The sequence below is a fragment of the Mus musculus genome, chromosome 6 (assembly GCF_000001635.26).
Source record: "Mus musculus strain C57BL/6J chromosome 6, GRCm38.p6 C57BL/6J".
In the NCBI taxonomy this organism is placed as follows: Eukaryota; Metazoa; Chordata; class Mammalia; order Rodentia; family Muridae; genus Mus; species Mus musculus.
In genome coordinates this window covers 103044168-103188346 of record NC_000072.6, presented here as the reverse complement: position 1 = coordinate 103188346, position 144179 = coordinate 103044168, and positions in this window count along the sequence as shown.

The following is a 144179-nucleotide window of genomic DNA, read 5'->3' as shown; positions in this document are numbered from 1 at the left end:
ATATAAATTTACAGCTGTAAGCTGTTCCTACTTGTAAAAAATTTACAAAACCTATTTTAAATATTTCTTAAATATAAGAAAATATTTAAAATTACATTAGAGGTAATTACAGTGCCCAAACAATCATCTGTTTCATAAAAACACTTCAGTCATCCAAGACCACAAATGATGAGGTGTTAAAGACAAAGGTTAAGGGATATGTGAACAGATTGTTGAGTAGATGATAGATTGATAGATAAGTAGATAAATAGATGGATGATAGATAGATAGATAGATAGATAGATAGATAGATAGATAGATAGACAGACAACAGATATGTATAGAGATATTGTGTTCTGTATAATACATGGTAAGACTGGTAGAAACATTATATATGTATGTATGTGTTATGAAAGATATACAAGTAGATGGTATATAGATATGCTAAAGATACATAATAAAGTGATAGATGAGAGACAGATGAGAGGTGTTAATGGATGGTTGATAGATTGATGATAATTACCTAGATTATCATCCACAGTTAGTTAAATAAATGATAGATAATATATGATGAGTATATAGATAGACAGTGATAGATAATGATAGCTACATGATAAATACACATGTAGATGTTATAGATAGTGATAAATGGATAATAAATTGATATGGATGATATCTAGATAGCTAAATGATATGCATATAGAAGACAATAGAGAAGTAGATTGCAAGTAGATCAAAGATTTTGAATATATAATGTGTGTATGAGTATATGCCTTGTGTAATAATTAGCATATATTCTTTTATTTTCTAAGCAAGCCTTAATGGAGAAGGGCACTGTTTTTATATTTTAAATATGGGAATCTGAAATTAGGAGGAGTTGAGTTATTTAGAAGAGTAAACAGAACCACCAGATGGTGTTTGACTTCAGGCTCACTGACTCTAGAGTCTGTGTAGCTAGTCACAAAATGAATGTGCATACATAGTCAGGTTGGGGAGTTTAAGCTCCTACTGTGTTTGTTTCTAAAACAATTGTTAGTTTCTTCCATGTTGGATTTCCAGTTTGCCTGAGAAGAAAACCCCTTTATTTTCTAAAGTAATTTCAAACACTCAATATAATCAATGTGGAATTATAATTAAGTTCCAGATCAACAAATTCTAGAGGAAAACAAATGCTAGCAGTTGGTATTCTCTGCTTGTTTTGTGCTCTAATTGAATTATATAGCACAAACTCACTGTTCAATTAGCCTAATTATGGACAATCCCAGTCTCTGTTATTAGGATAGGAGAAAAATATGAATATGTAACTCTATTGAAACCTGCTGTGTCATATGCATTATAAATAGGTTTCTCACCCAACATGGATCACTGCTATCTGCCCTGCAATAGAACCATATAATTAAAATGGTTGAAATTAAAATGATTTTTAATAAATCTATTCCAAACCTTCATCTCTTTGGGTCATTCATATACATCCATGAAATGCTGGCAGAATGCTGCCTAACCTAGTATTATATCTTCATTCAGCAAGGATAATATCAAGGAATTTTAATAGTTCTCAAATAAATTTGGCTGCAATCTTGAATCCAAAGTTCTTACAGAATGAATAGTGTTCATCTGACAATTTAAGATTCATAAGTAACCTTTAAACTAAGTGTGTGTGTGTGTGTGTGTGTGTGTGTGTGTGTGTGTGTGTGTGTGATAAGTCTAAGCCAAGGAGTCCTCATTAAAAGTTGTGAAAACAAGGAACTTATCCATTGAAAAGCAACAACAAATGAATTTCAAGCACTTCAAGAATTCCCAGTAGTAGGTCAGATGAACTTTTCTGCAACTCTAGCAAACATTTGCTGTTAACATATTTACAGTGGCAAAGCTCATAAAACAAGGCATAGAGATAAGGCAGTAATTTCTAACGACATCTTAGGGAGTTGTGTACATGTTACTGATACAAATTAAGAGACAGTTGTCTGATTGAGTTATTCCTAGAAACCAAGAGAATGGAGAACACTGAAGGGGATCACTTTACCCAAAAAGTTATCCATCATGTGTGCTATAGTCTTGGAGTTCAGAAGAATATGTCAAATTGTCTTCTTCAATATTTTCTCTGTGACTTTACAGGCACACACAATTCATGCATATATATATATATATATATATTTACACGAGCACACCCATGCTACAACAGGCATACCAAAAAAATGTATGTAGGGCTCAAAGACAATATGTAGCAATCAGTTGTGTCCTTCCACTATGTAGACTAAGGGGATCAAACTTAGATATTTCTCTCTCTCTTTTTTTATTAGATATCTTCTTTATTTACATTTCAAATCTTTTCCCCATTCCCCATTTCCCCTCTGAAAACCTCCCTATCTCACCCCTCCTTCCACTGCTCACTAACCCATCCACTCTTGCTTCCCTGACCTGGCATTCCTCTACACTGGGGCCCTTCATAAGACCAATGGCCTCTCCTCTCATTGATGTCCCACAAGGGCATCCTCTGCTTTACAGTGATGTGGGGATCTGAACCCAGGTCCTCATGTTCATATGCTTCACTTTATTTTAATAACCTTTACATTGCTTACCAATATTTAGAAATAAACATGAAGGGAAGCTGGTGGTTGTGTGATAGCTTTGATATCTATAGTATAGAAATAAATGTATCTTACAGAAAGAATTACAACTCCAATTCCCTTAAAACAATTTTAGGTTGTCAACAGAAGCTTCCAAGGTCGTGCCCTGAATTTGAGTAAAATATTTTGCTTTAGATGAATGAACCCTGTGGTTCACTGAGGCCAGAGTCTCTGCTGCCCCAAAAATGTGGCACAGATTCTACCACATAATCATAACTTATATGTGTGATTCTATCAGACACATAAATGAGAATGTCAAAGCCTCAGGCTAAGAAGAGACTTTGACCACTTTGTCTAAACTTGAACACAGTTCGCTTAACACAGATGGAAAATTTGATTGACATTTTCTTTCCTTTCTTTTCTTTTCTTTTCTTTTCTTTTCTTTTCTTTTCTTTTCTTTTCTTTTCTTTCTCTTTCTTTCTTTCTTTCTCTCTCTCTTTCTTTCTTTCTTTCTTTCTTTCTTTCTTTCTTTCTTTCTTTCTTTCTTTCTTTCCTTCTTTCTTTTTAACATAGTATTTGACATTTCAATTGGAGTTTGTTGAGCAGGCAGGTTTGCCCAAAGGTCAAAAATAAGTGGTGAGTTAGGCTGGGAATATAATCTTAGGGAATACAAACATAGCTGTTGCATTTGAGGACTTTATTACCTAAAATAAACAGTTCATTTAGTAGTTCACTAAATTAACTGACCATCAACTGAGCCAATCAAAGCAAAATCATTCTTTAATGTGTGAAAGGCTTAGATCTAATGTTTTCTTCCCTTAGGGAATGAGTAATTATCTATGTAAATGACTTGCACTGAGATATTTATGGATCTAGGGAAGATTAGCCAAGCCTTTTTTTTTAAATAAAGCAAAAATATGAAGGGAACAAAACTGTCCCTAAAGTAGAAGTGCTTATTGAAGGAAAATAATGTATATGAGGGATAATTTTCTCAAGACTTTTATCACTTTTACTGTATGCAACTGAGCACATATGTTTCAGTATGCGAGAGAACTTTCTATAAAAATTGTGCACTTATTTGGACACCACTTGGGTTAAGCAAATGGAAAAATCCTGGAAAAAAAGGTAGTAAAAACATTTCAGCAAAGGTGTTAAGACTTATAAAGAAAGAGTTGTATCATATAAATAAATAAAACAAATGAACAAGTAAATAAAGTAGATCTTTGTTTTAAAACAAACAAAATGTTTTGCCAACATATTTGAGCAGTTTCACTAGGAACATTTTCAAATGCATCCCTAATGACCTTAGATTCATTTCCATCAATGAAGCACAACTTGTTTTATCCCAGCCCCCAGTCCACAGGCCTCATCCACAAGAAATCCAGATAGACTACAGGTAGGTCCGTTCTTCTCCCTCTGTCCCTCTGAACCAACAAACCAGTCTCATCCCCATCTCTGTGGTAGGACAGCTATAGCAGCTTTCCCTGTCTATCTGGTTCTTCTCAGATCTTCTGTGGATTCTGCAGAATTTTTTTTTTTTGGTGACATCCCAGCCCTCTAAAGCTAGCAAACATGTTCTCATAATCCAGGGGCTTCTCCAGTCAGGGCAACCAGTAAGCCGACAGCAGATCCACACTTCTTCTCTCCCAGATTCAATCTCCTAGGTCGATTCCCTGCTCTGCAGCAGAAAACCTGATGTGGTCTCCCTTTCCTCTCAGATCTCATGCCAAGTGGATCACAAAGATCTTCTCTAACCTTCCTTATCTCATAACTCATCCCAGTATTCACAGCCTCTAATACCAGGAGTCATTCACTTGGGGTTATACCAGCTGACTAGGGCCAAGGAAACAGGTAAACTAACTGAAAACCCTCACCACTCTACTTCTCTCGAAACCCAGCCCCTCAGCCTCATTTGTAAGCAGATTTACCTTGGCAGCCTTTCTTGATAGCAGGTTCGACCTTCTATGGATACCTCAGAATTTACCTTTTTAAGCTCCCTCCACCCACTCCTTTCTTTAGCTCATCCTCCAAGGACAGCGGGTATCAGCTGTGAACCCATAGGCCACACCTGCTAGAAAGCCAGGTAGGCTGTCTACCAGGTCTCTCTTTTCCTTCTGATCACCAGATCCAATACTTTGGTTTCAATGCCAGCTCTGCAACAGAATACCTGCTGCAGCCTTCCTTCCCTCTCTGTCTACATTTCCTCTGGGTCCCACAGACCTCCCCCTCTAAACCACCTCTTCCTGTTTGCTGCTCTATCCCTGCAGCCACCTCCAGCAGGCACTCCCCTCTAACACAGAGACCACTGGTGGCAAGCCAGCCAGATAAGTTGTCTGTAGATCTTGCTCTTCCTTCTGCTCTGGTCTCCTCTCCTTATGTTCTTCTGGACATGCCTACACAAAATAAAGACAGTTCATAGCAAGACTATAGCCAAAATCAAATTAAGTGGAGAAAAACTCAAAGCAATTCCACTTAAATCAGAAACAAGATAAATTTGTCTATTTTCTCTCTACCCATTCAATATTTGCAGTTGATATGATAGAACATATAGATAATATACACCTTCAGCAGAGAAGCTAGATAGAAGATTAACTCACAAAAATCAGTAACCCTATTATATAAAATGGCAAACAGAGTGAAAAAGAAATTAAGGAAACAACACATTTCATAATAACTTCAAATAATACAAAGTATTTTTGTGTTACTGTAATCAAGGATGTGAAGTACTTGTGTGATAAACTTTCTGAAGAATGAAATTGAGGAAGACGCCAGAAGATTAAAAGATCCCTAATGTTCCTGGGTCATATTTATTAGTATAATAATTATGGCCATCTTAACAAAAGCAATCTACTAATTAAATGCAATCGCCATTAAAATGCCAACTAACTTCTTTACTGACCTTGAAAGGCCACTTCTCAATGTCCTATGAAAACAAAACAAACAAACAAACAAAAGCCAGGATATCTGAAGCAATTCTGAACTTAAAATAGAAGTGCTGTAGGCCTCATCATCTCTGATTTCAAGTTATACTATATCTCTATAGTAATAAAAGCCATATGGGATTGACATAAAAGCAGACATATTGATCATTAGAATCGAATTGAGGACACAGATGTAAATCTACACACCTTTAGAACAAAAGGTCATCCAGAGACCACCCCATCTGGGGATTCATCCATATGCCACCAAACACAGTCACTATTGCTGATGAAAAGAAGTGCTTGCTGGCAGGAGCCTGGTATAGCTCTCCCCTGAGAGGCTCTATCAGAGCCTTACTGATGCAGATGCAGATGCAGATTCAGATACAGATGCTTGAAGCCAACCATTGGACTGAGCACAGGGACCCCAGTGGAGGAATTAAGAGAAGGGCTGAAGGAGTGGAAAGAGTTTGCAACCTCATAGGAAGAACAACAATATCAACCAACCAGAACCCCCCCCCCCACCACCACCACCACCAAGGAATCCCAGGGACTAAACCACCAACCAAAGAAAACACATGCAGGGACCCATAGCTACAGCTGCATATGTAGCAGAGGATGGCCTTATCTGGCATCAATGAGAGGGGAGGCCCTTGGTCCTGTGAAGGCTTGATGCCCTAGCATAGGTGAATGCTAGGGTGGTAAGGCAAGAGTGGGTGGATGGGTGGGAGAACACCCCCATAGAAGCCAGAGGGAGGGGTAGGATAGGGAGTTTGTGGAGGGAAACCTATAAGGGAGATAACATTTGAAATGTAAATAAATAAAATGACCAATAAAAAAAATTAAAAAAGAAATCAGAAATAAATGCTCACTGGAAAAAAAGGTATTTTCAACAAATGATGCTGGTCTAACTGGATGTCTGCATGTAGAAGAACACAAAGAGATCCATAGCCATCTCATTTCAAAAAACTCAAGTCAAAATGCATTAAAAACTTCAACATAAAACCAGATAAACTGAACCTGATAGAAGAGAAAATGTAGAACAGCCTTGAACTCATTTGTAATAGTTTGAATATGCTTGGCTCCGGGAGTAGTACTATTAGGAGGTGTGACCTTGTTGGGGTAGGTGTGTCACTATGAGCTGGGGCTTTAAGATCCAGTCCATGCTGCCTGGTAGCCAGCCTTCTCCTAGTAGTCTTCAGAAGATGAAGAACTCTCAGCTCCTCCAGCCCCATATCTGCCTGGGCACTGCCATGATGATAGACTGAACCTCTGAACCTGTAAGCCTGCCTCAATTAAATGTTGTCCTTTATAAGAGTTGTCTTGGTCATGGTGTCTGTTCACAGTAAAACCCTCACTAAGACATCATTGAAACCAAAGATCACATCCTGAACAAAATACCAACAGCTCAGGCACTAAGATTAATAAATGATACCTCAAGAACATAAAAAGGCCTGTAAAACAAAGGACACCATCAATAGGCCAAAACATCAGCCTACAGAGTGGGGAAGACTTTTAACAACTTCAAATCCAATAGACATTTAAATCTAATATCCAGAGTAAAGAACTCAAGAAATTAGGTATCAGTAAACCAAACAAGCCAATTTAAAATGGGGTAAAGATCTAAACATAGAATTCTCAATAGAGAAATATCAAATAGCTTAGAAACACTAAGGAATGTTCAACATGCCTAGCCACTAGAAAAATGCAAATCTAAACTACTTTGAGATTCCATCCTTCATCTGCCAGAATGATTTAGATCAAAAGCACAAATGACAGCTCATGCTGACTAGGATGCAGAGCAAGGAGAATACTCCTCTATTTTTAATTTTTTATTTTTTTGGGTAGTGAAGACTTGTACCGCCACTATGGAAAACAAGATGGTAGTTTTTCAGAAATTGGGAATTGATCTACCTTAAGACAGAGCTATACCACTCTTGGGCATACACCCAAACCATATGCCATCCCTAACACAAGGTTAGTTGCACAACCATATTAATTGCAAAGTTGATAATTATAGCCAGAAGCTGGAAACTAGAACTAGATGAAACTAGAAAAATATCATCCTGAGGGAGGTAAGCCAGACCCAGAAAGTCATATATGGTATATATTCAGTTATAAATAGATATTAACCATCAAGTAAATGATAACCAAGGTATGATCCATAGACTCAGAAAGGTTAGATAAACAGAAGGGATCTGGGGGACACATGAATCTCCCTGGAAATAGGAAATAGGATAGATTTCCTTGGCAGAGTGAGAACAGGTAGGACTGGAGTTGGGGGATCAAGTGGAGTAAACTGAGTGATGGAGAGAATGTGGAGAGAGAGAGAGTTGGAACTGGTGGGGGCACTTGGGGGCTGTGTAGAAACTTATTTGAACATTTGTAGGTGACCCTAATGGTGTCTCCTAGTAATGGGGGATATGGAATAGAATCTCAAATGGTCATCTCTTGTTGCCAGGTGAGGTTTCCAGCGGCAGGACTGGGTTACATTCAATTGAGTTGTTGATCAAGGTGGTCCCATGGTAATCCCTAAACAAGTAAAGCTGTGACAAAGCCAAAAGGTTGCTGTCCACAAACTGACAGTGGGGCCACACTATCAAGGACAACACCTATCCAACTCATTAAACATGGAGAAGTTGAGCTGGTGAACACATGGATCTTTTTTCCCATGTCTCTTTGGTGTCAACTACTGACAGAGAAATGCAGGTACCAACCAGCCACAAAAGCTTTGATCTTCAATATGTATTTTCTGCAAAATATGCTCAGGGAAATGTGGGCAGAGACCTTGTATAAGTATTGAACCAAAATCTTATTTTTCTTTTGGCCCACATCATGAGAAAGAAGACATACTTGACACTTCTTTTGTAAGCAAAACCCAAAGACTAGATAGCCTAGAGGCCTGGGGTAAAACCAAACACACACACACACACACACACACACACACACACACACACACACATACACACACACACACACACACACACACACACGTGTGTGTGTGTGTGCATATCTATATATATGCATAACTATTCAAATCTCTATCTATCTATCTATCTATCTATCTATCTATCTATCTATCTATCTATCTATCTACCTATCTTCCTAATGATATTCTGCTAGATTCATAGGTCAGTCATCATCAGAGAAGCCTTCTCAGGGAGCAGATGGGAACAAATGTAGAGATCCACATCCAGACATTATGTGGAGAGAGTTTAAATGGGAGGTCTCCATTTAATTAATTAATTAATTAAGAGAAGTCCTTCTCTTCAGAGCTCAGGGAATCCTGTGCAAGAGGAGGTGGAAAATTGTAAGAGGCAGAGGATAGTAGAAGAATAAGGCCCTCTGAAATAACTAAGCAAGGTGCATATGAGCTCATAACCACTGAAGCAGCAATCACAGGGCCTCTATGGGTCTGCACCAGGACCTCTGTGTATATATGATAGTGATTACCTTAGTATTTTTTAAGGTACTCTTGCACCTGCTTTTGACATTAATTTCCTCCTGTTCAGTTGCCATGTCCAACATTGAGATGATAGTTTTTGCTTCATCTTAAATTTTAATTTGTCATGTTTGGTTGTTTGCTTCTTAAAATACTGTTTTGTTTTTTGTTTAGTCTTGTTTTTTTGTTTGTTTGTGTTTTAATGACAGAAAGAAAAGGAGTTGATTTGGAGCAGAGAGGACATGGGAAGAAACTAGGAAGAGCAGAAGGAAGAAAATGTATAGGCAGGGTATATTGTAAAAGGAAAAGGATCTATTGTCAATAAAGGTAAAAAAATGGAAAAATAAAGGAATCAAGAAGAAGTACATTCCTTTTTATTATTATTTGATTTTTTAACTGACCCATGGTAATTGTAAATGAACATCAGCTACCATGGCATGCTTCAGTACACAATTGTACATAATTTCATCATATTTTAATATAACTGAAGCTTGAAGACCCAGGAGTGTTGGGGAGGGCTGAGAGAGGTTTATCAGTGACTTATGTGTGCTTGTGCTTTATCTCATTGGGGAAGTAAAGTTTGTGAAATGTCTTTTGGCTAATGCAAATAATGCATCTGGGAGTGCTCTCCTGAGATTTTAAACAATTATGTTTGCTGTTATCCCATAGAACTCTCTATAGCAATTTAGGAAGTGAGTCAGTGCAAATCTGGAGACACTGTGTTCATTTACATTTGAATTTCCTAGTTTGTGAGGACTTTTCTTTTGTTATAAAACTCCCAGAGACCAAGCCACCAACCAAAGAGCACATATGGGCTGGTTTATGGCCTCAGACACATATTTATCAGAGGACTGCCTTGTCTGGCCTCAAGTGGGAGAGGATGCCTACACTTCTGTAGAAAGGTGATGCCTCAGGGAAGGAGGGGGGGTGCTGGTGAGGGTGAGGCAGGGGTGGGTAAGGGAGCGCCCCTTCAGAAGCAAAGGGATAGGTATATGGGGTGAAGAACTCAGGGAAGGGGGAACAAGGAAAGGGGACAGCACATGAAATATAAATCAATAAAATAATTTTTAAAAAAGTAAAGAAACAGTTTCACTGCAAGGAGTGAGTTACCTATAGGCAGAAAACAAATAAATCCTCTGAACAGCCATCTACTTTTGTTTGTTTCCCTTTGCTGGTTTATTTAGTTTAGTTTGTTTGTTTGTTTGTTTGTTTGCTCTTTTGCCAAGGTATCCTGGAACCCACTATGTAGACGGGGAACAAATGATGTAACCAGGCTGAACTTAAACTCACAGAAATCAGCCTGTCCCCACCTCCCAAGTGATGGGATTAAAAGTGCTGGAAAGCACAGTCACAGTGCCACAAACAGCTAGCCAAACTCTCTCAGTCATCCAAATAGGTGTTAATTACAAAGTGTTTTAGTGCCAACATAAAATGCTGGCTAAAACAAATGCACTCCAGCATTGCCAAGGAAGACCTTTTAAGGTTGATTGATGGTAAAGTCAGTTTATTAGGGACTTGTTAGCACTCAGACAAACAGCATGTATACTCTGTACATATTTAAGAAAATATTACTGATCATTAAAGTTATTCTCAATCAGAATGTCCACCAAGGAATATAACTATTAAAAATAGTGAGATATGTAAATGGTTAAAGGTCCTGGCCTCCAAGACTTACAACTTGAGTTGAACTCCTGGGACCCATAAAATTTAAGAAAAGGTTCTATCATGTTGTCCTCTGACATCTACATGTACAGGCTGTATGTGTGTGTGTGTGTGTGTGTGTGTGTGTGTGTGTGTGTGTGTGTTTGTATACAAACACAGACACTGTGACACACAGAGACACACACATGGATGAATTATACACAAATATATACAGATAGATAGATAGATAGATAGATAGATAGATAGATAGATAGATAGACAGATAGAAAGAAAGATAGATAGACAGATGAACAATAGATGAAAAATATATAGAGGTGTAATTATTTTAAAATAAACATATGTAAAATCATTAAGTAACTAACAACTTTTTTCTATAGTCATCAACTATAATCCACAGAATTGAATATTTCAAATGGCCTTACAGTCATCATTAAAAAATAAATGCTAAGGGATATTAATGGGTGTAGCAGGCATTAAAAGAAAGCATCAGTTTGGCCTTTATCCATCTTAACAGAAAAAAGGCACTTAAATTTTGGCTGTAAATCCTCAATAGCTTTAAAGATTTTACAATGTGACAGGCTCATTAGTAGGTGTTATACAAGCACTTGATGTTATTTTAAAAATTTGATTAACTTCAGATCCTTTGATCAACTTAAACAAAAACAAAAAGTAAAATAAATGTATATTTATAAAGATCATATCTGGACCAATGGAAAATATTTTCTTCCATTAAAAATGTATATATATTTAACATTTATCCATCTTTTTTAAATAATGTCTGTTGCTTGAAAGAAAATTCTATGCTAAACTTTCAATATCCATTTTCTACATCCATGAATAAAAATAGAATATACCAAAAATACAAAGCAGTACTGTTTTTCCTCATAAGCATTTGGGATAGTGTGGTTTTATTCAAGGGCATTCGACTGTCTCAGGTTTCTTATCTAACTCCTATAAATTTGCAAAATTATTAAAATGAGGCTGATTCATAAAACAAACACTAAGCCTCATTTATCACTTTCAGGATAGCCTCCCATGCTTTTTTGATTAATACTTTTATTAGAGGCATTCAATATAGATAATGCAAAATTAAATGGATTTTGCCAGAATACATTAGAGCCATTAAAATGAATCAGACTATTAAATGGACGGAAAAAGTAAAATCTGAAAAAGAAATATAATTCCATATAACTTATGACAGCATCCATTAATCACAGAGCTACAATTTGAGAGCTTCTGTGTGGGAACAAAGGAATGTAGGTTTGCTTAAGACTTCATCATTAGGGTCTCATTCTCAGAAGAAAAGTTCATGAGGTAAGGACTTGTTTAAACCAGGCCAGAAGACAAAGATTTTCTTCTCCCGACTCCCCATCATGCATCTATAGCCATCTACCCTTACTAATGACAAAATAACAAAAATAAAGATACAAGCCAGTAGGACATGACCAACCCAATCTCCAAACATTTTTGGAAACCCGTTGGAAGGAACCATGTGAGTTCTTGTCTTTTCATTTCCTCTCTTATTATTAATATTCACTTCCATGAAATTGCCTTCAATTTCCAGTTACTGCAATAACAAGACAGAACATTTCCTTGAGTTTAATTATTGAACTGCACAAGTTTTTGGCCTTTAAGAGCTCCCCTTAAATAATAAAATGAATGTCAGGATGAGCATTTCCCAGCAAGCTTCCGAGCGCATCCAATATGAATTCAGAGACTCGTGATTACGATCACTTTTACCAAATACCAAATGCTCGCTATGAAACCTTTCTAATATTGTCAATGTTTTTGTGCCAGTTCTGAAATTTATTATTTATTGACATAATAGATTTTTTAGGTGTCAGTTATAGTTTAGAGAATTCAGGAATAATTGAATTTTTTTTACTCTACTATTGCCTGCTGACAAACTTAATCAATCAAAAAGCTGTATTTTTCGATGGTGGAGTTAAAATCCTTGGGCAATTTAGTTGTTTAAAGAAGTAAAATAACAGGGTTATTGACCCTAAAGAACTTATAATATACTTGGGAAGGGAAGAGTAATTTATTTGCAAAATGTTTAGAAAACAATAAAATGTTCAAAAGTTTTGAGACAATATGAGTCAAGAAAAGGTGGAAAGAAATGGATGAGGACCTTAACTTCAATGGTAGTGGAACAGAAGTAGAATCTGTGAAGCGCTGCCAGAGTCTCAGGAAGATACATTGGGCTCAAGGGCTAATGAGTGACAAGGAGTGTGGTCAGGAAATAAGATTAGCATATTGATGGATAGGCACAGTACATAGGGGGAAACCAAGATGGAGTGACTAAATGGAAATGCTCTAGAGTTCATTATTACGTAGGTATATTCTGCCTTTTGTTTTTCTTTGTAAGATATGTTCTACACATGGATTTCTGTGAGAAAGCATGTTCACTAGTAACAGATATGAGCATAAATAACCATGTGACTAGCATTTCCGTTCATGCTAATTGGTGAGAGTGAATACTCTTAAGATTTATCGGCTTTCAATCTCTAAAGAATATAGCTTTTCCTCCTATTCCATCATCCTCTACTATCATAAGTGCTACTCCCTTTGACATTTATAGAGATGAGAATTCCAATACTTAATCTCTGCAAAGCCTCCATCTGCTCCTTAAACTCTTAAGTGCCAGAAATCCTGTACTGCACACTTCGTTATCCACCCCTATGGTCTTAAGCAATAAACATACTTCAAAGCTCTTTAATCTATATTGCATATACCACTCTCTTAGTAAGTCATCTCTGGTGATTTCTAATTAGCCGTTCTTACACCTTTTGACTTTCTGTCCAGTAGTCCCATCATATTTTTCTGAGGTCTATTGATTATTTGTTTTCTGACACAGGGTATTTCCCTGTAGTCCAAACTGGCCCAGAAGTCACAGCAACCTTCCTGCCTCAGCTTCACATGTACTAGGTTTACAGGCATCAGCCACCAAGTAGCCTCATAAATGTTCTTATCCTTTAAATATATGTGACTAATCACTACAATCACTGTCTTAGAAGTATGTTCTAATCCCTTGTCCTTTGTCATTCATCATTGTTCCTAGCATATTCCCAGATATGGTTAGTTACAAGAATGTATTATTTAAGGTCTATATCTCAAATCACTGAGTACTGTGGTGGTGGTGGTGGAGGGGTAGCAAGGCCAACATGTCTCATGTTAAATCCATAAACAAAATCTCAAGTTGGCTTTCAGTACTCATATTGAACTTTCACATTGTCCTAATCAGTTCATTGCCTGGTTCAATCTTAATTCCACTGTAAATTCTTCTCTTCCCTTCAGCTTCATTATCTTCTACTACTACCTTTTGTTTAGCTAGATGCATTGTTTTAACTACCTTCTAAAAAAAGAAAAAGGTCAGAATAATACATTTACATTCTTCTCAAACTCAGCCTGCCAATTAACAGAGGTTTCTGTTGTATACTCATGTTTTTCAATCCCTATTGACATTACAGTAGTGACTTTCTGAGGACAATGTTCCCCCTTTCCCTGAAGGTTTTTATATTTGTAGATCATCAATGTCTCCCCAACACTCATATGTTAGGGGTTTGTTACTTGGAGTGATACTTCTGGGCACTTTTGTCACCTGTAAGGAAAAGGTCTAGTGGACAAGTTTGAAGTCATTGCAGGCATGACTCTGAAATAATCAATGAGATACTGATCTCACCTTATCATCTACTTCATGTTCTACCTGTAAGGTAAATGGTTTTTAACTCTATAATCATCACCGTGAAAAAGGTCTCAACACATCAATGAAGGTATGCCAATCATAGTTCAAAACCCTCAAAGCTGGGAGTTCAACTAAATCTTTGCTCCTGGTAAGTCACTAGCCTTACTATAGCACTCGTTATAGTGATCCTAAACCGACTCACAGGAAGGATGAGAATTCTTCTTCCTGTTTTCCTATAGTACCACACCTTAGCATGTAGCAGCAAAGGCCAGGAATTTACCCAGATCTCTCTTACATTTCATAAAATCATGTGCCATTATGAAGGAGAAATTCTTAAAATAACAATTTAGGAACTACAGATTTTTGGATCTCTCTATGACCACTTTAAGAGTACTTAAAAAAGATTTATTTATTCTTAATTTATGTGTATGTGTGTTTTTTTATTTATTTTTATTTTTATTAGATATTTTTTTACATTTCAAATGCTATCCCGAAAGTTCCCTATACCCTCCCCCCGCCCTGCTCCCCTACCTACCCACTCCCATTTCTTGGTCCTGGCATTCCCCTGTACTGGGGTATATAAAATTTGCAAGACCTAGGGGCCTCTCCTCCCAATGATGGCCGACTAGGCCATCTTCTGCTACATATGCAGCTAGAGACACGAGCTCTGTGGGTACTGGTTAGTTCATATTGTTGTTCCACCTATAGAGTTTTAAACCCGTTAAGCTCCTTGGGTACTTTCGCTAACTCCTCCATTGAGGGCCCTGTGTTCCATCCTATAGATGACTGTGAGCATCCACTTCTGCGTGTTCTATTTCTGTATAGGCCATGTGTGTTTTACTTTGGATCCCCTGGTACTGAAGTTATAGATATTTGTGAGTTGTCATGTGGTATTGAAAATTGGACCTCCATCCTTTTGGAAGAGCAGCCTGCCAGTGTCCTTAACCACTGAGCTTGGTACTCTTTTCCTGAAGGTCACAAAGACAATAGCCAAAGATCCAGTGGCTCCTTCAACATAAACTTTCTCCATGACTCACTTGCATTGGAAATGCCCCATCCTCTCAGTGGATGGAGACCCAGCACACCTCACTGCTTGCCTTCTCAACTGGCCAATCCTTAATGTTCTTCTGGATAGTGTTCTTTCTGTGATATTTAAAAAAAAAATTGTAACTCTCTATGAGTTGGTCCTCTGGCCTCTTCTCCTTGCTAAGATGTCATCAAATACCAGCTTTAAGTGGCTTTAATGACCTGGCCCTCCTGATTGTTTGTGAGTCTAACTCTAATGCCTTTGTTTCTAAGGTTATTTGATGCTTTTGATTCTAAGTGTATGTCAGATGTTTCCCTTTTAACTCCAGCCTCGTGTGCACAACAGCATGCTGACTATATCAGCGTTCATATACTGAAAAGCACACTGTTTCTCTCCAGAGTCTACTTTTCCCTGTATGTATTTCCCATGTTAGCAGAACACCTATTCTGTGACCCTGCTCCAATACATCATTAAAGCTCTAGATGGAGAAACTTCTGACTTAATCCCCTCATTTATGTCCTTGATTTTGGAAGAATATACTTCAACTCAGAGTCACATCAGTCAGCTTTCCTTGAAACAGCTTCCCATTACACAAGGATTAATACAGAAACATTCACCCACTTTATGCCCAGCCTTGTGTTATTTTGCCCATTTACAATCTTTCTTAACATGTTCCCTTACCCAGAGTCCTTTTCACAATTTATCACACTGGTCTGTGTTGCACTGCTCAAATACTTCAACTCACTTCCTAAATCTGTTCTCAAGGTTGAATGCTGTACCCTTAATTCTCATCTCATCACACACCATCATGTGTGCATCAGCATCCAGATTAAACTTTCCTTGCTACCGAGGCCTTTTCTGAACACATTTGACTCATCTACTTTCCAACCCAAAGCCTGTCTTTTTACTATCCTGCTAATTTTATACATCACTTCATTGTCTGTATAGCTTATTAGTTCACTTCTCACTACTGTAACAAAATAGATGAATCTAGATTAGCTATAAAAACCAGTTCATATATGTGGAATTTCTTGAAATTCAAGGACAGGTACTTGTTGGCTTGGCTATAGTGAGGACCACAGGTAGAATTGCAGCAACAGTATGGTGCACAAAAGGGAAAGATTGCATCAGAGTATCAGCCAACTATTTTATAGATTCTATGAACTCTACATTAATTCTTTCTAAGCTCACAACCCCAATGAACAACCTTCAACTAAGCTCATTTTAAAATTTCAGTCTAACAAACATTAGAGATTATTCTCAAACCATATTATCACTTTCTATATTTTTATTACTCACCAAAATACAAACATTATAAAAATGGTGTCTTATGCTTGCTCTTTTTGGTATTATAAATATCTGAAAGTCATCACAAAATATTTGTTGATGAACAAAAGAATAAAACAAACCCCATGTTTTCAACTCATTGCCTGATGCAGAGACAATGTTGTATACACAGATGCTGATAATAAAACTAAACTAAAATAGTAAACATATATAAACAAAGGAAGGCTATAGTAATCTACAACAAAGTTAAAATAAGCTACTTTAGTTTAAACCTATTATGTAAAAAGAACAGTATATGGAGCATAATAAACAGCAGCACTATAAAGTAAGCCTGTACAAAATTCATTTCACCACATACCTCTACTGGGACCTGGTCTTGTTACCTTATAGTACTGACATTTTATTTTAAAATCCTCAAATATACATGCACATGTGTATGTATACATGTGCACAAACAAGAAGGGTATCATACAAAAGCCAGTTGTGATAAAAGCCAGGCGTAGATAAAGAAAATCAACCTCTTTCTCAAAGAAAGGAAATGAAGATGCTGCTCTTCCATGCTTCTTTAAGTTTCAATTTGTGTAATGTCTGGTCTCTTGCAAGTTTTGAAAAGAACATTAAATTAAGGACTGATGGAGCTGTGTGACTAATACTCTTCTCTATTCTTCTAGACCTGTGAATCTGCCCTGGGTAACAACCTGTGGGTAGTCAAGTTTGATCTCTTTGCCTTGGTTCAGGAGGCAAATGCAATCTTTACAACAGAATGTAAGTGTGTAGTTACAAATGATGAATTTATATTCAAACCACACCAGCTTCCTGTTGTTAGCCTTGAGAAAACCATTTTGAGCACTAAATTTCTTCTTTCATGATATTACCAAGTTTGTGCAATTTTATTGAGTTTTCATTGTTTGTTTTGCTTCAATGTGACTCATCAAACCAGAGATGAGTGTACAGTGTTGGAAGGTACTTGCTGGCCACTTTAGATGATATCAAATGATCCAGGTGTGGAAAATGTATTCTATCTCCTGAGCGACTCCAGCTGAATGACTACATCTGTTCAGAGGACTATCTTGAGAGGATTGTGAGTTTGATTAGAATTAAGGGGGAAATGACATGATCCATGAATGATAGCTGACTGAAAAGACAAGACTGAATCGCTGCACAAATATTGATTGTTTTCCATCATAGGATTTGATCTTCATTGCTATTAGATAGCCACAGTCCACTAAGCAAGTTTAATTCACAGGGCTCTTTGGAACAGTTATACTCATTATATGGTAATAACTTTTGGGTCCTTTACTCAAATAGACATAGACAAAAAAAAAATTAAATTAAAACGATGCTTCTCTCTTCCTGGTTTTAGTAAAAGTAAGCAGTCTGTTCCCCACTTTGCAAATGCAAGAGTGGGGTAACTATCCACTAGAGAAAAAAAGTAAGCATTTTCTATATTATTAGGCCTATAGGATTAGAATGTTTTGGCCAAATTCCTCTCACAGATTAATTTTAGCAATGTATTCCAGCCAGATGATCTGGAATATAAGGAAAACATCTGAGAACCAAAAGGGGGAAAGTAAAGAGGTCAAACCAGAATGCACGTTTGGATTTTCTAAGTCCAAGTCAGTAATACTGAATGTTTGTTGCCCTGATAAATCTCTATGTTCAATGCACTAACCTCAAATGAAAGGTTTTCATGAAAATTTATTTTGGGCAAAAGATTTTCAAAATGTGGACGACATTTAGAAAATCTTAAAGATATGCTTGTGTGTGTGTGTGTGTGTGTGTGTGTGTGTGTATACACATGCATGCTACAGTGTGGATATAGAGGTCAGAAGACAACTTAGAAGAGTCGGCTGTTCTTTTCTGCCACGTGGGTCCTGAGGATGGAACTCATATCAGCAGGCTTGGTCGCAAATCCCTTTTCCCAGTGAGCCATCTCATTGACTCTGGGTGCTTTAGTTTGGATTAGTCATGCGACTACAAAGGGCAGAAATAGGGTTAATCACTGAAATGGATCAAAATGTATCAATCCAATCTGAGATGAAATAAAATAAGAATGGAGTTGGTATCAAGACTGTCACAATTCTCTTTCTTAGCTTGTGACAAGATCTCTATAACAAAGTCATCATGGGTTTATAAATCATTTTTCTTTTTCCTTTACCATATTTTTATATTAAAAATGGGCATGGAATTTTCTCAATATAATTAAAAAGAAAGTGACAATTAAAGAAGTCACAGACATTAACAAAATATTAATCTAGTATTGAATTAATAACAAGGGGGAAATGAAGTCATTGAATTTATAACCTGCAGACTTTAGTCATTTTGTAAAAATTTTATGTGAAATCTTAAGTCTCATGTGTCATTTGCTAAAATCTGCATCTGGGAGAGAAAGTCATGTATTCATTATACGTTCTTCTTATCATATAACAGTATATTTTTCTATGCAACATCAATTTCTTGGCTATCACTTTAAATTTCTTCTGACATTAAATCTGATTATTTGAAATAACCAGATTACGAGGAATTAAAAATCCCTCTTGCAGAAATACCTACAGCTTTTCCCTTTTGTAATCTCTGGAATGCAATCATTAACTAATGAATAAGGAAATCAATCCAAGGCATGAAAATTTCCTTTTTGTGTTTTTCTTTTTTTTTTTTCTACATTTTAATGGTTATTTTATTTATGTACATTTCAAATAATATTTCCCTTCCCAGTTTCCCCTCCACAAACTCCCATTCCCTTCTCCTACCCCCTCCCACTCTGAGGCTGCTCCTGTAACCACCATCCACTCCAGCCTCAGGTCCCTAGCATCCCCCTACTCTGGGTCTTGGAGCCTCCACAGGAACAAGGGCCTCCCCTCCCATTGATGCCAGATAAGGCAATCCTCTGCTACATATTCAGCTGGAGCCATGCCCCACCCCATGTGTACTCTCTGGTTGGTAGTGTACTCCCTGGGAGTTTGGGGGGTGGGGTGGGTCTCATTGATATTGTTGTTCTTCCTATGGGTTTGCAAACTCCTTTAGCTCCTTCAGTCCTTGCCCTAACTCCTCCATTGGGGTCCCCAGGCTCAGTCTAATGTTTGGCTGTGAGCATCTGCATCTTTATTGGACAGGCTCTTTTCTTTTAACATATTTTAGCTCTTTCTAGTAGCAATTTATTATACACATATTTTAAATTTTAATATTTAAAAAAGTGACACACGGGTTGGACATAGGCGTCCCTGATCATCTAAGTAGCAGATGTGCAGCTTGACCTTCATGTGGGTCCCAAACTTCTGGAACAGGGACTATCCCAAAAGCTGTTGCCTGTGAGCTGCTGCCTGTTGATCATAGCTGTAAGATAACATCCACTAGCTGGGCTGCCTTGTGTGGCCTCAATTGGAGAGCATGTGTCTAACCTCAAAGAGACTTAAAGTGCCAGGGTGTGTGTGTGAGGGTGCGAAGGGGGGAGAATGCAGAGGAGGATCTCCACCTGTTCAGAGAAGTGAATGGGGGATTGGGGAAGCATTGTAGGAGGGGTTGACTGGGAGGGAGGCAGTGAGCAGGAAGTAAAGTGAATAAGAAAACGAAAAGAAAAGAGAAGAGAAGAGAAGAGAAGAGAAGAGAAGAGAAGAGAAGAGAAAAGATATTAATATTCAGAAAGAAAATTGGCCAAATTATTAAGCCGTGTTCTTTTCTTTGGACAAAAAGACTTTATAAAGAGTGTGTTGTTCTTTATACGTGTGCCATTGAATCGTGCAGTGATTTTTTTTGTACTCACTGCAGTCATGGGCTGCAAAGCTACCAGGCTGTATACTCCCCTACAGCTGCTTATGTGATGTCAGAACATTTCATCTTTATTATTTATCAGAGCTCCTGCATTATCTCCAGCATAAATAAACATCACATCTTTTCATTGTCAAATCACTACTGCAGGATGGATCATCCTTCTTAACTCCTGTTTGAGTTTCTTGATAGTGCTCACCACCATGTCACCCACAGGTAGGATTCATCGCATCCTACAATAGAAAGGATTCTTGCTACAGTGATGTTGGCACTGTTGATCATAGATTTTATAGGAAACTCAAGAACTGTTCACCAAATGACTCTCCATATTTTCTCTTCTACTTTACTTCCATCTATAGTTAACTTTTTATTGAACAAGATTTTCATACAATATATTGTGACCATGTTTTGCCCTTCCTCCAGCTCCTCCCAGATAGTCACCACCTCACTTACCACCCAAATATATGTTCTTTTTCTCTTTTTCTATTTAAAAGAACCAACCAGAACCAAAAACCAACTGAATAAGCAAAAGCCCATAAGAAATGCATACAAGGCATACACAAATCCTCACAAAAGCACAAAAATGGAAATCAAAATAAATAAGCAAAAGACTGATAAGATAAAAATTCCCTAACAAAGTAAAATGAAAAAATAAAAGTCTATGAAATACCATTGAGTGTGTTTTGTGTTGACCAAATACTCTTGGTGTAGGACCTACTCTGAAATGTGTAATATACCTACTGAGTCTCTATTAGAGAAAATTGATTTTTTCCTTTGATAATGAGTATCAACTATTGAACAGCTTTCTGGTTAGAGGTGAGAGCCCATGTCCACTTCCCCTGGTCAATCAATAGCTGAATTTTACAAAGGATGTTCTTATGTGATGTCCTTATATTTCTGCAGCATCACCACTCAAAATTGTGCTCCCTGACTCAAATCAAATGTACCTCCAACAGAATGGCAGATATCCATACTCCACACCTTCTTTGTGTTGTCCAATAACACAATTTATCTGCTATTATCTGAACATTAAGTCTCAGTCATTTCTGACTTTTTGCATGTATTATACCTCTCTCTTTAATGAAACTCTTAGATGCACAAGAACAAAGACTTTTTCTTCATGGACTTTAGCATCTAATGCAGTTACTACCATGAAATCTTCTTGCCAAAATAAGGTTTATGAACTACAATAGAAAGAATAAAATTCAAAGTTAGGGAAATTATTTAAAACTTCAATAAATAAATTTAGCATGTAAAAATAATAAAATGAATGCTATTTCTAATTTAATATCCAATATGTACTTAATTTTTTATTTTATGGCCCTTGAAATAAAATCCATAAAACCACCCTCAAATTTGAGTGATTTACATTCTTGGCTATGAAAATGATATAAAACCAATAAATCAGTATTTGAAACTATTGCAGTTAAAGTGTTTTACTCAGTCACCCATCTAACCATTCATTCATTTATTGAAAAATCCATGTTGAATATATACTATACACCAGGCTTGTGGTGTGAATCTTAAATGTCCCACTCACAGGCCAAATATATTATGTTCTTAGACTTCAATAGCCCAAATGTTAAAAGCTTTGACCAGTGTGACATTACGAGAATGCAGCAGAAATCCAAATCCCTGGGAGCATGCTCTTAGAGGAAGTATCATAGCCTCAGGTCCAACTCTCTTTCTCTTCGTTTCCTGGTCACTGCGAAATATGAGTCTCTTCTGAAACATGCCTCAACACAGCAATGTGACACCATACATTCAAGGCCTTGCAACTGTGAACAGAATCCTCTGGAACCATGATCTACCTATAGCTTTACTTCTCAGAGGTTGTTTACATTAGGGACTTTATGACAAGGGTGGATATCTGTCAACACACGCGCATTTAGCTAGGCGCTCAGAATATTACAGCAAATGAGACAGGATAAAAGTTCTTGCCCTCAATAAACTTATATCCCAAAGGTGGAAAGGATGATTAACTCCAGAAAATACAGAAAACAGAATAATTTCAATTAAAAAATGTATCTGTGCAGCGTTGTATGTGTGTGCTATTTTAATGTGCCTGTGTGCGTATGTGCATGTGGTTGTGAGTAGATGCCTAGGTGGAGAACAGAAGTTGGATATTTTTTCGTCTGCATTAATTTTTTGTGAAAAACTCAACCTGCAGATTATAGATACAGCTAGACTGATCAGGCAATAAGCTTCAGGGACTCTTTTAGGTTTGCCCTCAACCCCAATCAGCGTCTATTCTACAGCACAGCACCATGCCCAACTCTTTACATCTGAACTTGGGTCCCCATGTTTGCACAGCAAGCATCTTACTAAACCACCTCACTAGACTTATTTTTACAAAGCAATGTTTTATGTGGCCCAGGATGACCTTGATTTTCTGTGTAGCGGAATAAAACCTTGAACCCTTGGTCTTCCTGTCTCTACCTCCCAAATGCCATGATTGTAGACATGTACCACAATGTTAAGTGAAAAAATGCAATATGAGACACGATGATTAGTCCAATGAACATAGTCTTGAGTGGTGGTGGTGGTGGTGACATAGAGCTTAGTCAGGAACAGTGGCTTGCATTTTTAATCCTAGAACGTAGGGAAGAGACAAAGTAAGACCATCACGAGTTGAAGGCCATCCTGGGTGACATGGAGAGTTTCAGGCTACTTCCATCAGCACAGTGAAATGGTGTCTGCTGAAAACAAAAATAACTAAACAATAAACACAGTTTATTGCTTTGCAGCCTTTTGGTTACAATCAAATTTGGAATCGGTGTTATCCATACAATGAGAGTAAGAAAGACGGATTTTACATGTTTCAAGTATACTGACATCAAACAAGGTGCATTTCTAAGATAATACCAAGAGAATTGCTTTTGTTTTGTGACAGAAAAATATTGCCAGGGTTAAAACCATCATATTACATATTTAATCATTTTGGTACAAAATCAAACTTTAGCCCTGAATGTGTTTAGTATTACAAGTAGTTTCTAAGGGGAATGAACACATGAGGGTGGACCAGAAGTTTTATCCGTTCTACCAGCCATCAATACTGATTTTGGATATGTTTTCTATGTTGCTTTTTAAACTGGGGCAGCTAGTACATTCTGAACACTGGGAATGATAAATGGGGTAGAGGGCACATAAGGTCTTTGTAAAGTTTAGTGGAAAATTTATCTCTTGAGGGTAATATCCCTCTTTCTTTAACTGATACGAGTGTTTGATAACCCCTTATTGTGCTTTTGATAAATCACACCTCATACTCATAAGTAAAAGGACTAAAACGAAGTGAAAAATTTAGAGCACAGTTAAGAAAAGTCTAGTAAAAATTGATGGTTGAATACAAATCTACTAAGGCTAAGTTTGGCATTTGAAATTTTTTATTTAATAAACTGAGTAAAACTATGATGATTCAGGAAATTAACTGCAATTAATGGCAGACCCTTAAATGTTTGCCGTGTCAATTGTGGCCCTGGGAACAAGAGATTAATATTTACAGTTTAGTTAGGCTACGGCAGTCTAATACACTCTCATGAAGGATGTTTTCCAACCCAGTTTGACATTGCTGTGGTTGAGTGATTAATATTTAATTTCAAATATAATGGGTTTGAATGGGTTTATATTTGTCTAACCCACACACATGGAAATTGAAAAGACAATTATCTGGCTCTGCTAAAAGAAAAGAAAAGAAAAGAAAAGAAAAGAAAAGAAAAGAAAAGAAAAGGAAAGGAAAGGAAAGGAAAGGAAAGGAAAGGAAAGGAAAGGAAAGAAAAGAAAAGAAAAGAAAAGAAAAGAAAAGAAAAGAAAAGAAAAGAAAAGAAAAGAAAACTGCATAGAGATCTTACTTTAGTCAAGGAATGCAGACAGTTGCTGGGTTTTATTCCTTGTGTACTTTTCCACACAGTAAGAATTTAAATGTCATTTTTCAAGCTCAGAGTGGTTAGACATATTTGAGGTTAATGGTTGGAGAAGTGAAATAATTGTTGAGGAAATTATACAGCTGAAATGCATATGTATTCAAAATACTTAATTGCGGCTGGGGAGATTTCTTAGTGAATAAAGGACTTGTTACAAACTTGAGGACCAGAGTTCAGATCTTGTGTACTCACTCATATGAAAGTCTGGGGAAGGGCTTCTCCTAACCCAGTGCTTGGGATCCAAGATGTAAACTGCCTAGTTCTCCTAACCTGAATTGGTAAAGCTTCAGGTTTCACGAGAGACCCTGCCCAGGTAAACACAGTAGAAACTGATCAAAGACTTTGCCTCATGTCAAGCTCTGACTTGTACACACAGATACAGATGCACATGCATGTGCATCTGCACACATGTACACCCACACATGAGCAAACACCACACGCAAAAATGTATAGTCATTTAAAATATGCCTCAAATCAAGACAGTGGTCTATGCTGTGTTCTAGGAATAGAGAGCATCCCCTGGGATTTTTAGGAAGTTAACAAATACCAACTCCTGTCAGGCTTAAGGAAGTGACCCAAAGTGACCCAGATTTAGGGGCCTGTTTTTTTCCTGCTAGGAATTCTCCAAGAAATAGCTCATGAACAACAGCTACTGTTCAAGACTTTAAACGTTAGGTAGAAGTTTTACTGCCAACAAATTCCATAGTTGAGCTAAAAATGAAATAACTCACAAGTCTATATCATAGAAAAATAATCTGTTCTTCCCTACTACATCCTGCCCCAACACATTCTCAAAGACAAATCTCTCTACAGACTTATTTCCACGATATTTTTTTCTGAACAAACAATTGATAGGTCTATACATAACAACTTGCTTGTATATGCATGATATTAATTTGTCAATAAAAATTTATGTTTATACTATTGAGTATATATAAATTTTCAGCAATTATCTCATAGAATTATTATTTAAATGTATAATTACACAACTGAATATGCCTAAATAAGTTTGTATATATTTATGTAAAATATACACACAAAAATGGCATATGTATATGTAATAGAATTCTATAGTATGTACATGACTTTGTCTTACTATATATTTATTGCTTTTTCTTAACACTTCATCCATCCTTATAGCCTCCCTTTGTTTTGGTGTTTCTTCACCTGGCTGCAAATGACTCGTGCTTTGGTTTGTGTTGTTGGACAATGATGTTATAACTCACTAGCCATCGTTCAGGTTACTCTGTGTCATCCATTTTTCAGGTGTATACACATAATTTGGGGAAAGTGTAACAACAGTTTTTGACCATGTCATTTTTTAAAAAAATTGTTATAATGTCCACAGGCTTCTATTGAGAAACTTTCATCGTTGAAACATGACCGTTTTCTTAGAGAGCACACTCTGGTGGCACAAATCTGGAGGAGCCTCCCCTTCACCAATATGAATATGCTTCTTATATTCTCAATTGCTGATCCTCAAGCTCCACACAGTCTATCAATTCTGTCCCTTTGCATTCAACTGGTTCCCAGCTTCTTCCTTTCAAAAGCAGAATTCATAAACATCTGAGCAACTTTAGTGAAATTAAGCATCAAGGGTTTTATTGAAAGCAGTTTTCTGTTTTCTTCTTAGAGTCACAAATGACCCGAGTCTACAGACAGGAGGCTATTCTAGGATGCCATCCAATTATCCTTTGGGAACTGTATTTTTTTTTAAGAAAAAATATTCATTAGTGACATAACAGCTTTCAAAGGCTGACAAAGGCAGATACTTCACAATTAGCAAAGGCTCTTTCTTTTCATGGGAAAGAAGAGATGTGGTTCTTAGGATGAGAGAAAGATAAGGAGACCCTTTCCTCTACAGCTGTTAAAACATCACAGTAGAGAGATGACGGTTGAAGTGGACTATTCATCTTTCTGACTGCCTATGAAAAATACACAGGCCAGCTGGTTCAATGGAGGATAAAAGAGGAAACTTCAAAAAGAATTATTTTTTTCTTTGTTCAGCATGACCACTTGGTATTGGTTCTGGATACTAAGTGAAGTAGTCACATAATACATAATTCCTTGTGATAATGACAACAGGACAGATCGAAGCATTGTTTCCTTGATGACACAGCAGATGGGCTCTTTAAAGGGCAAATTGATGAGACCATCCCAAAGGACTTGGTTTGGTTGGTGCTTCCCTAAGCACTGAACTGGATGGGTTGTTAGTTGAGTTCATTAAGAGAATTAAGTGGTTATGTCAAGTGACTAGGGCTACTACATATCAAGGACAGAGCAAACAATATATGGCCACACACAGGGTTGAAGTGGGGTGAAATAATAGCAGTAAGGCTGGGCTTCCAGAGAACTCAAACCAGGCAGTGTACCTGGACCATCTCCTTAGTCTGTCATTCTAGTGTGATTAATATTTTCAAAGGGAAGCTTGGTGAGCTGTTGACTTAAAAGTCTTTTCTCTGGAAGATAATTAAATATGTTAAAATGCTGATGGGTGGAGAAAAGATGGAGGAGAATGAGAAGATCAGAAATTATTTATTAACAAGGATTCTGTGTTCATTTATCTTCTAGACAACATTTAAAAACTACTACTCATACAGTTTCCTATTCAATTTTCTCTTTGTGTGTTATGATCCAGAGAACCAGAGGTTTCATAAGGAAAAGGCAAAGAGGAATCAGACTCTCCATCTCTGTCTCTGTCTCTCTCTCTTTCTTTCTCTCTCCATCATTCTCTCTCTCTCTCTGTCTCTCTCTCCATCATTCTCTCTGTGTCTCTGTCTCTCTCTTTCTTTGTCTCTCTTCTTCTATCCCTCCATCTTTTCTCTTACACACAAACACATACACACATGGATTAACATTACATAAATTTAACTTTCTAAATTCAAAATGAAATGAAACAATGAATTCTTCTTACGACTCACAGAGACAGAAGGAGAATATGTGTGTGTGGATCAAGATAATGTGAAACCTAGCCTCCCACTTGTTCTTTATGGACACTGAGCCAAGAGTATCTTTCCTGAACACAATATCACAAGCAGGGTGTCTACAGTACTCCATAATGTTTTCTTGTAATTCTGTAGGTTAGAACATAAAGATCAAAGTACTGGCTGATTCATATTGTGTTGGGAATCTTTTTCTACTTTGAAGGAAGGATTCTCCTCTCTTGTAACATTACATTCCCACTTATCGTTCCTAATCTCCTCAAAGATCTGCCTCTATGTAAATTTACATTGGTTATTTGGGTTTCAACAGAACAATTTTGTGGGATATGAATGAATATCCAGCCCTGAAAATAATGTATTTTTATATTCGCAAATGATTAGAGACAACTTTGTGCTACAAAAAAATTATATAAAATTTGAATTTCAGTTTCTGGTTGATAAAAATTTAACTTGGGATATAACCATACCTATCATTTGTAAATGATCTTGGGTTGAGTAGAACAGAGAGAAATCATGGGAAGAGTTTCTAATTTCCTATAAATGAGAAGCACCAAATTCTGTTATCCCTAAACTCATATACATGAATCAAGAGAAACGGGTTCTTTGTTAGAGGGGAGCCATGTACTACACAGCTTAGGAGACCCTTATAGTATCATCAGTGCATTGCCACTCTATACCAGCACTCTGAGATATTGGCTCAGATGACTTGAGAAGTAATACTTGAAGTTATGCTTTCATTCCAGCACTCAGGAGGCAGAGGCAGGCAGATTTCTGAGTTCAAGGCCAGCCTGGTCTACAAAGTGAGTTCCAGGACAGCCAGGGCTACACAGAGAAACCGTCTCGAATCCCACCGCAATCCCAAAAAAAGAAAGAAAAATGAAGTTATGCTTTCAGATGATTATTATTGGTATATAAAGGAGAAGTTCCCATTGCTGTAGGATAAAGTACAAAAGAAACCATGCATGCTATAAGGCCATGGTACAAGCTATGTGAGGTCTGATGCAAAACATAAAATAAATACATTTGATAAGCTCATATTTTTCTTTGGCTCATCTACTCAGATTGAAAGAGCTTTGTCCAGTGACCATACTGAACAGACTTTGTTTCTTAGAGAGGTATGATTTTAGAAATATGTAAATATCAATATGAATATACTTTTTTGTGATTTTGAAAAATTGTGGTATCTTCTCATTTTTATTATTTCTTAAGTGCCAGTGAATAACTAATCAATTATATTTTTTACAGAAAACTGCAAGCTTTTGAGCCTAACTGTCCTGAGTCCCCAGAGTCCTGCACAGTACATGATATATGAGATAATTATAAATGTCTGCTGAGGAAAAAATTAAAAGAATAATAGGTAATATTGTGGTCTAGTTACAAAAGTCTCCAACACAAATGAATCAATCAAAAGTGTCAGGTTGATGTCTACAAGTGATGGTCATGGTCATAACAGGGAACATTCTGATCTGAATATGAGTTCTGTAGATTACCATAGCAACATGTAATACTGCCATGTGCTGTCTCTGTTTATAAACAGAATAGAGAATATACATGCATACCTACGGGGTATATTTCTCCCTCGTGTCTAGGCTTGCAGAATATCTATGTACCATAGATAGATAAATGTCAAACACTCACTGTGAAGCACCATGGTTCATAGGAACATTAGTAAGAGATATGTTTTTGTACTTCTGCTTTTTATTGTAATTCACTGTAAGATACTACACAACACAGCTTTTCAAATTACCAAGGAGAAAGTTATATTTTTCTCTGGAAATAGAGGTTGGAAAAGATATATTTGTAATCATCTGTGTACATAAAGCTACTTACTCACTATAGGAATAAAATATGGTTGTAGTCTTGCTTTTTAAGATTTCAAAGGCTACAGGAATTATTATGAATGCTGATAGTGATCAGGGAAGAAATTCAGTCTATGGCTAGGCAAAGGAGCTACCACCATTTAACAGAATTTCTTTCCCTTCCCACAAAGATTCCTCCTCCCTCTACCATGAGGTTTCTTTTAATAACTTCAGTAAAAATAAAATTTGCTAGACTTTTCTAACAATTAAAAAAAAGATGAAAGCCTTTGATTTTTAAATGTACAAAGTGAAGACTTGATGGATAATTTTTCATAATTCTAATATACATGTACAGATAAAGATAAATGCAATTTTATATGGAAACCTATATATAAATATTAATGTAAGCCAAATTGTACATGTTTCTAGAGTGTTCATAGCCTTGCCCTGCTCTCTGTCCCTTTACTGTATTCCTTGTGTGTGAATGAAATGTGATCACTCTTCTTTCTGCTCCATCACTGATAAATTCTAAAATTCTGTTCCTCTGGAACAATAACATAGAGTATAATCTTTCTTCTACAAGCTATTTTGGCCCACTTATTTTTAATCTCAGAAATAATTAATACTACTAATAATACAGATATCTTTATTATCTGCTTGCATAATTTGTCTGCCAAATGTTGAACTAGTCTACAAATGTTTTCACTGGTGTACAGAATAGTTTCCCATGCGTATTTGAAGTGTCTCAGTTATGTCATTTCCCAGAGCTCAGTGAGATGTTAAGCTTCTGTTGATAATGACATTTTGCATCTGTTTAACAGTCTTTTCTTCTAGACTTCAGAAAGCTTTACCTAATATTAAGTGATTAAGCGGCACAGTGCCCCTTGAGTGACAGGCTAGTTATGCCAATTTCTAGAATAGAACATTAAAAACCATTAATCTGGAAATTCAAGGTTATCTAGATAAACTGAAACTGGGCAGCCTCATGTCTGGGGATTCCAAGCTTTTTAAGGTTACTCGCTTCTACATCAAAGTGGGTTGCTGGGTTTGGAGTTAGGCCAAATTTTCCTGCTTTTATATTGACAATAGTGCATGATTTTGAGAGTTATAGATACCCCATTCTCGTTCTACAACTGTTCACTTGGACTTTGAGAGAAAAAAAGTGTCAGGCAAAGACTGTGTGTTTTTATAACACCGACCATAACACAGACTATCAGAAAATTGATAAGAGAAAATTTAAATGTATTTCTGTGTAGGTACACACTACCAAAATGCAACCATTAATAGAAGTACTGAAACGAATTTACAGATATTCATCATTTACTAGCCCTGTTGAGTCTATTACTAATATCTTCCACTTACATTTTTGCTCCAGATTTTATGTTTCTGCAGCCTACTCTGCTATGACAATACATTCTGTGTGGATATGGAATTAACTGTGTAGCCATAGTAGACACATAATGGGGGTCTTGCTGAGTTACAAGTCCAAGCATGAAACCAATTATCTCCCAATGTCCTATGCAGCTATATTAGAGTTTCTGTTGTTGAGATAGATCAACATGACCACAAGTAACTGGGGAGCAAAGGGTTTATTTTGGTTTACATCTCTCGGGTCATACTCTGTGCTGCTTATTCTTAGTTGTCAACCAGCTACCTTTGGAATTAACCAAAACCCAAGCAGTTGAGTTCCTCCTCCTCTTCCTCCTCCTCCTTCTTCTTCAGCCACACCCACTCCAGTGAAGACTGCTTGACAGGATACAGTCCCAAGGCAAAGAGTTTCACAGAAACTCAGTCTCCTGGAACCTTGGCACGAATGCTCCACCTGTCCCTGCTTTAGTAAGTGAATGGATCTGTGTGCTTTCTTTCAGTATTGTTTTATTATAGGTGCCTCCAAGAAATGATTTTACAAATACCTAAATCAGGTTGAACTTTACTTTCTGGCCTTTATCAATGTCCTAGGCAGTCCTTGAGCTGACCCTGGGCTAGGAATTTCGTAAGAATATTACTCGCTCAGACAAAATGCCCCAGTGTTGACAAATAGTAATCACAGTTTGATGGATAGGAGCTAATAATCTCAGGACTAGTTCAAAATAGTAAACTTAGAATTCTCATTACAGACATAAATGGCAGCCTACGTTACATAATAGTAGAAAGAAGGTGGGTTGTGGTTTAAAGAGGAACTAGAGTATTGTATTATTCATGAAAGGGTTAGTAGTACAGAACTCCCCTGGTGCATGTTTTTCACTAGGCCCAGAGGAATAGCATAATTAGGTATTTACTAAGGGACCCCTGGTGGTGGGTTTAACAATAGACTAGCATTGCATCAGACCTTTCACCTGGCTCCTATGAATAGCTGATTTTAGATAGGGCTGTTCCTATCTCAGTTGTAAACACTGCCTGGCTCCTATCAGCTTTTTAATGTATGCATTTTTCTCTGTTTTGTGTAAAAAAACCATTATGCATCTCGATGTACCTTGGCTGATGTATCACCTAGCTTTCTTGTTTTTCTTCTGCATTATAAGTCTGGTGCTTGCTTTGAGAAATGACACGCACATATAGCACTCTCTCTGCTGTCCGTGTCTGTTTGTCATCTGCTGACTCTTTGCTCACCTGAATACTGGAATCCTGGTTCCCTGTGAGTTGAGGGATCCACTAAGTCTAGTCCATGGCATTTTTCTCCTCCTCCTCCTTCCTCTCCTCCTTGTCCTCCCTCTCCTCCTCCTCCTTCTCCTCCTCCTCCTTCTCCTCCTCCTCCTCCTCCTCCTCCTCCTCCTCCTCCTCTTCCTCCTCCTCCTTTTGAATTAGTTGAAGCCAGAAGACCCAATCTAAATCCAAATCTTTTGAGGTAGGAGGATACACAGTAAATCAGGACAACATCTTCTGGAAACAGCCTATATAAACACCCGAGAGGAATGAAGCAGTTGCTTTTTCCTGATTGTCTTCACTTTCAATGGCAAGTCCATTCTTTTTTTTACTTGTATTAGAGATTCTTTTTTTAGGATTCTGACATATAGTGAATACCAGCTGAAACATTCAGCCTTATGGACTGACAAAATATTTAATTATTGGACTTTCTATTGGCAGATAGCCATTATTGAAATAGTTGGACCATAACTTGTAAGTTACTCTAATAAATTATATATATATATACACACATGCACACACATACACATACAAATACATATACATATGATGCATGTATAAAACAAATATACAAAATCCCTACCTAATACAATGGTAGAAAAACAAACTTTAGATATCTTAATATTTGTCTGTATTGTCATAATTTATTTGACAACAGAAGTATCTTTACCCTATTATTTTCTTTTATCTTTTTTACAAACATCACTTTTATATAAAGGGGCCTCAATTCAAAAAGCTGTTGGCTGGTTTCACTATTTTTTTCCTTCTAAAGCTTTAGCTGAAAAACAGAAGGAATAGTTTTTGTTTGCTCCTGGCTGTGAGCACATAATGTTCAGTACACTGAAGGCTGAATTTGTACAAATGGGATTGGTGTATATATCAATATATTGCATATGTGTGGAATGACTAAAGCATCAAAACTTTCTTGGCTTTCCAAGAAGCAGCTAGGAGATTTTCACAAATTCAGCTGCTTTTCTTAATAAACTGTAAGAGATGAAGATTGGTATAATTTCTTCCTAAAAGTTGATACTGGGTATCTTGTTGTCTTTCCTCATTTTATTTTTCTTATGAAGATCCTTGTTTTGAGTTGACTTAACAAATTTCAAACTATATGCAACTGCCTGTGCTGGGGTAAAGATCAGTAGGAGAAACAAGGACACAGAAAGATCAAAGAAGGAAGTAACAAGTTCTCTTCATCCTCCTTCAGCTTGTCATTCTCCCCTTCTGTGTTAGCAAGGATGACAAGAAACCAGCTGGACAATTAGAAATGGTCCAAGTATCAGTGTTCCAAGCCAAGTAACAAGGAAATGCATACACTATAGGCTTGGGTTTTGAGAATATGGACATGTAGCAAAAAATAACCATCAAAGGATCCTGTAATAGGTCTTGTACTTCCCCAAATTATTAAAGCCATTCTCTTGAACTTGGGAAAATAAACCTGGGGAAATTATCTAATGTGAAAAAATTTTTTCTGTTAATGGCTATCTATCTGCACCTATACCTGGACCTGGACCTGGACCTGGACCTGGACCTGGACCTGGACCTGGACCTGGACCTGGACCTGGACTGGAACCGGGACATGGACCTGGACCTCTACCTTTACTTTTGCCTATATCTTTGCCTATACCTTTGCCTATCACTGTCTGTCTCTGTCTCATCTCTGTCTCTATTTATGCTGATCTCTCACTATCTATTTATCAGTCTATTTATGTGTTTTGTGTATGTACTCACATGTGTGCACGTGTCTGCTCACAAACCAAGAGGGTGTTTTTATCTCATGGAGTTGGATATACAAGCAGAAATGAGATGCCTGACATATGTGCTCTCATCTCAACTCCAGTCTTTTACAAGGACAGAATGAACTCCTAACAGCTGAGCTACCTTCCAACCATATAATTACTATTTATATCATAGTTCCTGGCTTCTTTACCCCAATTTCTAGTATTCTTCATAAGTTTGTATCCTGAGCACACCTGTATATACTTCTATTTATTAATCACAGATTTCAAAAATATTAACCCAGAATTGATTCTGTCTAAAGAAAATGCAGGGACTGAAGGAGTAGCCATGCAGAGCCTGCAACATGTAGGGATCCATATGCAAACACTAAATCCTGACACTATTGCTGATGCCAAGAAGTCCTTGCTGACAGGAGCCTGATATACCAGTCCTCTGCTGCTAATCGTTGGACTGAGCATAGGGACCCCAATGGAGAAGTAAGGGGAAGGAGTGAAGGAGCTGAAGGGGTTTGCAACTCCATATGAACAACAACAATATCAACCAACCAGAGCCACCCAGAGCTCCCATGGACTAAACCATCAACCCAAGGGTACACATGGAGAGACACATGGCTCCAGCTGCATATGTAGCAGAGGATTGCCTTGTCATTCATCAGTGGGAAGTGAGGCTCTTGTTCCTGTAGAGGCTCGATATCTGAGCATAGCAGAATACTAGGGTGGTGAGGCAAGAATGGGTGGGTGGGAGAGCACCCTCATAGAAGCAGGGAGGAGGGGAGATAGGAAAGAAGGTTTACAGAGGGGAACCAGGAAGGGGGACATCATTTGAAATATAAACAAATAAAATAACCCATCAAACAAATAAATAAGTAAATAAATAAAGTTTTCTAAGACCCTTGGCTCTTCTTATAGTTTCTTCCAAAATCTGTTCTTTCACTTACACTTTTCCACTGTATTAACTCTTAAACATTTAGGGGTAAAGTTTGAACAACGTTCACTTTATAAATTGACGAATGGAAACTATAGTACATTACCACAATGCCAGGTTGTTGTTAGTACGTTACATAAAACAGTTAAGCTTTTGTCATCAGCTGAAGGGGAAACAGCCTCTAAATGTTTGCTCTGATGATCCAAACCTTTCAGATCTTTTCCAAGGTCTTGATCTCCAAAATTCTCCTTAATGCCTATATGTGTGTTTCTTGGAAATCTCACAATACCTCATACCATTAGTAGAATCCTGTGTGTGCTGATCCCTTCAAACTCCCTGTTTTAATTTTTTATATTTAAAGAATTATACATGTGTGCATGTATCATTATATCTGTGCACGTAGTATGGTGTACACATGGAGGTCAGAGAACAAGCTGCAGGAGCTACTTCACCTTGTCCATTGTTTGGATCCTTGAAATCCAAGGGAGGTTGCCAGGCTTGGCAACAAACACCTTTAATGGGTAGGTTTAGTTAAGTTGTGGTCCACTGTCTAATTTTGAATACTTCAAAACAAGTAGACAGTTTTTTTTAGACTCCGCTTCTGATCAAAATGATCAAAGGAAAGAAAGATGGAGGGGTACAAAGAAAAATCAGAGATTGATGGATTCCATAGGAGAAAAGAAAGAGAGACACTACATACTACTAGATTATCCAGGTTGGTATTATAAATGCTTATAACTGGTTGCCTTGGCAACTGTGAAACTGAAGGAAGAGAGAATATCACTCATGTTTTAATGGAACTGGAACGTATGTACTGATACATTTCCCCTCTCCACATTAAGATCATGAATTATGAAAGACATGTCATTTAAAGAGTTTGTATTCAACTGCTAGTCACAGTAATTTGGAAATATCTAGGAATTATTTTCCTTTAAATTTGTAATTAGATGCTGGGTTGACAATGGAAAAAGTGCAAAAACGATTTGAGAGAATTTTGTGATAAATGGAAGCAACTCACGTGGAAGCCTACAGCAGTACTCTAATTGCTCAGTTTAAGCAGAGAGATCGAACTTAGTCGTCTTTTAAAATTAAGTGACTTCTAGTGTTAAAAGCTCAGTTGAAGATCCTATGTGCACCATTACTGAAGACATAAATGATGGAGGTAAATGAAGATATAGGGACCAGGACATCCACAAAAGTCACTTTGATCACATGAGGAAGAATTCTAGATTCTTGTTGTGAGACGTTGTGAAAGGTTTAGGGGCATTGGTTTTCATTTCAGAATATAATTATGTAATATATATTAGATTTCAATGTGAGTGAAAACACGAGAATGAAAGAATGATAAAAAAATTTGAAGGCATAAGCAAGGAAAAAAAAAGAATCAGTATGGGATAAAGTGTCCTCTATTTAGTACAAGGATGCAGGGCTGTGAGAAGATCTCCAGAGCATTGTACAGAAGGGCACTGGGAACAACACAACAAAGGCTTAGCGCTGGGTCTTTCCATACTCTGCATATGGACTGGGAGGGGCCTGCTTTCTTTCTGGTGTTGTCCTCAAGTGGTTGGATTTACTGCAATTTCTGCACTGTTTCTGATACCTTGGCAAAAAACTGAAGGGTCTCCTTCATTCCATTCTCACCATATTCTCTGAGTCACATGCTTCTCTTGGTGCAAAGGCTGAGATTTATTGGAAGCAAAAACAATCCCAGGAATGTTCATTCTTTTCGTGCCTCAAAACCTGAAGACCACTTACTTTCTTTTGCTAAACATTTTCGGTCTCATCAGAATTGGGCTTAAAGATTATTTTTCACAAATTTTAGCTGTAAATGGTTGAAGAAATAGGATGGGACATACTTCTTTATTTGAGCTCGAATTCTATGAAAAGTCCATAAATAATTCTCTAATGAAGTAATGACAGGACTATACATGCACCCAAATGCCTGAGAATTTGGCGAGCTTGTGTGAGGGGTGAGTTGTTAAGCCAGGACCCTTCCTATGCCCACAAGATAGTCACGATAACTCAAAGGACTGTACTTCCCCAGCAATATATAAACATTTTTCTTCAATATTTCTTATAAGCAGGAACATATTTAATTAGTTTGTTTTACCTTTATTGCCTCCTCCAAGTGAACAAACATGCTGAAGGAAAAATGAATAATAAATCAGTTTCAAAGTGTCAGATACAAAGATAACAAATCCTAAGTGTTAGTTCTATGGTTTCAGTCAGATATCTTAACACCTCTGAGTAATCTCGGGGTCTTTACATAATATTACCCTAACGCTAATTTGCACATTATTTTTATCTTTATTCTTTGTTGTAAGAATCTAACCTGCAAATTGTCACATTCTAGCCAGATACAACCACAAAGCTACATCTTCAACACTGCACAATATTTGAACTTAATTTATTCTTTTTTTTAATCAACCATTTAAAAATGAAATTTAAGGAAAATATTCAAAATCAAGTTTAAGAATTTATTTTTATTTTCACTGATTTTAACCAGCTCAACTTCAACAAAAGGAAAACTCCACTGTCATGTTTAATTAAATACCTGTTGTAATTGATCTTGAGAGAATAAGGAAGTTCAACAAATGTATATGTGAAATTCGAAAGAAGTAGAAAGCATCAACATACTGTTTCTGGAATCTGTGAATAGGAATATATACTTTTAAACATGTGGTATACATCTTTGTATCTCCTGAAATTTTAATATTCATAATTTTATATTCCCAACATCGATATCAAACCTGAAGTATTTTAGCTAGTGACAAATTCAAGGTTGGTCTGAAATCTGTGAATTCATCTATCCTATGCACATAAAGAACAAGGAGAGCAGAGGCAAACATTACTATCAAGCACTATGACTAATGTTGATGTGTGTTTTGAAAAAGTAACCCTGTATAGCTGTCCCCTGAGGGGCTCTAACAGAGCCTGACCGATACAGATGTGGATGCTCACAGCCAACCATTGGACTGAGCACAGGAACCCCAATGGAGGAGTGTCTTAGTCAGGGTTTCTATTCCTGCACAAACATCATGACCAAGAAGCAAATTGGGGAGGAAAGGATTTATTCAGCTTACACTTCCATACTGCTGTTCATCACCAAAGGAAGTCAGGACTGGAACTCAAGCAGGTCAGAAAGCAGAAGCTGATGCAGAGAACATGGAGGGATGTTCTTTACTGGCTTGCTTCCCCTGGCTTGCTCAGCCTGCTCTCTTATATAACCCAAGTCTACCAGCCCAGAGATGGTCCCACCCACAAGGGGCCTTTCCCCATGGATCACTAATTGAGAAAATGCCTTAGAGTTGGATCTCATGGAGGCATTTTCTCAACTGAAGCTCCTTTCTCTGTGATAACTCCAGTTGTGTCAAGTTGACACAAAACTAGCCAGTACAATTGACCCCTTGTGAACTTGACTCACAAACACATCACTAGTAAGCCTCAACCCTTACATTCTTATTCATCCCCAAGATCTGAATAACTTTAAATGTCCCAAAGTCTTTACATATTCTTAAAATTTCAATCTCTTTAAAATATCCATCTCTTTTAAAATCCAAAGTCTTTTACAATTAAAAGTCTCTTAACTGTGGGCTCCACTAAATACTTTCTTCCTTCAAGAGGGAAAATATCAGGGCACAGTCACAATCAAAAGTAAAAATCAGTCTCCAACCATCCACTGTCTGGGATCCAACTCACGATTTTCTGGGCTCCTCCAAGTGCTTGGGTCACTTCTCCAGCCATGCCCTTTGTAGCACACGAGTCGTCCTCTAGGCTCCAGATGCCTGTACTCCACTGCTGCTGCATTTGGTGGTCAGCTCATGGTACTGGCATCTCCAAAACACTGCATGACCCCTTCGGTCCTAGGCCATCAATTGCAACTGAGGTTGCACCTTCATCAGTGGCCTCTCACAGTGCCAAGCCTCAGTTGTTCTGCATGACCCCTGCATGCCTTCAAAACCAGTACCACCTGGGTGACCCTTACACATTACCAAGTCCCACTGCAGCACGAGGTACAACCTTGGTTATCTCTGGAAGACAGCCTCTGTGCTCTCAAAAAACACTTCCCAGAAGATGTCACCTCAATGATGCTCGTCTCTTCTTAATCACAACTAATTTCTTAGCTCCAGCTAACCAGCATCAATAGGCCCAGTAATGCAAAGTTTTGCTTTAGTAGTTCTGGTATCTTGTTAATCACAGCTGATTCTTCAGCCCCAGCTAACCAAAACCATAGAATCTTCACAATCAAAGTAACAATGGCCCTTAAAAGAGTCTTTAATTTTCCCTCTGGAATTTCACAAGCCAGGCCTCCATCTTGTGCACTGTTCTCAACATTATCTTCCAAGCTCCTATACAACATCTGACAAAAGCTCTTAACACCGAATGGATCTTCTAGCCCAAAGTTCCAAAGTTCTTCCACAGTACTCCCCCAAAACATGGTCAGGTTGTCACAGGAATACCCCACTCTGCTGGTACCAATTTGTCAGGGTTTCTATTTCTGCACAAACATCATGACCAAGAAGCAAGTTGGGGAGGAAAGGGTTTATTCAGCTTACACTTCCATACTGCTGTTCATCACCAAAGGAAGTCAGGACTGGAACTCAAGCAGGTCAGAAAGCAGAAGCTGATGCAGAGAACATGGAGGGATGTTCTTTACTGGCTTGCTTCCCCTGGCTTGCTCAGCCTGCTCTCTTATATAACCCAAGTCTACCAGCCCAGAGATGGTCCCACCCACAAGGGGCCTTTCCCCATGGATCACTAATTGAGAAAATGCCTTACAGTTGGATCTCATGGAGGCATTTTCTCAACTGAAGATCCTTTCTCTGTGATAACTCCAGCTGTGTCAAGTTGACACAAAACTAGCTAGTACAAGGTGTTAGGGAAAAGACTGAAGGAGCTGAAGGGGTTTGCCACCCCAACAATATCAACCAACCAGACTGCCACCCCCCCCCCCCAGCTCCAAGGGACTAAACCACCAACCAAAGAATACACATCAGGGGATACAAGGCTCCAACTGCATATGTAGAAGAGGATGGCCTTATCTGGCATCAATGAGAGGGAAGGCCCTTGTTCTTATGAAAGCTTGATGCTCCAGTGTAGGTGAATGCTAGGGCAGTGAGGCAGGATAGGGTAGGTGAGTGGGAGAGCACCCTCATAGAAGTGGGAGGTGGGGTGGGATACGGAGTTTGTGGAGGGAAACCTGGAGGGGAGATAACATTTGAAATGTAAATAAAACAAAGTATAAAAAAACTCAAAGAAATCAATAGATATTTGGGCCCCAAAATTTAAAAAAAGAAAGAAAAAGAAAAGAGAAGAAAAGAAAAGAAAAAGTTCTCCCATGCCAATTTTAATTTCCCTTAAATGAAAATCATGCCCCCCCTGCCACTGCCCCCCCCCCCCAAAAAAAGCAGCCAGGCATGGTGGCACATGCCTTTAATCCCAGCACTTGGGAGGCAGAGGCAGGTGAATTTCTGAGTTGGAGGCCAGCCTGGTCTACAAAGTGAGTTTCAGGACAGTGAGGGCTACACAGAGAAACCCTGTCTCAAGACTCTAGCTGCATATGTATCAAAAGATAACCTAGTTGGCTATCACTGGAAAGAGAGGCCCATTGGACTTGCAAACTTTATATGCCCCAGTACAGGGGAATGCCAGGGCCAAAAAGGGGGAGTGGGTGGGTAGGGGAGTCGGGGGGGGGGAGAGGGTATAGGGGACTTTTGGGATAGCATTGGAAATGAAAATGAGGAAAATACCTAATAAAAATATTAAAAAATAAATAAAATAAATAAAAATATGTATAAAAAAAGAACTGAAAGAAAGAAAGAAGGAAAGAAAGAGAGAGAGAGAGAGAAAGAAAGAAAGAAAGAAAGAAAGAAAGAAAGAAAGAAAGAAAGAAAGAAAGAAAGAAAGAAAGGTAGAAAAACATGCAATTTAGAACTGTTAATAAAACATCATCTATATCTTCTCACAATTGTGACAAAGACACTGGCTTCAACTTCAAACTCCCCACACTTCATTTTTGCTTTCATTAATAGTATGAAAAGTATGATTTCACTACCAACAAGAACAAGACTGTGGAATAAGTCTCACTAGAATGACAGAATCGGGATTCAACAGTCTAATCATGTTGGTAGATTTGGCTTTTATCCAGAACTCAATGGCCTCTTGGAATGATCCCTGCATACCTCAACAGCTCAGAGCCTTGCTTTGTTTTGTTTGTTGTTTTTGTTTTTTTTTTTTCCATTAATTAATTTACTTACTCACTTTACATGCTGATTGAAGCCCTCCCTCCTTCCTGTACCCCCTCACACAGTCCCTCCCCCATCTCCTCTCATGAGAAGGGGGAGGCCCCCTGGGGTATCTCTACACCCTGGCACATAAAGTGTCTCTGGAGCTAGTTGCATTCTCTCCTACTGATGCCATCCCAGGCAGCCCAGCTAGAAGAATATATTATGTGCACATGCAACAGATTTAGGGACCATCTCAACTCCAATTGTTGGGGGACCTCCATGAAGATCAAGTTGTACATCTGCTACCTATGTGCAGGGGCCTTGATCCAGTCCATGTATGTTCTTTGGTGGTTCAGTCTCTGTGTGCATGAAGAGTCCTCATAACTTGATTTTGTTGGGCCCTGTGGAGCTCCTATCCCCTTTGGAGCCTTCAATCTCCAAATTCTCATTTCTTCCATAAGACTCCTGGGATCCATCTAATGTTTGGCTGTGGGCTTCTGCATCATTTTCAGTTAGCTGCTGGTTGGAGCAGCTCAGAAGACAGTTATGGTAGGAGAGCTTGAGATCTCAGAAGCTCAAGTCAGGCCTAGTGGTTCACATGCTCTTCCTGCTGCCTACTGATATAGAACTTTTAGCTCCTTCTCCAGCTCCATATCTGCCTGCATACTACTATGATTCCAACCATGACAATAATGAACTAAACCTCTGAACTGTAAGCCAGCCCCAAAGAAATATTTTACTTTATAAAAGTTGCCATGGTAATGGTGTCTCGTCATAGCACTAGAAACCCTAACTAAGACAGATGGCTTCCATGGTGCACTTCTACAGAATATTTAGAGAAAAAATAATGGCAATTATTCATAAACTGTTTTAAGAAAATTAAGAACACCAAACTCTTTGAAAGTAGTCTTATGGGACAAGTTTTGCTTTGACATAAAAGCTAGAAAGCTGGGTTTATTTAATTAATTAATTTATTTATTTATTTGTATCATTTCTTTTTTTTTTCTTTTTCTTTTTTATTAATTAATTAATTTTTTACACTCCATGTTTTATCCCCTTCCCCCAATCAACCCTTCAACTGTTCCACATCCCATACCTCCTCCCCACCTACCTGTCTCCACGTGAATATCCCCACCCCCAAATCCACCTGACTTCTAAACTTCCTGGGCCCTCCAGTTTCTTGAGGGTTAGGTGCATCATCTCTGAATGAACACAGATCCAGAAGTCCTCTGCTGTATGTGTATTGGGGGCCGCATATCAACTGCTTTGTTGGTGTTCAAGTATCTGAAAGATCTTGGAGGTACAAGTTAACTGAGACTGCTGGTCCTCCAACAGGATCACCCTTATCCTCAGCTTCTTTCAGCCATCCCTAATTCAATAACAAGGGTCAGCTGCTTCTGACCATTGGTTGGGTGCAAATATCTGCATCTAATTCTTTCAGCTTTTTGTTAGGTCTTTTGGAGGGCAGTCATGATAGGTCCCTTTTTGTGAGTGCTCCATCGCCTCCGTAATATGAAGTTTTATAATCACATCGTTCTGGAGACGGAAGCAGGATTCAAAGGCAGCATGAACTATGTAATAAAACTTGTATCAGCCCCCCCCCCCAACACACACACACACACACACACACACACACACACACACACACACACAAGGGGGGGGGACGGAGAGAGAGAGGGGAGGAGGGAGAGATGGAAAGAGGGAGAGGGAGAGACAGAGACAAAGGGACAGGGAGAGAGAGAGGGAGAGGGAGAGGGAGAGGGAGAGGGAGAGGGAGAGGGAGAGGGAGAGGGAGAGGGAGAGGGAGATAGTGTGGGAGGAATAGAGAAATAGGAAATACTATGGTGCTTGAATGACAATGATGTACATGAGCTCATGTGATGGAATATTTGTTCCTTGATTCATGGAACTCTTTGGGAAGAATGAGAAGATGTAACATTGTGGTTAAAAGTATGTTATTGAGGGCAGGTTTTACGGTTTTCATGGAACTTGTGTCATTCTCTCTGCCTCATGGTTATGGACAGATGTTAACTATCAGCTGCCCCTATTTTTCATCATAAAGGACTCTAATCCTCTGAAATCATAAGTAAAATTCAATGCTTTCTTTTACAAGTTTCCATGGCCATGGTGTTCTACATAGCAATATAAAGTACATATAATACATAGGAAAAGAAAACTACCAGTTTACATCTTTGATGAAAGAGATAAAAGTACTCAAAAAATACAAGCAAATTAAATTCAACAGCACATTAAAAGGACCATAAATCATAGCCAGTAGAATGTCATTGGGGTGCAAGAATGCATTCACACATAAACTATTCTTTATGTGATACAACACACTAGCAAGTAAAACGTAAAACTATATAGTATTTATTAGATGAACATAAAGAATCTGATCAACTCTTCAACTTCTCATAGTAAAATCTGTAATGAAACCAGGGATGCAAAAAAATTGTGTCAACATAATAATGATAATAACTGAAATAGAAACCAACAATATAACGCAGTAAAAACTACAAGGTTCCTCTCTAGACTAAGGTAGAATTTAAGGATGTTCATTCTTCACATTTCCATTGCGCAAAACATTGCCAATTTTATGTGGAACAAGAAACTTGGATATTCAAATCAGAGATGAAATGAAAAAAGCCTCCATTGGGTTTGCAGTATTATCTTACATAGAGCACTCCTTAAATGATCCACTAAAAATCTGTAAGAACCAATGAAGAATATATGTTTTAAGATTTATAAAAAAGTAATTATAGGGTTTGAAGAGATGGCTCCGTAGTTAAGAATGCTTGCTGCTTTCTCAGAAGACCAGAGCCCAGAGCCCACATCTAGCATTTCACAGTTTCAAAGAGGTCCAATACCTTCTTCTAGCCTTCTCAGGTGCCCACTCACACACACACACACACACACACACACACACACACACACACACACACACACTTTCAAAAAATCTATCAAATAGCACTATAATAATTAGTGCTACTTTTAAACACAAAAATAAACTAACAAAAGGAATTTGGTAAATAATTCCATGTGCAAAATCCACAAAAATAAAATTACACATAAAAATAAAAATATGCACTTGTATCTGTGTGTGTGTGTGTGTGTGTGTGTGTGTGTGTGTGTGTTCAGTGTAGCCCAAAACACCAAAGAAGGGGGCTCTAATAAAAGTGATGAAAGAATAGACAGACATTAAGGCTGAAGGCAAGCAGACAAAGAACAAGTGTTTCCTTTTTCTATTTTCTGTATATATGCTCCCACTAGAATGTGTGACCCAGATTTAAAAGGGATTTTTTTTTCACCTCAAAAGATCCAGATTTAGGGTAAGTCTTCCTACTTTAATGATTCAATCAAGAAAAAAAATAAATCTCTTACAGTTATATCCAGCCACTTGTGTTTTCATTAATACCCAGTATATCCAAGTTGATAACCAAAAATAGCCATCACAATGGGTGAAATAATTATATGCTAAACATTAAAAAATTAATCAAAAATAAAAGGTTAATGGAAGATTTCCTTGTGTTCCCCCTCTAGAAGGCTTAATATTGTTCAAATACCCAGACTTTATAACATAATATACAAAGTGAATGGAATTAAAATGAAATTCCTTTAAAAAACTGTTTTATAAATGAACAAAATGTATTTTAAAGTTCATATTGGTCCATAAAGACCAGGATTGTCCTAACTAATCTTAGCCATAAGAAGAAAGCTGGAAACACCAAATTGATTGTAATTAACACATCATAAAAATATATATGTAGCATGAAGATATCAGACATACATCTATTATCAAAGCCCCAAGGCCCAACCAACCAAACACACACACCAAACAACAAGAAAAGCCACGAGAGAACCAAGTGTTTGAGAGGGCGCAGAGAAGTTGTAATCCTTATATATCGTCGATAAGAAGGCAAAATATTGTTTCCCACTATGGAAAATGCTGTGGAGGCTCCATAAAATACCTTACTATCTAGGATTCAGATTCTGGGTATCTAGTAAAAAGAATTGAAATCCAAATATTGAAGATAAACTAGGACATCTAGTTTGTGCTTTATTAGCATGGGCAGATGGAAAGACAAAGAAAATACGACACCTACAATTGTATATACATACACTTCATCAGTAGTGCGGAAAATTCATAAATATATAAAACCTGAATGGAGCATTACAGCCACAATAAATACTGTAAGGTATTTAAAAGAGCTAAATTTATAGATGCAAACAGTAAAATAATGTTTTCCAGAGACTCATGTGTAAGACAAATGAGGAGTTATTAACTAAGAGATAGAATACTTCAATCATTCAAGATGCACAAGGTATTCAAATGTTTTGTAAAACATCAATAATACTCTACTGAGCACATAAAATATGTTAAGAAGGAATAGTTCATATTCCCTGAATGTTACACAATAAGGTCAATTGAATAAAGTTAAAAAAAATAATGCTGCCAGGCATGGTAGCATATGGCTTTAATCCCAGCACTTGGGAGGCAGAGGCAGGCAGATTTCTGAGTTTGAAGCCAGCCTGGTCTACAAAGTGCATTCCAGGACAACTAGGGCTATACAGAGAAACCCTGTCTCGAAAAAAAAAAAAAAGAAGAAGAAGAAGAAGAAGAAGAAGAAGAAGAAGAAGAAGAAGAAGAAGAAGAAGAAGAAGAAGAAGAAGAAGAAAGAAAGAAAAGAAGAAAAAGAAGAAGAAGAAGAAGAAGAAGAAGAAGAAGAAGAAGAAGAAGAAGAAGAAGAAGAAGAAGAAGAAAGAAAAGAAGAAAAAGAAGAAGAAGAAGAAGAAGAAGAAGAAGAAGAAGAAGAAGAAGAAGAAGAAGAAGAAGAAGAAGAAGAAGAAGAAGAATGTCACAGAGATTTTTGATGGCAGAAGACAAAGGCAATGTTAGACTTGTGGACCTTGATGTAGAAGACAGAAATGGAACATAAGCCCATGAAGACATTTTTAAAGCTAGGATAGGCAAATAATTGTGTTTTCCCCCAGCCACAGTGAAAATATTCCTAGACTTCTGACATACCAAACTGTAAAAGATTAAGTACCTTTTTTAAGATGCTATGATTTAGGTAATTTGTTATATCACCTACAACAAAGAATATACCCAAAAGAAAATTGAAAAAAAAAAAGAGGCATAAGTGGAGTGATGATTCCCTTTTTAACACACAGGATTGCTTTAAAACAACAACAACAACAAAAACAAAAACAAAAACAAAAGAAAAGAAAAAGAAAATTGGAGTGGAGATGAAGCTTCCTCAGTAAAGTGCTTGACACAAAAACATATGAGAAGTTCAAACTTTTACATCTATGTAGAAGCTGTCCTTGGTAGCACATCCTTGCAAACTGGCATCAAAGAGGGAGCTAGAGGTGCATCTCTAGACTATGTGTCAGCGAGCTTAACTTAGCAAAGGCTGACCTCTCTAAAAGAAAACTCATGGATTTATAAAAAAGAATGAAGAGGGCTTCTCCTTAAAAATAATACCAAGTGTTGACCTTTGACCTCTACATGATTATGTTCACACATATACACACATTCCTACCTGTACATTAACACACACAACCATACACACATATAGAGCAGAAGTTGCCCCCCACCCTGTCCTTCCTCTATCACACAAGCAGGTGAGACCTATTTCTAAGCACTCCAGATCTCCTTGTGTAAGTTCAAAGGGATCAATCCTCTTGGAAGCCTTCTATTTTCTTGTATTTTGCACTCTATTTTCCTCTTATCCCTTTGTAGTAGCTAACATTCATAGTATCAATATCTTCATCCAGTGGAATCTGGCATCGGGTAAAGCTAGAATTAATTGAACAAAAGAAATTTATGATTAAAAAAAATCAGAGATACAACATTGGAATTCAAGGAGTTTGAGTCTGATTATAACTGACTAAAAGAATTAACTGATAGCTTTTCCATTGAGGCTGACAACTGCCTTGTCAAAAACTTTTAATTTGATTGCCATTTTATTCCTTCAGATTTACAATACAAAAATAGATGATTCAAGACATGTGTTAACTTCAGACCCCGTTATTTAATATGCCCACTGGTTCTCATCTCTCTTGATAGGTCCTCTCCTAGATAAAGAAGATGAAAGCCTGTGGAGATGAGAAGCAATGTTAAAAGCACAGAAGTGATTCTGGAGAGAGGAGGCATTTAAGGAGAACCTTAGATCTATTTGAGTCAAGGATTGCATAAAGCATGTAAAAGTGACTGGACTGAAACCCTATGATAGAAGACTGTACGGAGTGTGCATTTGAATTCTTAGTATACATACTGGTATAGTGTGGATTTTGAATTACACCAATATTACAATGTCACTAGACTAATATTATTGGATAATAAGGTAACTTTCAAGAACCTCAATGGGCTAAATGAATGGGAAGGGGGTAAGGGAAGGTAATTGATGACGGTATTTGACTTGACTCTTAAAAATTTTAGGCAAAATAAACCTCATTCTGTTTATAAATTGATTACCTAAGGTATTTGTTATAGCAATGGAAAGCTGACTAACATACCTGTCAACTCTGTTTTGTCCATAATTCAACACTTGGACACTACCCATGATGCACAGCTTTCTCTCAGGAAATATACTTAGGTGTTAGATGGCACAGTTAATAGATGAATTATTTCAGCGTCTGGAGAAAGGTTCAGCTAAGGTTGATTAAGCTGTTTCATTTTTTCATTTAATGCTTTGATATGTCAGCCAGAGGCAGCATTCAATTCCTTTGCGACTTGCTCTGCTAGCTCGGGCAGTAGGCCAATTCCTTCAAACGGAACAAACCTCTCCTTTGCCCAAACATTTGCTCAAGAGGTAACTGCTCAGAAGTTTACATGACTGAAAGCCTTGTTCCACTTTGTTTGTATTTTGTTGCAAGCTGCCTTCTCAAATGGATTTTATTTAATACTTGATCTATAGAACGTGGCTGAGGCATACATTTTTGTGCCCTGCTGAGAAACCAGAATTTATTTAAGAACTAAAATATCCCAGCCGTTCATTTTGTGAGAGGCACTATAGCTAGCTAGTTTACTGGTGTGCTTTGTAGAAAATACAGACATGCTGGAGTTTCCTTTAAAAACACTACGGGAGAATGTGATGCTTAGTATAACTGAATGCAAATGCATCATGAGATCACTTGAAGTTAATTTAAGGGAAGGGAAGAAAGGTAGGGAAGGAAAGAGAGGGTGGGTGAGAGAGATGTCAGATTGAAGAGAGAGGAGAGAGAAAGGAAAGTCAGGAATCAAATCAAGAATAATTATCTATTATGAGATCTTGACCCAAATTAATGTTTGAATTTTGAGAAGTGTGATATACTATGTCTTAGTTAGGGTTTTACTGCTGTGAACAGACACCATGACCAAGGCAAGTCTTATAAAAAACAACATTTAATTGGGGCTGGCTTACAGGTTCAGAGGTTCAGTCCATTATCATCAAGGTGAGAGCATGGCAGTATCCAGGCAGGCATGGCAAAGGAGGAGCTGAGAGTTCTATGTCTTCATCCAAAGGCTGCTAGTGGAAAACTGACTTCCAGGCAACTAGGGTGAGGATCTTATACCCACACCCGCATCGACACACCCATTCCAACCAGGTCACACCTATTCCAACAAGGCCACACCTTCAGATGGTGCCACTCCCTGGTCCAAGGATATATAAACCACATACTACATATCAAATAAATCAACACAAAACACAAAATTGGGAATAGAGGAATTTTCAAGAGAAGATGAGCAAAATGAGAGAGAATCCTCTACTGATCACCGAGTGATCTGATGATGGGTCTTAACATGAAATAGGTTTTGTGGAAGAAACACTCATTAGAACGTTGCAAAGACTGAAGTATTTAAACAGCAGTAGTCTAGTGAGGCTCACACCTATAATCCTAACAAGATTCCAGAGTACAACCATGAATTAGAGGCCAGAGTGGACTACAGAGTATGATAAATTTAAAGCCAGCGAAGACTATAGAATGAGACCCTGTCTCAATAAACAAGCAAGCAAGCAAGCAAACAAACAAAGAAATTAATCAGGAAGAACAGAAACAAGCAAGCATGGAAAGAAAGAATTGAAGAAGGGCAAAGCAAGCAAGCAAATAAGCAAGCAAACAGGGCCACTGAAACAGATTATTTTTGCCAGAAAAGCTTAATGGCCTTAGTTCGATTCCCAGAATCACAGTGGAAGAAAAGAATGGTGTCCTAAAAGTTGTTCTTTTAAGTTCACAATCATGCTGTGGTATGCTCATGATTTTACTCATCACACTGAATACACATATGTAGAAAAATCAGAATAAAATAACTAACGTTTGAGAATTAAACTGTAGCATCCTAAAGCAAGGTCTGTCACTGTAGCCACCACTGAGAAGGGTGATAGGATTTTTTTGGTTTTTGTTTGTTTGTTTGTTTTGTTTTTTGTTTTTTTGTTTTTGTTTTTGTTTTTGTTTTTTGAGACAGGGTTTCTCTGTGTAGCCCTGGCTGTCCTGGAACTCACTCTGTAGACCAGTCTGGAGGTCACTCTGTAGACCAGGCTAGCCTCGAACTCAGAAATCTGCCTGCCTCTGCCTCCCAAGTGCTGGGATTAAAGGCTTGAACCACCACTGCCCAGCTGTACTCCATTTTTAAATTGAGTTATTTGGGCTGTTAGTGTCTAAAGTCTTGAGTTCTTTGTAAATTTTAGATATTAGCTCCCTTTCAGATGTGGGGTTGGTGAATAAATAAATAAATAAATAAATAAATAAATAAATAAATCTTTAAAAATATTACATAATTAATTGCTTCCATCTCGGTGTACCATAGGACACTCATCAAACAGAAAATGATACCCTTTTCCAATCTGTAGGCTGTGGATTTTTTCTATTGACAGTGTCCTTTGCCTTAAGGAAAGTTTGCAGTTTCATGAGGTTCCTTTATCAACTGTTGGTCTTTTAATGGGCAAAAGGATGAAATTTGAGAATATCATCCTAAGTGAGGTAACCCAGTCCCAATAGGATATGCTTCTTATGTATAAATGGATATTAGTCAAAACTACAGGTACCATGCTACACTACACTGACCCAAATTAGCTAAACAAGAAGGAAGACCCAAGTGAGAAAGCTTGAGTCTCACTTAGAAATGAAAATAAAATAGACATAAGAGGCAGATGGAGAGTGTCAATGGCCCAAAGAAACACATGGAGCCAGGAGTCTTGTCAAAGAAGGAACTCAACTTTATGGCATCATCCTCTTGCTAATATAAGTTCAAAACATAGGGAGGGGAATTTTCAGTGGATTAAGATGATGTAGGAGGCAGGGAAGGGTGACAGAAGGTATAGAGTGACTGACTGGGCCAATGGCAAAGCTCTACATCAGCAATAGTGGGGCAAAGGCAGGGTCAAACAGGTCTTGCTGAGTCATCCTGATACGAAAGTGACTGAGACAGGTCTCAAATCTCAAGCCAGGCTTCAGTTTGTCCTGAAGTCCCAAACCAAGGCCAAAATGGGGCCCAACAACCTGGAATAAAGGAAGCACTCAAGAATCAATGGGGGTGACCTTAGCCGTGACTCACTACATTGAGGATATGGAACCTGAAGAGGCCACCTGCTGTAGCCAGACAAGAACCCCAGTGGAATGATAGAGAAACCAACCCACCCACAAAACTTTCAAACCAAAAATTATTCTGTCTGCAAGAAATGCAGTCATACAGTTGGAGCAGAGAATTGGGAAATGGCCAAGTAATAACCAGCCCAACTTGAGAGCCATTCCATGGGCAATCACCAATCCCTTACACTATATGAAACTCTGCTATGCTTGCAGACAGGAGCAATTTGTCCTCTGAGAGGCTCTACCCAGCAGCTGACTCAGACAGATGTAGACATCCACAGCTGAACAGTAGCTGGAGCTTGGGGACTAAGTGGGAAGGGGTGGGTTGGTGAGAAGGGGGAGGGAGGAGGGGATAAAGGAAGGGAAACCAGGAAAGGGGATAACATTTGAAATGTAAATAAAGAAAATATCTAATTAAAAAAAAAAAAAAAAGAATAGGAGAAAGGATTGTGGGCCCTGAGGGAAATAGGAACTCAACATGAAGACCAACAAAATCAATTAACCTTTACCTTTGGGGGGGTCTCACAGTCTGAAACACCAGCCAAACAATATACACTGGTTGGACCTAGGCCTCCCTTGCACATATGTAGCAGATGTGCAGCTTGGTCTTCATGTAGATCCAGAAAAACTGGAATAGGGGTCATCCCAAAAGCTATTGTCTAAATGTGGGATATGTTCTTCTAGCTTGTCTTCTGCCTTGTCTGGCCTCAATGGGAGAAGAAGTCCCTATCAAAGACTTGAAGGGCCAGTGTGGGCAGACACTTAAGTGGGGCCCTAACTACTCAGAGGAGTAGGGGAGGTTGGGTGGGGGAAGAGTTAATGTAGGGGGCAAGTGGGAGAGGGGCAGTGAACAGTGTGTAAATTGAATAAGTAAAAAAAAATCAGTTATTTTAAAAGAAAAAGAAAACAGGAATTAATTATGCAAAAAGTTTCTGAAATGTCTGTATGCAATGCTTAAAGTTATGATAAGAATTCAGAATAGAGCTATAAAAGGTTTATTTTTTTAGTAATTGCAGTTTTGTGTTTGTTGAAAACACTTCAAAAATATGTCAAGGGTGCTGCAAAAGCCTTTATAACATGTGAAGATATGGGTGTAAGTTGTTAGCTTAAATTTAAATGAACAAATAAAATAAGTGTTAAAAAATGTTTGTTTTTTATTTTGTTTTGTTTTACAAAACACACACGATACTAATGAGTCATATGTATATAAACTTAACTGAAAAGGCTTTTCATATCACCAAACACCTTTTTTCTTTTTAAGACTATCATCACCCCCAAAATAAATAACCATGAGCAATAAATGCTATGAAAAAAGGGACCTGTAAATCACAATATGAGAAGTTCCTTTTGAACTTAAGTTGATCACTATGTCTAAAACTAATTTAGGCAGTGTTCCCATTAGCATGGACAGTCTAAACAGAAAGCATTAATCTCTGTCTAAAGTTCCTCTTATCTGCAACCTTAAAGCATATAAATAGAAAATAAAAATGAAATGTGATAATAAAGAATCTCATACTTTGATTACTGGTTGAAGTGTATTATACTGTTAAAAAAATTGTACAACAACCATCTATCAAAATGGTGCCTAAATTCCTATCACTCTGACAGGTGATCAAGCCTCATGATGGCCACCCCTCTCCTTCTCCTTCTACCCCTAAACTGAGCCATGACACACAAGTAAATTTTAGAAATGGTAGGGTTGGTTTGAGGTTTGTTGACTATCCAGATAAAGTTCAGGGAAGTTATCATCTTTAAATTGCTGATCAAGAGTTTATGCCCTTGAATACGCCATGGTTTATCCAATTTTGTATTGCACTAATGTGTATAAAAAATTAAAGGCCAGGCAGTGGTGGTGCACGCCTTTAATCCTAGCACTTGGGAGGCAGAGACAGGCAGATTTCTGAGTTCGAGGCCAGCCTGGTCTACAAAGTGAGTTCCAGGACAGCCAAGACTACAGAGAAACCCTGTCTCAAAAAAAAAAAATTAAATACTCTTGGAATTGTGCATGATGTCATACACCAATAAAGGATCCCCACACTTTAGAGGAAGAAGGTTGTGAGTTTGAAGTAATTCCTGAGCTACAGAGGGAATTCCTGTAAATAATAAATAAATAAATAAGTAAATAAATAAAATAATTGCACTAGTTACTTCATCAACTTGTTATAAACTAGGATCATCTAGGCAGAGAAACCCTAAATGAAGAAAATATTTCTATCATTTTTTGCTTGAGTGCAAGTCTGTAAAGCATTTTCTTGATCAGTGATTGGTAAGTGAGGGTCTATTGTGGACTGTGGCTTCCCCTTGGCTTGTGTTCCAATATTGCATAAGAAATATTTTTCCCAATCACAAAAGAATATACATTGTATGCACTCACTGATAAGTGAATATTACCCCAGAAGCTCAGAATACCCAAGATAAAATCCACAAACCACATGACACTCAAGAAGAAGGAAGACCATAGTGTGGTTACTTCTATCCATCTTAGAAGAGGAGAAGAAAACACCATGGAAGGAGTTACTGAGACAAAGTGTGGAGTAGAGACTGAAGAAATGACCATCTAGAGACTGACTCACCTGGGAATCCATCCCATTTATAATTACCAAACCCAGACACTCTTGTGGATGTGAACAAATGCTTGCTGACAGGAGCCTGATATAACTCTCTCTTGAGAGGGTCTGCCAGTGCCTCACAAATACAGAAGTGGATGCTCACAGACATCCATTGGACTAAGCACAGTGTCCCTGTGAAGGAAGAGAAAGGACCTAAGGAGCTGAAGGGTTTTGCAGCCCCATAGGAGGAATAATATGAACTAGCCAGTACCTTCAGAGCTCCCAGGGACTAAACCACCAACCAAAGAAAACACATGGTGGGACTCATGGTTCCAACTGCATATGCAGCAGAGGATGGCCTAGTTGGACATCAAGTAGTGGTATGTACAACTAATTGATCACAACCATCCTTTGCTACCATTTGTGGGGCCATGAGTGAAGGGGAAAGAGGGGAGTGAGAGAGAACCCACATTCTGCCAGAGTTCTGGTGCCCTGGCCGGGTGGATGCAGAAGAACTGCACAGGCTTTCTACATGGCCCTGGGTGGGCATCTGGCTGTGTTAAGCCACTGACTCCACATTTTCGGTGGTGGACAAGGGGCAGCCCAGGTATCAGGTTCTCAACCTCTGGCATCCCAAGCTGGATACAGTGGAGGAGCTGAGAACAGAATAGGGGCCCCAGGGTGGCACTCAGCCCTGGGGATGAAGGCAGGAGAGGGCAGGGTGGAGGGAGCGGCGGTCCCTGGGTGGTTCCCACTAAGGCAAGAGTCCTTAGTCTGGTCCGTGGCTACATCGTAGGAAGGCCTTCTGGTGGGTGGTTAGACTGGCTAGTTAGGAGAAAGCCTATCCCATCATTCAAGCACGGCGGGCCTTGATGAACAGAGGCAGTCTATGGTTTTAGAGTTTTATTGTAGAAAGGCAGGGGGGGGGAGAAAGAAGGTAGAAAGAGAGAGGGAGACAGGCCATGGCCACATGGAGAGAGGGGGAAGGGAAAGAGAGAAGGAGGGTTAGTGAGTAAGAAAGGTAAAAACTTATAAAGAGAGAGAGAGGTGGGGCCAAGCAGCTCCTCTTATAGTGGGCTGGGCTATCTTGCTGTGGCCAGGTAACTGTGGGGAGGAGCATACCTGAGTATAGTCAGGTAACTGAAGGGGTAGAGTCTAGCCAGAATGCCAGAAGCTTGGGACATTGTCTTCGTGACTGATAGCCACAGATCTTTCCTATAGGGGTTGTGGGGGCAGTAACTTTGACAGGAGCCAGGGGTCCAGGAGACATGATCGAATGCCTTCTGTCCCATGTAGGTGGAAATTACCACCCACCGGGTCCCACTGGGGTTTAAGACCTAAGCTCGACTGGAGACCAGTCTGCCCCAAAGGCCCTTGGTCCTATGAAGGCACTATGGCCCAGTGTGGAGTAATGCCAGAGCCAAGAAGCGCAAGTGGGTGGGTTCATGAGCAGGGGGATGGGGAGGGTGTTTTTTGGAGGGGAAACCAGTAAAGGGAATAACATTTGAAATGTAAATAAAGAAAATATCCAATAAAAAAAAAAAGAAATAGATTGAAAAAAAAAAGGAACATTTTAAAAATCACAGGGAACAAACTAGTAGACAACAGCATCTATGCTAAGCCTCTGCTTCGTTTCCTGCCTCCAGGCTCCTGCTTGAGTTTGTGCCCTGACTTTCCTCAGTGAACTGAAAGTTATAAACTGAACTAAGCCCTTTGCTCCCTAGGTTGCTTCTCTTACGGTGTTTACTGCAGGAAGACAAAGCAAGCTATAACAGAAATAAATAAAAAGATAGATAAACATCTCTTAAAGTTTTCATATACTTCATTTTATTTCAAAATATATCATTTTTGTTTTGTTGTTTTGGGTTATTGCAAATGATAGCAGAAAAAGTGTAAAACCTGGGGGTGGGAGGGAATGGTCAAGGAGACCAGAGATCAAAGCTCTGTGAATCAGCTAAGCAAAGTTCATATGAGCTCAAAGAGATGAATGCAGTAAGCCCAAGGCCTCCATAGGTCTGCACCAGGTCCTCTACATATCCAATACAACGTTCAGCTCAATGTGTTTATGAGAATCCTGACTGCGCAAATGAGTTGCTGTCTGACTCTTTTGCCTGCTCTTGGGGCTCTTTTCCTTCCATTGGGTTGCCTTGTCCAGATTTGATATGATGGATTTTTTTTTTTGTATTATCCTATGTTGAACTTTATCATGTTTGATTTGTAATCTCTTAGAAGACTATTCTTTTCTAATTATAGACAAAAAGACAGAAGGGAGGGGAATTGGGGTAGAACCAGGAGAAGTAAGGGGAAAGGAAACTGTAATCAGGGTACCTGGCATGAAAAGGAATCCAGTTTTTAAAAATAAAATTACATGAGTAAAGAAAAAAGAATTTTCTACTTTTAATTTTGAATATGCTCATTGGTAGATTTTATACTTTAAAACATATATTTGAATCATTACCTTATTTCTGTTTATTGTGGAATATGGTAAATTATGTAGTGCAGAATTCATCTGTTATGACTGGATGAAATGTAAATTGATGAAGACATATGGTTGTTTTCTAAGACACTGAACTAAGCTGTTGAAGGTTCTCTTACCTGGGGCTGAAGAGATGGCTCAGATGCTAAGAATACTTCTTGCTCAATCATTAAGACTGGGGTTTGGACCCCTTCGCCTGCATGCAGTGGCTGAAAACTATCTGTAGTTACAGCTTTGAGGGATCCAATATCCTCTTCTGAGTTCTGTCTATAGTTGTACATACATGCACACATATTCATGTAAACACATACATTTTTTTCTGTTTTTCTTTTTCTTTATTAGATATTTTCTTCATTTACATTTCAAATGCTATCCTCTTTCCTAGTTTCCTCTCCGAAAATCCCCTATTGCCCCCCCTCCCTGCTCACCAATCCACCCACTCCTGCTTCTTGGCCCTGGCATTCCCCTATATTGGGGCATAGAACCAGACACATACATATTTAAATAGGCATGTAACACTCACACAGGTACACATACTCATTCAAATACACACACACACACTCACATAGACACAGGCATTCTCACTCTCACATAGGCATACACCCCCTCACATACACACACACACACATATACACTCCCATACACATATACACTCCCATAGACACACACACACACACACACAAGTTACATAGACAAACCCACTCACACAGAAATACTCACATACACACTCACATAGACCGATATCCACTCATATATAGGCATGCACATTCTCACACACATACTCACATACAAGCACACATAAACAAAATAAAAATAAATATTCAAAATAATCTTATGTGTGTAGTGAGGAATGACATTTCTGATTTTTCCCCTTATAACAGATTTTTTTTTCAGTGCTAGATTTGGAATTCAGAGTTTCCCATGTAGTCAGCAAGTAGACTGTCTCTGAACTACACTCTCAGCCCTTAGCTAGCTTTATTCTATTGGTTTTAAAGGACACTCATGAGAGATCTAGAATATTTATTTCATTCTCTGGAAGAATTTAAAAAAAAATTACCATCATCTCCTTTATGACTCCTAAAAGAAACGCTGACTGGTGCTAGAAAGATGGCTAGTAGTTAAGAACACTGATTGCTCTTCTAGAGCATCCCAGCATGCCCATGGTACCTCACTCATAACCATCGAGATTCCATTCCTAGAAGATATTGATGTCTTCAGTGGGTACTAGGTATGGATGTGGTACACAGACATACATGCAAGAAAAATACCCATACACAAAATAAAGTAAAATTACTATATACAGATGTGTGAAATGTTCTTCCTTCCTTCCTTCCTTCCTTCCTTCCTTCCTTCCTTCCTTCCTTCCTTCCTTCCTTCTTTCCTTCCTCCCTCTCTCTCTCTATCTCTCTCTCTCTCTCTCTCTCACTCTCTCTTTTGGATTTTTTGACACAGTGCTTCTCTGTGTAGCCCTGGCTGTCCTGGAACTCACTCTGTAAACCAGGCTGGCCTCAAACTTAGAAATCCTCCTGCCTCTGCCTCCCAAGTGCTGGGATTAAAGGCATGCACCACCACTGCCCGACTGAATGTAATATTTTCTTAATGACAAAATTAAAAAATATCAATTTAATGTTTTCAATTTTTTTGGATATTTTCTTCATTTACATTTCAAATGCTATCCCGAAATTTCCCTATACCCTGCCCCTGCCCTGCCCTGCTCCCCTACCCACCCACTCCCACTTCTTGGCCCTGACCTTCCCCTGTACTGGGGCATATAAAGTTTGCAAGACCTTGGGGAAGAATAAATATGGTCTGCATAAACATTTGGTTTTTAATACCTCATTTCATTAAAATTTGCAAAATTTTTGGTGATTTGGAAATAACTGGGAAAAATCTGCTAGTTAAAAATACTCCAAGACATTCTTTTGGTTTTATTTTTTTATTTATTTTGGCTTTTTGGCTTTTTGGCTTTTTGGATGCCAGCAGAAGATAGGAGAAGAGTCAGAGACAAAGGGCAGTTCATTGCTCACATGGAAACCCAGAATATCAACATTCTTGTGCTGCTTCTCCACACTCCAATTCCCACAGAGCAAAGATAAGTGGGCCAGATGACACATGTTTGGGAAGTAGGTTACAGTACGAGAGGAAATCTGAATTTAACAGCCCAAATCTTTTCTAATGAGCTAAGAAAACCTAACCTTTGTTCCCCCGAGAGCCATTATCTTTATCTTCCAAAGCTATAGGAAAGCTGCCTTGTGCTCTGGAGGGAAAAATACTGCTTTTATCATTTAGTTTGTTTGCCATGAACAGATCCTTGAACGATAGCCTCCACTTTTGGACATAAAGGAATTGGAAACTCTCATTCTCAGAGATGGGAACAACCTGAAAACCAATTACTTCACTTAGATGTCCCAGAGAATTCAGACTACAGGACCTGACTCCCCAAATATGGAAAGGTACATACATCCAGGAAGCTACAGGTGAAATCAGTTTATCAGGAGAAAGCCACTGGAGTCAGAAAGTGCAAGGAATGGATAAGTATTTTCAGGAAATGATCATATTTAATTGTGAGCTAATTTGAAAATCAAATTTAAGAGATTCCCCTCATTTGGAAGAATTTCACTGCCATGATTTCTTTTCATCATATTTTTACAGTACATATGGATGAAAAATATTTTATTGTTTTAAGCAGAGGAGCCAGAGAGGAACCACTGGAAATAATATATCCAGTGGAAAAGTAATTACTACTCCAAACAGCACTTGTCTGTCTTCCTGGGATGGTGTCCTTCCAGACCCCCAACAGGACTGGAGACATGGAGAAACTGTTATCTGTGAACCCTGTTTCTTATAAATGTAGAAAAATTTAACCAATAAAGAAAGATGCTTTCCCTGAGGGCCTGCGAAAAGAATGTAAACAGGCAACTTCAGGAAATAGGAGATTGGAGGGACCCCCCCCTCCCCGGAGTGCACCAGAGACCTGGGAGGTGAGAGACTCCCAGGATTCAAAGCAAGGAACCTTTGATGAAATGCCAAGAGTAGGGAGAGGGAACTTATAGAGCCCACCTCCAGCAGGAAGACAGGACATCAAGTGAGGGGTGGGTTGCCATCCAACAGTCACATCTCTGACCCATAATTGTTTCTGTCTGAAAGAATTACAGGGGTGGAAATGGAGAGGAACCTGAGGAAAAGAAGGTCCAGCAACAGGCTCAAAGTGGGATCCATGTCAAGGGGATGTCCCAAGGCCTGACACTATTACTGAGTGCCCACAAAAAGGAATCTATCGTGACTGCCCTCTGAAAGACCCAACAAGCAGCTGAAAGAGTCAGATGCAGATATTTGCACCCAACCAATGGACAGAAGCAGTTGACCTTTGTTGTTGAATTAGGGAAGGATGAAAGAATTTGAGGAGAAGGGTAATCCTATAGGAGGACCAGCAGACTTAATTAATCTGGACCCCTGAGTTCTCTCAGACAGTGAGCCACCAACCAGACAGCATACACCAGCTGATATGAGGCCTCTGACACATATACAGCAGAGAACTGCCTGGTCTGGCCTCAGTGAGAAAAAACACACCTAACCCTTGAAAGTCTTGAGGCTCCAGGGAGTTGGGAGGTCTGATCAGGTGAGGAAGTAGGGACAGGGGACAGAGGTATGGGATGAGGAACAGTCAGAGGGAAGACTAGGAAGGGGAGAATGACTGAACTGTAAAAAAAATTATTATTATTATATAATATTAAAAATATAATATTATATAATATTAATAATAAAATATTAGAATGTTGTAAACAAAAATCAAAAATTATCTTGAGGCATCTTTAGCCTCCTTATGTATTGCTTCCTACTTAATGTCTTTATAACCATTATGTAGATCTTTTGTTTCTACCTATGAAAAAGCTGAGAATCCTGTCTGATGGCACCTAAAGCTTGCAACACAGTTTTCCCTGCTTTTCTGTAACCTACACACCTGCGGTGCCCAGGTATGCATTTGACAATTATATGATTGTATGGCTTTCTTTCTTCTGTTTCAATAAAATGTTCATGAAACTTTTAATCTCTTCGAAACAGGGCATTTAAGGAGACCTAACTCTGTGCCCCAGCTATGATTACACATATTTGGATATATAATAAACCACCCTTTTTATTCCTTTGCGGTAACAGCTGTGATTCTCACTATCATGAAAGGAAAATAATATTACAAAGAGAGACTACTTATTATCTTCCCTTGCCTATCATACTTCTGAAACAATGATCCATAAGAAACTAGAATTTCCTTCTGAACCAAAAACTAAAAAGACAAAACAAACAAACAAACAAACAAACAAGATGGGCATGGTGCCAAGTTAGAGAGGAACATATCCCCAGTAAATAGTTTCCACGGTTGTGATAACTTTTCAGATCAATTGCAAGAGGGACAAGAAATAAACAATGATAGATCAATAACAAGAGTAACCACACTTACATGAGTACAAAAAGTTCTGTTTTATGCTAAAGACATTCTTTTTTGTCTGTTTAAATGCAAGCCAACTGCCGGACCTGAATGATGGAACCCCTTTATTTGTTCTTCTTTCCAACATGACGACATTGTACAAAACTGACTCTGATTTTCCCCTACCACTTTTCCTTTAAGTTTTCTTTTTTTCTTTTTCCTTTTTTTTTTTTTTTTTTTTTTTTTTGGAGAACCAATGATTTTTATTGAGGCTATCTACCAGAATATGAGTGAGGGTTACTTGTAAAAGCAGCAATAACAAAAAGACAGATGCATCGCCCAAGCCCACCCCAGCATTGGTGATAGACTATGACAGCTGGAAACATGGAGCCCATCGCATAGCCTACAGGCAGCTCAGAAGGCTGGAGAGAGACCTTTCCACGTAGCTCAGCTGGTCCGAGCCTCTTCCAGGCAGCTTGACTGGTCTTTGCTTCCTCTGGGCAGTTCTGCTTGTCTAACAGTGTCTCTCAGCCATCTCTACTGCTTGTGCATGCTTGGGGGAAGAAGGGGATTAGAGACTCTGGTTGGTTGGTTTCAGGGACTTCCTGAAGTGCATTGAATTGCTTAGTTTCTGAGTTTAAGAAGCTTCCCTGCAGGGTGGGAGGGTTCAACTTTCCTTGGAACATTCTATTGTGTTATTGCCCTGTAAATATCCCAATGAGCTTCCCCCTTAGAAACATCCTGCTGCTCCACCATCCTTTCAACATCAGTCCCTTTAAGTTTTCTACTAAGGATGAGTAGATGAGCCCAGCACATGAGGGCTTCCATTGCCCAGGCTCTGTCCCTAGGTACTACAGAAACAAAATCTCACACTAACACATAAAGACTCTGGTTTCTATAACTTAACACATCATACTCAGCTTCAACAAAACATCTCTTGGTGGGTGTAGCAAAGCCAAGGAAAATCACAGCCTGAAAAGATAAAAGATGCATCAAAATATAAGAAGATAATAAAGACATTAAGATTGCGCAAGCATTCTAGATAGAGTAACTCCTATACCAAGTGCTCAGAAGGAAGAAGTAATAATACATATGGAGACACCCAATGAGAGAAGACAGGTACACTAACAGTACCCAAAGCAACTTCAGGAAAAACCAGGAAGAAAGCAGGCTTCTCAGTATAAAATACACTCAGAAGTCACAAGAACAAAAGGAAAATGAAAAGGAAATTTTAATATGCTGTGAGAAAAACAAAAGAAAAGGAACAAGACTGTTTTGGGAAAGTATGAAACTGAAGGCAGTTTTTGGTTCATAGATTTACCTCAGTGAATGCTAAAATAATTCTGAAAGAAGAAAAATAATATCACAAAATCAGATTAGCATTGTTTAAAAAAATTGAAGAAAAAATAATGAAAAGAAATATTTATGCTCTTAATTTTCATAAAAAGGTTTTGATAAAACTCAAAACCCTTCAGATGCTCACAGTACACATACCAATGAAGCAACAATGATGTTATTAAGAATATGGAATATACTACTGTGAGACTCCTGCATTGCCTGTGTGGACTGTGCTTTGTTTCAGAGTTGGCTTAGGCTAGTTAGCAATACATACTGCAAGCTCTAGGGAAAGAAAATTGTTTCTGTTGTACTGAGACAGGAGAGAAAATGGAATGGAAACACATAATGCTAATTGAAAGCAGAGGTGATTGGGAAAGAAACAAAGTTTAAAGAGATAAAGATGAGTACAAACAAGATAATCACTAACCCAACTACATTAACATTTCCTTTAAACGTAAATGATCTAACTTCCTAAATTAAAAGACAGGGACTACTAGAGTAATGAAGAAAACCCCACCATCTGTTTGCTAAAAGCAATCCACTTGAAACACAGTAACACAGTGATTAAAAACAAAGGGCAGAATGAAGATATACCAAGCTGGGACTCATCAAAAGAAAGCTGGAACAGCTGCATAGATTTCAGAGAAAGCAGAATCCAGTGCAAGATAAATTGAGATAAAATGAGCCATTATATATTGGCAAACAAGCCCCTTCTTCAAGGAAAAACAATCTGTAGTGTATGTGTATCTAGCAACAGTGGCAAAATACAGATGGGAATAAACTGAGAGAAATTTGAGGAACAATAAGATAAGCTCACTAGTATAGTTGGAGATTTTGATGCACTTCTATTGTTTGGTAGTTGCCAGATCCAGGAGACAAAAATTGGTAAAGGCAGCACTATAAGTTATCTGGGTCAATTAGTATGTTCAGAATGCTTATTCAAAGTCTTCTGTGTTTACATGGAACATTCATTGAAACAGACTACATACCTTCACCTCAAGACCAGGAAATAAAGTTCATACAATTCAGAAAGCAAAAATAACACCATTTTTGTTCTCAGAAAGCAGAACTGTTTATGTAGAAACCACTAGACCAATTGGATCATATAAACAAGACTGTCTGAGACTAATAGGCTATCCAAGCAAGATTGTGGAAGACAAGATGACTTCATAGAAGCCATCAGCTTTCCTGCACACTAGAAAGGAAGAACTGAAATTTAGAAGTTCAACTCAAAAGAAACTCAACTCATACAACTTATACTATGAAAGAAGTTACATGAACTATCACATAATGCATAGGGGCCTGTGGATCAATAATACAGCAAGTAAATGATGGTGACCCTGAGGCATTGTATCACCTTGTGACCTACTTTTTGTCAACACATTCTATGATGTCAGCTAAGGACCTATTCTGCAGCAGACCTTGCACTTGCCATTAAGATGTGGTGCCATGCTCGCAGATTCAACATAGACTCATTTTTGACCTTAGGAGATTATGATGATATTTGCCATATTCTACCAAAATTGATGTGAAAAAGCCAAAGACCTAGATTAAGAAACACAGATGAGAAAAACCAGGTAGGCATGCTGATCTACCCAATGTAAAGGCTTATTGTGTAGGTAAAACCATCAATACCAGTTACTACTGTTGAAAAGACAGACAAGTAAATCTATGGGAAAAGAAAGAGACCAACATATGCAGAGTGAACAACTTACAGTTGATCATGGAGGATGAACAGTTAAATGGAGAATGAACAGTCTCTTCCAAATGACATGGTGACAAGTGGCGATCCATAAGCAAAACAACAAAGCAAAATTAAGGAAACTGAGATATATGATCTGTTCTGCCTAAAATATATTTTAATCTGATCTTAGACCCAAAGGCAAACTCCAAAATTGTAAACTTGTGCAAGAGAGACTAGAAGAAAATTCTATTGGGCATGATGTTAATGTTCAAACTGTATCAGGAAATGATATATTAACTATGAAAAATCTAATGTGAAGTCTGCAAACTACAAAAGTACCCATGTCACAGAAGAGTACAAATTGCAGATGGAAATGTAGGAAGTGAATCAATAGTTTTTCCAATATATAAGTAAAAAATTAAAGCATAATGGGATTGAGGTGTATACCTATCCAAATGATTAAAATAAAAATTAATATAAAAACCAACCAGCCCTAATGGAAAGTCACCAGAAAACCCCTACTCACTGATACTGAGAACATAAAACCCTTAACATCTAATCTATCAAATGTTCTCACTGGCATTTACCATATTGCTTGAACATTCCTACCTACAGAGAAACCTCTACATTAATATATTTAAAATGCTTAGTCCATAGCAGCTGAACATGAAGCAACAAAGATATCTTTCAGCAGGAACACAATCAAACTATGGTGTATCATAATAATGGACTATTATTTGCTAATAAAATTAAATTAACTACAGAGCCTTCAAAGATGCAAAGGAAACTAAAATGTGTTTTGAGAAATAGAAGAAGATGGTCTGTATGATTCAGCTTCTGTGACATTTTAGAAAAGGCAAAATTATGGAAAGAGTAAAAAAAATCAGTGGTTTTTGGAGACTTGGGAGGAGGGGATATAATGAACCAGCACAGTACAAGAAGCTGGGCAGTGAAATTATGCATAAGATAGATGAATATATTCATTTTTCAAACCCCATTTAACACTATAGAGCACTATGTGAAACAACACAAACTGGAGGTCAGTTCATACCACAGATCAATACTAGTTTCAATAATTATAAGAAATGCATCTCTCAAATGCAAAACATAACATACCAAACTATGAGGATAGAGGAGGAGTATGGGAGAAGGCTCCGTTTTCTACTCATTTGTTTTTCTATATGCTGCAAATATTTAAAAATAAAAATAGAAGGGGGTGCTGCAGAATGAGATTAGTTGGTCGAGTGACTGGCTAGAATACAGAGAATGCTGGCTTCAACCCCAGAAAAACAGAAAATCAGGTAAGATGGCACCCACAAACATAAAACTGTACCCCATCACTCAGTACTTAAAGACCGAGGATCTGAAATTCAAGATCATCCTTCAGTTAACCAGCATTTTGAGCCTAGCCTCCAATAGAATCCAGTTTCAAAAACACATTTTTCTGTTTTTTTAATTGAATATTTTCTTTATTTGCATTTCAAATGTTATCTCCTTTCCCAGCTCCCCCAGAAAGCCCCTCCCCCATTCCCTATCTCCCAGCTTCTATGAAGGTGTTCCCCTCCCCCCTCCCCCACGACTCCTCTCTGCCCTCACATTTTTCTACATTGGGACATTGAGCCATAACAGGACCAAGGGCCTCTTCTCCCATTAATGCTACATATGTGCCTGGAGCCATGGGTCCCTCCATGTGTATTCTTTGGTTGGTGGTTTAGTCCGTAGGAGATCTGGGGTGAAGGGGGGCGGGTCTGGTTGGTTGATATTGTTGTTCTTCCTGTGGGGTTGCAAACCCCTTCAGCTCCTTCAGTCCTTCCCCTAACTCCTCCATTGGGGTCCCCATGCTTAGTCTGATGGTTGGCTGCAAGCATCTGCACTTGCTCTGGCCGAGCCTCTCAGGAGACATTCATATCAGGCCCCTGTCAGCAAGCACTTCTTAGCTTCAGCAATAGTGTCTGGGTTTGGTGTCTGCAGATGGGATGGATCCCCAGGTGGGGCAGTCTCTGGATAGCCTTTCCTTCAGTCTCTGCTCTACTCTTTGTCCCTGTATTTCCTTTAGACAGGAGCAATTCTGGGTTAAAATTTTGCGAAGGTTGGGTGGCCCCATCCTTCAACTGGGGCCCATGCCTATCCTCTAGATATGGTCTCTACAGGTTCTCTATTCCCTTTGTTGGGTATTTCAGCTAATGTCACTCCCATTGGGTTCTGGGAGCCTCTTGCTTTCTTGGCATCTGGTACTTTCTGTTGGCCACCCTTCCCAGTTCCCTATCCCCCATTGCTACACAGCTCTGTTCAATTTCCTGACCCTGTGTACATCTCCCCCAACTCCTCCCACACTTGATCCTGCTCCCTTTTCCCTCCTTTTTTCCTCCCAAGTCCCTCTCACCCTCTACCTCCTATGATTTCTTTGAATCCCCCCTTCTAATTATGACTGAAGCATCCACACTTTGGGCTTCCTTCTTCTTGACCTTCATATGGTCTGTAAGATCTATCATGGGTATTCTGAGCTTTTTGCCTTATATCCACTTGTCTGGGGGTACATGCCATGTGTGTGGGTTTTGTTGTTGTTATTTTTGTTTTTGTTTTTTTGGTTTTTTTGTTTTTGTTTTTGTTACTGGGTTAACTCACTCAGGAAACTCATTTGTAAAGTAAATACAGGACAAAATTGTCATATGCATCAAAGCTGTATAGATACTTGAGAGATTCATATACAATTTTTCTTTGAATTCAGGATTTTACAAGTCTCATTATTTTATTTCCAATAACTTAAAATTTTGCCTCTTTAGTACACAAGTTACTTTCTGTTTTGTCTGTGCAACATTTACAATCTTTAATTTTTCATTAGTCCGGTTTTAACTGGAGTGAGGTAGGTTGTGAGTTACCACTTGGATGCTGGAAATTAAACTCTAGTCCTCTGGGAAAGCAGCCAGTTCTCTTAACCACTAAGCCATCTCTCCAGCCCCTATGCTGAATATTCACAACAACATGCAATGGCTTGGTATTTCTTCTCCACAGTGCTTTTAATTTCTCATCGATTCATGCTTACACTAAGTATTGTTCATGTGTCCTTTCCTCCTGAAATGCCTAAAGCCTGGGGATTAGAATGCTGTCTGAGATACATGAGGGTCTGGGATCCCAAGCACTAAGAGAAAATAAAGTGAGTGTCAAGCTTACTAATTTAGCACTCCTTTTTCAATAGAAGCAGTTAAGCAATAATTATCTCCTAAAAAGTACAATTGCACTTTTTGAAGTTATTTTCATTTAGCTTTAATTAATGTACAAAATTTATGCCATCTTGAATATTTAAACCCCCCAAAATTGCCTAGCTACCAATGTTTCATTTGTTAAATACACTTGTCTGGTTCCTGGCATATTTCACATCATCCTGACTTTTCAGGTTTCCATGCAATTCACGTCTTTCCTCTGGAATATGTTCTTTCAAATTTCTCCAGTGAGTGCGTTGATAGATTTTTTTTTATTGTTGTTTGTCTGAAAAAGTTTTCATTTTGTACCACTTCTTAATGGAGTCCTTTAGTGAACATGTAATTATAGACTGACAGTTGTTTGCTCTCAGCCACACAACGTTATTCTCCTGACATCATTGTTGCTTTTAAAAATAAGTTGTACTTAAATTAGTGCTTCTTCTGAAGTCATGTATATCTATCAGCAAGATCTTTTAAACCCTTTTCATATTTGACCTTTACACTTTTGCAGTTTGACTCTTATTTAGCTAAGCTTATTTCTGCTTATCCTCCTCAAGAGTTAAGGACTTTAAACTTTTAAGAATTAATTTGTCTCACGAATTTACTACTGCTAACTGTTGTAGAACTCCGTTGCCCTAACTTAGAAGATGTCATTTTGCTACACAGGTGCCAGGCTCCCATGATAGTTCAGATTTTGTAGTTTTGACTCTTTAAAATACATAGTTTGAATTTTTAAAATTGATTATTTTATGTATCTACATTCTAAATGTTGCTCCCTTCTGCTCTCTCCTCCCAGAGTTCTTCACTCCATCCATCATTCTCTTAACCTCTGAGAGGGTACACCCCCACATATCTGCCTTTACTGGGATATCAAATTGCTACAGGATTCTCCCACTGAGGCCAGACAACTCAGTCTTCTGCTACATAAGTGCCAGGGGCCATGATCAGGCCATGTATGCTTGTTTGTTGGTGACTTAGCCTCTGGGAGCTCCCAGGGGTCCAGGTTAGTTGGCACTGTTGGTCTTCCTATGGGGTTGCCATCCCCTTCAGCTCCTTCAATCCTTCCCCTAACTCTTCTATAGGGGTCCCCAGCCTCAGTCCAATGGTTGGCTGTAAGCATCTGCATCTGTCCCAGTCAGCTGCTGGTAGAGCCTCGCAGAGGACAGCCATGCTAGGCTCCTGTCTGCAAGCAGAACATAGCATTGTAACTGTCAGGATTTGGTGACTGCCCATGGGAAGGATCCCAAGTTAGGCTGGTCTCTTGTCAGCCTTCAGTCTCTGCTTCATTTTTGTCCCTACATTTCTTTTAGACAGAAACAATTCTGGGTCAAAAAGTTTTGAAGGTAGGTGGGTGCCCCCATCCCTCCACTGGGGGTCCTTTCAAATTAGTGGAGTTTGTCTCTTCAGGTTCCATCTCCCCACCATTGGACATTTTGGCTAAGATAACCCCCCCCCCACTGAGTGCTGAGAGTCTCTCACCTTCCAGTTCTCTGAGATTTTCTAGAGGTTACCCCCACCTCCCCATGCCCTGCAGCCACATATCTCCATTTACAGTTACTATTTAAACCCCATCCTTTGTCTCTCTGCCACTACATTAACACAGGCATGCATGCTCTCTTTTTCTTAGGCAAACATTCCTGCCATTTATAATACCATTCATTTCTTACCTACTCTCTCTGCTATTTTTAAGAAGATTAAACACATGTATTGCATAGTGAATATTCTACTAGGTATACTTGTTGTAGTGTTAGTACAATTGTTTTTTTTATTCTCAGAGTGTTTTATTGCTGTTGTTGTCATTTCTTTTCTCTTGCTGTGATAAAAATGCTCTTACCAAAAGCAATTTAAGAGATGTTTATTTCGTCTTATAGATCACAGTCCATCATTGAGGGAAATCGGTGAAGGAGCTTACACAAGATCCTGAAGCAGAAACCACGGAGAAAGGCACAGTCTTGGTGGCTTGCTCACTAAGTCATACTTAGTTATCCTTTTTCCACAGCCTAGGACTATCTGCCCAGGGAATGGTGCCACCCACAATGGGCTAGACTTTCCTACATCAATTAACAATCAAGACAATCCTTTAAAGATATGACCTCCTCAGGTCAGTCTAATCTGGGTAACCCCTCAACTGACACACCTTTCTGAGGCAACCTGTAGCTGTGTGGAGCTGACAGGAAAATCTAACTAGACCACAGTTGTTGTTTATTACACTTGATCTTAGCCAAAAGGCCAAGAAGCGATGGGTTGTTATTATTTACCTACTTATCTGTGAAATTTGGTGAAACTTATATTTGTCAGAACCTTACAAAACTTCTTTTGGAGTTTCTCTTGATTTGATTCAAATCAACTGTTTCAAAAATGATTTGTCTTTGTGTCAGATTTGTACAAGCTTCTTTTTAAAAACTAATTTAACTTTATTTTGTTTGGGATTACTCTGTGGACTCAGAACCCCACCTACAGGACATTTGCTCCTCTCCTTCCACCATTATGTGGGTTCTAGGCATTGAATTAATCAATCAGTCAGCAGTCTTAGGTAACAGAAACCTTTATCTGCTGCACCATCTTGCCAGCATGCTTAGGAGTGTAAATCTACAAATGTTGAAACGGAACTTGTTTCCATTACACAGCCTTCGTTCCCTAAAATGTATCTGCTTCATTGTACCTTTTCTTTAGGATTTAGCAAGCAAAGTACCTCCAAGATGGACACATATCCCAGACATAAACTTTTCTTACTTCTCTCTGAACATGCAACCTTTTAGGGAACATTAGCCTTTCCCATGCTGAAGCCACAACACTTATACTCCTTTTTGTGACAGTGGCTTAGTAAAACCAAGTTCCCCACAAATAGATGGCTATCTCTTCACTCCTCCCTTCTACTTTCATATCCTTTTCCAGAAGCCCGAGTCTTACATAATTGTCAGCTTCTCCATGCATGAAAACAATTTCTCTTTTTTTCTTCAGAAAATCTCACCTGTATCTTTGGTTTGCTATGTCAAAAGGAATTTATACGTGTATCTAGTCTCTAATATCAGCATAAATGAAGTAAATTTCTATATTTTCTTGGACCATGCAGTCTGTCATGTGAAAAAGAGATTAGATCTTTCCCTTTATCCACAAAATAAAAGTTAGAAGGAAAAACACTTTAAATCAAAAGGCAGAAAATGTGGGTAAATTAGCACAACTTTCGTATGATAGTGACTGATATACATTGACAAGGGACACATAAAATGCATAAACATCAGTATAAATATATGCATGTATACTCGTGTGTCAGAATGCATGCATAAAACTCATTTGTTGGGCTATCCTGCATATACTTTTGATATTAGAAATTTACTTCCCATAATTATTCAGTCTGGGGTTTCCACATTCAAATGCATGTGGCTTTGGGGAGCACCTGTTTCCTTGTAGCAGAGGGAGAGGGAGAAGAGGAAAAAGAAGAGTAAGAAGGAGAAGTGAGAGAGGAAAAAGAGAAGGGAGAGGAAGGAGAGACTCTCATGACCTAATCACCTCATAGAGACTTCAGCTTTTAATATTATTGCATTAAGGATTAAGCCTTAGTATTAATTTTGAAGGGGGTCAAAACACACTGCAGCAGTCGATTAAATTGTGATGAATATATATTAAATTTTCATCATGGTTTCACTTGTTTTTATGGCTAATACGAGAAGGAGGATAGGAGATAAAAAAATATTCAAAAAGAAGAAAGCAAGAGATGAAGCATCAACCACTCTCAGATGTGGTTGAATCATACATGTTTTTTAAAAATATGATGCTTAAAGTCAATGCTACATTATGTTTTTTTCTAGGATAATGTGCGCACAGATTGCAGATGCAGTCTTCTCATTTACTAATTAGTTTACTAGGGTTCTATGTAGGCACTTCATCAATAGCAGCTTTGTAATATCTAAATCAAGCATGACTGTTTGAATGACACCACTGAAGTGGTTTAAAGAAGAAGAGGCAAGGATTTGTGAAGGTCTATGATGACTTCCAAGCATGAGATTCTTTTAAGAGTATAACTCAGATACTGAGGACTTCTTAAGAAGAACATCATATGACTTTGATATATACAGGGTAAAGTTAATTTTCTTGTATTCCTTGGGTCTCTGTGAATTCTGAATACTTTATCAAGCCAACTATGTCTATTTTTTTTCTTTTACAAGGAAGACTTCCTAGTATATTTCACAAGGGATCCTGCAGTGTAATGTTAATTTAATCCCAGTAACTCTGCACCTGAAAACTTCTTTGTTCCTCCAAAGGATGTTTTGTGAGCAACTGCTGTAACACAATTTGCTTTTCCTTTGAACAAGCGCCAGTGTCACCCTTATGCCTTTATCAGGAGCCCCTGATTTCCTTGCCTGAGCTGCCATGGGAACAGTGTGGGGTGGCTTTGTAGCACACTATGTCTTTCTGACTCTCTACTGCAAAGTATAGGAGGTTAAGAGTGGAGTGCTGCTGTCATACCCTAATTCCACAGCTTTGGTATTATCAATAGAAATGTGTTTTGCCACTCCAGAGTGGGTTATTTCCTCATTGATGATCAAAGTAATTTAATAGGATTGGAGGCTGGATTATCTTTTATAGGAAGACTGATTTGGGACAAGATGGTGAAGAGCCAAAGGTAGTAAGAAAAAATGTCTTAATGAAAGAAAGTGGCTGATGTTTAACTGTTCAAGCGTCTATTCCCTTTAATAATGCACGCATCTGTAGTGTATTCTGTTCTGTTGAGCCATAAGTTCTGGTTGGAATTCTAGGACTCCAGGATGGTTCATGAAAATGTAAAGTAAAATATCTACTTCTCTCAATTTTACTTAAAATTCAAAGGCTTCTTACTAAAGAGCTTGGTCTTATCAATTTACCCTGTTCATGTGTGGCTAATAGCAGGTTTTTATAATACTAAAAAATAAAACAATTAGAATATATATATATATATATATATATATATATATATATATATATATCCATCTTTCAGTATGTTAGATGTTCCTTGATCCCCTCCCAGCCCCTCTGCCTGCCTGTGCCTCTGCCTCTGTCTTGGCCTCTGCCTTTGCCTCTCCCTTCAGTATCTCAAACATTTTTTGGCTACTTTAAAGTCCTGATCATGTTCTAGGAATACAGGGAAGAAATATATGCCCTAACCTTGGTTAGTTTTTCTGTATGATCATTTTTCTATGTTTCATTTTTCTTATTTGGATTCAAACATTGTCCACCTATGCCATGCCTGCCTGGATGCTGCCATGCTACCTTCCTTGATGATAATGGACTGAACCTCTGAACATTTCAGTCAAGCTCTAAGTAAATATTGTCCTTACAAGAGTTGCGTTGGTTAAGGTGTCTGTTCACAGCAGTAAAACCCTAAATAAGATACAAAGTTTATGTAGCCAATTGAAAGTCTTTATTTCAGCTGGCTAGTACTAATCTCTAGTAATTGACATTTAAGAATTTAGATGAAGGGAGAACCTTTTAAAGGCTCAAAAACTGCAGAGGGAAGTTTTTTGTTTTTTTTTTTGTTTGTTTGTTTGTTTGTTTGTTTTTTTTGTTGTTTTGTTTTGTTTTGTTTTTTAGCAAGCAGTCTAATAGAACCTTGATAAGTTAGCTGGGGCATCATGGCCTTGAGTCCTAGAATAGAATTGGGCAACTTTCCACTTGATTCTCCATTAAGAGGATCAAGATCTCGCAAGTCAAGTTCTCAGTGCAAAAATGAGAAAAGGATCCTGTGCACTGTCTTGCCCTGCTACAATATCATGATCAGAACAGATGCCTTTTAAAGTTGACATTCCCTTAGTAACATAAATATTCTGTTGGGCAATAGGTATTACACCCCCGTCTTAGTCAGGGTTTATATTCCTGCATAAAACATCATGACCAAGAAGCAAGTTGGAAAGAAAATGGTTTATTCTGCTTACACTTCCACTATTACCAAAGGAAGTCAGGACAGGAACTCACACAGGGCAGGATCCTGGAGACAGGAGCTGATACAGAGGCCACGGAGGGGTGCTGCTTACTGGATTGCTTCCACTGGGCTGCTCTGCTTGCTTTCTTATAGTATCAAGTAGTATCAACCCAGGTATGGAACAACCCACAATGGGCTGGGCTCTTCCCACTTGGTCTCATGGAGACATTTCCTCAAGTGAGGCTCTTTTCTCTGTGATAATTCCAGCTTATGTCAAGTTGACACACAAAATCAGCCAGTACAACTGGGGCAGAGTTCTTCAGAAGACAGGATATGTTTTGAATCAGCATCCAATATATGGTACAGTTACTCCCATAGCCAGGATTCACCAGTCCAGGAATCAAGGGGTGGGAAAGTGAATAGTTCCACTCACTATCTCTCCTAGTGACACCCTAGGAGAATGCTTGCTTCCTGTCCACATAACCCTAGGTTCTACTGGCCTAGAAGTTTTGGTTCCAGAGAGGAGAGTATTCCTACCAGGAGCTACAATGATCCTTCCATTGAACTGGAAGCTCAGACTTCCTCCTGGTCATTTTGGACTTCTAATGCCCTTAAACCAACAGGCTAAGAAAGCAATAACAGTGTTAGGAGATAGATCCAGATTATCATGGGAAAATTGGATTGCATCTCTACAATGGAGGTAAGAAGAATTATATCTGGAGTGCTGGAGATCTCTTAGGATGTCTCTTAGTATTACCACATCCTGTGATTAAAGTCAATGGGAAACTACACCAGCCTTATCCAAGCAGGATGACAAAAGGGCACAGATCCATCAGGAATGAAGATATGGGTCACTTTTCCAGGAAAAGAGTCAAGACACCCTTAGCTGCTGGAAGAGGGTGGAAGAAATACAGAATGGGTGGTAGAGGGAGGTATTTTTAAACACCATCTAAGTCTATGTGGCAGTTGCAGAAACAATGATTATAAAGTAGTATGAATGCTTTTGTTTTATTTTGTTAAGAATGTATTTGTATAGGTATTTGTCATTTCTTCTAATTTCTTTAACATCAATCAGTATTTACGTTGAGATACTAAACGAGTGTTCCCAAGGGATATTGACTTATTGCAAATTTGCAAATGCAAATGTGTTTATGATTATATGAGAAATAGTTATATCACATTAGGCATATTTATGACCTTGATATTGTTTCACTTGGACATGAGATATTAGTTGTGCCAAGTTGACAAGGGGTGGATTAGAGTGACTATTCCTGGTTGTCTACTTGACTATGTCTGGAATGATCTACAATCTAGAATTGTACAATCTAGAATTGCTCACATGTGATCCAGATTTTGAGGCTGGAACACACAGGTTTCTGATCTGCATCTTAGCATGGAGATCTTGATACTTAGTGGCCATGAAAAGCTTAGGCCTAGGCAAGGTAGTATATGGCTTTAATCCTAGGAGACTGAGGCAAGAAGATCGCTGAGTTCAAAGTCAGCCTGGGCCAAAGCAAGTCCCGGTTCCAGGCATTGTCATACTCACCTTTAATCTGGGCCACACCTTCTACTGGAGACTTACATAATGATGTTGGAAGAGGGAAATTTGATTCTTCTTTGCCTACTTGCATTTACTGGACAGCATATCTATTGGAAGCTACTTCTACAGAAGACCAGCTAAAAAACTAGCCTCATTGTACTGAGCAACTACTAGATTGTAGGACTTTCCAGTCACAGCTGACCATTGTTTGGTTAGTTGGACTACAAACTGTTAGTCATCATAATAAATTCTCTCAATATAGAGAGACATTCCATAAGTTCTGTGACTCTAGAGAACCCTGACTAAGACACCTCCAAAGTCAAATGTAGAGACTACACATGTTGCATTTATAATAAAGATTTATCAAGTTAATAACAAATCAACCAATCCTTAACTAACTAGAGTTCTAGCACTCAGCCCATCCCTCTGCTTCTTGAATGTTTGTTTGTTTGTTTGTTTTTTTGAACAAACTGTCATAGATGTTTGAATAGGGCTACTATATTGGAAAGCACAGGCCATTTCCTAAACAGGAACATTTCAATATGGCTACTATATTGGAAAACACAGCCTATTAAATTATAAAGTTGCTTTGGTTTATGCTGAAGAATATAGCAGAGATTTCTAGAGATGCCAGTGGAATTTAAAATTTCATAAATGGAGAAGTCAACTGAAAAAAAATTCACACTTCCATCAACATTTTTAGATAATACCAAATCTTAACAGTACTGGCAAATATAATAAAAAATGTAACTTTTTTCCTGTCCTTTCATTTGATCACCTCACCACCACTCAGTAGTGTCAAATATAGTTGAAGGTTCACTATCCTATGTCACAGATCGAGTTTTCATTTCCTGTTTCTATTTCAAAGTCCAGTTATGATCTGTGACTCTCCCTTGATTATTTCAACCTACAGTAAACTCTCACTCCTTTAATTTGCCTATCCTCTTTAGTACTGAACAATAAGCCTTTCTTTCATCAATATATGCCTTATATAATGCAGCTGGGAAAGAACTCTTAAAACAGATTAACCTTCTAGGTTAATAGCCTTCTTTTGGTCCGTGACTAACACAATGAAGAAAGACTTGGCTCAGTGACTTGAAAGGCTTATGGTACTTCTGGGAAAATCTAACCAGTGCTCCAAGAGGATTTTACCCTCCAGGAGAAACTGGCCACAGGAAGTAACTTCAAATGCACAAGGATATATTTAATTGTTCATCCTTCACCTATTCTAAATATGCTTGCACTCATGATGATCTCACTCTTGTAAAATTTACTGGTTTTGAGATCCTTGACATAGGTGGGTTCTACTTTTCTGTCTTTTCCAAAATGCATCATCTGGCAAGTCTTACATTTTGTCATTTATAGTAATGAAGAAGAAGAAGAAGAAGAAGAAGAAGAAGAAGAAGAAGAAGAAGAAGAAGAAGAAGAAGAAGAAGAAGAAGAAGAAGAAGAAGAGGAGGAGGAGGAGGAGGAGGAGGAGGAGGAGGAGGAGGAGGAGGAGGAAGAAGAAGAAGAAGAGGAAGCAGAAGCAGAAGCAGAAGCAGAAGCAGAAGAAGAAGAAGAAGAAGAAGAAGAAGAAGAAGAAGAAGAAGAAGAAGAAGAAGAAGAAGAAGAAGAAGAAGAAGAAATGGCTCAGTGGTAAAATTGCTGGGCCCAGAGGTCCTAGGTTGAATCCCCAGATTCCACAGGACACTTGAAAAGTTTCTGTAACTCCAATTCTATGGTACCTAGGCAGGGTATCACCTAGACATTCATTCAGGCAAAACACCAATGCATATAAATAAACAACTAAATCACCACCACCATCATCATCATTATCATCAAGGAAACAAAACAAAAACAAACAAACAAGCAAACAAACAAAAAAGCAAGGTACTGGCCATCATTCCCACTCTGAATTGTATAGATATATAATTATTACATATAACATATATTAATATATAATGTTTATATATGTGATAATATATTTACATCACATAAGCTTATATATACAATTATCATATGCATGATCATTGTTATAATGAATAATATAATGAATGTATATAAATACTGGTTATGGCAAAACATATCTTAAGTATTTTAGAACACCAGGAAAAATTAAATGCAATTCATATATCTTATTTAAATGTTTTCAGGTACATTGGTACATAATTTATTCTACTATTAAATCTAAAGATTACATCACATCTAACTTATAATAGTACTTTCAGGGACTTTCTTCAATATAATCTTTGTTCTTTTCTAAATTATCCCAGTATTGTCCAAATCTATAAATGCAGTACTCATTAGAATATTTTAGTTTTACTGACAGTACCTTCCAAATTACTGGAGGCTAGATTCCAACAACACTATGTCAGCTTTAGGACTTTGTAACTCCCCTGTACAGCATACCACAGTGGCTTTTAAAGTATATTATTAACCATCTGACCACACTAGATAGGTCTATCAACTGAAAACTCCAGCACACTTTGTGGCTTGATTGCCAAGTCAAGCCTTGCACCATGTTGTTTCTTATTCTAGTAAATACCTATACTCTAACACAGATTGACACACTCATTCATCAAGCTGATAACTTGCTTTATATTTGCTCTGAATATTTTTCCATGTACTGGAAATTCTTGGACATTTTTCTACTCTGGGGCATATGAAATCAAGTACCTAAGGAGAAAGGTACATAAACGTGTAAAGCAATATAAGATAGGCAATAGTTTTTTTTTTTTATATTAAGCGTCTCTAACCGAACTTCAGTTTTATATATATATGTATGTATTGTGTGTATACATATATTAAACATATATATTAAATACACACATATATAATATGCATATATATTAAACATATATATTAAACACACACACACATATATATAAAATAAATCAGAGTCTCCTCCTGTATTCTCAGTAGGTTTAGTGACTGCTTAGATATCATCTGGTACTAGCCAAAATATATTTGGATATATTAGGATTTAATAGTTAAAATCAGTAGCATACTATAGTTTTGGTTCTTACCAAAATTATTTGAATGTTTGAATATACATGTATACATATATACATATAGGTATATTATATACATTCAAACAATTGTATAGTTATATATAATTATTACATATAACATATATGAATACATAATGTTTATATGTGTGATAATTGTATATACTTACATCATATAAACTTACATATACAATTATTATATGCATGATCATTGTTATAATGAATAATGTAATGAATGTATGTAAATACTAACTATGGCAAAACATATCTTAAGTATTTTAGAACACCAGGAAAAATTCAATTCAATTCATGTAAGATGTTGAGAAGAGCAGGAAAGGAAATGCATCATTTAATAGCTTTGTTCTTTATACTTTTTCAGACCTCTCAATTATTCTCAGGACTCCTTTGAAAAAGCAGAAATGTAGAAATAAATTAAAATAGTCTCAGACATTTTTTCACCTTTTCAACTTTTCCTTATCATGTCTATAAAAAGTCTTAATCAACTTTAGTCACAGACACACACAGTGTGTGTGTGCCTCATTTTGTTGCTATTTTATATTGTGAATTCTATTTAAAATGATCAAATAGATTGTAATTTACAAAATATCAAAACTACAGTTTGACAAAGTTCAACTTGACCCTTTAAATTGCTAAAAATGTATTCATCCTTAAAACGCTGAATTATCATAGGCACCGTGTGATCAACTATTGCATGCTGGTAGTTTGATTATTCTCACTGTTTCTTAAGACTTTTCTGTATGTATTAATGTCTGATATATTTTTAAAATGGTGACTGGTTTTATTTCCATTACCTACAGTAAAATTTTCTGACATGCCTGATTTCTCATATGACTTATGTTTAACTGAAATCGAATATATTGCTCAAGCTCCAGGTGAAAATTTCTCTTGTTGAAATATCTCCTAAGTCAGAAACTCAAGTACAGAAAATTGATATCCAGGATGTGGATTTATTAATTTAAATACATAGTGGTCATTACTATTTCTAGTTCTAAAGGGAACTATTTGATGACACATGATTGCATATTACTAACTATACATTATGCCTTCCATCCCAAAAACTAGTTTTAAAGTTGTCTTAAGTCTATGTACACACATGTATACATATATCTACTTACCTACCTGCATATCTGGGAGAGATTTAGAAACAGCTCACGCAAATCTATTTTTTAATATGGCCCTGCTTTCTGTAAGCAGCTCAGCTGTAAGTTCTTTAAAAATAATCATGTTCATGATTCTTCCAAATGTTAGTTACCTTAACATATTTTCCTTTCAGCTTTGAAATGAGAACTATAAAAGTGAACTAAAGAAAGAGAGGAAGTGTAAGAATCCATCTGTATCCAACCCCACAAATCTATTCAAACAAAGTAAACTATGCAGTCTACTTCCTAGACACATGTAGAAATTCCATACGTTTCGATTCTTACTAATTCTATTTTAATCCAGAACAAATAATTTAACTTGATAATAACAACCTGAGTGTGATTTACATATCCCCACCTCTCACCATTCTTATAGAACCATTCTAATCAAAGTATCTGAGTATCTTTCTATTATTTTTATATCTATCATCTAGCTAACTATTTTACACACAGACACACACACAGCTCCAACTCATCTACCTACTCCTCTATTAATATGTAGAAAGTGTTTATCCTCATAATGTTTCCCTTTTCTTGATTATGTTTTTGAGATTTAGAAGTTATCAAAACATGACAGTTTCCCCATGTGCAGCATTTTTCCCCACATTCTTTGCTATTCTAGTTCCTATGCCTGAAATACCATTCCATTATTTACTAGGCCATTTCTTCACATGCAGAATTGATTCTTGGTCAACATCTGCACTGAATCCCCTACCCTGCCATGCTTCTTCTTAGATTCCATGCTTAAAATAAGGCCAAGGAGTATGATTTACAATGGTAATGACCATGTCTTCCATTTTGGTGGTGATGTGGGGGTATACTCCTGTGCTAGTGCTGGTATAGCCATTAAAAAGTTAAGAATAAATGTTTCTTGAATGAAAGAATAACCATGAATAACACATCTTTCTCACATGGTAACAAAGGGGAGGAAGACTGATCTGTTTGGATGCTGACAGTCTTAACTGAAAACAGAAACAGAAAAGTGGGATGGAGGACATATTAGTAGTTTCATGTATCTGAGAATGTAGCTGATGTAAAAATTCTCTAGGCATTCCATTCCAGGACAAACTGGGTATGTGAACAAACCTACCAGATCTGCCTGAGTTATCCAGCTTCCATGAATGCAAGTCCATTTCTCTAATAGGATGTGCTGTAAGATCAAGACTGTTAGTACTAGAAGATACCATCTTTGTGCTATGGCTTGCATATCTTTCATGTTTATATGCTGACCATATCATTATGTAGGTACACATAGCACACTCTCAGATAAACACACCATAGATAAAGAAAACATTCAGAAACCTCTATCCATGTGCTGTTTGTTTTCTATTTATATGCTCTAATAGCTATGGTTATTCATAGAATAACCAAACTTAGTGCATTTGGAAAGATAAGACGACTTAATTAGTGATTTGTGCAATATAGCGAACACCTGGCCATTCACACTTTGCTGTGGTCCATGTAGTTAAAAGATGCCATATTCATTCAAGAGTCAGCTTACATCTCTGACAACTGCTATTAAAGCAAATTGAAGATAAGGTTCGGAGCTGAAATCCACAGTTCTTAATTCAAGAGTTTATTGGCATTTGGGTTCAGAAAATCATCTGCTACGTAATACTTTCCTGTTCATTGGGAAGCATTTTACAACAGTCTGGCTTATAGATACTAATAGCATTACTTCTCAATGAAAAGTGCCAGTCAGTATGTCCCCACACTTTGCCAAAAGCTGCTGCTGCTGCTTCCTCCTCCTTCTCCTTCCTCCTCTTCCTCCTCCTCATCCTCCACCTCCTCCTCCTCCTCTTCTTCTTCTTCTTCTTCTTCTTCTTCTTCTTCTTCTTCTTCTTCTTCTTCTTCTTCTTCTTCTTCATTGGCCGCTTCTTTTTTTTTTTGAAAAATTTATGTTTTACAATCCATATTTCATTCCATTCCCTGCACCCCCAACCACCCTCTGACTGCTCCACATCCCATACCTCCTCCCCAACCCACCCTGTCTTCACGGCAATGCCCTCAACCCACCCCACCTGACCTCTAAACTCCCTGGGACTTTCAGTCTCTTGAGGTTTAGGTGCATCATTTCTGAATGAACATAGACCTGAAAGTCCTCTTCTGCATGTGTGTTGGGTGCCTCATATCAGCTGGTGTATGCTGTCTGTTTGGTGGTCCAGTGTTTTAGAGAACTTGGGGGTCCAGATTAATTGAGACTGCTGGTCCTCCTACAGGATTGCCCTTCTCTTCAGCTTCTTTCAGCCTCCTCTAATTCAACAATGGAGTTAGCTGCTTCTGTCCAATGGTTGGGTGCAAATATATGCATCTGACTCTTTCAGCTGTTTGTTGGGCCTTTTGGAGGGCAATCATAATAGATCCCTTTTTGTGAGCTCTCCATAGCCTTAGTAAAGATCCAAAAGATGCCACACCATACCACAGGGTCACCTGTTCCACTATGTTCATAGGGGCCTTATTTGTGATAGTTAGAAGATGTCCCATGACAAAGGAACCAATACAAAAAAGGTGGTTCATTTACACAATGGAATATTATACGTCTATTAAGAACAAGGACATCCTGAGTTTTGCAGGCAAATGGATGGAACTAGAAAATATCATCCTGAGTGAGGTAACTCAGACCCAAAAGGACATGCATAGTATGCACTCACTAATAAGTGGATATTAGAAAAACAAACAAACAAACACCATACAGAATACACAAGATACAGTCCACAGATCTCAAAAAGCTCAACAAGCTGAAGTGCCCAAGTGAGGATGCCTCAGTTCCACCCACTTGGTAAGGAAAAGAAAGCAATTACAAGAGGGGAGGAGAGGGGAGGGAGGGAGGGACCTGGGAGAGAAAGTAGACATGGTTGAGGTGAGTTGGGGACAGGGGTGGGGTGGGGATAGGGGAATCTGATATGGTATTAGGTGAGGGAAAAGGACTGAAACTCTGAGGGCCAGCAGAAAGAATGGAAACAGGCAACCTCAGAAAATAGGAGGCTGGGGGAACCCCCAGAATGCACCAGAGACCTGGGAGATGAGAGAATCCCAGGACTCAAAGCAAGGGACCTTAGATGAAATGCCCAACATTTCAGTAGGGAGAGGAAACATATACAGCCCACCTCCACCAGGAAGACAGAACATCATCTGAGGAATGGGGCTGCAATCCCACAGTCACATCTCTGACCCATAATTGTCCCTGTCTGAAAGAATTACAGGGATGGAAATGGAGAGGATCCTGAGGAAAAGAAGGTCCAGCAACATGCCCAAAGTGGGATCCAGCTCAAGAGGAAGTCCCAAGGCCTGACACTATTACTGACACCAAAAGCTTCCCCTTAGCTAAGAGTAATAGTTTAATGAATCAGCCTTTTCAGTGTCACAGAATACTATGATTTTTTTGTTTCCCTAACCTCCGAACCATAAGTCTCCCTACAATCCTGACCATCATTTCCCTAGTCAGATACTGCAAAATGATTTTTGTTTTCCTTCTTTGCTTGTTGCTATTCTTTGTTGTTGTTCTGAAGAGAAGCATTTGATAGATAAAAAGCTCAATAAAGACGAATATGCAGTTTGTGTCAGGCATAGAGATCAGTCACATTGTAGACAAACAGTCACATAATGAAAAGACCTATGGAGTAGAGAGAAAAAAAAACGTAATTACCAGAGAAAATATCCTTAGGCTCTGGCCAGAATTAAAGACAGATGTGAAGAAGAGATAAAAGAAAGAAAAGAAAATGTTTTAAAAGTCATGAAAGGCACAACCTTTTCTCCACAAACTTTATATAACTGCAACAGACATCTACCTTCATATTCAAATTTCTAATGTGCTTATGACACAATGACAGTGAAAAATTAAAAAGTAATCTAAAACAAACACAGAGAAATATTATAAATATATATTATATTAATCATAATCCTCAGCTCCCTAAGATAATTTTAAGTTATCTTGTAGTTGAAAAATGGGAGAACCGATATCATATTAAGTTTATAGAGTTGAAGATGAATCAAACAAGATTAAGCTCCAATTATACTGCATTTTCCTGGTACAGTGAGCAGATAAACAAAGTTTTAAGCCCTGATTTATTGCAGGATGATATTAAAATGGTGCATGAATATCAATTAAGAAGATAATTATTTTTAAAGCAACCTTTAGATTCCATCTCTCCGAGAAGCATTTGTGTTATTATCTCAGGCAATAGTGCTATTTCTTAATATTGAATATTTTGCTTCATTATTTTTACTTATATGTGATATAAGATATATATATATATATATATATATATATATATACTTATATATAATGTGTTCTACACATATATATGACTATATATTTAAATGATCTTATAAATTGGGTGTTTGTAATTTTTAAGTATTTACTTCTTGATATTATAATATGATTACATCATTTCCTCCTACCCTTTCCTTCTTCCTAACCCCCCCCTTAAACCACTTTGCTCTTATAAAAATCTTGGCTTCCTCTTATTGTATATATTCACATATTTATTTATACATATCTATGAGTACATAAGCATAATCTGTGGCAATAATGTAAGGATTTGCAGTAGTAACAACCACTACAAAGTTATTATGTTTGTTGTCTACCAGGAGGGGGCTCCAGAGGCATGTTCTCCTTGCATGATTGATCTTTCCTTCTGCAATTTTTGGACAGAGGAAAATACTTTAGATTTCATAGTCATAAAAAAACAAAAACAAAACCAAAAAATTATACTAGATTAACCTGGACAAATCTAATCAAATGTCCACGTGTAATTTTAAAAGAGCCCTGGTGATATATTCCAAGAAGTATAACTGGGAGTCTAAGAACAGTAGAAATAGCATTGTTAGTAACTCCATCATACTGATAAATTTCTCATTGGAAGGCAGTTAATGTGCTCACATTCAGAATGGTAGCAAGTATCTTAACAGGTTTCAAACCTAGATGTTCCTATCTTACTAAATAATAATTAACTCCAACCAAACTACCTGGAAATAACTATTTAGTTCGTGACTCTGTAGGTTGACTTCCTCTGAATGATTCTTTCTACAAAATCTAGTACCTGTGGACTCTGTTCCCTCATGAGCCTGGGGTTAGGTGTGAGCAAGGGAGTAGATGTTTCTGGACCCGTCTTGTACAAGCTCCCATCTCTTCTCCTCGTGGAATTAAATCCTTTACAGGCTAGTCTAGACTTGTCACAGAAGTGGTAAGCCACTAAAAGGAGATGAGGAGTGCAAGAACAAAGTCACATACAGCTCCTCTCCTCTCATATACCCGAATCCCAGTCAATCAGAGGCTGACATTGCAAGTCCCTCTCTTTCTGAAGTGTGCAACAAAAATTGACCTTGTAAAGACCATCAAAGAGCTGAGGTTGGTAGCATTCAAATATATCCAGCATAAAGCACAGAGGTGGGGGCAAGTTAGGAAGAATGTAATTTTAAGTAAGGCCACCCAGAAAAAAATCAGGAGATTTACTAAAAGGAAAAGAGTTTTGGCTTAAGGTGCATCCTAATCACCATCTCTAAGTATAATGACCACTTCTTGTGTCACAGGTATTGCTCAATGGCACTCTACCAAATCTTCACTTGTGTAAACTTATGATCTATTCTGTGTTATTTTACTAGCACATTTCATTTATTTTTATGAGGCCTAAAGAGTGCAATCAAAGACAAACAAAACATGTGGTATGCTCTACCTAATTACTTCTGTTCAAAACAGTTGTAAAAATAGCACATTTAGTAATTATCCATACCGTGACATTATTGCAACATTTCAAAACTCTCTCCTGGAGCTCAGATATAAGGAAAAAAGAAAACAAGTTAATATTATGGCAAGCAGAGATCTTACATGGTATAGTGTTTGAATAGGAATGGACTCCATAGACACATACATTTGAACGCTTAGTCATTACTAAGTGGTGCTACTTAACAGGGGTTAGGGGAGGTGGCCTTGTCAGATTAGGTGTGGCCTTGTTAGTGTCACAGGGAGAAATTTTAAATTTTTAAAATGTCAAGGGCCCAAGCCAGGATCGTGTTCTCCCTCTCTTTCTGCTGTCTTTCAGATATTGAACGTTCAGCTGTGCTCCAGCACCATGTTTGCCACCATACTTCCCACCACGATGATGATGGACTTAATCTCTGAAAGGGTAAGCGAGGCCTAATTAAATACTTTTTCAGCGTAAGAGTTGCTATAGTCATGCTGTATTTTCACAGCAATAGAACGTTGACGATGAATCATGGGAACCGTTAAAGTACTGAACTGGTACTTTTGACATTTCTGGTAGTTCTTCAAAGAAAATTTTGTTAGGTACATTTGATCTTCATTGAAATAAATAATTCTTCACAAGGTTCTTCTTATTCCTGATTCTCATAATTTAGAACTGAATCCTCACGACTCTTACTCTTCCCACAATGTTCTCCAGCATTCTCCTTGTTTAATGAAACCCAAGTAAACGGGAAGAGCTCAGCAGTTAAGAGCTCAGCCTACTGCAGATGTGGTTTGATTCCCTAGTACTCAATTGCTTTAGCTCCCAACTTCTTCTCTAGGCACTCTGATGCTCTCTCTTGGCTTCTGTGGCTACATGCAATGGCATGTACATACCCAAACACATGAACACACATAAATACATGTTTTTTTTTTTTAAAGAAAAACACAACTTTAACCAAAGAGGCTTATTTGGGGATTAGAAAGAGTTAAAGGGGATAACCTAATACTACCATATAGTTATTAGCTCTGCATGGTAGTATATGTCTGTATTCCAGCAACTGACATAAGGAGATGGCTGCAAGCTTGAAGGCAGACGGGGATACATAGTAAGTACTAAGCCAGCTAGGGCTATCTAAGACAACAAAATAGAGGTGGCTTCAGATAAGTTATTTGACCTCAACGATTCAGTTTCCAAATTTATAAAATGGCATTTCTCACAGAAAGTACTCAGATTTCTGCTTCCAGGGGAGATAACCCACAGCTTGCTGCAATCACTAGACAAAAGTTTGTTCCACAGGATCAGTCTTACTTCTGATAACAATATACTAAAGATGCATTTAGAAATTTAATAGAGAAATGATGATTCTTACTTAAATGTTTGAAGTTATGTTCCATTTCCAGGATGACTTTGAAATTAAGGACTTTTTAAGCAGTCATTCATTGCAGTATGTTGCTATTACCATCTTTCAAAAAAAAAAAAAAGAAAAGAAACGAAAAGAAACAATACTACTAGCTTCCCTCTAAATTATGTAGGTAATGTGTAAAAAGAGATCGCCCCTGTGTGATGCTTCCATCAAATTCAGTGAGAGGATTTTCCTCTGTTGTTCTCTTTACTCTGTTAGAATGAACCTACCCAGTGGACCAATTATTTATTGGTACTCACCTGTTGACATTTCATCAGGCAGTTAACATTTGGAAGATATACTCCAAAGACTGAAGGCAGAACTAGAGGGCAATGTGGTCAAAGGGCTCCAAGGCTTTCAGATACACATGCAGGACTGTCTCTCCTAGAGTGATGGAGACAGCAATGTCAGCAGCAGCCAGACTAATTTGATTACTGTTTCTAAGTGTAAAGTAGTTTCAGAATGAATGGTGCTGCCCATGCAGTTGAAACGAAGTTTCTTAGACAATAGGTACTTGCCTTATCACCAGTATAGAGTGAACCCCAGCTAAGGTGTGTTCTAAATGCAAAGATGTTAGTCACACCACAAATTAATTTTGCCTATCTATTCTTCACCTTCTTCCTAAAATTATCATAAAGGTCCTGTGAGGTAGCTCTGCCTGTAAAGGCACCTGACACTAAGACTGACCATCTAAGTGGAAGGAAAGAACTGACTCCCAATCACTGATTTCTGACTTCACACATTAACATACACACACACACACACACACTAACACACATACACATGTGCATGCATGCAAACACACATGCTTGCAAAGACAGTAAATATATGTAACAAGATATTTTTAAAATGCAGAATGAAATATATCCTTTCTTTATTGCTATATTTTCAGGAGACCTTTTATATTAACTTTAATGTAAAGCCTACAATAATGATAATAGCTGTTAGTACTATGTGTCAGACACATTTTGAGACTTAGAAAAATAGAAAAGTTTATGTTTTTGGTGTTTTGTGTTTATACCAAAACTGGCTAGAACCATAGGGTGAACCTACTTCTTTTGTTTTGCTAAAAGGACGTGTGGTCATACTGTATCCCAGATACAGTTCATGTTGATGCTCACAGACCAGGACTGCTTGCAGTACTGCTCAGAATAACTTTATTATTAAACAGTTGAACGGTGGCTGCTCAAAGTCCTAAGAATAAATGTTTGTTGAATGCACAACTCTAGACAGGACACCTATAACACCCTTTCTAAAACTCGGGAACATTGTGAAAGAGAAGATGGAAAAGATGGACTAGCCTGATGACAGGGAACAGGGTTGTAAAAGATAATCTTGGCATGGCATAGTTTACACTCTCTCATACATAGCAGTTAAAGTTGTCTTTGCTGAGCCTGCAGGGTACCGGACCTTTACATCTTGTTTCAGGGGTAGGGAGAGGATCCTTGGGTCTTTCTCCTTCCCCAGATTGTTCTAGCTGAGGATGCTTATGGAGAGAGTCACTATCTTCAGAATCTTTACCCACCAGGGAATCCCCACAAGCTCTAGTGTATCTCTCCCTCCATTGCCAGGCTCAGGATAGTGATCCTGTTAAATAAACTCAGTGGGTCACAAAAACAACCAACCAAAAGAACTTAAAAATTGAAAGGTGGATAGGGCTGATAGGTGAGGCTGGAAGGGGTATAAGAGAGGGGTGGTCAGTATAATTAGAATATATTATGTACATGCGAGAGACTGCCAAAGAGTACATTTAATTAAGCAAATTAATTCTTACTTATTTTTAGCAGACTTAGGTTGACATCAAACAAGAGTGGGAAGAACAAAGGAGCCCTGAACACAATTGTCCAAAGGAATAGAGAGCCTCCTGCACTATTCCTTTTCTGGATGAGATTTGAGCCTCACTGTTCATATACATTTCCTCATCAGAGTCCATAGGTTACACCTGGGTCCCTTCTAAGTGTTGTGTATTTTCAGCACTTAAAACAATTGGAATGATGTATGTCTGTAGCTCTGGTCTGCTTCTCCTTTTGGGTTTTCAAGCATGTTGTGCATCAGGCTGGACTGCAGAGTGTGAAGCTTAATTTCGGAGGGTGGGTTAGAGAGGATCTAGTTTGGCATGAATGGGAGAAACAGCCTTCTTCAGGGACAGTTTTCAGTGAAATGGCTCTCTTTATTTGGGGAACAAGTGCTATATAAACCTCGAGGAGTGGGTAGGGGTTTTTGGAGTTACTGCGGAAGCCTAGGTGTAGGGGAATGTGTCATTTGCATGAAGATGGACTCCAGGTGCATGCTGGAGATGTCCTTCTAAAAAGAGAGCAAGTGTGACCTGTAATCTGGCCACTCGGCTTTGTACCTACCTCAAGAGTAGCAGAGGTCGGAGTCACAAGGCTATGCATGCCTGGACACGGAGGGCCAGAGCAGGGAAGAAGCAGTCTATACATTTGTCATATAGATTCAAATTGTTTTTATGGTGTGTGTGTGAGTGTGTGTGTGTGTGTATTCTCACCCGAGCATACATGTCCAAGTTAGAAGACAATTTTCAAGAGTGTTTTTCATCTTTCTACTATCGTGGGTTCCAGGAACTGAATTTATGTCATTAGGTTTGTCAGCAAGAACCTTTCACCAGGTGAGCCTTTCTGCCAGCATCCATAGCCTTCAGATTGCCTCTCAACTACTCATAAATAATACAACTCATTTTTCTGGAAATAGTTGATTAAACCATCTTATATTGATTAAACCATCTTATATTTTCACTACAGGTTCATTTTCCCAATGTGTTGGTTTTGTTTGTTTTGTTTTGTTTTGTTTTGTTTTGTTCTGTGTTTGTTTAGAGTTGAGGGTGGGTATAGAAATAGTGGGTAAGTAGGATCAAGTGTACACTTTGTTAACCCCTTTAGCACCTAATGTTCATTCAGGTTTTATTTTTATTTTTCGAACTTAGAGGGGACTAAGGAAATAGGGAAGAGAGGAAATAGGGAAGAACAGAGAGAGATAACCAGTCCTTTACTTCTGACCTAAGGATAAATCTAAAATTTTGAACAGATCTAGAAGATTCCAGAGATAGCACTTACTATGCCATGTGGGGCAAACTTTTGACACTTAATTTATTGTGGCTGCAGTGCCTCATGGCACCAGCAAAAGCCACTGAAGGAGACCTGGGAAACTAAAGGATAGGGTTGCTATTTGTTGTTTAATCCCTGGTACAATTAGAAAATTGTGTTCACATATCAACAGAAATGAAAAGCCACCACGTTTGTCTCTTTGAATTTCGTGTGCTGCCTCAATAAATGTGCACAATAAGGTTCCCATCTTCCCATGAGTGGGCACAGTGCTCACAAAGATGGAACACAAAACTCCCTCATGAGGCCCTAGAGTTTTGTAAAATCTGTTCAACCTCATTCTACACATTTCTTCTTACTCATTATGGTTGCACAAGCCAGCAAAGGAAGTTCGTTTTTCTCTACTCCTATATATTATTTTAAGAAAAGCCTGGAAATACTGACTCCAGGACTGGTTCATAAAGGGAAAAGTTTGCTACATGTGGTAATATTTCCTTAGGATTGAAAAGGCAAAATTAACATATGTTGAGTACTTCCTTACGTTGACTTTTAAGAAAGCCAAACCTATCCACAGATTTTTGTTTTTCCTGAATTTATGATTCCTATTTCTGTCTTCAGAATTCACTATTTTCAGGGGATGATTGATTTAAACAAAGACTTTTTGTCTATCTGTTGTTTAGATAAATAAATAGGTTTGGATAAACCCCAATTTAAGGTTATACCCTACGTTCAGTTTATTCTCCTGTGTCTATTGCAGGCCAGGATATAAACAACATTCACCAATTATATTGTATAATTCCAACTGGGTTCTCCACATACATTCACACATGACCTCATTCTCCAGTAATCCTGTCTCTTAGACTTGTGAGGTCTTCAAGAATGTACTTTGGGAGCTGGGGAGACGGCCCAGCAAATTAAGAACACTGGCTGCTTTTCCAGAGGACCAGGTTTTGATACTTGCTCTCATTCAGCAGCTCACAATTATCTGTAACTCTAATATCAAGGGGGTAGAATGTCTTTTTTATATCTTCTGAGGGTATCAGACGAACATATGGAACACAGACATACAGGCAAAACCCCCATACACTTCAAATATTTTAAGCAATGTAAGTCAGGCTGGGATTACAATATACAAGGTATCTTAATCCTTTCCTTCCCACCCAGAAATAGAGCCAAAACTCAACAGATCTTAGACAGTCTGGAGAACATCCAATCTGCTTAGGTGAGGAACCCCTTCACAACAATCAACAGCTATAGCTACAATACCCAGAGGCACTGGCAGAAGCCCATACAGGAAACTGGAGGAAACAAATAGTGGTCCTTCTAATTGTTTGTTCATGTAACACAACTGGGTGCAGGTTAGAAATGTTTGCCATTTTGTGGAAGAGTTTTAAGGAAAATGACTATTTTTTGAAAGATAAGTCAGCGATAAACCCTCTTCAATACTTAAAATACAAGCTGCCTTACTGAAGCATAAAATAATTCAGAGTTGGACTTTCTGCGCCATAGGTCATTGGCTCAATAAATAAATCACCAAGCTGAATGCTTCTTCTTTGGAGTCTGTCTTAGTTTGTGACCACTTACAATGAAATGACTTTCCTTTTCTTGTGTTTACCAGATTTATGTAGCAATCAGCATTATGAAATTAGTGCACATTTACTGTTTACTTTCTGACTGTTTTCAAGGTTTTATTTTTATAGTATTTGTGTGCGATTGTGTGTGTGTGTGTGTGTGTGTGTGTGTGATTGTGTGTGTATGTGTATGATTCTATGTGTGCATGTGATGTGTGGGTGTGTGTGTGACTGTGTGTATTCCCATATGTGTGCTTGCACAGGCACAAGCTTGCCTGAGTACATGCAGTACACAAAGAGGTCGTCAGAGGACATCAGACTTCCTGGAGATGGAGTTACAGGCAGTTTTATGCCACCCAACATGAATGTTGAGAACTGAAGTTAGCTCATCAGCAAGAGTGGTTCTCACTCTAACAGCAGAACCATCTGCCAGCTCCTTATTTATTCGTTGCTTTCATTTCTGTTTAATAATGTAGACCTCATGAAACAACCCATTCTATGGGGTTACAATTCTGTTCTTCATTGTTGTGGCAACTGCCTCAGCACTTAACTGAGCTGAGTAGTGGTACAACACATATTATCAACTATAGCAAATAAGCCTGTCATTGAAGTATAATTGCTTTCAATCCCAGATTCAACTTAGAATTGTATAATAAAAGATTTTTTAAAAGTCTTATATTAGGCACCACCTCAGAAAACCCAACTTAAATAAATGGTCCTAAGTGACTGGCAGCCATAACAGTTATTGAAATTTCCTGTGGGCCTGAGATTTTACAGTTAGAACTGGTGCCCTCTCCTCTGCTCTGCTTCAGTATTCCTAAAAAGTATGTTAGCATAACTCATGAATCCTGTCAAGCTAGGCTGCTAATTTAGAAAACTAAGGAACAGATTAAACTGTTTCATGAAGCTTCTAGGTGTAGCCAAGGTCTCAGATCCACTAGCTACTTTGAGTATCTTGGGTGACAAGATTATTCAAGTCTCAGTTAATTAAGGCATAGCAAAAGTAAACCTGCATGAACATCACACTCTTAGAGAGTCAGGTAAGTTGGAAGAGGTAGGACCACTTGAAATCAATGTCAACATTGCATTGCATGAAAGTGTTTACAAAGAGAACAAGAGAAAAGCACACATGTATATTTCAGTTACATTCAGCCCCTAGAACCATCAATATGAAGCCAGTGAACTTGATCGCATCCTGTGGTGGGAGCTGGGTGTCCTTTGGCTCCTAGCAATGATTGTGAAGAATGAGATCCTGTCACAACCAATGACACTTGTCCCAGAAACTGAGCAAAAATGATAAGTGGGTAACTGAAACTTGGGTGACATCCAACCACTGAGTTAGACTTTTCTTGTCTTCTCATTACTGAGGTGGTAGACTAGGGGAAAGAAAAACCTGCTGAGATTCAGTCCGAAGACAATGTATTCTAACCCACCCACCTCCAAATGGCAAATGGTTAGCTCAACTACCATCTGGTTTTAATCGTTTATGTTTCTATAGCCAACTAGAAATTATCCTTTGTTTTGAATTTCATGAAAGAGTGGGGGAATTTTCTTCTATCTAAAGCAAATTCTGAAGAGGCTAGAAATAAAACACAAGGCTGGGTTATCTGTCTTCGAAGTAAGTCTTCACATTCATGCAAAAGTTGGAAATAGTTTACCCTATTTTAAGGTTTTAAAATATAAGCAGGGCAAGGAAGCACACATCTGTAATCTCAGAGTTGTGGAGGGAGAAACAGGTGGCTCCCTGTGAGTTTTAGGCCATAAACTATATAGTGAATATTAAGCTACATAGTGAGATCTGTCTGAGTAAAAATAAGTTAAAATTCAAATGACACAGAACTGGGTATTTTACATGTAATTATATATTCTTGCTAATTACTGATTAACCATTGTTTGGTCACTCACCTAGGAATTTAAGGTGATGCTACCATTTTGAAGTGTGGTCTAATAGGGGGACTGCAGAATGTTAAGTATGTGCCCCAAGGAGACTGTGCTACTGAGGGTCTTCCCTGGTTTGTGTGTGTGTGTGTTTGAGTGTATACATTGATGGTAAAGCAAGCTTATTTATTCAAACATTCCTTTCATGCATGATACCATGTTTACCATAGGCTCCAGACAATGGTTCTAATGGTTTATGAATTAAAACTTCTCAAACCATGAGCCAAACATACATACCCCCTTCTTCATTTGTAAGTTAGTTTCAGAGATTTTGTTATAAACAAGAGCTCATTGAAACAATCTCATACTCTTTTCTATTCCTGGTACTTGTAAAAATCTTGATTATTAACAGAAATCTATTGATGCATATCAGTCTATCTATACCTATACAGTTATAGTATAAATATGGATATGGAGATGGAGTTAGAGATGGAGAAAGAGAGAGAGATGGAGATAGATATATTCTCTATATTTGTCTGCCTGTCTGTCTAGATACATTGTCCATATTTTCTTGAATATTAGTCTTTGTTCCACAACTCTACTTTTAATTTTTTATAAGGGAGTCTATTGCAGTAACTAATTATTTTTAAGGTGGAAAATATTTATGTCTGAGAAAAATAAACTGGAATCTTATTAATGGTCATTTTTAAAAGTGCAGATAGTACTGCATAAAGATAAAAGCCATCTTGAGAGAATAGAGCGAGTATGGTGCTTAGCTTGACTGGATGTGTAATCACCTAGGAGATAAACTTCTTAGCATTCCTGAGGGGCATTTCCAGACATTTCCAAGGAGGTTTAAGTGAGAAGAGGAAGTCTACCTTGAAGGTGGGTGACATCATCATCTCATAGGCAAGTGTGCTGGCCTGAATCAAAGGAGAATACTCTAAGCAGTAGCTTCCTCTTCCTGCTTCCCAGATTCTCAGCAGCAGCCTCACACCCCAGCTTCCATGCATCCTTGTCATGATTATCTGCAACCCCCAGTCCATGAGTTCACATGAATCCTCCCTTTCTTAAGTTGCTTTCGCCAGTTAGTTTGACAAAGAAGTAAGCAAAGCAACCAATATGGCTGTGTTTAAATGACTGAATTTACTGAACATAGTCTTAGAAAACAGCTGATATGATTTACAATGATATTAAAATATTCATTAAAATTCCATTTCCACTAAAAGCACACATTTATAGTGTTTTTTTTAATGTTCAGATATTTTTTGAAAAGTTACCCTTCCTACTAACTTTTTTCTTTTTTGCACATTTTAAATTGAGATTTAATATAATCACAACACTCTTCTTCCCTCCGAATCCTCCCATTTGTCCCTCACTTCTCTTTCAAACTTGCAGCATCTTTTTTCACTAATTGATATTGCATGTATATTTGTATGTCCATATTATAGTTTATATAATGTTCTTTGTGTGTATGTTTTCAGGGATGCTCAGTTGGCACTGGAGAAGCAATGTGTGTGCACTTCCCTGGCAGAGAAGACCTCTTATGCTCAGAGCTTTTCTAGGTTGTCTATAGATCTTTATGCTCTGTTGTGGTCTCATGGGCTTTTTGTCAGTTCAGTTTGTTATGTTCATTGCTGTTATGTTTGTTCAGTGGGTGTAGTTTCTCATGTTACTAGGAGACAAAAAAAACCTCACAGCAAACTTTCTGATCCTTTAGTTCTTAGCATCTTTCCACCTTCTGTTCCACAAGGTTCCCTGATCTTTAGATGGGGACGTGTTTTGAGTATGTAACCATTGGGACTGGGCTCCATAACTCTGCATTTTGATTTGTTTTACAAACACACACACACACACACACACACACACACACACACACACACAAACACACAATGTGTGTATATATACATATATACATTATGTTTACTTACTTTTGCACACACATACATATATATTACGTTTATCTATTGCTAAGCACAGATGTGTGTGTGTGTGTGTGTGTGTGTGTGTGTGGTATTTGTGTGTGTGATACATCAAGGAATGTCAGAGCACAACTTGAGGAACCCAGTTCTATAGTTATGCTTTGCAGGTTCCGCAGACTGAATTCAGGTCATCAGATTGGGCAGCAAGTACCTGCAGTTCCAAACCATCTCTTTATCACACTCCAATCCCATATTTTCTCAAATCATTCAATTCCATCTTTCTAACCACTAAATAACATTCTTACTGCTTTTATGTATTCTGCAATTTCATATTTCAATGATTTTATACTTACCTTGAGACATTATTCTGTCCATTGACTGACAATATTGTATTGGCTTACCATTTCCTTGGTGCTGGTTCCCACACCAGAAATCTCTGCCTTTAAATATGCCTTCACTCACAATAATGTGAAAAATGTAGCATAAATTATAGACGGAGCAAGGTTGATGCACATGTGAATGGAGAGAGACTGTACAGTATCCACAAGGCTTGTACAAGCCCAAATCACGAATCAGAAAATAATTCTATTGTGAAGTAGAGTAAGTGGACACATAGAACTTCTCATACTCTAGGATATTATTGGGAATTTGTAGGTTAAGATGAGAAAAGTCAGTTTTCTAAAAAGGAGTGGCACTGACTATATCAAACAGATTTCAGGTGAAACACCATGCTCAGGAGAAGACAGTTCACAAGAGTTTGCCTTGTTTAAGAATGAGAGGAAAGCTGTTGTTGGATGAGTAGAGTGGTAAGAAGGATCTTTGTGGAATGGAAGAAGGGGAATGAATATGATCAAAATATATTGTATGAAGCATTCAAAAATAAATAAAAGTATTAATTTAACAGTATCTAAATGCTTTCTTCTCTTTGAACATACAAAATGGACTCTATTCCCTCTAGATACTTTCAAGTAGGTCACGATGGACAGATAGTGAATTAGTTAATGTTTTTATTGTATTAATCAAATACCATGAATTGACAGAATTTGATTTAGCTTAGACTTCCCGAAAGTCCATAATGGCAGAAAGGCCATGGTGACAGAAGTGGGAAGCCCAGAGATCACATCTGAACCACATACAGGAAGCCAAGAGATGTAGGAAGTGGGGAAGGTTATAAGCCCTCAAAACCTTCCCCTGGTAATGTACTTCCTCCAACAAGGCTACCCTTCCTAAAGTTTGCTAATCTCCTCAGACATCCCTACCGGCTGGAGATTGAGTGCTCAAAAATCAGAGCCTTTGGGAGACATTTTTCATTCAAACTACCACAGACACTTTAAAGACTTTAACACCTTCAATTACTTAGGGAAGACAAAGTGAAATTGAACAGCCAGAGCTAGAACAGTGGATATATTGCTGTGAACTGACCTCCCTGGAAAAGGAGCCTAATGACCCCAGAGCCATGGACTCTAGGGTCCAAACACTCAGATTAACATTAGTGTATGATACAGACAAAAGAATGAGAAATTATATCTTTCAAAAGTACCTGATAGATGATAGCTAGATTTGATTATTACACCAGAAAGATGAATGTTGCCTTTACTACCCAAGATATTTATAATATAAGTAGAAGACATACAAATAATGTTTTTTTTAAAATGAAGTTTATAAATGTAAATATTTAGGCAGAAATACGCGCCTCTAAAGGGGCATGGGGCAAAGGCAAGGCTACATTTCTATATTCCATGGATTAGTGTTAAAAATTATATGTAGTAATCAATAAAGTGTGAAGTGGCTGATGAGCCAGACTGTATTTTTCTAGGACAGTAATTTTATCCTATGAATTATTTATAAGGAAAGTGAAGTAGAAACAAAAGAAATATGAAAGCATAAGGCTTACCTTATCAGTCATAATCTTTCAAACATCAGCAATGAAGTTATAATCATCAACCTCATGCTGGGCCATCAAGGAGTAATGTAACAATGTGTCATGTAAAAAGTGTATCATAATATGTAAAATAAATTAATCCCTGTTGAGTTACTAAATATCTGCTGTGATTTTTTTCCTAATTCCTGCTTCTTTTCCTCGGAACAAATTAAATCAAACAAACAAAATGGATACAACTGTATTTGTAGAACTGAGCTTGTCCAGAAAGGGCATTGTTTGTTTGTTTGTTTGTTTGTTTGTTTTGTTTTGTTTTTTTTGAGACAGGATTTCTCTGTGTAGACCTGGAACTCTGTAGACCAGGCTGGTCTGGACCTAAGAAATCCACCTGCTTCTGCCTCTCAAGTACTGGGATGAAAGGCGTGCACCACCACTGCTAGGCTCAGAAAGGGCATCTTCTACATGTGGTCTCTCTGGTATGCTGGATGCTATGAGCAGCAAGAGAGCTAAAAAACATAGCAAACAACTCTTCTTTCTACATGCATGGAAAGTGAAAGTCAATGATCTGTTAGCACTGAGTAAGAGCTAATTAGTGGTATTATCAAAATAGGAATCGTTGCTTCATAGCAAACCTACCTTCCTTCTCTTCCCTGTGTCTGTAATGGTTGCCCTTCACTGACAGCCTGTTTGGCTTCCTAGCAAACACAGAAGTGGATGCTCACAGTCAGCTATTGGATGGATCACAGGGCCCCCAATGGAGGAGCTAGAGAAAGTACCCAAGGAGCTAAAGGGATCTGCAACCCTATAGATAGAACAACATTATGAACTAATCAGTACCCCAGAGCTCTTGACTCTAGCTGGATATGTATCAAAAGATGGCCTAGTCGGCCATCACTGGAAAGAGAGGCCCATTGGACTTGCAAACTTTATATGCCCCAGTACAGGGGAACGCCAAGGCCAAAAAGTGGGAGTGGGTGGTTAGGGGAGTGGGGAGGAGGGTATGGGGGACTTTTGGGATAGCATTGGAAATGTAAATGAGGAAAATACCTAATAAAAATTATATTAAAAAATCACAGAAGAGACTGAAAATACTCCTCTCTAGGTCTATCTATGAGGATAGTTTCATGGCGCATTAACTGGAACAGCAAGACCCATGCTGATTCTGAGAGGTACCAAGTTAGTTGGCTGAAGTTTCCCAGATGAAATAGAAAGGGGTGTACAGTGGTAGGGGAAAAGGGTACCCAAGTTTAAGCATCTCTTTTCTCTGTTTTCTGGCCTACTATGATTTACAGTGACCTTAAACCTCCCCTTTCATGATTGAATGAACTACATAAAATAAGCCAAATAAGTCAAAGTACTGAGAGAGTTCTGTGTGTTAGACAATTTTTAAATCAAGATGTTTCATTTCTTTTCATTGACATTTAATTATATCAAAATAAAATATGATAAAATAAAAATCTAATTATATTACTCCTCCTTCCCTTTTTTCCTCCAACACATTCTGTATGTTCCTCACTCCCTCTCAAGTAGATGTATCTTTAGTTTGATTGTGGTTCATACACACATGCCTGCACACACAGAGACACACACACAAACTCATATATCTAAATACAAGCTTCTGAGTCCATTGTGTGAGTGTTTGTGGACTTCCAGGGCTGATCACTTTGGATCAGATAACCAGTGTGCTTCATCTTTAGGAGAGGCTAATTTTCTCTTTCTGGGACGTATGTAGTTGCTTATCGTTTTTTGTTTAATTTAGGGGCAGAACCCATAATATTTACCCCCTCTATATTAGCATCTGTATTGACATTGTCTTACTCAGGTCATTTTAAGGAAGCTATATGGTTGAAATAGCATGGCTGTAACTTCCTTTTCATTTCTAGTAGATATGATCTTAAAAAGGTTTCTTGGTCCTCTGACAATTTCGAATTTTCTTCCTTCTCTTCCATATTGCTACCTACGCATTAAGTTTTGAAATTGTGTTGTAGATTTATCTATTGGAGTTAGGCTTCATGCGATTCATACAAAATATAAAGTAATATGTATCATATATAATTTTTTAAAAATGTAAAATAATGTGGTTATTTTAGGCTTACCTTCTGTTCTCTGTCTTTTATATTGATCTCTCTCTCTCTCTGCCCTCTCTAATTACAGGAACCTTTCCCTATTTTTTTTTCCATTTTGTCTCAACTAAGGAAAGTTAATTACACTATCACGGAGCCGATACAAAAAGTATTTTTGTAAGAAGTAATAGCATGAACAACCTAATCAGGCTTCAGTCCACGCTGAATTTCACTATTAGCTTAAGCAGGTGTCCTTAACGTTATAAAATGATTATATAGCCCTAAGTTTGTACAGTGACTACAGAAATAGTCACAGATAGTAAGACGTAATATTTATTGGGTACTTGCATTATAAAGGTTTTCAGGGCATTAACTCACCGACTTATGCAGGCATTTTTAAACATTACTACTACTACTACTACTACTACTACTACTACTACTACTACTACTACTATTATTATTATTATCAATTTATACAGAAGGACAACAAGATGCAGTGAGATTGAGAAAATAACATAATCATGTTGTCAGACAATACCATTTGTAAGTTTTAAAATATATAACCCAAACTGAATATAGCAACAACAACAACAAAAAGATGCTGTTCTGTGTTTTGTTCTTGGGAGTGATTTAAAAAAAAAACACAATAAAAGCAACCAAACAAAACACCTGTGTCGAGTATAAGACTGTCAAATGCTGCCTCTGTATGAATGTGTCACGACTCCACAATAATGACTCTCAGTCTCAAAGAATAATATATGGAACAGACTGTAGACTAAGATCCCATTCTCAGTGTTAAGATCTTAAGACTTCCAAACAGCTCACAATTCTTTCTTTGATCTTTGAATTCTCACAGTGGGACCAAGGATTATTAACTCACAGTTACCTATTGTTTTTGGCATATTGATCTAGCCTGTGAACCAGGGAAACACCAGACCCACATGGCAGGATTTTATCTTGAGGATGTAGAATAAAGGTCATTCCTTTCTAATGTCCTTTTCTTGTGTGTTGTGTTATTTTTCTTCCAATTTAAGGTAACTTGAGAAATCCCCCTCTGTCAAACAGAAACACCTTTGTGTTGTACATAGTGTTTCTGGGGATTAGTATGTGTCTCTTCACATGAAGAAAATCTCCTTCACAAGAATTTATTCTAACAGTGGAACAGTGAGTTGGCAGGATAAGCATTAGTTAAGAAAAAGAGGGTAGATACTTTTTAAATTATTGATGTACAATTGGTACATAACATTTCTATCATTTCCAGGGAAAGAATGCTGAAGAATTCATCATTTGTAGATTTATTTCCTTACAAAACTTGTCTCCTTTTAACTTTTCTTCATGAAAATTTCAGTGATTCAATTTCCATAAAAACCTATCACTTATGGTAGTTATAATGACAGTGAGAGTGCAAAGTCATCCTGTGCGAGATAAAGATTCATAAAACATGTGTGAACAAAAACATAAGCACTCTGTTCCCACCCTGTCACTGTATTAAGGCTTTAGATTCTTGGAATGTCATGGGTGTCACTTCTAGTACTACATCTTAAAAATCCTGGGAAAATGGTAGACATATAGCCCCATTGGTCGAACACTTGCCTACCATCCACCAAAATCTGAGCACCACATAAAATGGACATGATAGTTCATGTCTGAAATTCCAGCAGTTGGGAGGCAAGCATATTTCAGATAAAAGTAATACTTGGCACAAAGGTTCAGGATCAGCCTAGGCCACATGAGAACTTGTCTTGATAAATAAAATATAAAGATTATTCCACCTGTTGCCAAAATGTACTGAGACTTTCTGGGATAGTGAAAGTGACCTTTCTGCTTCTCTTTCTTTCTTTCTTTCTTTCTTTCTTTCTTTCTTTCTTTCTTTCTTTCTTTCTTTCTTTCTTTCTTTCTTTCTTTCTCTCTCTCTCTCTCTCTCTCTCTCTCTCTCTCTCTTTCTTCCTTCCTTCCTTCTTCTCCTCCTCCTCCTCCTCTTCTTCTTCTTCTTCTTCTTCTTCTTCTTCTTCTTCTTCTTCTTCTTCTTCTTCTTCTTCTTCTTCTTCTTCTTCTTCTTCTCCTCCTCCTCCTCCTCCTCCTCCTCCTCCTCTTCTTCTTCTTCTTCTTCTTCTTCTTCTTCTTCTTCTTCTTCTTCTTCTTCTTCTCCTTCTTCTTCTTGATAAAATCCTGTCATGAAGGGATAGTATTTTAGATCTATATGCCAAGAACAACAGAAAATTGTGAATTAATAATTCTTGGTCCTATTGTAAGAATTTAAAGATCAAGAATGTGGAATAGACTCTCTGGAGAATAGTGACTGAATTATTTGGCATGTTATTGAGCTTTCTGGACCCACTTCTTTATACATTGTAATGAAAACACTCACCTTGAATTCTGACCAGACTCCACTTGAATTGAATTTGAGGTGCTATTTTCACTTTGGCAGGCTTTTATAATTATTCAAACACTACATAAAAATCAGGGAAGGGAATCTTACTAGCCAAAGCATTCTGTTCTTAGCAGAGAACTGTGATGGCTTCAAGAACAGACCTTACAGAAAACACACAGTAGATGGATAAATAGTCAAATCAAGTGCATAAGATGAACCACCATAAGACCACTGTGATGGTTTGTATATCCTTGGCCCAGGAAATGGAATTATTAGTAGGTGTGGAATTATTTGAGTGTAGTAAGGCCTTGTTGGAGGAAGTGTTCAGTGTGGCTTTAAGATGCTCTACCTAGCCACGTAGGAGCTAGTCTGTTCCTGGCTTCCTTTAGATGAAGGTGTAGAACTATCAACTCCTCCTGCACCATGCCTGCCTGGATGATACTATGCTTCCTTCTTGATGGCGATGGATTAAACCTCTGACCCTGTAAGCCAGCCCCAATTAAATGTTGTTCTTATAAGAGTTGCTTTAGTCATGATGTCTGTTCACAGCAGTAAAACCCTAACTAAGACATCCACCAAGGACAAGTTCTATATCTTATAATTCACCTCATCTAACTAACCAACAAAACCACCTTAAGATGGGCTTCACATTCAATAGAGAAGAAACAACAAAAGAAGCACTCCTTCTAACAAAGGATTATGATGATGCATAAATTTACAATTTAATAGCCCCAAAAAACTTTCTGGAAGGCAAAGAAAAAGACTAAAATTTATTGAAACAAAACCAAGCCTACCCAGCCACATGGGCAGGAAAAAGAAACACACATAAAAAGATTTCTTTGTGGACATATCTATATTTGTTTCTCCTAACTATTATTGTACTTCTCTTATAAAACAAGGGTGTTGTGTAAGTTTATGTCTAAAAAGCATAACTGTCTTTGTAAATACCAAGAAGGATATTCTCAGGGAATTTATTATTGGATGTAGGTGTGGTTTTCTGTCTACCTTTTCCTCTGTTTCTGCCTTCAAAACAAATCTTAGAAAAGCAGACCTGTGAAGCTTCTTGGAGTCAGTAACATAAATGTATGCAGCAGGAGCCTCTCATCTGCTTCCTATTGCTTTGGAAGACAATCTACACTCTTCAGTTGACCTATGATGTCCTTGCCATTTTGAATTGTGATTCAATATAACTTTCCAAATATTCAATAATTTTCTATTATTTTTTGTTATTTGATCTTGTCCTCATCAATAGTTTTCTTTTACTAATCTCATTTTAACAAGTTCTTTTCTTCTGATTAAATGTTTCTAATCCTTTCCTGCATGGATGTACATGCCCTTGCATATGTGCACCTTGCATGCACATAAACATTTCCGTAACATCTATATCTTAGTTACTTCTGTATCTCTATTAGCAGTTCGGTTAAAACAAATCAAGGGAGACATGATTTATCAGGGCTCATGGTCTTACAATAGTGAGTCCATATTTGCATGGTTTATACACTTAAACAGAAGTAATAATTGTGATATAAACATGTGTCAGAGCGGAGAGGTTCACTTCATGGTAGAGCAGAATCAGATCTAGGGAAACAAAAGGGGGTTAAAGACAAAATACCAAGGATTCAGTCTCCCAGACTACTTCCTCCAGTGTGAATCACACTCCTAATATTTCCATCATTTCTCAAGACAGCACCCTCAGCTGGGGCCCTAGACTCTACTATATATATACCATAATAGTCCTATTGACCTGAATCACTTAATTACTTTCATTTTGCCTTTTCCTATTTGACTTTCTCTGCAAAGAACACCTTCCTCTGATCTCCTACACCCTTCTGGTGCTGACATCTGCTTTTGCTGCAGGTGAATAATATGTTTCATAGATTTACTCAATAAATATCTGTTGAGTCAAAAAAGAACTCACTATTCCACAGAGGCTTAGGGAGCAATGTTCATTATAAATATTTAAAGTAAATCTTTGGCTTAAGAATGGAGATTGCTTTAGGGTTAGGCACAGTGATTGAAGTGAAATTAGACTACAGATTGCATAGTAATCTCCTCCCTACTCTTGTTAACCAGATTCCTAGCTAACAAAGAAGAATTAGATGAGGAATGCAACCTATCTGTCTTAGTTTCTTTTCTTGTTCCTATGATAAAACATCCTGACAAAGTTTTATAGTTCCCTAGAGGTGGAAAAGACATGGTAGCAGATAGCAAAAGATAGTTGGAAGAACAGGAGACTGATAGATCATTTTGTCCTCATAGGTAAGGAAGCAGAGAGTGAACCAGAAGTGAGGCTGGGCTATAAAACCTCAAGACCCCACCCTCAGCTACCTATTTCTTCCAATGAAGCTTCACTCTTGAAGGGTTTATAACCTTCTCAAATGGTATGTCTTGCTGGGAGCTAAGGTGTCAAACACATAAGCTCATGAAGGATATTTCACATTCAAACACGACATCCTCAAATAGTTAATTTTTCTCACTACTTATTTAACCCATCACTTTTAGGGTTATCTAATAATTTCCCTCTCCTTGGGGTAGCCTGTCTGTACAGATATCTTATATATATATATTTTTTTTTTGTGTAGCTAGATGTGGCTGATCATAAAAACAGCTATAATCAGTGTTCAAGATGAGTTGCCAGAGACCAGTGGTCCTGATGCATGGCTTTGCAGGCAAGCATTTAACTTCAGGCTTCTGTGCTCCATCTCATTAAAATCTTCACAGATCTCATTAGCCTCTTCAATGCCTCCTTCTCAGGGTCCTGAAACTGATCAGTATTGGAGAAACTGTCTCACAGTCATCTTTTCTATGTATTTTGAAGTTTATACATCCAGGGTGTCAGCTCATTAATTGATAATGTCACATGGGCACAGAGCAGCCCTGCCTTTGATGTAAGTCCAGCTAGTACTTTCTCTTTGTAGCCTTGCTAAAAAGAATACAAATTATCAGAAGTTTGCTTGCTTAGTGAACTCTGGAATCTGAACAAAGAGATTTATGCTAATATTGAAGGGCGTCAGGCTCTGATGGTTATGTTGTCCCCTTTACACAACAGGGCTATAAATAAGTCAACAATAAAATCTGTCATCCATACCAAGGTATCCTTGAGAGCTGAGGAGAACGCAATTACAATTGCATGTGCAGAGTAAGCATTAGGGTAGTCTCAAATAATTTAGGACACAGAGTTAGTAGAGGTATTTAAATGACAGGCAGACAGAAGTACCAAATGTTTCCTAAAGCATGTTCACATGATCAAAAGAAACTCAAACTCATTCTCTGATGCACAGCCTTCTTTCTTTCTTTCTTTCTTTCTTTCTTTCTTTCTTTCTTTCTTTCTTTCTCTCTGTCCCTCCCTCCCTCCCTCCCTCCCTCTCTCTCTCTCTCTCTCTCTCTCTCTCTCTCTCTCTTCTTCCTTCCTTTCTTTTTCCTTTCATAAAGAGCCTTATTTTATTTTAAAACAAGGTTTCTTGTAGGCTGGACTGACCTCAAACTTGCTATATAGCCAAAGTTGACTTTGAACTTCTGGTCATATTGGGTTTTTTTTGTTTTTTGTTTTTTTTGTTTTTTGTTTTTTTTTTTTTACCAATAGCTTGAATTGCTGGTGTACACTACCACGCAGAGCTTCTATGGTGCTGTGAATGAAACCAGGACTTTGTGAATTCTAAGTAAGCACTCTACAAAGTAAGCTGTGTCTTCTTGCATTAATGACTATGTCTGTCATGCCATGGACATAGTTTAACATATCCTCACATGTCAGAAGAGGCAAACAATCTTCCTCAGGAATTCTTTTAAGGACCTGAATTCTACTACTGGGCAGAGAACTCAGGATGTAATACCACCCAAAGAGTCAATCTCTTTTGGATTGCACTTTTATGTGTGTAGGAGTTGGAAAGGGGACATGTGCCTTGGTGTACCAGTGGAGTCAGAGGACAACTTCCAGGAATTAGTTCTCTTTTCCACCATATGGATCCTGGGGCTGAAACTCTTGTCATCAGGCTTATAAGCAAGTACCTATACCCATGAAGCCATATCTCTCACTCCAGTCAGACCAGTTAATATTTTGTATACAGATTAAGTCCACATATACCAGTTTGAAAATCAGCACAAGCACTCAGAAAACATAATTGTAAAGCACCAAATAAATCAATAGATAACAAGATGACAGGGACAGTATTCACTAAATGAGGGAATCAATTGATGGACTCTGGTTTTCCTGCTAAAATCCAAAAGAATATATACTTTAATTAGATGAAATTAATTCTCTAAAAAAATCAAATTAAAGCCATTTAAAATGTTATAGAACAGAAAACTGCAGCATTATTGTAGATAAAGTATATTATTTGTTTCATGGATGGTTAAAAAACCAATATTTGAGTTTGGTTATCATTTCCCCAGTTTCTTTGTTTAAAGCTGAAGTGAACTATTGCAAAAAGCAAACCTTCACATGTCAGAAGCATAATGAGTGCTTATGCTATAGTTGTGATAACTTAATGTGAGTGTTTCATTTAAGCAGGGTTGCTTTGGTCAATGATTCAGGGTTTCTGGTCTTCTTTCACTGGTGAGTCTGCCTTTTTGAGGCTTGGTCATCATCCCAAGAGACAATTCAGGAAAAATAAGAGGATTCTGTGACCATGCTGGAAATGGGGCACTTCAACCCTGCTACGCTGTCAGTTATGACTTTGACTCATCTACACCACGTGCTAATGTAGCCTGAAAATACTGTGTACATGTATCCAAGAATCAGCCGGTGTGGGGAGAGCTTGCCAGTCTCTGCCCTAGGGGGCAAATGCAAAATTCTGCCCTGCTACATACTACACCACTCCAATGGTGAGGAGATCTACACAACTGAAAATGCACATTTCTCTCTACTCATGGTCTTCCTGTATTTTGAGAAGATAAAGATGAATAGATATATCAAAATGACCCCAAATGCCATATAGTAAGCATCATTCCAACAACCTTGAGCCTGTAACAACATTTCTAGTACATAAAAAAATAACTAATCCAGGCTACCCTCTCTATTTTTAACAGAATATTTGGGAATTTAATTATGACAACCCAGTTATTTCTAAAAATGAGTTACACTTCCACAGGGTACTGCTAAAATGCACAGAGGCATTTTAATTGCCTATGAATATTCAAAACCTCATTATTGTTGCAGTTTATAATTATCAAATTCCCTTGACAAAAATGCGAAGCCCACAATGAAAGTAAGGTAATCCATTTAAACGTGCTGATATCCACACTGAATCATTTGACTTTAATTCTTGACTATTGAGTCTGTATCATAACACTTCCTTTTGGGGAGAAACTAAGATTGCGTACTTTCTTTCCCCTTCAAAGTGCAGCCTGCTGACTATGTGCATTTCCTTCGTATGGCATAACACATTTCACACAAGACAGTTTGTGCATTAAACTGATACAAAACTCAAATTGAAACTTGGAATGGAGATTAAGATTTGTGCACACTGTATAATCAAAAGCAAAATCTGGAAATCTCCTCTCAGCTTTTGAAAGAATTAGAGGGATGTAGTTGTTATGCAAACTCAGTTGTCATTCTAAGGCTTGGATAAATAAAGTGTCCATGGAAAGTTAGTATCTTGTAAATAGATAGACATTTGTTTTCTTTGGTTTGGTCATCAAAAGACATCCAGAAGAAAATTTAAAAAAAAAAAAAAAAAAAAAAAAACATTTATCATTCAAATAGCCTTCAGATTCTGGGAGGTTTTACTTAGAAGTCTCCAGACCAGCTGATTTCTTGTATAAATATTTATACAGTTCTTTCCATGTACCAGCACCTTTACCAATAGGAGGGGATATATTTCTGAATAAGTAAAAATAATACCCTTTAGAAATTCACAAACCAAAGGCAACTGAGTATTACTACATCTATGTCTCCTTTATTTTAATTTCTTGTGTCTTCTTTTATCTTTCTTAATTATTATTTAAAAGACATCATGATTTAAGGGCTAGATAGGCAACTCGGTATGTAAAGCATTTGCCCAATGAGCTTAAGGGCTTAAGGACTTGAGTTTGGATCCCCTGAGCACATATAAAAGGTTGAAATAGTAGTGTACCTATCATCATACTATGTTTATCTATCAACACCTATCATTCTATAACAATGGAGACTTGGAGGGAGAGACAGGATAACAGCAGGGAGCATGAAGGACAGCTAACTGGGTATATGAAAGATGGAACAAAAAAGACCCTACCTCAACAGGAAGGGAGGTGAAGACCAACTCTTGAGGTTGTCTTCTGACAATCAGTGTGTGGAATGGTATTGCATATCCACATTTACACATATGTGAACACACATACACACACAGACAGACACACATATATGATTTGGCTTATATTAAGTATGTCTTTAACTGTGTTCTAGAGATTGCATAATGATACAGTCAAGATGCCAATAGCTCATTAAGTATAAAGATAGGATTATCTACAAACATAGCACAGTACAGTGAAATAACAATGAGCATTTGTTTCATTGCTTAGGGGATCAGGAAAGGCATTACTGAGACATGGATCTTGATTGGAGTAATGAAAGATAACTTTAAATTATCCAGCTAAGTAATAGTGGGTCTGAAAATGGTTGTACGGAGTTAAAAGAAGGAACAAGGCAAGAGGAAAATGAGGGATATATATATATATATATATATATATATATATATATACATATACATATATATATGAATGAAAGCTTAGGCCTCTCAAGAACATAAATATTGGAGGTACATCCCTGTGCAGAGCATATGGAATGACAGAGGGTTGGGGTGGGTTACCTTTCAATATAGGATGGGGGAATGAAATTCAGAAGCTACATCCACAAAATGATGGCTGTGAGCTTTTAAACTCAGCACTTGAAATACTTTTCAGGTCAGGAAAATCAAAACCAATGAGGCTCTAGGACTACACTGTGTTTATCCCTAGCAGAAGGGTAAGATAAGAAGGCATCCAAAAATACATATAAGTTTCGTCTTCCTCCATTATAACACCCTTAAATTTGAATATTTGATTAGTTTTTAATTTAGGAAAGTGAGAAAGATTCAGTTTCATCTTGTATTTTTTGGTTGGCTGCATCTTCCTTTTCTATACCATTGCCAACAAAAACAATGATGCAGAATTTCAACTAAATACTTCTATGTCTTAATTAATAAATATATAGTCAAGTGACCATCTTGAAGGATATAATAGTGTATAGTATATTTAAACAGTCAAGAAAGACTTAGCAACCCATGAATGAAACCCCAAGCTCCCATGGCATAAATTTCAAAGGCCATAGTTACATATTACAATGCTATAAAGCTGGAAATTAATAACAAGGTTTAATAATAGGTGAACTACCTAAGAACTCAGTGACACTCAGAATTATTTAGGTCTTAATTTTAATTAAAAGAAAGAAGGGAACCATGAGAGAATTTAGATAGTTAAACACAAAAATTAGTGTCATAACATGTTAAGAAGCATGGATTTTTAAACTTTGGGGAAAATTTTCCCAGCCCTGGATACAGATACACACTTGGGAAGTAACCCTGAAGACTATTCAGAATTGCTCCTGAATTTCTGATGAGTGACCATCAATTATTCTCATGTGCTTAAAGTTAAAGTTGAAATCCTGAACATTGTATGATCACATTAAATATTTAACATTTCTGTTGACAGAAGGAAATTTAGGATAATAAAGACTAATTCCAAAAAGAAAATAATTATATATATATATATATATATATATATAATGGAGCATGCCAGTAGACAAAGAACATAGAACTTCAGCAGGATTTAATGAAAAAAGCATAGCACAGAGCCAAGCCAAGGCCTTGTGTCAAACAGAATGGCAAAAGAAGATGCCTGAAGATACCTATCACTGCACCATTTTGAGAGGTTATCCTCTGACACCAGATGTCACCCTCTGACAATCACACACTTATAAAAATGATAATTAATACTGATAAGTATTAGTAAAGAAAAAGATACACATTAGAGCCTGATGCCACGTTTTGCCAATAAAATTTGTGTACTGTAAAGAGGACAAAATGGCAACCCAAAGTTTGGGGGAAAACCAACATCTGATAGGGGATTAATATCCAAAATATACAAAGAACTAAAGAAATTAGGCTTCAGAGAAGAAAAAAAAACCCTATTAAAAATGGGGTACAGAGCTAAACAGAGAATTCGTAACTGAGTAATGTTGAATGGCTGGGAAGCACTTAAAGGAATGTTCATCAGGGAAATGCAAATCAAAACAACCCTGAGATTCCACCTCACACCAGTCAGAATAGCTCAGATCAAAAATTCAGGTGACAGCAGATGCTGGTGAGGATGTGGAGAAAGAGGAGCACTCCTCCATTGTTGGTGGGATTGCAAGCTTGTACAACTACTCTGGAAATCAGAAAATTAGACATAGTACTAGCGGAGGATCCTGCAATACCTCTCCTGGGCATATATCCAGAAGATATTCCAACCAGTAAGAAGGACACATGCTCCACTATGTTCATAGCAGCCTTATTATAATATCCAGAAGCTGGAAAGAACCCAGATGCCCCTCAACAGAGGAATGGATACAGAAAATGTGGTACATTTTCACAATGGAGTACTACTCAGCTATTAAAAAGAATGAATTTATGAAATTCCTAGGCAAATGGATGGACCTGGAGGGCATCATCCTGAGTGAGGTAACCCAATCACAAAGGAACTCACACAATATGTACTCACTGATAAGTGGATATTAGCCCAGAAACTTAGGATACCCAAGATATACGATACAATTTGCTAAATGCATGAAACTCAAGAAGAACTAAGACCAAAGTGTGGACACTTTGCCCCTTCTTAGAATTGGGAACAAACACCCATGGAAGGAGTTACAGAGACAAAGTTTGGAGCTGTGACGAAAGGATTGTCCATCTAGAGACTGCCATATCCGGGGATCCATCCCATAATCAGCTTCCAAACGCTGACACCACTGCATACACTAGCAAGATTTTGCTGTAAGGACCCTGATATAGCTGTCTCTTGTGAGGCTCTGCCGGGTCCTAGCAAACACAGAAGTGGATGATCACAGTCAGCTATTGGATGAATCACAGGGCCCCCAATGGAGGAGCTAGAGAAAGTACCCAAGGAGCTAAAGGAATCTGCAACCCTATAGGTGGAACAACATTATGAACTAACCAGTACCCCAGAGCTCTTGACTCTAGCTACATATGTATCAAAAGATGGCCTAGTCGGCCATCACTGGAAAGAGAGGCCCATTGGACTTGTAAACTTTATATGCCCCCAGTACAGGGGAATGCCAGGGCCAAAAAGTGGGAGTGGGTGGGTAGGGGAGTGGGGAGGACGGTATGGGGGACTTTTGGGATAGCATTGGAAATGTAAATGAGGAAAGTATCTAATAAAAATATTAAAAAAAAAAAAGAAATGTTCAACATCCTTAGACATCAGAGAAATGCAAATCACAATGACCCTGAGATTCGACCTCACACCAGTCAGATTGGCTAAGATAAAAAAACTCAGATGACTGCAGATGCTGGCAAGTATGTGGAGAAAGAGGAACCCTCCTCCATTTCTGGACTGCAAGCTGGTAAAAACAACTTTGGAAATCAACCTGGCAGGTCCTGAGAAAATTGTAACTATTGGAAAATACTTCTACCTGAAGACCCAGCTTATACCATTACTGGGCATATACCCTCCCTGCCCCCCAAAAAATATTCCAACATATAACAAGGACATATGCTCCACTATGTTCATAGCAGCCCTATTTACAATAGCCAGAAGCTGGAAACAACACAGATGTCTCTCATCCGGGTAATGGATACAGAAAGTGTGGTACATTTACACAATATAGTATTACTCAGCTATTAAAAACAATGATTTCATGAAATTCACAGATACATAGATAGAAATAGCAAATGTAACATCCTGAGTGAAGTATCCCAGTCACAAAGATACACATATAGCATTTACTCCCTGATAAGTAGATATTAGCTAAAAAGCTCAGAATACTCATAATACATCTTACAGACTATATGAAGGTCAAGAAGAAAGACCAAAGTGTGGATGCCTCAGTCCTACTTAGAAGGGGGAACAAAAGAATCACAGGCAGTAGAGAGTGGGAAGAACTTGGGAGGAAAAGAGGAGAGTGAGAGGGAAAAAGGGAGTAGGATCAGGTATGGAAGGAGATGGGGAAGATGTACACAGGGTCAGGAAATTGATCAGAGCTGTGTAGCAATGGGGGAATGAGGAACTTGGAGTTAGCCAACAGAAAGTCCCAGATTCCAGGAGAGCAAGAGGCTTCCAGGACCCAACAGGGATGACATTAGCTGAAATACCCAACAAAATGGAGGGAGAACCTCTAGAGACCATATCCAGAGATTAGGCACAGTCCCCAGTTGACAGATGGGGCCATCCACCGTTCTCAAAATTTTAATCCAGATTTGCTCCTGCCTGAAGGAAATACAGAGACAAATAGTGGAACCAAGGCTAAAGGAAAGGCCATCCAGAGACTGCCCAACCTGAGGATCCATTCTGTATGCGGCCATCAAACCCAGACACTATCACTGATGCTGAGAAGTGCTTCCTGAGAGGAGCCGATGTGGATGTCTCCTGAGAGGCTTGGCCAGAGTTTTAGAGATACAGATGTGGATGCTGTCAGCCAACCATCAGACTGAGCCTGGGGACCCTAATGGAAGAGTTAGGGTAAGGTCTGAAGGAGCTGAAGGTGCTTGCAACCCAATAGGAAGAACAATAATATGTACCAACCAGAACGCGCGCGCACACACACACACACACACACACACACACACACACACACACACCCCGAGCTCCTAGGGACTAAACCAACCAAAAAATTCACATGGAGGAATCCATGGCTCCAGCTACATATGTAGCAGAGGATGGCCTTGTCTGGCCTCAAAGCTTGGCCCTTTGATGGCTTAATGCCCCGGTGAAGGGGAATGTTAGGAGGGTAGGGTAGGGGGGCCAGAGTGGGTGGGTCAGGGAGCACACTTGTGGAGGCAAGTGAGGGTCTGATGGTAGTTATTGGAGAGGAAACTGAGAAGAGGGATAATATTTGAAATGTAAATAAACAAAATAACCAATTTTTTTAAAAAAAGAATAAAGACAAAAAAGAATTTGAGCTAATATTACTGAACATTCACTGTGTTGGTAGGCTAAGTTGTATATGCTTGGTGCATATGAATAAATTTGATACAACAGTTTTATAGTCAAGACTGTATTTTCATATTTATTTTATAAATGGTAAAATTAAGATCTGTAAAGTCTGTGTAATTGTTCTTGGCACTAGATTTTGAAGAAAATGACAAATAGTTAATATATTTCTAGCTTATATAGTGGAGCAGAATAGAATTCTCATATACACCTTGAGCATAAATCGGTACAAATTTCCTAGAGTGCAATTTAACAGCATGAATAAAAATCTGTAAGGTCTCTGAAATCTTTAAATTGTCTATGTCTTTGGTACTGCACAGAAAGAGCTTCAGGATGGTCCAGGTTTGTTTCCTTGGATGTGATGAACAGAAGAGATTACATGAGTCAGTATTTGATTGAGATAATTTGGTTACATGTAGCAAAGAATAGCCAAAAACTAAGCCACTATATGGGCATTTCAAATCATCCATATAAACAATATATAAGATGAAGAAACAGCTATGAAACAATGTAACAATAAAACCAGGATTGAAAGCTATAAATATGAAATGACTGAGATTTTCATGACTTTTGCAAATACATATTCACATCCATACAGAGATGTACACATATGCACAGGAATAAAAGGAAATCACTCAAAATCATAATAGAGACATCGTGAGTCACTTGAGTTGTACTTTACTCTGTAGAATTTTTACACTGAGAATATTAATCTTTTAATTACCAAGTGGAGATTAATTTCTGAAGTGCACAATTTATAATTCTTAGATGGGAAGCAGAGCCAGGTGGAATCAACATTGTCACAAAACGACAGCTGTTATCAAACACTGGATCTCACTTTAAGTTAATGAGAAAATCTCCCTCCCTAACAGATGTGTAAACAGGATCTTGATTAATGGATATGCTTACTGCTCTTCTTTGCTGCCCACATTAACCTCCGTTTGTTCTTTAATTATGACATGCCCTTATGAGAAAAGCCTGCTCAACGTATCGTTACTGGTTGTTAAATGAATAGGACAGATTTCTTCCTGCCAGAATGGGTCTGAGGTAAAGATGCATCTAATGCTACTTCCCAAATTTCTATTGGTTAGCTATGAACTCTCCTGGAAAGGCCCAGTGCATATCTTGCTTAGGGAAAACAATGCCTGTTTTGGTAAGTTGTAGGTAAAATTTCCTGCTGCACACAATGTAGGAAACTACACAGACAGCAGGTTTTGTTTTGAGCTAAACTCTGTGGTGTTTCTGTTTTAGTCTCATACCTGCATGCTAAATTCGTTCTTTCTGAATTTTGTCAGGACTGATGGCTTGTTGGGGCATCAAGGAAAATAGCACCTCTTATAGTGGCATCCCATAGAAACATTTGATCTACATGTACACTTTAAGTAATTCAGGCATCCTAGAGATCTCTGCATGTCACTTCTTCAGATTTAACCAAAGGCAGACAGACAATACTTGAAAAAATATTGTATTTATATTGAACGTGAACATATTTTAGCAGCTAATTATCACCTAAAATAAATAGTAAGAAGATTATTGTTTATATGGTATTTCTATTGCATTAGCTTTACCATCATCTAGAAATTATTTAAGTTTACAGAAAGATGTTCACAGGCAAACAGAACATGATTTCAACTAAGTTATTTCAGTTTCACAGAATTCTGTTTCTCTAGGAGTGGTGAGTCATGTAACAAAGAGATTTCCTCATAGCTATAGAGCAAGCAATCCCGCTAAAATCAGGGCCTAGACAAGGCTGCCCACGCTCTCCACCTATTCAATATAGTACTTGAAGTCCTAGTCAGAGCAATTAGACAACAAAAGGAGATCAAAGGGATAAAAATTGGAAAGGAAGAAGTCACTATTTGCTAATGATATGATAGCATACTTAAGTGACTCCAAAAATTCAACCTGAGAATTCCTAAACCTGATACACAACTTCAGCAAAGTGGCTAGATATAAAATTAACTCAAACAAATCAGTAGTTTTCCTATACTCAAAGGAAAAACAGGCTGAGAAAGAAATTAGGAAATGACACCCTTCACAATATATATAATATAAAATACCTTGGTGTGACTCTAACCAAGCAAGTGAAAGATCTGTATAACAAGAACTTCAAATCTTTGAAGAAAGAAATTGAAGATCTCCAAGATGGAAAGTTCTCCCATGCTCATGAATTGGCAAGATTAATATAATAAAAATGGCCATCTTGCCAAAAGCAATCTACAGATTCAATGCAATCCCCATCAAAATTCCAACTCAATTCTACTTTTATTTCTATGTGAGTATTTTCCACCCATATGTCCACACTAGAATAATGTATTGATGGTTACAAACTTTGGTACACTGAAGGACCTGACTGTTCAAGTACTGCATTCCTGTCATGCAAATTTACAGAGTTCACTTATTGATTTCAGCCTGAAGCCAAGGTTGAGGCTCCCTCATAGTCTTCTTCCCTAGAACAAAACACCTTAGGGTCATGGCTCAGCAAAATGACACAACTCAAAAGATATTAAAAGTGAACACACTTCTTTTTTTTTTTCCTCTAATTTTTATTAGGTATTTACTTCATTTACATTTCAAATGCTATCCCAAAAGTCCCCTATACTTCTCCCCCACTCCCCTACCCACCCACTCCCACTTCTTGGCCCTGTTGTTTCCCCTGTACTGGGGCATATAAAGTTTGCAAGACCAAGGGGCCTCTCTTCCCAATGATAACCGATTAGGCCATCTTCTGCTACCTATGCAGCTAGAGACACGAGCTCTGGGGATACTGGTTATTTCATATTGTTGTTCCACCTATAGGGTTGCAGATCCCTTCACTAGAGAAAGTGGCCACACTTTCATGTATAATCCAACTCTGAACAGCACCAGAGCAAACCATTTCTCCCTTGCTTTCTCTGATCCATCAAACTGATGACATGTTTGAGATGTAACATGAAGTGAGGCCAGGAGTCAGTAGTTTCTTCCATTGTTCTCCATAGGATCATCAAGAGAAATAAGAATCAAGCACCATACCTGACAACCTGTAGCAGCAGTTTTATTACAGCCCCTTTATCCATATACTCTAAACCCTTACTTAACCAATCCAAATGCATGCGTCTAATCCACAAGTCTAATACAAAATAAAGCTCAAAAGACTGTATTTTTCAGGGCTTACTATTTGGCTTTGAACAACCAGTTTGTATGCTAGGCCTGAAAACATACATACAAGTAATATTTTACTTGCATTATAATTAGCGTTTTATTTAGGAATATATGTATATACAAATATACACATGTATGCAATCACAATAAAAGACAGACCACGAATTTGGAGGAAAGACAGGCCTGGGAAAACTCAGAGGGCTTGGAGGGAGGAAGGGAAAGGAAGTCGTTAAATTAGAACGTCAAAAATAAACAATATAAAAAGCAAGCATGCTACTCTTTTGTTGGAAGTCATTTTGGAATTTGTTTTATTTGGTTGCTTCCATTTTGCTGAATGGTGCATGACTTGGGGGTTTACTGAGTTAAACTAGAATATTTCCAAATAAATCGTAACTCAAACATCATCAGATCTGTGTACACACTCACATAATTGTACAATTATGAATTCTTTCACATTTTTATACAATGTAGAAAGCCCCTTTCTTTTTTATTATTATTGAGTATTTATTTCATTTACATTTCCAATGCTATGCCAAAAGTTCCCCAGACCTTCCCACACCCACTCCCCCACATACCCACTCCCACTTCCTGGCCCTGGCGTTCTCCTGTACTGGGGCATATAAAGTCTGCACGACCAATGGGCCTCTCTTTCCACTGTGGCCGACTAGGCCATCTTCTGATACATATGCAGCTAGAGACACGAGCTCTGGGGGCGTACTGGTTAGTTCATATTGTTGTTCCACCTATAGGGTTGCAGATCCCCCCAGCTCCCTGGGTAATTTCTTTAGCTCCTCCATTGGGGGCCCTGTGATCCATCCAATAGCTGACTGTGAGCATCCACTTATGTGTTTGCTATGCCCCGGCATAGCCTCACAAGAGACAGCTATATCAGGGTCCTTTCAGCAGAATCTTGCTAGTGTACGCAATGGTGTCAGCATTTGGAGGCTGATTATGGGATGGAGCTCAGGGTATGGCAGCCTCTAGATGGTCCATCCTTTCATCTCAGCTCCAAACTCTGTCTCTGTAGCTCCTTCCATGGGTGCCTTGCTCCCAATTGAAGAAGGGGCAAAGTATCCACACCTTGGTCTTCCTTCTTCCAGAGCTTCATGTGTTTTGCAAATTGTATCTTCTATCTTGGGTATTCTTTCTTATAAGATGAGCTTCCAACCTAAACAATCCTAAACATTGCCTACATCAGTTGATTTTGCTGGTCAAACCAGAGCAGTCTGTCTGTTGACAGCAGAAAACTGCTACCATGAAAGTGACCCATTTTCTGCATTGACTCTTCAGCTAAATACCCTGCTTTTATATTCAGCAAATAGATACTTGCTTAATATATCACTTTCTAAAAATTGTAAATGCTATGCAATTTCTGAAGAAATGAAATGTCTTTGAACTGGCATAATATCCCTTTCATAATCTGAACCCCTTCATTAGTTATTTTTCAACGTTATCCTTTTATTTTTTTTTGCTTTGGATTAAGCAAAGTTATTTCAAGACACAAATGAAAGGGGAGTAATTATGACTGTACTTCTGTTTGTATTTTATGAAAATGGATGTATTTTGAAAATAAGCACTGAAAAATGCACCCACAGCCTAGATTTACTTAGGGAAAATAGAATAAAATAAATTAGGTTGTGAGCAGAAAAGAAATTACTGTATTGTGCCTTTTCTTACCTCAATCCTCATTGCTTGGTTTTCATGGGCTTGTAATTCCTATGGAGAATTCAAAATCCATTTGCTGCAGCTGAAAGAGGAATAAAAGGCAAAGGTACTGTGGATATACAGAAAGCCAAAGAAATAAAACGATAGAAAGACCTTTTCCAGGATATCACAATTTGCAGATTCCTTTTTTTTTTTTTTTTTTTTTTTTTTTTTTTTTTTTTTGTGACCTTACCCTGAACCTACTGTGACCCTTTAAATTGAGACACAAATGACTGGAATGATTTTACAACTCAGTGGAAATAAAATATGAGGACAAAAGAACATATTCCCAGCTTAATCCAGAGAGAGAAGCTTCCATCAAGGCTGTATGCATTCTGATTTTATTATTCCCATGTCCTTCTTAGGAAACCGTCCTAATGCCCGACGGAGACCTTGGAAGGGCAGCAAACACATCCAGAGTAACAACCCGAGGTTTTTTTGTTTGTTTTTTTTTTTTTTCCTATTCTTCCTTTCTAGATTGTCTTGTTGTACCATTTGATATACAAGATGCTTTCCAACAGCCAGTCCGGATATGTCAGGAGTGTCCAGTCACTGTTACAGCAAAACTAAAATTACCTTCTTATAAGGACAGTTGGCTTGTTTTGATGTAGATCCTGGTCATTTGCTGCGGGTGCTATGGACTTAAAGCAGCACATCATGGTGGCAGCACATGACCCATGAGGCTATGTTTACATGTTAAGAGTAGGGAGAACCTCTGTTCCAACTCTTTAAGGTTCTGCTGTCTCCTAGTGCCACAGGCTGGGATCAAGTTTTTAACTCAAAGGCCTGGGAGATATTAGGAGCCAAACTTGGCAAGTTCTCTTTGCTCTTAATAATAGACTTTATATGGCCTCTTAGACATTTTTATGTTTTGACAAAATATCTGACAAAGAAAAATGCAGAAAGCATATTTTTCTTCTTTTCTTTTTCTTTCTTTCTTTCTTTCTTTCTTTCTTTCTTTCTTTCTTTCTTTCTGAATCATGACTAAGGGTTGAAGTTGATCATGGTAAGGATGTCAAGATACTGACTTGGCTGGCCACATTTCTTCTCTAATCAAGAAAGAAAGCTGAACCATGAGGCCTGTATTTTCTGCTTTTCCTCTCTCTATTCATTCTATGACTCTAGCCCTTGGAATGATGTTCCCTCCATGCAGTGTGTGTCCTCCTTTTCCTTAGTAAACAATACAACAAACATATTGAGAAGTGTGTCTTCTCGAATGGTATGTACTGACTTATACGTGGATATTAGCCATAAAGCACAGGATAACAATGATATGATCCACAGATGCAAAGCTAAGTAACTAGGAAAGATGCTTGAATTTCACTCAGTAGGAGAAATAAAATACATTGGAAGTAAATGGAGAGAAGGAACTGGGTGGGGGAGGTTATGGGGGAAACTGTGTGAGAGATGAGAGGGCTAGGAGACAGAAAGGAAATCAGTGAGAGTACATCTCTAGAACAAGCAGGAAACCTCTGACAGTGGAGGCTCCTGGGAAGAAAGGGGAGTAATCATAGCGGAGATATGGAGCCTGCAGTGGTCACCTCCTGTAGCCAGGTAGTACTTCCAGTCGAGGAAGAGGCACACTAACACACCCACAAAATCTTCAACCCCAAATTTGTCTTGACTACAAAATGTGAAGAGATAAAGATGGATTGGGAAATTAGCCAACCAATGGCTGGACAAACTTAAGATTCAACCCATAGGAGAGATCCAGTACCTGACATTAATAGTGTCAGGTACTGGATCCTGACATTATGGATGTCCTCTGCTATGTCTGCAGACAGGAACCTAACACCACTGTTATCTGAGAGTCTTCATCTAGCAGCCGATAGAAACAAATTCAGAGACCCATGGCCAAACATTAGTCAGAGCTCAGGAAGTCTTGAGAAAGTCAGTGGGAAGAAGTAAGGAAGGCAGTGTGATCAAGAACATTACTAGAAGACTAACAGAGCCTACTGACCTAGGCCTGTGAGGCCTCACAGAGACTGAACTACCAACCAAAGAACATTCATGGACTGTATGTAGGCCACTTACACATATATAGCAGATGTATAGGTTGATTTTCATGTGAGTCCCCCAATAATTGGTGCGTGGGCTATTTCTTACTCAGACTCTGTTGTTGGTCTTTGAATCCCTTTCCCCTAACTAGGCTATCTTATTTGTTCCCTGTGAAAGAATATGCTTTTGGTTCTAATGATATTTGATAAGACAGGGCAGGTTGGTACCCAGGCCTGGGGGTCCTCTCCTTCTCTGAGGAGAAGGGGAGGGAAGAATGGGAGAGAGGGTAAGAGGGTAGGAATGGCAGGAGATGAGAGAAGGGGGCTGTGATTGGGATGTATAGTGAATAAATAAATTAATTAATGAAAAAAGATGAAATTTAGCAAAAGAGAAGAGGATCTCCTATATGGACAATAAAGATTACCCATTACATATGCCAATGGTGGTGAAGAATGGATTATTGTCACAATCTATCAGACAGTTACTCAAAACGACCATTTTAATTATAGCAGATTAACAAACAATTGGCACATAAATACAAAACACTACTTAACCTTCTATAATTGTTGAATTTTCATATATATTTTACGTGGTACAGGATAATATTATCAAACAAATTTTTATTGGAAGCACCTAGATTTGAGAAAGGCAAGGTGACTTATTCAGAGTCACACAAGTCATTAGACTCTTTCCAGAGGATGATGCGTTGAACTGGTGGATGGGAAAAGAATAGCAGGAAAGTTTGGTAGAACAGGGAAGGAGACAGAGCAAGGAGAGAGCATCACATGGGAAGGAAGTAGATGATAAATCTGAGTAACTTTAGCGAAGGGAAACTCTCCATGATAGAGCATTTGTCTAGAGAACTCAAGGCCTTCGGTTGATCTGGACCTGGTTATCAAGATTGATCCTTACAAAACCTTTAGTAGTAAGTAGTTAGCTTGTGGCATTCCCACTGGACTTCATTGAATTATTTTAGACATTCCCCTTATAATTCATGGCAGTATGTAGATACATGCAGATGAGAGAAAGTGAATATAATATATATTTAAGGTGAAAGTGAATGTAATGTTTATTTAAGAGCTTGAATCCACTCAGTGCTTTGCTCTACTCGCACATGTCAATATTGAACTGTGTTACCCCTCCCTTCCTTCCCCCCTTTGTCAATGATAGCTTTGCTTTACAATTTTGATGGTATTATGTCCACCCTTTTTAAAAGAATCCTTCAATTTAAAATTTGTTGAACTTTGAACAACAATAAGCAAGGATGAGATGTCGTTTAATACACATTTTATACTAGCTTATATGTTTGTCAAGCTTAGAGAATGGAAGTATTAAGGTTGTTTGTTTGGTTGGTTGTTTGTTTTATCTGCATGGTGCTCTGCCTCATTTCTCATAACTCACCTTTTCAGGAAGTGATGGGGATATTACCTCTGACTTTGCAGATGGGAATTCTCGGATTTAAGATTAAGAGATTTGCTAGAAGAGCTTCCAATTCTAGAGACAGAATAATCTCCAGTAAGTTGTGAATTCTGGTTTATAAAAGTTGAAGTGTTCTTGAAAACACAAGCACTCTTTTTTTTTTAATTATTTTTTTTCCATTTTTTATTAGGTATTTAGCTCATTTACATTTCCAATGCTATACCAAAAGTCCCCCATATCCACCCACCCCCACTCCCCTGCCCACCCACTCCCCCTTTTTGGCCCTGGTGTTCCCCTGTACTGGGGCATATAAAGTTTGCAAGTCCTATGGGCCTCTCTTTCCAGTGATGGCCGACTAGGCCATCTTTTGATATATATGCAGCTAGAGTCAAGAGCTCCGGGGTACTGGTTAGTTCATAATGTTGTTCCACCTATAGGGTTGCAGATCCCTTTAGCTCCTTGGCTACTTTCTCTAGCTCCTCCGTTGGGAGCCCTATGATCCATCCATTAGCTGACTGTGAGCATCCACTTCAACACAAGCACTCTTAATTCAGTCTCTCCAGCTGGAATTGCCCATGTTACCTGCATTTGTAATGACTCTCATTCCAAAGTACCTGGGTCTTCAACTTTATCCCTAAGATCATAGGAAAATTAATATACTTCTATTAAACTGTACAACATATTTACATATATACAGATACTCATTATTTCTTTGAATATATACAGGAGTATATACATATCTATTGTTGAAGTATGTTTGTTTACATAGAAATATGAAACATATTAATATAGAGTATAAAACATATATATTAAAGAAAAAAATATATATGCATTCCTTCTCTATGACCTCTCATTGACAGAATGCTCTGTCTTCTATTGTGCCCTTTATCTCAGGAATCGTTACAAAGCCAAGTCTACAACTCACCACAGGCTGAAAAATTGAAGTCTCAGCTCAAAACTTGACTCCCCATCTTGGTCCGGGACCCGCCGAACTTAGGAAATTAGTCTGAACAGGTGAGAGGGTGCGCCAGAAAACCTGACAGCCTCTGGAACAGGCAGAAGCACAGAGGGGCTGAGGCAGCACCCTGTGTGGGCCGGGGACAGCCGGCCACCTTCCGGACCGGAGGACAGGTGCCCGCCCGGCTGGGGAGGCGACCTAAGCCACAGCAGCAGCGGTCGCCATCTTGGTCCGGGACCCGCCGAACTTAGGAAATTAGTCTGAACAGGTGAGAGGGTGCGCCAGAGAACCTGACAGCTTCTGGAACAGGCAGAAGCACAGAGGCGCTGAGGCAGCACCCTGTGTGGGCCGGGGACAGCCGGCCACCTTCCGGACCGGAGGACAGGTGCCCGCCCGGCTGGGGAGGCGGCCTAAGCCACAGCAGCAGCGGTCGCCACCTTGGTCCCGGGACTCCAAGGAACTTAGGAATTTAGTCTGCTTAGGTGAGAGTCTGTACCACCTGGGAACTGCCAAAGCAACACAGTGTCTGAGAAAGGTCCTGTTTTGGGCCTTCTTCTTCGGCCAGGAGGAGGTCCAAATACAAGATATCTGCGCACCTTCCCTGTAAGAGAGCTTGCCAGCAGAGAGTGCTCTGAGCACTGAAACTCAGAGGAGAGAATCTGTCTCCCAGGTCTGCTGATAGACGGTAACAGAATCACCAGAAGAACAATCTCTAAACAGAGTCAACTATAACTACTAACTCCAGAGATTACCAGATGGCGAAAGGTAAACGGAGGAATCTTACTAACAGGAACCAAGACCACTCACCATCACCAGAACCCAGCACACCCACTTCGCCCAGTCCAGGGAACCCCAACACACCTGAGAACCTAGACCTAGATTTAAAAGCATATCTCATGATGATGGTAGAGGACATCAAGAAGGACTTTAATAAATCACTTAAAGAAATACAGGAGAACACTGCTAAAGAGATACAAGTCCTTAAAGAAAAACAGGAAAACACAATCAAACAGGTAGAAGTCCTTACAGAAAAAGAGGAAAAAACATACAAACAGGTGATGGAAATGAACAAAACCATACTAGACCTAAAAAGGGAAGTAGACACAATAAAGAAAACTCAAAGCGAGGCAACACTAGAGATAGAAACCCTAGGAAAGAAATCTGGAACCATAGATTTGAGCATCAGCAACAGAATACAAGAGATGGAAGAGAGAATCTCAGGTGCAGAAGATTCCATAGAGAACATCGGCACAACAATCAAAGAAAATGGAAAATGCAAAAAGATCCTAACTCAAAATATCCAGGAAATCCAGGACACAATAAGAAGACCAAACGTACGGATAATAGGAGTGGATGAGAATGAAGATTTTCAACTCAAAGGTCCAGCAAACATCTTCAACAAAATTATTGAAGAAAACTTCCCAAATCTAAAGAATGAGATGCATATGAACATACAAGAAGCCTACAGAACTCCAAATAGACTGGACCAGAAAAGAAATTCCTCCCGACACATAATAATCAGAACATCAAATGCACTAAATAAAGATAGAATACTAAAAGCAGTAAGGGAAAAAGGTCAAGTAACATATAAAGGCAAGCCTATCAGAATTACACCAGATTTTTCACCAGAGACTATGAAAGCCAGAAGAGCCTGGACAGATGTTATACAGACACTAAGAGAACACAAACTGCAGCCCAGGCTACTATACCCAGCCAAACTCTCAATTATCATAGAGGGAGAAACAAAAGTATTCCACGACAAAACCAAATTCACGCATTATCTCTCCACGAATCCAGCCCTTCAAAGGATAATAACAGAAAAAAACCAATACAAGAACGGGAACAACGCCCTAGAAAAAACAAGAAGGTAATCCCTCAACAAACCTAAAAGAAGACAGCCACAAGAACAGAATGCCACCTTTAACAACTAAAATAACAGGAAGCAACAATTACTTTTCCTTAATATCTCTTAACATCAATGGTCTCAACTCGCTAATAAAAAGACATAGACTAACAAACTGGCTACACAAACAAGACCCAACATTTTGCTGCTTACAGGAAACTCATCTCAGAGAAAAAGATAGACACTACCTCAGAATGAAAGGCTGGAAAACAATTTTCCAAGCAAATGGTATGAAGAAACAAGCAGGAGTAGCCATCCTAATATCTGATAAGATTGACTTCCAACCCAAAGTCATCAAAAAAGACAAGGAGGGACACTTCATTCTCATCAAAGGTAAAATCCTCCAAGAGGAACTCTCAATTCTGAATATCTATGCTCCAAATACAAGAGCAGCCACATTCACTAAAGAAACTTTAGTAAAGCTCAAAGCACACATTGCGCCTCACACAATAATAGTAGGAGACTTCAACACACCACTTTCACCAATGGACAGATCATGGAAACAGAAACTAAACAGGGACACACTGAAACTAACAGAAGTGATGAAACAAATGGATCTGACAGATATCTACAGAACATTTTATCCTAAAACAAAAGGATATACCTTCTTCTCAGCACCTCATGGTACCTTCTCCAAAATTGACCACATAATAGGTCACAAATCAGGCCTCAACAGATTCAAAAATATTGAAATTGTCCCATGTATCCTATCAGATCACCATGCACTAAGGCTGATCTTCAATAACAAAATAAATAACAGAAAGCCAACATTCACATGGAAACTGAACAACACTCTTCTCAATGATACCTTGGTCAAGGAAGGAATAAAGAAAGAAATTAAAGACTTTTTAGAGTTTAATGAAAATGAAGCCACAACGTACCCAAACCTTTGGGACACAATGAAAGCATTTCTAAGAGGGAAACTCATAGCTATGAGTGCCTTCAAGAAAAAACGGGAGAGAGCACATACTAGCAGCTTGACAACACATCTAAAAGCTCTAGAAAAAAAGGAAGCAAATTCACCCAAGAGGAGTAGACGGCAGGAAATAATCAAACTCAGGGGTGAAATCAACCAAGTGGAAACAAGAAGAACTATTCAAAGAATTAACCAAACGAGGAGTTGGTTCTTTGAGAAAATCAACAAGATAGATAAACCCTTAGCTAGACTCACTAAAGGGCACAGGGACAAAATCCTAATTAACAAAATCAGAACTGAAAAGGGAGACATAACAACAGATCCTGAAGAAATCCAAAACACCATCAGATCCTTCTACAAAAGGCTATACTCAACAAAACTGGAAAACCTGGACGAAATGGACAAATTTCTGGACAGATACCAGGTACCAAAGTTGAATCAGGATCAAGTTGACCTTCTAAACAGTCCCATATCCCCTAAAGAAATAGAAGCAGTTATTAATAGTCTCCCAGCCAAAAAAAGCCCAGGACCAGACGGGTTTAGTGCAGAGTTCTATCAGACCTTCAAAGAAGATCTAACTCCAGTTCTGCACAAACTTTTTCACAAGATAGAAGTAGAAGGTATTCTACCCAACTCATTTTATGAAGCCACTATTACTCTGATACCTAAACCACAGAAAGATCCAACAAAGATAGAGAACTTCAGACCAATTTCTCTTATGAACATCGATGCAAAAATTCTTAATAAAATTCTCGCTAACCGAATCCAAGAACACATTAAAGCAATCATCCATCCTGACCAAGTAGGTTTTATTCCAGGGATGCAGGGATGGTTTAATATACGAAAATCCATCAATGTAATCCATTATATAAACAAACTCAAAGACAAAAACCACATGATCATCTCGTTAGATGCAGAAAAAGCATTTGACAAGATCCAACACCCATTCATGATAAAAGTTCTGGAAAGATCAGGAATTCAAGGCCAATACCTAAACATGATAAAAGCAATCTACAGCAAACCAGTAGCCAACATCAAAGTAAATGGAGAGAAGCTGGAAGCAATCCCACTAAAATCAGGGACTAGACAAGGCTGCCCACTTTCTCCCTACCTTTTCAACATAGTACTTGAAGTATTAGCCAGAGCAATTCGACAACAAAAGGAGATCAAGGGGATACAAATTGGAAAAGAGGAAGTCAAAATATCACTTTTTGCAGATGATATGATAGTATATATAAGTGACCCTAAAAATTCCAACAGAGAACTCCTAAACCTGATAAACAGCTTCGGTGAAGTAGCTGGATATAAAATTAACTCAAACAAGTCAATGGCCTTTCTCTACACAAAGAATAAACAGGCTGAGAAAGAAATTAGGGAAACAACACCCTTCTCAATAGCCACAAATAATATAAAATATCTCGGCGTGACTCTAACGAAGGAAGTGAAAGATCTGTATGATAAAAACTTCAAGTCCCTGAAGAAAGAAATTAAAGAAGATCTCAGAAGATGGAAAGATCTCCCATGCTCATGGATTGGCAGGACCAACATTGTAAAAATGGCTATCTTGCCAAAAGCAATCTACAGATTCAATGCAATCCCCATTAAAATTCCAACTCAATTCTTCAACGAATTAGAAGGAGCAATTTGCAAATTCATCTGGAATAACAAAAAACCGAGGATAGCAAAAACTCTTCTCAAGGATAAAAGAACCTCTGGTGGAATCACCATGCCTGACCTAAAGATTTACTACAGAGCAATTGTGATAAAAACTGCATGGTACTGGTATAGAGACAGACAAGTGGACCAATGGAATAGAATTGAAGACCCAGAAATGAACCCACACACCTATGGTCACTTGATCTTCGACAAGGGAGCCAAAACCATCCAGTGGAAGAAAAACAGCATTTTCAACAATTGGTGCTGGCACAACTGGTTGTTATCATGTAGAAGAATGCGAATCGATCCATACTTATCTCCTTGTACTAAGGTCAAATCTAAGTGGATCAAGGAACTTCACATAAAACCAGAGACACTGAAACTTATAGAGGAGAAAGTGGGGAAAAGCCTTGAAGATATGGGCACAGGGGAAAAATTCCTGAACAGAACAGCAATGGCTTGTGCTGTAAGATCGAGAATTGACAAATGGGACCTAATGAAACTCCAAAGTTTCTGCAAGGCAAAAGACACTGTCTATAAGACAAAAAGACCACCAACAGACTGGGAAAGGATCTTTACCTATCCTAAATCAGATAGGGGACTAATATCCAACATATATAAAGAACTCAAGAAGGTGGACCTCAGAAAATCAAATAACCCCCTTAAAAAATGGGGCTCAGAACTGAACAAAGAATTCTCACCTGAGGAATACCGAATGGCAGAGAAGCACCTGAAAAAATGTTCAACATCCTTAATCATCAGGGAAATGCAAATCAAAACAACCCTGAGATTCCACCTCACACCAGTGAGAATGGCTAAGATCAAAAATTCAGGTGACAGCAGATGCTGGCGAGGATGTGGAGAAAGAGGAACACTCCTCCATTGTTGGTGGGATTGCAGGCTTGTACAACCACTCTGGAAATCAGTCTGGCGGTTCCTCAGAAAATTGGACATAGTACTACCGGAGGATCCAGCAATACCTCTCCTGGGCATATATCCAGAAGAAGCCCCAACTGGTAAGAAGGACACATGCTCCACTATGTTCATAGCAGCCTTATTTATAATAGCCAGAAACTGGAAAGAACCCAGATGCCCCTCAACAGAGGAATGGATACAGAAAATGTGGTACATCTACACAATGGAGTACTACTCAGCTATTAAAAAGAATGAATTTATGAAATTCCTAGCCAAATGGATGGACCTGGAGAGCATCATCCTGAGTGAGGTAACACAATCACAAAGGAACTCACACAATATGTACTCACTGATAAGTGGATACTAGCCCAAAACCTAGAATACCCACGATATAAGATACAATTTCCTAAACACATGAAACTCAAGAAAAATGAAGACTGAAGTGTGGACACTATGCCCCTTCTTAGAAGTGGGAACAAAACACCCATGGAAGGAGTTACAGAAACAAAGTATGGAGCTGAGATGAAAGGATGGACCATGTAGAGACTGCCATATCCAGGGATCCACCCCATAATCAGCTTCCAAATGCTGACACCATTGCATACACTAGCAAGATTTTACTGAAAGGACCCAGATGTAGCTGTCTCTTGTGAGACTATGCCGGGGCCTAGAAAACACAGAAGTGGATGCTCACAGTCAGCTAATGGATGGATCACAGGGCTCCCAATGGAGGAGCTAGAGAAAGTACCCAAGGAGCTAAAGGGATCTTCAACCCTATAGGTGGAACAACATTATGAACTAACCAGTACCCCTGAGCTCTTGACTCTAGCTGCATATGTATCAAAAGATGGCCTAGTCGGCCATCACTGGAAAGAGAGGCCCATTGGACACGCAGACTTTGTGTGCCCCGGTACAGGGGAACGCCAGGGCCAAAGGAAGGGAGTGGGTGGGTAGGGGAGTGGGAGTGGGTGGGTAAGGGGGACTTTTGGTATAGCATTGGAAATGTAAATGAGCTAAATACCTAATAAAAAATGGAAAAAAAAAAAAAAAAGAAAATCGATAAAGGAAAAAAAAAAAAAAAAAACTTGACTCCTGCAATTTGTGAAGGCAGAAGCTGGTTTGCACATGCCAAGTCATCAGCCTTGGAAGAAAGAAAGCATAGGAAATACTGAGACAGCTCTCAAAATTACAGTGTGCCTGTTAGCAGCCAGCACACAAGCATGTAGAAACTGGAGGCCTGAGCACAAGAAGTCATCCTGCTTCTCTCACTCCGAAGCTGCACCTGGAAAAAGATGCATATTTGGAAAGGCAAGAATAACCCTGAGTTCCTCTGTTTTATATAAAAGAAATTAAGAAATATGTAATAAGTAATCATTCCATGCGTGAGCTATCTTAAGTTGTTCTCTGCAAATTAAATAATTATGCTAGTTCATTGTTAACTGTCACTGGAGGAGGTTTTGGTGCAAATAGAATTTTACATGAATAGAATCACACTGAAATCTTGTTTCATAATTCCAAAGATAAGAGATGTCTTAAAAGGCATTAGTTTGCATACTGTGTGCCACTCAAGGTCTTAAGGGCATAAGACACTGAGGAAGAAGATAGATGTTTCCATTATGACAGAAGGAATTCCAGGACTACCACAGACAACTCATGCTTCTATATAACTTCCTTAAAGTTTCCATGATTTATTTTCACAGTTGCTGTAGAGTCAGGTTCTACATGGAAAGCTTAAGTTCTATAAGCATAAGAAACCAACTCTAGTTAGTTTCCTAAAGGAGGGAGTGAGCACCCACAACCCAGTCAGCCTTGACTACAGTCTATAGTCCGAATATAGCATGTACCTAAGTTATGCCTGAACCCCTTACCAAAGAATCTCCACAATGCCCAATACATGTTGATTTATACCACCAAGAGTGTGGCCCTTTGATACACAGCAGTGAAAAACAAATACCACTATTTGCTGGGATGAATGATGAAAAGCAAGCATCAGGATTCTCCCTCTTTTGCAATCTACTACCCATTCACGCTTGAGATTGTCCTTCTCTTCCTCTATAAGAAAGGTGTCAGCAGCAAGGTGAACAGAAAAAGGAAACACTAAAGGAAGAGGAAGACATATGTGAGCTCATCAAAGCATATGCTAGACAAAGGAAATGGAGTTGTAACCTCATTTTCCCTTGGCTGATGAGCTGTGTGCATGGTGATCAATAACTTGAGCCTTGAAGCCATCAGCTGAAGAAATGCAAAACCTAGGGGGATCAGATAAGGCCATCAGAAACACCAGTCCCCAACAGGAACGAGTTCCCAAGTAAATTAAATGACCACCTTTCAAGACAGTTTATAGCAGAAACAGGACATCGCGGGTAGAATCCCCCAGGCAGAGGGGGATGCAGGCAGAAGAAAGAACACTTCCAGTGCCTTGAGAAAGAGGTTCAGTGATGGCACACACTTTCACACAGGAAAGTAATTGGCTCTAAGTGTAAGAAGCAATTTTTACTTGGAGTGTTGAAAGTTTCTTTTCTCACCGCAATTGCACTTTTATCTTGGAAGCTCCCACAATGCAGACTTCAGCTGCCTTTGCACGGAGATTTTCATTAAAACACACATGCTGCATGCAGTATTTTGATCTTGGAGCTGCTTCATATGTTAATAGTCTTGCTTTCTATTTGCAGATTTGGCATCTCTCTTATTCGGTGGGCGTGATGAATAAAATGAAAGAAAGAAAGAAAAAATAGAAAGAAGTGTGAGTAGTGGGAGGACAGAATGCCCTTCAGTGAACAAAGCCGACTGCTCCTAAACAGGCTATTATCTGCTCTCTCAGCTATGGTCAGCGATCATATATATATATATATGAGTTATAGTTGACTTCTGGGAGAGTAATCCTCTATAATAATAATAATAATAATAATAATAATAATAATAATAATAATAATAATAATAATAATAATAATAACTCACTTGGCTTTTTCCATAAAAATTTGCAGAGTTCTCAGGAGGAGAATGTAAACTCCGTATTACTTAAGCTCTCCGTGACAGAAACAAACAACACCTAAATAAAAAGGGGATTGAAATGATTGCTGGGATGATCATTCAGTAGCTAATCTCTGATCCCCAGACTTCTGTGAAATCAGACCTCCGTTGAGTGGATATCTGCTATCTCCCATTCTTTTTGAACACTGATAAGAACACCTCCAAAGACAATACAATTCAGAAAAACTTTAGCCACTCCACATCAATCTTGAAATAAGTACAATTAATTAAAATGCATGATGTTGAAAATCATTAAAATTATGAAGAATATTGCTCATGTGTACGTTTGATTTTAACATTGTATTTTTTTTTTTTTTTGAGACAGGGTTTCCCTATGCAGCCTTGGCTGTCTTGGAACTCACTCTGTAGACCAGGCTGTTGAAGGTCCAATATGAGAAAACACACACACACACACACACACGCACACACACACAAACAGACACACACACACACACACACACACACACACAAATACACAGAGGGGGGTTGTCAAATAGAGGTGAAGAGGTGAACCAAATAGATGTGATTAGCTTAAAGAATTAATAAATAGGTTGTTTCTTGATTTTTGCCTTTCTGAGTATCATGGTCAGCTGAAACAGAGACATAAATGTGGAACTTGATAACTGTCTCTGATAAATGTTATAGTGATCTTTTAAAAAATATTAGCTAACATGTGGACAATTTATTTGTTTATTGATTTTGTCAAGTTAACTGAAAACCTGAATTATAAGAGTTAGGAAATCTGTTCTTTTTTTTTCCAATGCAATACACAAAAATTAAAATTATAAAAAGAAAGAATCTATTTGTCTAAAGCTAACTCTCTACATGTTAGAGCTATCTGTAAATAGAGCTTTAAAAATATTCATTAAAGAATAGATTGTGTAGTATTTATGAAAGCAATAGTGAAGATGAAGCCTGGCATCTGCTGTCAGTAGCAACTGTCTGATGCAACCATTGCTACTTTACAATGCAACCTTTTAGGGAAATTTCTCTAGTCACTATGAGTAAAATGTACAGAGTATGGTTTCAGATAAAGATATATTAAAGTGTTTTTACTACATAGTTCTGCTGTCAGTATAGGTAAAATTGATGAATATGGTCATTGACATAATAGTTTACCTTATTAACATAAAACTATAAGGCAGTCCTTATTTGGTAGTAAAGCAAATAGAACACAGTGTACAACGAGATAAAATATGGCAGCATGCATGGCAAGAAAGCCCTGGTCTTAATAAATATTTGTTAAACTGACTTTCCTAGCATGATATGGAAAATAATAAGTTATTTTCAAAATTAAAAGATAGTACTATAGCTCAGTGTGAACTTCCTATGTGTGCACTAGAAACTGAACACAGGTCTTCCACAATTGTAGTGCATGGCCTTATCTACTAGGCTATCTATTCAGCTCCAGATTTGTGATTTTAAGCAAAGATGTTAATTAAACTGTATCAAATACTATACTTATTGATATTTTTTAAAAATTCTATTTAGCTATATTTTAAAAGACATACAAAACATACTCTACCATCTGCTGTCCCCCCCTTTCCCATCCCTCCTCTCCATTTAACCTTTCCCATATTAATTTGGTTTCCTCTTCATACTGCCTTCATTAACATCTTATATTGTATCATTTTATATTTGTGGTAGTTTTAAGAAAAGACAAAAGAAACTGCAAATCATTTCACAACAGAATGCCTTATTGACTATAGCATACTCTCAAATCAAGAAATTTATGAAATTTTTAGGCATATGGATGGATCTGGAGGATATCATCCTGAGTGAGGTAACCCAGTCACAAAAGAACTCACATAATGTGCACTCACTGATAAGTGGATATTAGCCCAGAAACTCAGAATTCCCAAGATACAATTTGCAAAACATATGAAACTCAAGAAGAAGGAAGACCAAAATATAGATACTTCGATCTCTCTTAGAAGGAGGAGCAAAATACCCATGGAAGGAGTTACAGAGACAAAGTTTGGAGCAGGGACTGAAGGAATGACCATCTAGAGACTGCCCGACCTGGGGATCCATCCCATAAACAACCACCAAACCCAGACACTATTGCAGATGTCAACAAGATTTTGCTGACAGGAGCCTGATATAGCTGTCTCCTGAGAGGTTCTGCCAGTGCCTGGAAAATACAGAAGTGGATGTGCACAGTCATCCATTGGACAGAGCACAAGGTCCCCAATGAAGGAGCTAGAGAAAATACCCAAGGAGATGAAGGGGTTTGCAGCCCTATAAGGGGAACAACAATATGAACTAACCAGTACCCCCAGAGCTTCCTGGGACTAAACCACCAATCAAAGAAAACAAATGGTGGGACTTGTGCCTCTTGCTGCATAGGTAGCATAGGATGGCCTAGTCAGCCATCAATGGGAGGAGAGGCCCTTGGGCTTGTGAAGATTCTATACCCCTGTGTAGGAAACAGGACTGGGTGGGTCTGGGAGCAGGGGAAGTGGGGAGGGGATAATAGATAGTGGACTTTCAGAGAGGAAACTAGGAAAGGGGACAGCATTTGAAATGTAAATAAAGAAAATATTCAATAAAAAAATAGAAGCTAAAACTAAATAAAACTATATACCATGTCACAGTTAAAAAAGTAAAAGTGCAGGTATCCAGGTATCCAATGGCTGTGTGTGTGTGTGTGTGTGTGTGTGTGTGTGTGTGTGTGTTTGTGTGTGTGTGTGGTGTGTACAGTTTCACTAAGAGTATCAATTTGTCAGGGCACTTAAAATTACAGAAAACATAACTCCTTCTGTGTGTTCATATTCCTTTCTTTGAATGTTTACTGAGTTCTTACTTTGTAGCATCCTTGTCAGTAATTCTGTTCAATGCCTTACCTGACTATTTTCTATGGAACGCTTAGTAGAATACATCCTTGGTCATGGAAGCCTTTTCTTTGGGTACCAATGGCCAATGGCCATTAATTTGTCCTCCATTTGTCTCTGTAACTTTTGTCCTGAGCTTCAGGATTGAGAAAATAACTTTAACAAGCAAAATGTTGTTTGCTCTCCCCAGGTGATAAGTACACAACTCAGACCCATTAAATATTTACAGGAATTTTGAGTCTCTCCTTTCTTCTTGTACTGAAAAGGTGCTAGACCAGTGGCTCTCAACCTTTCTGATGCTGTGACCCTATAGAACAGTTCCTCATGCTATAGTGATGCCAACTATGAAATGAATTTCTTTACTATGTCAGAACTATGATTTTGATTCTGTTGTGAACTATAATGCAAATATCTTTGATTTCTGATAGTCTTAGGCAACCCCTGTGAAGTGGTCATTTGACCCCCAAAATTGTCTTGACTGACAGATTGAAAAATATTGTAATAGAGGATGATATTCCAGTAGCCATCTTGATGTTTCATGGAAGCTGACAATGACACTGTGGAAATAGTAGTTTGAAAATGTTTAAATTCCAATATTTAGACTGAACCATGTTCCCATTTTCTTTTGTCATAATACCATTTCCCTTATAGAAACTGGGGCATATAGCAGTAGAATACACAGACATGGTTATTTTATACATGTTTACAAGAGAGATACAGGAAAGGCATAGACTCTAATTTACTTTAAGGAAATAAAAAACTTGGTGCTAGAACTAACATAGAATACAGATTCCCCCTCCTCTGTCGCTGTCTCTCAGTGTGTGTGTGTGTGTGTGTGTGTGTGTGTGTGTGTGTGTGTGTGTGTAAAAATAGTAACTAAAGAAAAGGAGGCCAAGGTTTTGGGAGGGACCCAGTCGGGTATACATGGAAAGGGTTTCAGGAAAGTGGTATTATTAATCAAAACAAAAACAAAAACAAAAACAAAACACAAATGATATCTATGATATCTGTATTTTTAAAAGTTCAGCAGTAATTTTCTTTTCTCACTACAAGGTTTCTTTGATTTAAATACTCATCTCAATATTGTCTGGTACAAGCTAGCTGTTAATATAAGAAAATAATTCTTGCATTTTGTTAATGTGTTTGACATTTACAAAATCACTATTTAAAGTATAGAAAGTATTGGCTAATCTGTTTGATTTTTAATCACCTGTGGTTGTACTGATATTTGTTAAATTTTATATTATTGCTGCAATTATTTTACACTACTCTTGGGCACAAAGTATTGCCTGGGTGCTAGTTGTATCCTCATGCTTGTTTTATAAATTTAATCTTTGAAACATTAAACAAAAGTTTAAAAGTGATGGCATACAGGTACTGAGAGGGGCTCATGGAGTCATATGCCAACCTGAGTATGTACTAAGTTAATGCTTAATGGGCAAGAAGGAGATATTTGGTCATTGGTATAGCCTCTGATATGAGTCCTATGGTCCTATATGTAATCCTAGTAAAATGCACTGTCTCACCCTCACACGCAAACATACACACATACACTCATACTCACTTTCAATACACCCTCTCTCACACACACATTCACAAACACTTGTGGACATACACACATACTCTTTCTTCTCTCTCTCTCTCTCTCTCTCTCTCTCTCACACACACACACACACACACACTCACATGCATGCCTGCACAAACACACACACACACACACACACACACACACACACACACACACACACACACACTCACATACAGTCACACATTCAACAAGATATAAAAGTGAGAGGAGAATAGTTGGAAGATAGGAGTAAATATAATCAAATATTACATGAGTGCATAAAATATATTTAAACAATTATGCATAATTAATACATCCTAATAAAATGATGTCACTGAAAGGCTTTAAAAAGCAATTGGGAAATGGAGACAGCACAAAACGGAAAGCATGGTAAACTGTGAACCTGCTTCACTGTACTCACTGTGGTGCACTGTGAGCCTGCGTTCCCTGGACTCACTGGGTTCCTTTGCTAGACAGGGGGGCCAGTCAGAAAAGGGCATGTGAAACACCCGTTTAACTACATGAACTTTTTTTGCCTTCAGCTATAGAACGGTAGATTCTTGGGCAACTTGACTTTATAAAGTGCAGATTCCAACATTTTCCTAATTTTCTAACTGCCTTTGAGGTCTTCTGTCCTCGTGCTAATATGAAGTTGTTCCCTTATTTAATGTTTTTTTTGTTGTTGTTGTTACTGCAGTTTTAGATGCCTTCCAAATGAAAAACATAACCATAACAACAACAACAACAACAACAACAACAACAAAACAAGTTGGTGCTACGAAGCTATTCAAATGTTTAAAATTTATGTTTTCAAGTCACCTAAGTCAATATAAAATGTGGAAGGTCTTAGATGTTCCTTGTCTCAGGTCATCTGTAGAATTGCTGCTAATGTAATTATGCAACTGCTAATAATTATAATCTCAGTTATTTAGCTGAGAGCCATACACATTTTATAAGGCAATAAATCTTATTAAATGCTCCCTGGAGTATCAGTTGATTCATTAACTTGTAATAAATGCTTTTAAAATGCAAATTAAATAATAGCTAGAAACACCTCAGTTAAATGCCACCGGGATATCTATTATCCACTTCTATGAGAAATCTGAGTTCTACTTTCTTCCGAAAAAGTAGTATTGTGAACATACAGCCCATAAGACATGTACTATAGTTGGAGGGGTTATGGGAGCTATGGGTATAGGAAGGCAGTGTTAGTAAACTAAATCTTAGCTGCGATCAGACAATGTCAAATCCTTTAGTTTGAGTTTGTTTTTCATAAGTAACTCTGCACAATCACCCTGAAAAAGCTACCTGAAAATACGTCAGTCATATCCTGTTGTAACAATAAAGAAATAACCAGAACTCCACTTAAAAGCACCAGTATAAAGATGATCACTGTAGGAATATTCTGAATGTGTGCTGGGTGGTTGAATTTCACTGGTGAGATATTATCCCTGTGGTTTGCTTAAAGGTACTTAATTATGAACTTTTAGAAATGACTCTGATTAAGAGCACATACTGCTCTTGCAGAGGAATCAAGTTATAATCTTTTCACCTGTATAGTTATATGGTGGTTCAATAAATGCCGATCCCTTCTACATCAGGAGATGTAGTATCCCGTTTTGGACACCTTAGGTGCTTGCACCCATGTGATACACATAAACCACATAAACTCAGCCACGCACCCAGTAAGGTAATGTATAATCAAATGCTATTGTTTTCATAATTTTTTAAAATACAAAACTATATTTTCAGCTTCATTTCAATTTTATAAATACATATCTTTATAAAAATTAACCCATTTATAAATATCAATGGTGTTTATGTCTTAATGGTATAAAAAAACTTATTGATTTTATGATCAAACTAAGAGTAATTTTAAACACTCAGAAACACACACACAGATACATAAACACACACACATGTCTTATTTTAATTCAAGTTTGAATACTTAAGGAAAAACAAAGCATATGTTCTGAATCTGGCATATTTCATCTTTTGTGTGTTATTCATAATGGTTGCACAAATTTAAATCACCACAGAAATGAATAGAGTTATCCTTTCCCCAAGCTATTCACCAGTATTTATTGTCACATTCTTACAAGTGTAAAATGGAATTTAAATGTAATTTCCTGTTATATTTCTCTGTGGCTAAGGATTTTAAGTACTTTTTACAGTATTTATTATTTATATGAATTTCTCCTCTTTAAAAAACTGTATATTAGCTAATTTGCTCATATATTGATAGAATATTTGATGTTGAAGTGTTATAGTCCTTTATGCATCCTAGGTATTAGGGTCTCATGTGTATGTGGCTATTCCTTACAGAGTCTGTCCTTTCAGTCAGATGATTGTTTTTCTTACTGGACAGGAATATTTTGACTTCAAGTAATAGCATTTTTTTAATTCTTAGAGCTGTTTCTTTTACTATTGGAGACCTTTACAGAAAGCTCTTGCTTTGCCTATATGTCAAACTCTAGCAGTTTCAAATTTTCAGGTATTATGATTAAAGTACATGATCCATTTTGAATTCTTTTTTTTTAAATATATGGAGGAGTAGACATTGCTCTATTTTGTTTCTTCAATGTGTGCACATATAGTTTTTTTTCTACTATCATTTCTCAAAAGGGCTCTCTTATTTTCCTCAATTATGTGTTTTGACACCTTTGTTAAAAAACTATGTCTGTAGCTGTGTGGGTTTATTTGTGATATATCACTTCTATAATGTTGGTGTCTATGTCTATTTTGGGGGCAGAGCCATGGTATTTTTGTTACTGTAGCTATGTAATATGATTTAAGATAACATTATGATATCTTCAAATTTTCTTTTCTGTTATGTTTAGCTTTGACTATCTGGAGACTTTTGTGCTTCCATACAAATATATTAACTCTACTTCTGTTAATGTAATTTTTGTTTCTCTAAGTTTTTTTTCCACAAGGTATTTTTTTCTTTTCTTTTTAAATATTTTTATTAGGTATTTTCCTCATTTACATTTCCAATGGTATCCCAAAAGTCCCCCAAACCCTCCCCCCACTCCCCTACCCACCCACTCCCACTTTTTGGCCCTGGTGTTCCCCTGTACTGGGGCATATAAAGTTTGCATGACCAATGGGCCTCTCTTTCCAGTGATGGCCTACTAGGCCATCTTTTGATACATATGCAGCTAGAGACAAGAGCTCCGGGGTACTGGTTAGTTTATATTGTTGTTCCACCTATAGGACTGCCATATCCAGGGATCTATCCCATAATCAGCCTCCAAACACTGACACCATTGCATACACTAGCAAGATTTTGCTGAAAGGACCCTGATATAGCTGTCTCTTGTGAGACTATGCCGGGGCCTAGCAAACACAGAAGTGGATGCTCACAGTCAGCTATTGGATGTATCACAGGGCCCCCAATGGAGGAGCTAGAGAAAGTACCCAAGGAGCTAAAGGGGTCTGTAACTGTCAGAGACCATCCCGTGAGAAAGTGAGCCCTTCACAATCTCCCTAACAGGCCAAATGTCCTTGTACTAAGAGCTGGTTATCACCCCCCTTCCTCCCTATTCCTTTCTTGGCAACTGAGGCTGTAAAAGCTGAATTATAGTCCCCTCTTCCCTATCTCTTCCTGAGTTCCCATGCCATCCAAGGACATGAGTTACGCCTGAGCCCAGCCTGAACCCCAAGGCTGTCAAGGAGGATCGATGTTCCAGAGATAAGATGCAGAGTGCCCGCTGCCTGGCGCCTGACTTCGGCCCCCATGTCAGCAGTTGCCCATGTCTTTGTTCTTTGTATAATTCTCCCTCGACCCCTCCCATATTCCCCAAGATGTATGCTTTAAAAAGAAGGCACCTCAACATAATAAACGAGACCTCGATAGGTATCCTTCCTGGTCTCCTACTCTTCTTTTTCTTCCTCCCATCTCCTTCCAGGTTTGCGGTCCCCCTCGCACCCACGAATAACTGAATCCCACGGGATGGGATATGTAACCCTATAGGTTTCTCTAAGTTTTAAAGATACTTCAAGCCATAAATGTTTTCAAAAATTACTAAAAAAGGTCTTCAATGATCATGTCTTAAACTTTGAAGTTCTCAATAAAAGAGATGGAATACTAATTATGCTCTTACACACATATATGTACATATGTATATATTTATAGATGTTTATGTATATGTACTTACACATGTATATATAATGTAATCATCACTTTAAGAACTGATAAGGCATGGAGACAAGTCAATGATTGAGAGCAATGGTACCCATGTTCTGTTTGCAGCATTTATTTGACAGCTCACAATCACCTAAGACTCAAGTTCCAGGGGCTCAGATGGCCTCTTCTGGCCTCTCTGGGCACTCTGTATTCATGAGGTATTCATAGATAGCTATAGATACACATCCCTACACAGGAAATTGAAATAAACTATTTGAAAATTTGAAAAAACCAAATCTTATATTTTCTATTTCACTTGTATCTTAATGTGCTTTATTAGCTCAAAGTCATTTGGTTATCAAGGAAATTAGTTGCCTTGTGTTTGATATTAAATTTGGTCAATGGTGATAGTAATCTAAAGGTTTAGGGCTGTATTTATAGAGTGATTGATTTCCTGTTATTCACTATGTAATTGTACAGCATCCTTATTTCAGCATTCAGAGAAATTATGATTAATTAAAATGTTTAGCAAATTTAAGTATCATATGCACGGGTAATGGTAATCTAAACCAATAACTTCAAGTTATATTGTATTTCACTATAATTTATAACTTAGGATAATGGATTTTCAGTTAATCACTATAAACGTTTTCTGTGGTCAGGTCCATGAATAGCAGATTGTATCTTTGATTTAGTGTTTAAGATTTAAGATTAAGGCTGATCTAAGTATTCCCCATATCATATGAATTGGTCCTCAGCACAATTGCTTCTTCACCTGTAAAGAGAAGTTTTCTTCAGGAGGAATGGGAGATGTACTAATCTATGGGCCTGAAGAGAGGAACCTGGGCAGGTTAATAACACATGTATTTAGCAGAAGGCCACTACTAATATTTTACCCTTAGGATATTAGGACACAGGATCTAGCCAGCTTTGGTTGTTTTGCCTACTTAACAGTACCAGATGTGAGATCTATCTTATGGGGGAAGGTTTTTAATCCAATCAGAAAGTAGTTGGTTACTCTGACAAAAACCTTTCTAGCTTTTTAAGTGCCAGAAGGTTTCATCCAGGCTGTTGGAGGAGACAGTCAGTGTGGTCTTCCTCATCTGTGGGCCCTGTGTACTATAATGCTGAGATCCAGGCTAAGTGAGCCTGCTAGCTTTAGCATAACAGTGACACAGTTGTTTTGAACTTTGAAGCCTTAGCTACTAAGAGAAGCTTCTCTTTGCAGTGAGTGACACAGAGTACAGAGACTCCAAGTTGTTTAAGATGCTTAGGATAAAGGATGATCTAGTCCTGAGCACTAAGCAGAACATTTATACAACTCCCCCTGAATCTCAGAGATTACTGTGAATGAGAAAGCAGGGAAAATGTGAATCCTGGAAGATAGGGAGAAGTGATGTGAAATGCTACTCTTCGGCCTGACACCGCTTTTGATAATGTGTTCTCTCACTAGTAGAACTATCAGCACTGTTACTTCCCAAAACTTGACTGGTTAACAGCCAATCCCGAACTGTGATGAGGGGAGTGGGTCTTGCAGGGCTTTAACCAAGAAATGAGGAATTCTGGGCAGAAAGGCAGTCATTGCCTCTGTTGTGTACCAAACAATGAGGTCACCAGCTTTCAGTGGACACTTCCAACTCCATGGCTGCATAACGATATTACATAATATCAGAGGATCACAACTGAAAAACACATACACACACACACACAGAGAGAGAGAGAGAGAGAGAGAGAATAATGAATGTAGAAAAAGTGACATGTTGATAGTAAAACAGAATGTATTTTATACATGTATGAAATTGCCAAAAAGAAATTTAATTGACGGGGTTGGGGGGGAGAAGCTGAAGATGAATTATGACCACTCTAACGGAATATTAAGCTTTTCAGTGCTAACAACTGACAATAGTTGTTAGGAGAGAAATTAACACCACAGTGGGTTACGTTTCATGCTTCATGGTTAGAAAATTTATTCATAATGTGGATTAATGCTAACATGCTGATGTTTTCTAAGCTAATGCAAAGATGATGGCCAGGTAAGGATCAATGAAAGCAGCGTCTCTATTTTACAATTGTCAATTTGATTCCAAATCACTGGTTAGTTCTGCTTGGGAAACAGGGTCATTATGAACAATCAGAGAGCCCAGTTATTAGTAACAGACATTTTCAGGGTCAGAGCTGATGGGTAAGAGCAATGTTCCTGTGCTTTTAAACAGCTGCCTCTGTCTGGGAACCTACAGGTGAATTGACAACCACAAGGTACTGTGTTGTGGGTTGCTATGGTGCTGTTTGTATTTTTTGGTGTTAATATTGCTTCCACAAGGGGGGCTGCCCTGGAAGAGGAGTAAATCACAAACTCAGGTGAACACATTGAACCTTCTTTCCATTCTAACTGGTCAAATAAAGGCTGGAGTCTGTGATTGGACAATGGAATGGAAAGGTGGGACTGGAGGTCTCAGAGCAGGGAGGAAGGAGAAGGGAGGGAGGGAAGGAGGTAGAGGTAGAGGTAGAGGTGGAGGTGGAGGTGGAGGTGGAGGTGGAGGTGGAGGTGGAGGTGGAGGTGGAGGTGGAGGTGGAGGTGGAGGTGGAGGTGGAGGTGGAGGTGGAGGTGGAGGTGGAGGTGGAGGTGGAGGTAGAGGTAGAGGTAGAAGAAAAGATGGAGCAGAACAATGTGTCCAGGAAACATTGCAAGTAGCAAAGGGTCTCAGATAATGATAGATCTGCTCAATCTAGGCATAGATCTTATAAATATAATAAATGGGTTGTGTGGTTTTTATAGGGCTTATTGGGATTGGAAATTACTGCAACAGTATAGCTTGTATTTATGTATATTTTTGGAGTGCAGTTGTTTCCTTTTAAGAACTAAAGCTTCATTAAGATCATTCATTCAGCAGTTATTGAGTGATCAACATTCTCCTGGGGTTCCATGATGAATAAAATGCAGCTTTCAAAGTGTTCGCTTCTAAATCAGATTTTAAATCCTTTTGTCACCTTTCTGAAGCAGGACCCTTATAACAGCCTTTAATATTATCTTAATTTTACAAGAGAGAAAACATGGTAGGTAAAAACAAATGAAATCACTATATTCCATCATTTAGACATTCCTTCCCATTTTATATTTCCTTTTCTACCTTTCTACATTTATTTCCACTTTCATATGGACTTCGTGACATATGCATATAAATTGTAAACACACACACACACACACACACACACACACACGCCTGAGTTCATGCACCCATATGATCCATGATATAGCTTAACTCAGTGGATGCTTTGATGATTTTAACTTCAAATGATTTATCAAAGATGCCAAAGGTGGGTGCATTTTCTACTAATTAGTTGGTTTTAGGAAATTATGAATCCTAATGTTTAACGTGTGCATATTAAGAACCACTATACCTTTTTGTTAAACTCTTTCCATTTATATTTTTCTTATTTTAGGATTTTTTTTTTATTTTACCTGTATAGCCATAGTTTTGTCTTCATGTATGTCTCTGTATCACATGCATATGCTACCTGCAGATGCCAGAAGTTTTTAGATCTTCTGGAACTGGAGTTACATATGGTCATTAAGTGCTTTGTAGGTGCCAGGAATTGAACCTCAGTTGTCTCTCCATCCCTTCTTTTTTCTAATATATGCACCGGTTTTATCTCTTCTGACTATTTTTGACTTGAAGTGCAATTTATCAGCTATACCTAAAGCTGAAGAACTGGTTCAGCTGTTAGCACTTGGGCGCTTGCAGAGGTTCTGGTATCAGCTTCCAGTTTGTGACTCCCAATCATTTTGTTTTTCTGACGTCCTATTCTGGACTTCATGGCCATTTCATGCACATGACAAACATACAAACATGCAGACAAAGCACTCATACACATACAAATGTTTGAATGTTTTTTACAAATGCTTTTAGTTTTACTTTATTCCATGTGTACAAACATTTTGTATATTCATACATCATGCAAATGATGCTATAGAAGTCGGAAATCATATGATTCTCTGGTACTGTAGTTATGGATCCTTGTATATCCTGGGAACTGAACTTTGACACGCTACAGGAGCAACAACTATTCTTAACCATTGAGAACCCTTTGCAGACAGAAGAAATTCTGTATTCATTTTTCACCAGATATTTTTAAGCTTTAATTGCTATATAGATTAACTTATACCCTTTGACTCATCACATGTCTTATGTCTTTCCTGGATATGAGAGAGAGTTTAAAGATGTAGTTAGAGACTCTTCATTTGTATTGGTGAATTTAGAACATTTTTTATATAAGGTTATTATTTAAAATAATTTTTAGTCCCTGTAAACTTGTTGGTTGTTTCTATGTTCAATTGATTATGATGTTCTCTCTTATTTATTTACCAATGATGATAAGGCTTTGCTTATACTAGAAATGGCAGCATTTCTTTCCCTACAACACAATAATCAAATGAAAACTGAAGATGAGCTAGTATATTTGATATTTAGGAGAGAAACCACATGTGTATATTTAGGGTCTCTGTCTTAAATCCTATTAGCTAAACAGTGGATCTACCCCTGATGAAAACCCATTGACCAGATAACACTTTACAGTTTCCGACAAGGTACAACTGTTCTCACAAACACATAGTCTTAATATTGATTTTCTATGGGCTCATTTTTACCTGTGCATTTAATAGTTTCCTATAGCTATTCCACAAAACATACAAAATGAATAATGAAGTAATAAATAGGAAAAGGCAAAGATAAAATTTAATTAAGGATGAAATGACATCTAAAGACTTATAAATCAATATTAATCAACTTAATATATTATCAACAGATGAAATAGGGTTTATCATTTCTACATACTCTGAATAAAAAGTGATTCATATTTGATTAAGATACATGACAGTACCTCATAATAATCTATAAACCTCTAAGCCTAGATACTCCAATTTATATAAGCAACCATGAAATACCAGATAATTCCTGCAAATGACAGTAACCTAAATTATATGTATATAATCTTAAGAGCTCTAGATATCATAACTTTAACATTCTCTTTTTAAGTTCAACTGGGAAACCATAGACAGAATAATAACTCTTTAGCATGAAATTATCACTGACAATGCCTCTCTCTCAAGCTGAAAGATCACAGAGGGAATCAAATATTCTGAAAGTCCCTTAAGATCCAGTCCTCCTGTCCTCTAATCTAAGAACTCATCACTTTCCTCCTTTTCAGAGACCCTCTTGAGTTATCTTCCATCTTCTGAGTCAGCAAAGCTTATGCCAGCTTCAATGTTCTGCACTTCTTGTTTCCTCTACCCCAACGGCCTCTCTCTTAAATTAACATGACCCTGCATATCTTGGCATATCTCTGAACAGTTCAAGTCATTGACCCTCTGAGTGATCAGACCCATCCTTTGTGGCCATTTACTTTAAACCTTAGCATCTTGTTAACCTTAATCACTGCCTTATAAAAGATAAAAGGACGAACTTTCAAGTGGCTTATGGTTATTGCCTGCCTTGCTCTGTAAGAAAGTTCAAGAAGATATGACATTTGTCAGGGTTATTTATTCCTATATCATTAAAGATGAGACCATTAATGTGGCCTGGGGAAGGACTCGGAAATATAACTAAAGGAGTTATAATAAAAGAATGGATATCTTTTTACCATTTTATTCTATCACAGAATCCCCATGTGTTTTTGGAAAGTAATGTATTAGGCAATATTCCCAAGATGAAAGGAAAATACATGTTTGCTTCTTAAATTTCTGAACTGTTTATTTCTTAATCTTTATCACCCTTGCTTTATGCCATCAAGAGCTACTGTTGGAAGGCAATTCTTTCACTGCTTTTCCCCTTCGCTTAGTTTGTACTTATTCCCAGAATATTTCTTTAGTAATGCTGCTTCACAATAAGCCTAATTATAAGAGTGTGAATTACTATTAAATAGCATGTCACTGGTAGTTATGGTATGGCTATTTAGTGACAGGATCTTGGTTTTACAAGTGTGTTTTTTCTCTTCTATCAGATTGTGTGTCGTGCAATCTGTTGTAGTATTTAATAAATACCCTCTCCATTTGGACTTAGTGGAAATACCTGAGAAAGCTATAAATTCTGTTCTCAAAAGTTAGCCAGTTGTAAAGGTTTGAGATAAACCAGAGCTCCAGATATGTGCACATCATACTCTGATTTTTTTTATGATGAGCCTTGAACATACTTTGAAATATATAGTAGCCAAAAGCTGATGTGATAGTTTTAAACTGTTGAAATTATTTGTTCTGAATTATAGACATGTCTCTGGCCTCAAAAGGTTTGTTAGGCAGAAGCAAGTTGAATGTAAAAGCCTAATTCCCTAATGCCTCCTCACCTACCTATACAACCAACTTGATTCTCTCTCTCTCTCTCTCTCTCTCTCTCTCTCTCTCTCTCTCTCTCTCAAAACAGACAGTTAAGAGTTAATTATGATGATACCTTGTAAAGGGATCAAACCAAATTCTATGTGTTTCTTTTCAACTGTCTTCTTTACCTGTCTCCACCTCCTAGTCTTAGAAGACTGGTCCAGCACCAGTCAGGATGAGGGAGTGAAGAAAAGACCAAAGAATGGCTACTTTCCATTGATGTTTCACTGGTCAAATACATATATACATGAAAAACAAGCTACAGATTTCTTTGTCGAGATGTTCTCACAATCCCATCAAGTTTAAAGACTGCAATTCTAATAAAGACAAGGTAGCAAGATATTGGGGAAAGACTGTAGTTTTTACTATGAGAATGAGGATAGAACATAGGAAATACAAGTTCAGTATAGTAGTCATAGCTTACTATGTTGGAAAAAACTTGCAAACTCGGGAGACTTGGGCAGGGAGATTACAAGTTTCAGGTAAATCTGATTTATATTCATTTTGAGTTGAGTCTGGATGACATAGTGATGCTATATATCTTTCTCTTAATCAACCATCCATCTTCAAAAGTAGGTAGATATATAAATTAGTAAACATATAGTTGGGTAGTAAAGCATAGAAATTATGTTCCAAAGGTAGCTGCCATCATTTAAGTTTTGTGTCCACAATTTATTTGGATATTCAAATTTGAAGACTTGGTTTCATGTGTCCAGATAAATAAATAATAGTATTACAGTACTGACATAACCAAATAAAATAATAAGCATATGGATATTAGTATAGAGCCTTATTAATCAATAAATATTCAATAAATCAGGAAGTAATCAATAAATGAGGAAGATGGAGGTAACTGTGGTGACTGTGATGCTAACAGGTAAAAGAAACAACATAATTCTTTGGAGTATCAGAAGTCTAGCATAATAGTATATGCCAATAATTCTTGCATTGGGGAAACTGAGGAAGGAAGATCAGATTCCAGGGAGCTAGGCTGAGTAGCCAACCTCTGTCTAAACAAACAAATACCAAAACAAAGAGAGTTACCATAGCATTATAATTATTTATTATAAGTTCTAAAGGGTTCTAGAAAAGCTTCATGGTTGGAAGAGTTCTTGGACAGGCTATGGTGGGTGTGTAAGTTATAAGCTATAATTCCAAGCTAGAATAATGCTTTTTGACTAAGTACAACAATATCAACCAATATATATACACACATGCATTTATAGCTCAATTTTACTTTCAAACTTTGAATAATTTTGAGGACACCATAAATTGCTCTAATTAATTTATACTT